Source organism: Bacillus rossius (genome assembly GCF_032445375.1).
Source record: "Bacillus rossius redtenbacheri isolate Brsri chromosome 4 unlocalized genomic scaffold, Brsri_v3 Brsri_v3_scf4_2, whole genome shotgun sequence".
NCBI lineage: Eukaryota > Metazoa > Arthropoda > Insecta > Phasmatodea > Bacillidae > Bacillus > Bacillus rossius.
The window spans coordinates 6,599,272-6,743,450 of NW_026962011.1; the positions used below are offsets into that span (position 1 = coordinate 6,599,272).

Consider the following 144,179-nt stretch of genomic DNA (forward strand, 5'->3'; position numbering starts at 1 on the left):
TGCTGCGTTAACTTCATTTGAAAGCCTCCACTCTTTTGTGGTTAGTGTTTACTACAACATTACTTATGGGAACACTTCATTAGATAAAGGATACATTTTTTTCTCTTTTAAATTTAATAAAAATGTTTTTGTTGCATGACATTAATTTAAATTCTTGAGCATGATTTTTTTGTACACACTGCTTTTTAATTAAACGTACTTTCAATGCAACACGTTTTATTTTTATGAAAAATAACCATAATAAAAATGCTTATCTCGCATAAAAATTGCACCCCTGCTTTTAAGACTTAATTTTAGCATAAAATGTGCGACAATTACGCAATAAAACACAGTAGAAAGATTCTACCTAGCCTAGTACACACACACAACTGTTACGATTGGTTTGTTCATTTTATGTATGTATATCTATGCATACATATAAAGGTTATATATATTTATTATATATGTGTGTAAAAGTTGTAGAGTAGCAATACCGTATTTACTCGCATATAGGTCGCGGCAATTTTACCAGATTTAATGGGGAAAAAATGAAGTGCGACCTATATGTGAAGAAAATTTTTTTTTTTTAATTTTTGAGGAATTTTTTTTTGCAATACAGTAGAATCCCGCCGATACGACCCCCCTCTGATGCGTCCATTCCGTTTATACGACCGTTTTTTGAGAAACCGTGAAAAATTTGAGCAGAGAAAGTCGAAAATTTGAGTAAAATCGGCTGAAAAACAAGTCTGTTACACTTTCTTGCGGCAGTGTCTAGCCGAGCTCGGCGCGTCCACTATCGCACGAAAAGCCGTCTCAGCTGTCATGTTATCTTACCCGCACAAAAAGCAACCGTGGTAGCTTCTGCGAGAGAATAAGAAACTCGTCCGGCCAGTCTGGCGGTAGCGGCGGCTTGACGTCATACGTGACGTGACGCTTACCTCTCCCATCCCCTGCTAATTCTTCAAGGCTCATCCCTCCCAGAGCCACAAACCATGTAAAAACACCCTCCCCCTCCCCCCCCCTTTACCAACTAACATTTCAACACATTCCCTCCCTTATTTCAACCTTCTGTGTAAGAAACTGTCAGCATCCTTCTCCCCTCCCACACCGCGTGCGACAAAAGACAGGTTGTATGGTCCATTCTCGGTAAAATAAATATTTTTATGGGCTTAAACGACTGTTCTTCGCCGTTAATAAATACTTTATAAGTTTAAGTTATTATGATAAAATTTGTTTATTAGTCACACAGAAGTTTCTGCTGAAAAATCACTAATACCTCAAATTTTATTGAATAGAAAAATTTAGCAGGGCCGTAAATATCTTTATTTTACTGCTTAGTTACTTTCCCATCTGCATTTGAACGTGTTTTTTTCTTTTTTTTTTACGCTGTGAAGGGTCGTGGAAAAGATAATTGCTTGAGCTGTCAAAATAAACATCGCTGACGGCAAGGGCGGGAGCGCATCCTGTCGGGCTGTCGCTGTGATTATCTACTCCAAAAACATGTCACAGCATTTCAGGATAGCATTGTTCTTATATCTTTCGTTTATAGCCGAATGTTTTCTACCTGATCCACACAAGTTCCTTCGCCACGTTTTGAACGAAAATAACAACCAGCCGGCTAGCATAGCCGAACTCGCGTGACGTGAATTCACTTAGCCTGAGTGTTTATCGGAACCCATAACGAAAACCGCTGTAGATATAAAAAATCATGATAGGCCTTTTTTATTTGTAATTAAATTTACTACAACTTTTATTCTGTGCATTTTTTCAATACAAAGCACTTTTTTCGAGTTATAGTCTACAATTAAGACATTTTAGAAGTCAGGAATCTAACTTGACTTCAATTTTCTATATTCGGTTATTATGAGTACTTGCTGTTACAACAATTTATCACGCCATTATCAGCTCTCGTAGTAGCGGAGTTTTACAGTACCCGTTAACTCTTTCGTGCACGGCGCGCAGGCAGTTTGCGTCATTAAATTACCGGTGCGACCTATATGGGGGGAATCTTAAATACCAAATTCAAGACCTCAAATTATGGGTGCGACCTATATGCGAGTAAATACGGTATTATTCTAACTGAATTTCAAGATTTTTGTTTGGTGCTGTATGCATATGTATATGATTAACAGAAAAAGCAAAAATCAGTAAGATTTTAATTTTTAGAAGTGCCTGTAAAGATACTTACTTACATAGGGAATAACTGTGATGTATATACCTTTAAAACATAGCTACACAATATACTATCGTATAAGTAATTTTTATTTTAAGAACTTTTGCATTTTTTTGCAACAGCAGTTGGTGAGCTTGAAAAATGTTTCCCACACTATTCTTATCCAGTGACTGGTATGCAAGCTGTTGTGCTAATGTAACACTTACTCAAGCATTCAAAGTTATATCGTCAATTTTTCTGTGTGTAGTGAAATATTTAAATGACCTATTCGACTTTGAAAAAGACTTGGATACAAATAGAAAATTTAAAAAATCTTTATTGCACACCCCCAATGTTAGTTTTTCTGTGGTGTGTTTGAAAGGCAAGTTATTAATATTTTTTTTGGATCACTGTGCCGTAAGTACAAGGTGATCTTATTTTTTAGAAATATATATATACACACACACATAAATAATTTAATTTTGGTTTTGGTTTTTAGAAAAAAAAAAAAAAGAATATATATATATATATATATATATATATATATATATATATATATATATATATATATATATATAACACACATAAATAATTTAATTTTTGTTTATGTTACACAACCAAGCTCAAAAGTACTTTCCGAAACCTTCCATTTTTGGAGTGAGTTCTTAAAATCTCGAACAAGTGTAGAGGAACTCTCTGTACAAATGTTGGCCACCACTGCCAAAAAATATGGCAGATTATAAATTATAAGAATATCTCAAACAAAATGTACATTGAAATGTATAACAAAATGTAAGTCAAACTGAAATAACAGTTAACCTAAAGTAAAACATCCTTAAATGTAAGGAAGATCCGAGAGAAAAAAAAGAACACGGAATATGACAATCATTATTATAAGAAAATTTCAAATTAAGACACTCAAATATACATGAACCTGGCTGTAAGATGAAATTAAATAAAAATACAGTAGTTATAAGAAAAATTACCAATTAAAAAACTTAGAATTTAGTTGAAATTTTACTGTGGCTAAGCTCACATAGTAACAAATGTTTACTTTTAACTTAATTTTCGTGTGATTTCATAATTTTGAAAATTTAAATCAGTAAATATTAACTGTAAAAATAAATTTATTAGCAATTGTATGAACATTGGAACATATTGTATTCACACCACCCCAAAAAATATGAATGTACAAATTCCTTTTTTCAGTTTTATAAATTATATCGTTCTGCAGCAATGTTCTTACTTTCATTTATTTTGTAACAGTAATCATGTTTTATATGTTTTTTTTTGCATAGCCTTACAATATTCTTTCTTCCCCTTATTAATATAATCTGCAGTATGTCCTCAAAAATGTTAAAATAGTTCTTCCAATGAAATAGAGCAAAAATAAATTTCAGAAAGAGGAGGATGAAACCAAAATAAATAAATAATTATAAATCAAAAACCTTATGTGGCCAACAGCAAGTTGAGCAGCAAAATTTATAAATAAAATATATATTCTGAAGAAAAAAAGGGGGGGAAAAAAGAACCAACAAGACTTATAACATTTAGCAGTATCAATGTTATAATCTGAAAACTCAATGTTTTTAAATTATGCAACACAATATGTTGCAATTCTGGAACAACAATCTAAACAAAACCAATCAACACAAATAAGTATGTCAAATCAATACATTAAAACTTAATTATTTTCCAGTTAAGTGTTATGTATGTACACCTCTATTGTACTATGTACCAGTATTTGCAATGAACTTGCATTAAAATAAAATTTATCACAGTTGGCGATACACTCAGCCCCAAGAGACCAGCATACGTGCAAGGAACATGCCACGTACGTAACCGCACCAAGTCTGGCAAGAGGGGGGGAATGCGGCGACGTCTACGGGTCGGCCGCGCCGGCCCCCGCCGCCTCGTCCTTAACGTCCACGGGCTGAGGCGAGCCGTCGTCCGGCTTGGACGAGAGCAAGGCGGAGGTGTCCTTGAGCGAGAGCACCTGCAGGACCTGAGGTTCGCTGCCGACGGTGACCACCTGGTGGGTGGCGCCCATGAGCTGCGGCGTGACCGTGATGGTGTCGACGCCGTCACCGCCGTTGGACGGCTCCACCTTCGGCACTTGGACCATGGGTGTCACCACTTGGAACACTCCGTCCTCCATCTGCCGACAAATAACAAGCCTTCACCGACCGCACCAGCGTTCGCTGCATGCGCCACGTGAGCAATGATGGAAACAGCAATTCACGTTTTTTCTATGTCTGATGGTTCGTTTACTTCACTGTGAAAAACTCATTTGGAAGTATTTTTACTTCATTCTACTTACTCATTTAAAGTGAAATTTATGTGCTTTAATGTTTTAATTTTTAATATTTCTTTTTTTGCAATGATTCTTTGTTGAAAGCTGGCAGATGCAATAGTTTTCCAGTTACATAAGCATTGGAGAGAAACAAATGTACCTACTTGTATATGGGAAACACTCGTGATTTGGGTGAAATGCTATTGCCATTCACCAGTATTGGCTGATATTTTTATATGCATTTTCACATGAGCACCCTTTTTCCTCTTGGAGGAAAAAGGGCGGTCATGGAGGCAGTCAGCGTCTGTACAAGGTACAGACAGTCACGTGTCGAGCGGTGGCTCAGATTGAACAAAGAATGTAGAGGCAGAGACTATTTTGCGGCTGTGGTTATAGTTCTAACAACTACATTATATCTTGATTTTGTATTTCGTAACTTTTAATTGGAAATTTGGCCACAGTTGTCGATAACAGCCCAACAACGATGATAGAACAGTTTCGTCATTGTTACGAGGACGGAGTCCTTTGGCTTGTACTGTGAGTTGCAAACAACCACGGGATTTACTTACGAACAGTACAAATTTTCAACTTTTGGTAGCCTCAAACAATAAATTAATTTATTTTTATTTTTGATTCAGTGCAGATGTTTTGTACGACCAGTTAGTAGTTTTGACACATATTTATTTTCATGGTCGGAAGATGGCGGAATAGTAACTTGTTACATTTTGTGAAGGATAAATAAATAATAAATAGTTAAATATAAATTTTTGTCTCAAAGACTTGATTTTAGTAATCAATCATCAAAAGTATAATTTTTTTTTTTGAACTTGAACCAAATAATTGGATTTAAAAATTTACTGGCTATGTTACAAACTTATTTTTACCATCTGACATGTATCCTAAAATGGCGTTGATCTCAAATGTTTAAAAATATTAAAAAAGGTTTTTTTATTAAGTGCAGTTTATGGAATACTAAGCAGTGATTATAGGGATGGGCTGGTTGAATCCTCGAATTCCACCTAAAATATCGAGTAGTCGAAAGATTCAGGATTCGAGGAAAAAGATTCTAAGAATTATATTGTAATAAAAATAGTAAATTAAAAATAACTCAACATGGCGAAAGTTTACTAGGCTTATTTATGTTTATCTTTGTACTTATTCAAATACCGTTCCCCATAATACTTTTTTTAAAATATATATTAACTATTAAGCAAATTAAACACATATCATGTACTCATCTGGAAAACTTAATTCACGAAACAAATATAAATGTTTAGGTTGCCATATTTAGGGACCCACCACTATGTTGAAGCGAGAAATTTGCAGAAAACAAAACATTCCGCTGTTTTTAAATTTTTTCCCAAAATTTCTCAAGTGTTTTTAACAAAGTTTGGCATGGAACACAGCTGTTAATGCAAGTTGATAAAAGCCATTTCTGAAAACGTCATGTGGAAGGTCATAGATCTTTAACACAGGAAACAAATTTCAATAACAAAGTATTTTTATATACCTAAAATGCATTTATTACTACAGAGCCCATCGATTTTATTTTTGAACGCCACAAATGTGATTCGTTGCTCTTTGTGCTGTGTTTGCACATTTTGTATCTTCACATCTTTAGTTATTTAGTGGGGGAAAAAAAGATGGCTTTATTTACAGGAAAAGCTGCAAAACATTTTATACAGGATGTACAACGCTTGAGGGTAGAAAGCTCTTATTATTTGAAACAATTTTTGCCAATAAACATGTTGCCGGAAACGCGTAGTTAAGCCCCTGTAGCCCCAGAAAGAGTCAGCATAGGCAACCCGTTGTAAGGTGTTATGTCGTGGATGTGCGGGCGTTCGAGTGGAGAAATAACCTTTTTAATCGTGGCACAGATTTAAATTTCACTCTGAAATCAATCACAGCTTCGGCTTTGCTTCACAACATTGAAATTGTTGCATACGTTTTAACAACGTGACAGCCTAAAGCAACGGCTCAAAAACACGCCCACCTTGAGCGACACAGAGGTGGCAACGGCGAATCATGTTTTCACGGATACGCTGGAGCATGTGTGGAGTCGACCTTATGATTTCGAACGCTTCAATGATTCGCTGTGTAAGCTCTTCTACCGTTTCTACTGGCGTAGTGTAGATAAGCCCTTTTACGTAACCCCACAGAAAGAAATCTAATGGGGTTAGGTCCGGTGACCTTGGCGGCCATGCGACAAGGCCCGCTCGTCCAATCCATCCGTTTGGAAATGTTTGGTTTAAATACTCTCGCACTTGCAGGGAAAAATGAGGTGGTGCCCCGTCATGTTGGTACCACATCAAAGTCGGATATGCAATGGAACTTCTTCAAGAAGACCTGGTAGTTCGTTCTGAAGGAAGTGGAGGTATCCGGCGCCGGTAAGTCGTGGCGGAAGAAAAAAAGGCCCGATGAGTACGCCGTCAACAATACCGGCCCAGACTTTAACTGAAAAACGTTCCTGGCGAGTTGAAACACACGTTGCATGCGGATTGACATCATTTCAAACATGACTGTTGTGCGAATTGAGAATAGCGTCTTGAGTGAACTTGGCTTCATCGCTGAATAAAACCGTTAACTCAGGGTTCCTCAATACTCTTTGAATGTACCAACGAAAAAAGGTCATGCGAAGAGGATAGTCAGCCGGACCCATGTGTTGCACTTTTTGAAGGTGGTACGGGTACATGAGTTGCTCATGAAGAACTCGCCAAACAAGCATTTTGTCAGCGTCCATATCAGAACCATCTGCCCTTGTGCTTGTATCCGGACTCTCCTCAAATCTCTGAAGTACATCTTCTTCAAAACTGGGAGTACGAACCCTGCGTGGAGCACCAGCATTTGGTCTTGTGACGGCACATGTACCAGTATCACGCATTCGCTGAGTAAGTCTTGCAAACATGGTGTGAGCTGGAATCCTACGACCCGGATATCGTTCTTCGTACAGATTACGGGCGGCTCGTCCATTTTGTCTAGCTTCCCCGTAAACAAGCAGCATGTCCGTGTACTCACTAAACGTGTACTCCATTGAGCTCCACTAAAACGTCTCCCTTTTCAGAACCACAGCGAAAGAAATAACAACACGAGTTTGCTTGTACGACAGAACAGTCAACGACAGACCACCAGTGATATCAAAACACACTGCGACACTGCGATGTCACGCTGCGCAGTGCTATGGCACGGCACGAACGGAAGAAAAGAGGTGAGGGCGCCACCAACGGAAGTAAAAAGGGGCGGGGGTCAGCATTCGACATCGTACAGTCCTCTCGAGCGCTGCCCGGCGTCGTAAACACGTAATTCACCACAGCATCGTCTGTCTCGCACAAAGCCCAATGGGTTGCCTACGATGACTCTTTCTGGGGCTACAGGGGCTTAACTACGTGTTTCCGGCAACATGTTTATTGGCAAAAATGGTTGCAAATAATAAGAGCTTTCTACCCTCAAGCGTTGTAAAATGAATTATGATACATCCTGTATTTTACCTGGTTTTAAGTATAATTCCTTCATTACTTAAAGTAACACAAATATTTTGTTTTTCAAATGAAGAATAAAATGTTTTCCCGGTAACCGTTAAAACAAAATTAAAAAAACAAAATGTACTAACCTATCTTATCATAGTGAATCTTAGGCTTCATAAGTTTTAAAAATTCACATGAAATACAAAATTTCACATCAGACACAAAGCTTTGCAACACAACTGAAGCTTCAAACTTCAATGAACATTACATTTTCTAGAGAAGTCAAATCAAATACTGAAAAGAGTTTCGATTGATTTGTTTAGTCGAAGCTTCACACAGGCCTACTCTCAATATATATTTCTATTAGGGATGTGCGAATGTTCGGTATACAGAAACCTTGCTACTTTTATTTTCGATTTCGGTAAGAATTTCATCTGTCAAAGATCGTTTTTAGCAAAATATTTCAAGCCAAACAAAAGTTCAATAGCTTACCGAAGTTCGTTTGTTCTAATTGAAAAAGAACTCGTAATTTAATAAAAATGTAATGTCTTTATATGATTTGCATATGTTATTACTAATAACATAATAACATATGCAAATAATATAAAGACATTAATTAGAAAAAAGATTTCCGTTAAGATTAATTTACATGGTGATGAAAAAAACTCACGTTAATGAAAATACGGTAAAATCATAATGTGAACAAACATGGCCGATAAAGTAAACAAAATTCAAACGTGATTACAGTAGTATCAAAACAAAATCATGCAATATTTAAAAAATTACCTGATTCATTTGCTTTCAAACAGTAGTGTAGGTACTATATTCGTAAAACATACATTCCAGAACTGTTAGTACACTATTTAGTATTTACCGTATACACATAAACAAAGAACGTACCTACTTTTATTCGCGCACGGCCAAACAAAAACATTGTCGTCGGCTTTATTTATATTTTACATACTCTGTCCGGCATACCAAATTCTCATTATATACAGCCAATTAGACAAAACGGTCAAAAAGTCACTGCGTGTAATGACCACTCGGCAGCAACCATTTGTTACGTTTTGTTTTGACGATGTCCCTTTGCCTGGTCTACAGCTTAGGGATGTTGGAAAAATATTGATATATCGAAATACCGATATTTTTCATACGATATATTAATATATATCGTCGATATTTTATCAAAGATATATATCAATATCGATATTTTTCTGCGATATTTCCATTCGATATTTTCATAAATAATGAATACAGCCAATAAAATGTCGTTAACTGCATCTACCGTTTGGAAGTTTTTCAAGAAGATAAACTCTAAAAGTGTATCATGTAATTTGTGTGGGAAAACCTACAAAACGAGTGGAAACACAACAAACCTAGCAACACATTTAAAAAATAAGCACCAGCACGCATTCGTTAAACTGCACAAGAAAAGAAATGATGCCAAAACAAAAAAATCAGTTGTCTGTAAAGTCGGTTTACGGACGATAGTTTAACGTGACGTCATAAAAAAACATTGATGAAATGATTGCATACTTTTATGAATAAAATTGAATCATTTTTATTGAATTATCACTATTTTGTATGGATACAAAGAAGGAGTGAAATGAAATTTACAATTAAATTGATAAATTTACTTTTATTTGCACTCATTAATTCAAATATGTTTATTACTTTAACGAAGAGATTATTTTAACTATAACTTTTATTCATGTTTGCAATTTAACTTCTTCCAATCTGTGTTATTCTGATAAGAATAGGACGATGATAGGAAAAGTAGGAAACAAATGGGAGTGTTTCAAGGATGATGTGAAGGAAAATGGCTTACTCAACACCAAGATGCAGTCAAAAATAATATATTTGCGCCACGGACTCTGCAGCAATGCTAGGAGGAACGGGTTAGCAAAGAGCAATGAAAATGTTACATTGTAATGCATGAAAACAGAAGTACACCACGGACTCGGTCTCAATGCTAGGAGGTTCAGGTTAGCAAAGAGCAATATAAAATGAGCATAACGGGACACAGCGAAACGGGACAATGTGCATAACGGGACACTTTTTCGTGCGTGTAGCCGGCGTTCATCGATTTATTAGACGTCACGTCAAAAATTTTGACACACAAAAATTCTCGATTAACTGATTTTCATATGAGTAAATTTTTAATTTCAACATTCCATCTAAATCCACATTTATATCGATAATTTCTACCAAAAAATATTGGGTTTGTTAATTTTTTTATCTCTAATACGAGATTGAATTAATTTTGGTTAGTTTAAACTTATTGATACTTTCGTCTTGTAGCATTATCATCACATCTGTGAAACAATTAGAAACTATTTTTTCACTATATGTCTGTGATTGCACAAGACAAAAGATTTCCATCACTATTACATTTAAAAATGTATACAAAGTTATATTCTTCAACCTTAAATAGCAAAATGCAATAAATCAATGTCGTCTAATTTCTTTTTGCGGTTGTAAGCTTAAAAATAAATATTAAATTATTTTCGAAATACTCGATATATCGAAATATCGATATATCGAAATATCGATATATTTTTGCGGTATATCAAAATATTACTTCAATATTACTAAAAATATCAATATAATATACATCAATATTATTTCCCGATATCAACAACAGCTTCCTGAGCTAGCCATGTGTGACAGTGGTGCAAGATGGCGGCCGTTCCGCAGTAGTCACGTGTTTTTTCGTCAGTACCATGCACGTGATTAGAAAAGCCTAATTTTAAATCTGAAACAAGTTCATGTAGCTTTAGTGCATCTCAACCTTAAACTGGAGTAACACAAGCATTTTATTAGTTCGTCATCTGTAGAAAATTTCAAATGACATTTGAGGTTATATTGTATCCTGCTAGCATGTCATCACATGAGTTTATGAACTTATCATTTTTAGATACATCAAAATGCACCAAAATGATTTATGTAATAGAATTTTTTACTGAAGAGCAAATTTTGGGCCAATTTTTTTTCTTTGTTAATTAAAAAATTTCGCTTAACGTCGTTAAGAATAGATTCATCTCATAGAAAAATTCACTTTCGCGAAACTTGACACACGCACGCACGCACGCACGCACACACCCACGCACGCACCCACCCACGCACGCACCCACGCACGCACGCACCCACCCACGCACCCACCCACGCACCCACAATTTTTTCGTCTATCTCTTTCTCTTCTCCTCAATTTTTACCTCAAGCTCTCTCTCATTTGAACGAACTGACGTCAGCTGGGGCTTCGCCCCACGAGCCTGATCATCCTTCGTTCCCTTTCCCACCACCTTTCCTACCCGGCATTTGTGTCGTGACGTACGTAGCCGTGTGAGATTCAAACTGCGCGCCACAAACTACAGCAAGAGGGCGCTTAGCTGCAGTGCGCCGCACCCTTAATTGGTATTAATAATTTTGTAACCCTTTTCTTTTCGCCCCAAAATAGTGTCACAACGGCTATGCATGTGAGTGTCTTTTATTTAACTAATTCATGATGTTTAGTTATTTAATAACTGCAAGCACGAACAATCACGCTCCCTAGCGGGCGACAGAGGAACTAGCATGCAACTTCATTTAAACCATTTTCTATCACATAAGTAATTATTACAGACGGTCTGGGCATGGATGTAATGTACTAATTTTTGTAAAAGGATTTATCTATTTTCAATAGTAACCCAGGGCACGCCATAACTAAGTTGTAACGGTAATTGTGTTCGGCGCGAAGGGCACCATGTTGCCTCCCGCAAGCCTTGGTCTCTGCCCAGTCTCCTTCTACAGCCGGCCGAGAGCGGACGTCTCTGCAGACACCCCGAGGACATCACCGTTGTTTCACCGAGAAGTAGTTCTGTTAATTAATTTATTCAAATCGTTTTCTTTTTTATCCTCGGGGCCTCTCTCGGTCGGAGAGACTGCTTAATTAATAGTTATTTACTCTCCGGAGTTTTCTATCATCTGTGTATTAAGTAACTGCTTGAGGCGACCACGTGCGTGGTTCGCCTCCTCACCTAATTCGATTCGTGCCTCGGGCATTTTATAGCTGTATCAACGGAGCATTGTGTAAGGGCGTGTACCGTGAGTAATAAAAACCAACTAATTGAGTCACGTGTTTTGTGTTCGGGGGGCCACGTGGGTCCCTAACCTGGTCAGCGGCGTGTGGGACGCCCTGAGAGCCCACTGCGGTAATTAGAAGCGTGCCCGGCGCTGAGAGCGGGCTTAGTTAGGGACAGGTGTTGCGTAAAAATCAGGAGGGCTAATATCTCGCCGCACACGGGCCACGTAACGCCCTGAGTTAGAGTTATCCAGCCGGGTCCACATGCCCACTCACGTGGTGGCGCCCATTAATTTCCAACAATAATCCAACCTTAGCACCGGTACGCCCTCAGAACAAATGAATGAATTGAAGATAAACATGTCTTCAACATTACTGTCATTAGAGATAATGAGACGTGATGAGAACGGAGCATTGTTAAGTAGCACTGTTGGAATGAATGGATGGGGAAACAGAAGTACTCCCAGCAAACCCACAGATCCATAGCAATGAAAACCACATTCACAACTTACAATAAATCCATATTTGACCTCGCGGAGGATTAACAGAATCACTTTGGTGGGATGCAACTGATCTAACCACTGAACATTCGTAACGCCAGCAAAACCTTCACGCTAACCAGCACTTCATTACCTGTATGGTACCATCTCCCTGATGGATCTGCTGCAGATTTGCCACCACTGTTTGGTACATGGATGCTGACACCGGTACCGTCAGCATGCCAGATACAGACACCGGGTAACCTAAAAAAGCCACAATCATGCAAAACTTATTTTTTATTTTTAAAATTAAAAAAACGTTTCTATACCCACATTACTTAACAAAATTTATTTGTAGATCACTGAAAATACATAAATTAGTTAATTGCTAGTTTTACTACATTATGAAAAAAATCAACTTTTGAAGTGCTTCAATATTAATCACATTAGTCACATGATTAAAAAATAAATCTTGGAGCTAGAAAGTAGAGGAAATTTTGGCTAGAAAAAATTTTGGGCATGAAAAACAAATTGCAGCGGAAAACAGGACGGGGATACAAAATTATTTGTGATTACAAATTTTTTCAATGTCTATACTTCTTCAAATTAAAAATTGTGCTATTTTTACTATATAGGATCAAATATAGAGATTATAATATAAATTAATAGAAACAGATGATTTTAACAAATCCAAACTACTACAAAAAACTGTAAATTAATGGGAAATAGTAATGTAATTAGCTCATATTTACACTTCCAACTCTAGTAGTCATTCACTCGTTTCAGTTATTTACTATGGTCACATACCATTTCTGCAATATTCCACATACATTTACTGTGAATTTAGAATTGAATCTAGTTTTTTTTTTACATTTATGTTTGTTTATTTTGCTTTCAAGTTGCAAGTAGCAACATCTAGAGCACCACAGATAAAAACAGCAAGTAAGCTACTAACATATGAACATGGTGGTACTGATTTTACTTTAATACTTAAACTTAAAATGTTTTTTATGGCACCATCTATAATTTTGAATTTAAACTACTGAAAATGGAGTGTCTTTGATCACTTGCATGTTTTGAAATAGGGAACAATGGAGCACTTTCTTTGAAAACAGTTTGTGAACAACCATATTAGCACATGGACATGTATGCTACTACAATAAAATTAATTAATGGGGAAAAAAAAATTTCCCACGACATATTGAAAATGATACGTTCACGATTTTCCTGAGAAATAAGGAATCCGCTCAGTTCTGATAATAATTAGAATGAATTTCTGGATAAATAAAAAAAAATCTGACAAATTTAAGTGATATGTACACTTAACCAGACTCATACTTTTTGTACTGTCATTGTTTTAACGTGATATCCAAACATTTAATAATTTTCTTCAGATAACTGACTGAATTCTCGGCGGGTACCATGTCAGTCACGTACCACAAGGATTAAACAAAGGAGTACACACACACATAATAATGCGAAATGGGAAAATGGGAAACCAAACTGGATGGATCATTAAGGAGCGTGTTTGTTCCTCACCATGTCCATCTTCTCCGGTGAGGATCAACTGGCCGTCCTGGTTCAGCGTTGCTTCCGTCACGTTGCTGAGGTCGACGGTCACGCCCCCATCAGCCTGCGCAGAGGCCACCTCTGCCAGCGTCTACACAGTCACACCACAGCACTACTGCCACCTCTGTGGCACAACACTTCTAGTCTGCGGAACACACGTTATCACGACGGTGCACTACGTACTTGTTATCTTGTTAGCCGTTCGCATTATTTTATAAGTATCGCACCATAGCTGGACAATGCAACATTCACACTTTCTGATCCAGCTTGAGTAAATAAGAGAAATAAGAAATATATATCTAATTAAACTGGCTGCCTATCCCAAGTACATACAATCACACACACACACACGTGACGATCACAGAGGAATATTTTGATTACCACTTATTCAGGATGAAATGATTTTTAATGAGGTAGAGGGGGGCACGAAGAAGAATTCATTAGTTTCTAGACACAACCACCACCCCCCCCTTCCCAAGCCCTTACAAGTTTCTGGGTTATCAATGGTGGCCATACTTAAATATAAAAAAAAAAAAAATTAAATAATGTATGTACACAAAAGTACTTTCGGACAACTGCAAAAATACCAGCCTGTTGGCCTAAACTGAAAATTAAAAACCTCCGAGGTGGCACCGATCAAGCAATGACTAACTGAACCCAAAGGGTATGTATGGAAAGTATGCAATTTCAATGCTTCATTATCAATAGTATCTCCAACACAGTCTTCAAAGTATGTATGATGGGAACTAAGAGTTGAGCAGATTAGAACTCATGATCTTAGATGTCATCTAAAAGTGAATGAAATACTTTATTTAAAAATTAATTTACATAAAAGAACCAGCAGAAGGCCCAGCTCACTTACCAATATAGCCTTCCAAAGTCATTGCAGATAACAAATCCGACTCAACATTACACGTCAAAGTGACACAAAACACCTCTAAGGTAAGTTTCCCCAACATATTTTGGGAGCAAATTTCCACAGAGCCAACAACTCTCCAAACTGTAAGGCAGAGCTTTTTGAAGCTCATGGTACCAGCAGAACCAGCTTGTGACATCCAGTGGAAATATAAGATACTCTCTACCAATTCTAATTCTAGTTGCAGCATCGAACAGAGGTACGTGAACATGAAAGCCTGGAGAGTGATTTCCAGCCCTTTAAATTAAATAACCAATTCCAAAACTGCTACATGATTGACAGTTTAAAGAAAAAAGATAATTGGTTAAAACAATGCAAAGTCTAAGAACGACCCTACGTATAGATAGAACCTGAGAGGAAATATTCCCAGCAGAAAAATTGTAAAACTTGTGGCAGTAACAACTTCAATTAGCTTTCTACCTGTAAAGAAAGCATGATGAGGAAAATGGGAAGCAACGGCGATGGTAAGATTTTTAAATAAGATCCTATTTGTATTTATGAAATGCAGAATAGAAGAAATATAAACAAAGCTTCAAAGCTTCTTCTGCTGCCAGGCATTAAATTTTATTTTTGCAAATGGCCACAAAGTTACTTTTAGTTTCAATTTCGTTACAGTGTTTCCTGTTCTCTAGCAGGTTGAACATCACTTTTTCACATTTTGTATTATCGTTAAAACTATACTGGCGTTTGACGGTCGGAAAATACGCTACTACGGCATGGCAGTGGTCCCAAATGTTCCTGATTAAAGACATATACTACTGTAATACTTCTCTTGTAATTTCAACATACACTGAAGGAGTACTCACATAATAAAAAAAAAAATGTCATTGGAAGGGTACAGATAGGATTTTACATTGCACAAACATTTACAGCTTAACGCAATGGGAACTCCCAAGATTACACAAAGCTCCTAACCACTTGGCATACACCACAGTGTGATTCATTCATTCATTCATTCCCGTTAGATTTGAAACCCGTACCAAGAGTTGGTTACGTACGTCCCATGTCGCTCATCAACCTGCACGCCGTGCCGACTATCGGAACCAAAGCCAAATGATCCAAGGAACAGACGAACAAGGAGGCGGGACTCACCGTCGCCACCCCTTGCACCTGCGCGGTGGTGCCGTCGGGCAGCGTGATGATGGGGTTGTTCGGGTCCACCTGGATGATGGAGACTGTGCCGTCGGGATTGCTTATCGTCTGCAGCACTGTAGGCGCAAACTGTGCTGCCACCTTCGGCCAGAAGAAACACACACACGCTTCACCACCACGGCCAAGGATTGCATTTCAATGCACCGTGCTGCAGGACACCGTACACAGACAAACTACATTTGAAATTAAAATAAACCGAGGAACTAAGCAAGTTTCACAGATTTGTGAGAAGAGGGAAAACTATTTAAGAACACTAGATTATTAAAAATAAAAGTTCACACAAACAGCAGATGTTAACTGCCGTTAAACACATTTAATAAACACAGACTTTCAAAACAAAAGTGCTTCAGATGATCAAATTACAAGGAATACAATAATAATGGATGATGATAATACTAATACATCAAAACCAACATATTCTGCTGTTTCAGTAATATAAAAGAATTCTCTAAGCTACTGAGAAAATCTATGATCTGAGTTGAAAGACAACACAAATAAGTTAGCTGCAATGGCAGTACCAAACAATGGAATACCAACAATATTCTGACTAAACAGAGTATCGAGTGAAACTATTTTCATAATTTTTTGTTTGTAATGACTACTGTTTCCTCGTTAACTACAGTTAACTTGTGAAAAACACGAGCATTGTCTTTGATATTTTAATTTGAAGCAATACTAGTACTAGCAAGTTGATATCTTTAAATATTACAAATAACATAAAATCCTTCTGTTTCAAAAAAAAATTCATTTACATGCCCAAAATATAACTACAAAATTCAAATAAACACATGAAGCATAGAACAACAAATTTACTTCTTAACTATATCTCATTCAACATCCTTGAATCTTGCTTCATAATCAAAATATTGATCAAAATTCACAGTGACAATGTATTTTGTTTAAAAATTTGGGACTATGTGTGGGCACACAGCTGTTGTTTTAACATGCAACGTCTACAGTAGTGTGTCACAGTTAACATATTGAATTGAAATGAAAGTGAGACTGAGACTGCAAACCTAATTTTATTTTAACATAAGGTAGAAACTGAAAGGTAAATAATTTTTGGCTCAGAGAAGTCTTTGAAAGATACGGGTGTTCTCTGAACCATGATACATCCACCGGATCAGATACAGCAGTGGTAGAGGTCCTCTCACTTACTAGGAACGTTCCCAAAACTGTCTCACTTCTTAAGTGCTTGACATTGGGGTACCTGTATGTCTCAGAGCCTCCTTGATCTACATTTTTGGCTGGCTCTTGAATGCACTAAGGCATCGAAGTAACACTGTTCAATTTTGACAGTTTGGAAGTAACAATGCCAATAAATTACTGCACGATTTGATGTAGCGCAGTCATACATTCAAATTAGTGTTTTTATAATTTACTTGAATTTCTATTTCCATGTGTGCACACTGGTAACAGTACTCACATAGCACTAAATTCAATGCAAAAGACTAAAAATGTTACAAATCAACAAACATTTTGCTCTTACCTTAATAACTATTCACTTCCTTCATTACGTATTTAAATTAGCCCATTTATTATATTTCAGTGGTTTATATTACGTAGACGCTAGAGTATTTTTAAATTACGCCGTTCCATATGTCAGTAGGAGCTCTGGTGAGAAAAGCCAGAAGCTTTCAGGGCTAGTTTACCTTGGGCTTAACAGGAAGTGCTAGTGGCAAAATATGGCCGACACACATTTATTAAACAACAATCGGAATTACGTTAACACGTTAAATAATCTTTTTAATAATAGAAAATGTTAATTTTATGCTTTATTAAAACTTAATATAACTTAAATATACATCCTACCTGAATAACATTATGATGATGTTAGCACCAGGAATGTTATGGCCAACAAGCCCTGTTATGTAAACAACGTAGTCCATGAACATTTTACGCTGTAATTTACTTTTAGGTTGTTTAATGTCAAAATGTTATTTAAAGATTTTTTTAAATGTACTTCAAATATATTTAGACATACATTAGTACCATAAATTGATTTTAAAATGGTATTAAGCAAGCACACTTACCTGACTGGAAAACAAATTATTTTGATTAACATTATACTCTTGTGAAAAAAACGTAATTGATTAGCGCTATGTATTCCTGGAACCAATTAGGGCATTATTTCGAGGGGCGGGTGTACTGATTGAAGTTTGTCTCCCCTTACCCACCCTAAGTTGCAAACTTAAGGTTGTATTAGTGAGCTAACTATATATGTATGATCACAAATGCTACAGAACTTGCTCCAAAGCTGATAGTTAGGAATTTGTTAAGGCAAGACGAGATAAGACTTTTTTATTACGGCCCACATAATTTATTACCTGGTTCTACTATGTTTCAGTCTGATTTTAAAGATGTTTCATGTCAAAATTTTTACTTTAAAATGTTGTATCAATGGAAGAATGGAGTAAAAACATTGTGGTATCACGCACAGCCAAAAATAGTGTCAAGTTAGAAAATAAAAATGTTGAATTGCACACATCGCTGCCACACTAAGCATTTATCTAATAATTACTAGAGACAAGATTTTATGGTTTTATTTTTTGGCTCATTTCATTCTTAAAACAGGATATTTTGGTGTTATTGTTATTATTTTTTATGAATTTTAATTATTCACAAAGACAGCATAATTTAAAAGAAATCTGACACTTAAATGTTTCATTATACTTATTAGTAACATAAATTTTGTTACAAACTTCAGTCTAAATAAATTACTTTCTTTGAATATAATATGTTGAAAGATTATGGTTTTATGAATTCAGATAATGTTTTGATAATAATGCTGATTTATTTCATGAATTTAGTTGCATTTCAGTGCTTTATGGTGAATTAAAAATGCATTTCTATGTTATATGGTATGGTGTATTAACATGCTTTTCGGGGTTATTTCAGTTTTATCGCAATTCACCATATTATCTTGTCCCTTATAATTACGAGAAAAAAAACATTACCTCTAACATTATAAAATATCAATAATTATATGATCCTAAAAACACCTCTAATATAAGAGCACCTTAAATATTAGAATCTCCTATTATCAAATAAAAAGACGAACTATGAAATGGTAAAATAATGGAGTATGTTGGAAAACACAAGTAATGAAAAATAATTCTCAATCATGAGACTTGTGTTAGGTTATGTTTTTCATGTTGTTTACATTGTACTTCTGAAAGACAAAACAAAAGAAGAGGGATATAGTATGGCGTCGGTGTATAGTTAAGATGTTCAAGTAAAGATGCTGGAGTATTTGTATAAATAACTAATGCCTGTTTATTCTGTGGAAAATAAATATTAAGTAGTGAAACTAAAGCGGGTTTTGATTTCTAACAGGTTATGGGCCCAGAGACAAAAGTGAAAGTTTTTGGTTAAAATATAAACTTGTGTGTAGTGCAACAAATGTCCTTAAACTTTTGAAGAGGTCAAAGGAAACAACTAAGAAGATGGATTCTCGTGAGATAAGTGAACTTTCAATTGTAGATAAACTTAAGGAACCTGATGATTTTCAGTTATGGAAATTTAAGGTTAACATTTTGTTTAAGGCCCAAGGGTTGTATGAAGTGGTTGTAGGAACAGTGAAAAAACCCGAAGAAGGCACAAGTGAGTTTGCCAATTTCGCAGAGAAAGATGCCAAAGCTCAGAAAATCATAATCTCCACAATTGACAAAAAACCCATCACACACATTCTGACCTGTTGCAGTGCCTCTGAAATGTATACCAGACTTTGTGACATATATGAGCGTGATGCTTCACAACAGAAATTTGACTTGCTGCAAAATTTCTTTGACTATAAGTACACTTCTGGCACTGACATGGCAACACACATAAGTAAACTAGAAAACCTGGCATTCAGATTGAAGACATTAAACAATGACATTCCTGAACCTATGCTCATCTCTAAAATTCTGACAACTCTGCCTGAAGCCTACAATCATTTTCACACTGCATGGGAATCTACTCCACTGGTTAACAAAACATTGGCAAACTTGACTACAAGACTGATCGCAGAAGAGAAAAGATGTGCCGCCAGCAGTTCAAAGGACGAAAGTGATGTTCTTGCATTCAAAACAACCATCAGGAAATGCTTCCAATGTGGATCTGATAGACATCTGTCCAACTTCCACTTGAACACTAAAACAAACACTGGACACAGTAATTCAACCATTAAGTGTTTTACTTGCTCTGGAATAGGTCATGTTGCAAGGGAATGCCCTAATAATAAGAGAATGTGCAGCATCTGTAAGAAAAATAATCATGAGGACAGGGACTGCTACTTCCGTAAAAGGAAAGAGACATCATCGGCCGTGTCCTTTCTCATGGGCATTTCGACTCCAGGTACAAGCGAGTGGATTCTAGACTCTGGATCAACGTGCCACATGACCAATGATGACAGCTTCCTGTTAAATGTGACATCTATCAATACAGACATTGGACTGGCAAAACGATCGAGTAGCATGTTAGCAGAAAAAGTGGGCAAGATTGTTACTGATTGCTGTGAGCTAAAAGAGGTTATGTATGTGCCAGAGCTTAGTAAGAACATTCTTTCAGTAGATGTCATCACTCGCAATGGCGGTGAAGTGAGCTTCACAGAAAATGATGTCACAATCGTAAAAGACAGTGAAATTGTTCTTAGAGGTAGCAAGACAGCAAATGGACTGTATACAATCACACTTGACTTAAAGCCCAAGCCAGAAGCCCTAACCGTCGACCATGCAAAAACACAAAATATATGGCACAGAAGGCTAGGTCATATAAGCCATGATTACCTGAAGAATCTGTCTGGAATAGTTGATGGTATCAACTGGTCTGGTGAGCATCACGTGAGTCCACCTTGCAAAATTTGCATTCAAGCGAAACAAACAAGGCTTCCGTTCAGCAGCGAACGAACAAAGGCCAAACGGCCTCTAGAAATCATTCATTCTGATTTGATTGGCCCCATGACTCCAACTACGTGGAATGGAAAGAGATACATTCTGTCTTTCATCGATGACTTCACTCATTTTTCAGAAATATATGTTTTGGAGTCAAAAACCGAAGTCTCCGCATTGGTTATTCAGCACATTAAGAAAATAGAACGAAGTCAAAACATGAAGACTCACAAACTTCGGATTGACAATGGCAGAGAATATATAAACGACAGACTCAGGAGATGGGCTCACAATGAGGGAATAGTGCTTGATACTTCCTCACCGTACACTCCTCAGCATCAGGGAAAAGCTGAACGCTTTAACAGAACTTTGATGAACAAGACCAGGGCACTGATGCTCGATTCTGGTATGGATGAAAAACTTTGGAATGAAGCAGCACATACAGCCACATACCTCATCAACAGAAGTCCAACGAAGGGGATTGAGACAACACCAGCTGAACTCTGGTATAAAAAAAAAACCTGACCTGAGCAACTTGAAAATTTTTGGCTGTGAAGCATATGCAAAAATAAACAGACACCAACCAAAACTGAAGCCAAGAAGTGAAAAGTTGATATTTGTTGGATATGCAAACACCGCATATCGACTCTGGGATCAAACAAAAAAGGAAGTAGTCATCCGAAGGGATGTAGAATTTGTGGAAAACTGCAAGGGCCACAGCGAAGAAGATTTCCCGGTCAAAGTTCTGGTATTAAATGATACAGAAAGCAAGACTGACAATGAAGCAGTGAACTCCCAACAGCTGCCAGAGTTGCAAGGAAGAGATAATATGGAAGATTCAAGATACGGAAAAGAAACTGTTGACGACTCTGATGAAGAAATGCCATTCCATGGTTTTGAAGAAGCTGGAAACATATCTGAGACATCATCTGCTGGTGAAGAAAACCTAAGACCTCGAAGAGACAAGAAAACACCAAAAAGATACGAAGACTATGTAATGCTGACCTACAAAGAAGCATTGTCAGGACCAGATGGGGAAAACTGGAAAAAAGCCATTGAAGAGGAAATCGCATCACTTCTTGACAATAAAACATGGACTACAATTGCAAGGGATGAAGTGCCTGAAGGAAAGAAAATACTAACAAGTAAATGGGTTTTCAAGACAAAAGAAGATGGCCACCGCAAGGCAAGACTTGTCGTGCGAGGCTGCTATCAGGAAGCAGGTATTGACTATGAAGACACATACAGCCCAGTGCTGAACAGTGGACCTATGAGAGCTCTGCTTGGTATGGCCCAAAGTAAAGGCTATGTTCTGCAAACATTTGACATAAAGACAGCATTTCTATATGGTCATCTAGAAGAACCCGCATACATGTATCCACCTGAGGGTATCAAGATAGATGGCATCTGTCAACTCGATAAATCTCTGTATGGTATGAGACAGGCTCCTCAAAGATGGAATGTCAGAATAACAACCTTCCTAACAAGTAAAGGACTTAGTCAGCTTAAATCAGAACCCTGCATCTTCATTAACAGTGATAGCTCGCTGATTCTTGGGTTGTATGTGGATGATGGCATAGTCATAGGTACAAACCAAACAAACCTTGAGAAACTGTTGAAAGATCGTCAAGGGGAATTCAAGATCAAGATTCAAGAAACTCCTAGAAAATTCCTTGGAATGGAGCTCACTAGAACAGAAGACAGTCTACACATGAACCAGACAAAGGCAATAACTCAACTGCTGAAGGATTTTAATATGAGTGATGCCAAAGCTGTATCCACACCTGCTATGAATGCAGTGGATGAAGACGAAACAGAATTAAATAGTGTTTTTCCATATCGAGAACTGCTTGGCAGACTTCTCTACCTGTCAAATAAAACAAGACCAGATATCTCGTGTGCAGTGAACATGTGCAGCAGAAAAACTGAAAAACCATCTGACAACGATGTAACCTCAATCAAGAGGGTATTAAAATACCTCAAAGGGACCACTGGCCTAGGAATTAGATTTGCAGGTGACTCATCAACAGAACTGATAGGCTACTGCGACTCAGACTTTGCAGGCGACAAAAGGACTAGGAGAAGTACTACTGGATACGTCATCTACTACTGTGGGGGACCAATTAGCTGGGGCACAAGAAAACAACCTGTAGTTGCTCTCTCTACTGCAGAAGCCGAGTACATTGCGGCCGCTGAATGTACAAAAGAACTCATGTACCTGAAAACTATCCTTGAAGAAGTTCTAGGTCAAGAAATAGTAACTAAACTGTTTATTGATAATCAAAGTGCTATAAGTCTAGTGAAGAATGGGGTGATCAACCGCAGGTCAAAACACATTGATGTTAGGTTTCACTACATTCACGAAAAGGTAACAGAAGGCTTGCTGAAAGTGTTTTATTGCCCAAGTGAAAAACAGATAGCAGATATCTTTACAAAACCATTATCAAAAGTAAGATTTGGACGTCTCGCAAATGAGATAGTTTCATGATGAGAATTACGGGGGAGTGTTGGAAAACACAAGTAATGAAAAATAATTCTCAATCATGAGACTTGTGTTAGGTTATGTTTTTCATGTTGTTTACATTGTACTTCTGAAAGACAAAACAAAAGAAGAGGGATATAGTATGGCGTCGGTGTATAGTTAAGATGTTCAAGTAAAGATGCTGGAGTATTTGTATAAATAACTAATGCCTGTTTATTCTGTGGAAAATAAATATTAAGTAGTGAAACTAAAGCGGGTTTTGATTTCTAACAGAGTAAAACATTCCTAACTATAACTTCTACGTGAAAAAATTAATAATTAAGAAACAGATACAAAAGCTAAAGGATTGTCAAACTTTTACTGGCATTAACAAAATTATTTTTTCTGCTTCTCTGCAATCAACCAAAGGGCTTTTTTTTTTATAAATAAATTTGAAACCAGGTGTTTTGAAACTTGGTGAATTTAACAAATAGTGATGCAGAACAGCTGCAAAAATATTGGAGAGTTTTATAAAATGAGAGTAAAAGTTAAAATTTTTTTTTAAAACAGATTAATTTAACACTTAAACAAATTACATTATTCTATAACACAGGCATTACTCATAGGTAGGGCCTGGAAAAATTAGCATCTATTTATTACATAATTAGCATTTATGATGTTGAAAATTAGCATCTATTTTCCAGAAATTAGCATCTATTTTTGAGAAATTTGCATAAGATATTAAAGTTACATAACAATACAAGAAGTTGTAATAGTGTTTATACCCATTATGACGAATTTTAACACAAACCAAAATCATTAAACGGTATTTGTAAACAAACGTTTGACCACTAGTAATTTCAGATGGAAACAAACTGACGATTCGAGTTGACCAACTTCAGTACGCTAAATGTGCACCACAAAATGTATGATTTGTCCCTATGTAAAATATTGATCAGAAAAAAAATTTGAAGACTAAAGTGATTATCAACGAATGTAAAAAACCGCGTACTAAAATATTTGTAGTAGTTTTCAGCATTTAAAATATTTTCATTTTTATCTTTGCAAGTTCACTACGATCCCGTCAACGACCTAGATATTTTCTAGGTTGTTGGTTTCCGTGATGCGCTTCCCGGGAAATTTTGTTTTGTTAGGTTAGATACTCTTCATGAACAGGCAACACACGATGCAATGGCGAACGTAGGCGAACGTAGGCGAACGTGATGTGATCTAACAAAACAAAATAACTGCGTCGATAAGTAGTGTGAACATTCTTTTCTAAACAACATTCAACGGTATCTTGAGTAAATCGTAAAGAATAAATTTACAAAATTACTTATTCTATACTATCATGCGTGATATTTGGTTAAGGAATGTTTTATATATAAAGGTTAGGATTCGGATTTTATTCCTTCAACAAGCCTTGTCAGAAGCTATTGTTTACGGTAATTGTGTTATGGTGGCTATTTTCAAAAAAAATACTTTGAGGAATGTGTGTTCAAGCCATTTTGTTGCATTCTATAGTGGTTTTTCGCCCGATAATGGCAATTTTACCGCGATTTCGCAAATATAGCATTTATAACAACAATTAGTAAAAAATCGCATCTAACCTCAAAATTCGCAAAAAAATCGCATCTATCGCAAATTGCGAATTTTTCCGGCCCCTACTCATAGGACATAGCAACATAGGGTTAATGTGAATGAAGCCTTTTTTATCTATGAAAAATTCTTCTCAGTACAGTAAATTTGTACAGAGCTCTAATGTATAGACAGACATGATCATTCATAGATGAATCATCAACCACATTAGCATCCAAAAAGCATTACAAAATTTTTCAGTTCATAATAAATAGTAATATATATAGTGAGTACATTATATGCTGAAACTGAAATAAAAGCCACAAAATTTCTGTATTTTTTTACAAAGTATTTACACAATCCTTATAACATTATCAAAATATGTACTAGTTTTATAAAAAAAACAAAAATATTCTACAAAATTACAACTGATGTTACATTTTTACAAACACAAAATTTAGAATTTCTTAACTTCAGGCAACATAAAATAACTGAACTCCCATAATAACATTATGATATTAATGAAATTATCAAAAGCATTGTGGGAAAGCATATAAATTTAAACTAAATACTGTTTTCATTTTGTTTTCAGCAGTGAATCAACATCTTTAAACCCACCCCAACCTACTCAACATCCAAGGTTTCCAGATTTCCACTTTGCAACTAACGGAAAAAGTTTTTAATAAGTTGCTGAACAATACCTTTTAAACTAATGGTATTTCAAAGAAAACTGTATTAAATTACTACTACTCCAAAAATTTACGTATTTAATCAGTAAATACGGGAATAACATTTCATGGATGTGATGAGACTAAGTATGTACATATTACCATTACGTAATACATTTATCTCCTCAAGCTTTTCTTTTAATAAGACCTACATTTCTTTCTGAAAAAAGGTGATTGTTAATACAGACTAACTATGAAAACTACATTTAGCTGAATTTCAATGAAGCACACCTGTTTAAATTAAATTGTTAAAACGAATTCACTACTAAAAAATACAAAATTTACAACATTTTACTGTACTGCACAAAAAAATTCTGACACCACCATGAATTTAACGAACACATCCATTAAATGTAAATACGTATATAGAAAATTCATAGTTGACTGATATTTTATAAAGCTAACAAATAAAAGAAATGATAATTTTTATATCCATAGTAACAAGAATAATTATTATAATAAGAATGTTGAATGATTGAAACATTAGTGTAAGCATTGATATGATACACTCAGGAAGTTCTGCAACACATTTTATTTTTTCATTAGTTAGGTTCGAAATATAAATTTATTTTAACTGCCTTCAATATGAAAGTTTTATGACATATAAACAAAAATGTTAAATCAAACAACTAAAGCATAGCCCTTTAAAAAAAGTTAATATTTTTAAAGTTGCCGGCAACAAACAGCATTTTATCAAAAGTGGTGGCACAGAAATAATATTATTACCCTATTTCCAAAATAAAAAACTTCCACTCAACATGAGTATTTCACACGAAAATAATTTAGACTACATCTGTACTCTAATGAGCTTGAACAATGCAAGACAAGACAAAGAGGCAAAATTATGTAAAAAAAAAAATAAAAAAAATAAAACAATAAACTGCGCAGCAAAAAAAATCTACGTGAACTGAACTACTGACTACTCCTCCACTTTCAAGGCTTGTCTGCATTCACATGCCAAATTCTGCTAGTCACGCCCACTGCCCCCACAGCCCAAATCTCCGTGACCAACTTAAGAACTCAGCATACTTGATACCGAGAAAACATCATCCAACAACCACTTATACATCAGCAGCACACAGTCAAACATCAGAAGGAAGTGGTACAAAATCATGCAGTATTTATAGGTATATGACAAAATGATGGATGTTATGTATCACAATTTTTAGACAGTCGTAAACAGTCTTTTTTTTATTTACACTTGGATAATATCTCTTTCTTTATTAACATGCTGTTTACCAGGCATGATGTGCAAAATTACATTTGAATTCAACACAGTTTCCTAAAAGCTAAGGTACAAAGCCAGATCATGATGTATCGGGGTATCTCTTATGGTTGGGGCAAATCAGTCCATGGGCTTGCATACTGCAGCCAACTTTATTTATTTATTTGTATATTTTGTAACATGACCACCGACAGTCAAAATGTCTTTACACTCTTCATTAGAACTAAAACTACTACCACCTCATCCTCCGATAAAAATGCCATTAATGGCTTGCTTTTTTGAAAATTTGAACACTTTCCTGATCCTTGAACACGGACCATGTTGAATCCCTCAGATGATTGTAGACCACTCTTAGAAACATCAACAAATCCAATTCAGTTTGTGTTCTGTCACCTCACCAAAGCAGGTCTAAGCACTCACACTAGCCAATATAGAAATCTCTATACAATTATCCTAAACACATGCTGCACCAGTTTCCCCAAAGGCACATGTGTCTACCTCAGCGTGGTCAATAAATCTGCAATGATCAAAAACATAAGTCCAAAAAAATAGACATTGTCATTGTTCTTCGGGCATTAGTTTCATTAATAAAGTTGGAGCTGACTGGCAAGCTTTAAACTAAGGTGGAATCAAAGAGTGTACAACGCATCTTCAGCACCATCACATCATAATATCATATCTCCTTCTACTACAGCTCCTCATGAACTTGGGGTTCCTGCATATATGGATTGTCATTGGTAGGCAAAAACTCAACAAAATTTCTGGCGTGAGTAAAGAGACCAGCAGAGACGGCATGCATATGTTCACATATTGATACTTTCAAACCCTTCAGGCAATCTCGGGGTGTTATGTAACATTTTAATAAAGGTGAATTTTAGCAGGTGTGAAGTGCATGAATGAAGACCCAATACTAGGGGATAGATTTTCTCGTCTTCTGCCTTCTATTGCCTAAAACCTAGTCTTCCTTTTGTGCTATTCAGGAGCCGCAGCAACAATGTAAAACTACAGCGACACCAGCCAGCAGCTATGCTGCTACCTTCATTCAATTACAATGTTCAATTCCGAGCTTTGTGGTGTTTCAACACTACATTAATAGCTAACACAAATAGGGGCAACTCCCACCTGAAACATATCTGAAGCCATATACGCAAATTAATTGGTACAGTTAGTATATATGGGTCAGGTCACAGTTATGAATAACATGCCTCCTGAGTCATTATGGTGTCACATCATATCATGCTCATTCCACCACCAAAGAAGTGATACCGGCAACGTGCATCCTAATATTTAATCTCCAAGATCCACATACGCCGGACAAGTCACTTAGTGCCAATTACAGTCTTGCTTTTGTCTGCAAGCCCATTTCGGAAGTTATAGATATTCAGGGCCAGTATCCTGTGATACACCAAGTAGCAAGGACTTGGTAAACAGGTCACAATAGCCATTTCCTCATTAGTACCAATCAAATCAGCAAACTTCACAAAAACACTGAGGTCTGCAGTCATTCACAACCCAGGCAAACACCACCATGGATCCACGAAGTCTTAGTCCAAACACACAATGTTTGGCAAGTATCGGTAGGGACAAGATTATATGGTAAATTGCGATAAAACTGAAATAACAGCAAAAAGCATATCAATACATTGTGTAACACCAAAATGCAAGTAAATACCTCATTTGGCACTGAAATGTCAGCAATTTGACAAAAATTGCCTCAAATTACAAAAATGTAATTCCTTATTGTGGTAAATTCATTGAATGTAATTTATTTAGCACAAATTTTGTACCAAAATGTATCAACTAAATGAATTGCAAAAATTAATGCTACGTATGTTGTTTGAACTCGAATCTATTAGTAGGTAATATATTTTTACATTAATGTAGATGGCACATATTTAAAATGTACAAAAAATTGTCAATTTTTTAGTTTACTTTCCTGAGTATTTCTGTTCGAGACAAGATAATTACTAGTGATTTTAGTATAAAAGTACACCCCATATTAGTCAAAATGAGACTGTTTGGGTGAAATAAGTATTAAATATTTTAATTTAATACTTGTTGAATACAATGTTTTTATGAATGAAGGCAATGTATGAAATAAAAACAATATCACCAAAATCACCTGTTATAAAAAAATTAAGTTAACCTAAAAATAAAACCATAAAATCATGTCCCTAAGAATCAGTTACCAAGTGAAAGTGACAAATCTGCATAGTACTAAGTGTGTGGCTGAAGTTGTCTCTTTTCTTGATAAACAATTTAATTTGGCATTCAACAAAATATCACATTAGCCAGAGTTTCTAATATGCATTGCAAATTTGGCAAAAAAAAAAAAAAAAAAAATTAATAGTCAAATGTAATCCTACAATTATTTTCATAAAATTTAAGCAAACTTGTCAAATTTCTATAAATGCTATAAATTATTAATTAAAGTAGTGTATGTCATTAATGGTAACACTACACACAAGGAAGAGACAATGAGAATGGTAAAGCCAATGCCTACAATGAAAAACCATCACAGCATTAGCTCAGGCTGAAATGATTTCCAAAAACCCATGGAACCTACAAATACTCCATAAAGCACTTAAGTTGTGACAGTTTCAAGAAGAAATAACTTATTGGAAAACACATACAATTTTTTTTCTTACATTATATGTGCTTTCACTTAATTAGTCTTAATTTGTCTATGTACAATGAAAATCTTTAATCCAGCATTTTCAGACTATAGCGAGGCCGAATCAGTAATTTTGTATATTATTATCAACATTTATATACAGTAGAACCTCTTCTTACATATTTCAAAATGTAAAAAGCAACAAAACATAAAAGGACGGAATTGTTAATTTTTTTAATTACCTCATTATGATAAAATTGACAAGACACAATTATACACCACCCTAAATAAAATATCAGAGATTCTTATATTTGGGTTATATGCCTGTGCAAATATTCAAATTTTCGAATATGAATAGCTCATTATTATTGCTATTATTATTTTTGTTCCATTCAACCTTGAATACAAGCACTTCGAAATTACAAATATTGTTTGCTTAATAACATTAGACATAGCATACCTCTTAAATCTGTCGTATAACAACTTTCACTGTAGAGGTTAAGCCATTTGTGCAATACAAATACCCATTTTTTATGTTTTACGGGACCTCATGAACATATACAATAATCAAAGTTTTAAACATGCAACAAGTATTCAAAGTTTTTTTTTTTAGTCTCGCTAAATAGTAGCAGAAAAATTGCATGTAACCATTCAAAACACAGCAAATTTGTGACAGTTAAAACTTTAAAACCAACTTAATTTGTATTTGTTTTATGACATGTACCAGTATTGGGAAAAATAGATGAAAGTCTACAACCCACAAAACAGACACACTCCATTGAGATGGCCATTAAAAGAAGTAAACGCCATAGTTTCAATGGAGTATAAATAATAGTTACAATTGATCTAACAGTATGTGACACAGTAACAGTTTACTTGCTGTATGTATGTATGACAAAACAGTCGTTGCGACTAAAAAACAAAATAAACATAACAATTGTTCCGGATTTCTGATGAAATTACCAGAAATTGTGTTTACAATAATACTGAGCTAATAGTTAACACTGCTGCAGTAAATAACAAAAACGAATGAATAACTAGGGTTTAAATATGTAAATATGAGCTCGTATAATTACCATTTGTGAATACAGCATTAAATAAAAAAGTCACATATTTCATGAATTGGAGTGGATTTCACTGTATTTTGCAGTTCATGAAAACTTTCTGGATCACTATTCAGAATAACAGGTTTCAGAAATTAAGGCTAAGTTAAATTAGGTTAGGTTAAGTTAAGTCAGCGGCATAAAATTTTTTTTCTTTTCAAAATTTACCATATATACCCCAAATTAATGAGTCTCTGAATATAATACGACCCCAAACTATTAGATTGTGAGTTTATGAAAACTACTTTATGAGGTAACAATCACATTTCAAAGAGACAAAATCAAAAATTATTTAAATTTATAATTTTACACAATATTTACCAACAGCATTTTTGAGGCAATTAGAAGAAAAAATAGTTTTATGGCTGTATTTTATTAGCCATTCCTCAGAAAGCAAAGAAGGCTGTGATATATGGTGGTTGCAATGGCAGAGTGAATGAGGGGTAGGGGGGTTGGCATGCTAGTAGCTGAAGTGAATAGACTCCCCCTCCCCTTTGTGGCATTCCAAAGTGTTATCCTGTCTTATTTGCCTCGCCTGAACATTCGCAAGGTTCAGAAAGCCACAATGAAGAGTACAGTTAGGATGCAGATCGGATAGTTTTTGAAACAAGCTGTTCCTAATACTGTAAATTTACATCTTCCAGCGGAAAGATACAGTTAGAGATTATAATGCGACCCCCACTTTTACTTTTAGCAGTTTTTGGGGGGGGGGGGGGGGAACACTGTCATTATATTAAAAATTAAAATAAATTCCAATATATTCAAATAAATATTATAACAAACATTTTTCAAATAATTATTGTAGCTGACAACCTAACTGACCTTTGATGTTAGTATTAATTATCTAATTTCCCAGAAGCCACTACACTACACATTTACTTTTTCCTTTCCCTATGTACCGTATTTACTCGCGTAAAGGCCCCGCCCGCGTATAAGCCCCCCTCCTTGTTTTGTAAACATTTTTGAGAAAAAATTTAAAAACGTGTTTTTCTGGGTTTATCTGAGGGCAGGGCAGCTTGGCATGCATCAAACAACAAGCCATGTATTGTGAGCGGCGGGAGGTGATTTTGTAAGCGGCAGTGATACAGAGACTGGCATTATATTTGTCCGTTCTCAGTAGGACCGTCGTGAGGCATGCCAGACGTAAGCAGTTAGTCCAATCTCAAACGACATAAAGATAAAGAAAGCTGGTCTAGCGCGCTGCCGCTGTGTTGATGTGGAGTGTTGTCAGAAAAGAAGAGGGGAAGTGAAGGTGGAAGGGAAGTGGGTCAAGGATTCTAACACTCCTTTGTCTGGTTGGCTGGCTAGCTGGCAGGAGGGAAGTTAAGGCTAAGATCCTTAGTTTTGCAGCCTCCAAGAAAATTATTTCTGCCATGAATATCGTAGTAGATAAAAAATATATAAACGGCAGAATTGTAAACAAAACTTTAAATTTTGTAAATATGATGATTAAAATTTTCTCAAAAAATGCTTTCTTATTTAATTTTAATTTTCAAATTTTAAAAACTAAATATTAGGTATATATTTAAACGGTAAACGGCTGTTACTTTGCACACAACTTAAAGGAGGTACAATGAACAATTCTGCCGTATAATTTTTTTAATACAACGTACAGAATTTAAATAATCTGAGTACAAAATATTGTGATTTAACTGTCACTTGCCGCTCATGAAAGGAACGAGTTCAACAGTTTGCCGCTAGAGCTCCGATTAGTTCCGAGTTTACTCACTAGATGCCTCGAATATCGCAGGAGTTCAGGCGGGAATATTACCGCTTCGAAACGGTCAAAACACAACACTAGTATCAGCAATAGTAATAAATGAATTGAAAACCGTCTCACGTTGTCGACAATTTCTATAGATATATTTGTCATCTTCTCAGTGATGTAAATTATAATTAATATGCTTCTCTTGTGACAAATTTATTCATAGAATATTTTTGATTTAAAATCATCTAACTACAATTACTGAATTGTTTTAGTAGATAGAGATTTACTATAATAGTTGGGCGCCTTAAAAAAAACTTATTTTGGAAATACTAAAGTGCTAAATATGATATCTAACCTGTTTCGTTTACGGGCATCTACGTGAACGTCGCAAATTACATTTATTACAACCTTATTTCACATATTATCTTAGTGACTTCATTATGTATTTTGATATGACTCTTTACCGTAACACATGAATGAATCCTGCAATCACGGTGTATTAAAATAATAGCAAACATATAATAATATAACTTCCAAAATCAATTTAATTTATTATTTATACTTCTATTCAAGACAAATATATAATGTTTAAGATTTTATTAGAATATTTCAATAATTATTGTAAAAAAATTGATTTGCAAAATGACAATGATTTTGTATAAATTAATTTAATTATATTTCTTTAGTTATAATTTATTTAATTATGTTTCTTTAATTATATTTGTACCTCGACTTTAGCTCTGGTAGTATGGGCTATACCTCTGGGTGTAATGTTACATAAATGAGTTATGATAAAAATATTAATAGATGTTTAAAAAAAATTAGTAACTGAAGGACCAGCCGCCTATGGCAACTTCCTCCCGTAATGATTTAGTTATGTATATAACGATACAAAAAATAGGGACAATCTCTCGATGCTGTCGTTCAAGTATGGTTAACTAAAGGTCGTTTAAAATTACTTTTGGTTTTTAACAATGGATTTTTCACTACCCAAGCATTTATTTTATCACTAACCTTGAGCATTTTCGTTAGTTACACAAGTTCGTTAGAAACGCAATTACAAGGCAGTGGCGATTTTTTTTTTTTTGCATCTGGGGTCATGTAAAATTATGTTTTAAAACAAATATTGGCCAAAAAGAATTATATATTTTTCAATTTAACTTCCGCTACATTATTTGCAACTATAAATGATCCTAGAAACATAAGTTCCACGTGCGCGCACACACGCACGCATATGTATACATGTAAATACTTTTGAACAAGTGAAATGAGGAGTTTTAGCAAATAAAAATTCAGGTAATTTTCCAAAATACAATTTTAAAGACCTTTATACTGTGTTCTTACATTTGCAGTTAGATTTATTTAAATTCTTTGGCAAATATTACAATTTAAAAACTTTTTTAAGTATTTCCCGTAATTTTTTTAGGTAATTTTATTTGTGTTACAAGAAACCGAAGACCTTGCTGAAGTAAAATTATTATGTATATAAAATGTGTTTAAATGGGTGTGTAATACTTCGATGAAATTGATACAGAATTATATGAAATAAAATTATATTGTTTTACCAGCCTTTGAGCTATCTAGTTTACGTGAAATTGTTATAATTAAACTTTAGGGCCTAAATTTTGAATTGCTCGAATATGCAAAAAGTAGTTCCCTCGCTCACATACTGGCCAATACAAATTCCAACCCACTACCAAAAGGGCTGGAAACTTGAAATTTGGGTCGCAGCCTCAATGAGGAAATTCGGAAAAGTACCAATTTTTATTTTCTAATTATTAAAGAAATAAAATTAAGAAATAGGCACGCACCTTTAAAATCGGTGTATACCTTCTTTCGGAAGAACGCTGTTGCAGAAATTATTGTTTACTTCTCATGCTTGTACAAATTGAACAGTACTGTAAATGTATTTGATGACATAAGCAATAATAAGTTATTAGCTGATATTGAATACAAACAATTTTTTTCGTGACCAAAAAAAATAAGGTTCTCTGCTTGGCGAGTGATAAAATTATACTAATGTCAAAAATATGTTATCGGGAAAAAATAAATGAAGTTATTTTATACCACTGATTCACTACCCATAAAATCCAACTGCAAAGTCTTTGCAACTGGTATCACACACAAGAAATATAAAACATATTCGTGCTTCATTTTGTATAAAAAATAAAACACATATCATATAATATCGGGAGACAGCCTTGAAAATCGTGCATATCACCAACATGGCCAATCAGACTCATAGTAATGTTTACGATGGCAATATTTTCGGGGTAGTTTTACGCTCAAAATTAATACAAAACCAAATCAGCAATCCTTGTATGATCATTTATAATACTACAAAAAATCTTCCATTTCCTTTGAATTGTATTGAGCACTAAAATATAGATTTACTTTTGGCCCAGATTTTATTTGAAGATACTCTGTACAGTTCCGCTTGTTTGCATTGTTTATTTATCAGGTTTAAATCATGGCCAAATTAATTGAAGTGTAACACAAATTATTTATATATGTGTGTCTGGTTTGGAATCAGTATGATGTACTGAAAAACTATGTCCTATCAGTGTAATGAATGGTTGTACCCTTATAACCGTTGAATATTTATGAAACATTTTATTTCTTTGGTTTTTAAAGCCGCAGACTTGTATTTTATTTATTTCATTTAGACAACAACATGCGTCCGTGTTTTCTACATGGCACGCTCTGTAATATTTTGAATATTATAGTAATTTTGGCTTTTTAAAATCTGTGATTTATGTGCAGTAGATTAATTTGTAATTTTTTATAATTTCTTTTTCAAATTTATTATAATAAACACATATTCCATTATTGGAATTCGTTCAGAATGGGTATCACAAGACTACAAAAACTATTCTCCTGCATAAGAAAGGTGATAATACCAGTAAAGAAAATTATCGTCCGAGATCAATTACGGCTTATATCTAGGGACATCTGTATTTCGCGAATACATTTCGTGTCAAGGTATTTTACAAAACACTGTAGATTTTTCTTCTAATTATTGGCTGTGGTCGGTGAAGGCTGTTTTCCCGCACTTGACGGGGCCAATGAGGACGTAGTTACCGTACTGCTGCACGCCCACAATTCGCCAAACCTCTAAGAAAAAAGCTACAGTTATGTGTGAAATAGCCGGACACGAGATGTATTCGCGAAATACAGGTGTCCTTACTTATATCAAAAAATATTTGATCATTGTATGATAATTTAAATATGAAAAGCACAACATACTTTCAAATTTAATACATGGTTTTACATCAACTGTAAGTACTAAAACACATACTGCTTATTTTCTACAAAATAAATCTATACACGGCAACTGATTATGAATCAATTGAGTTTTTTTATAAAGCATCTAAGGCCTCGATTGTTTAAATATATTGTTGGATAAATTAACTAAACTAGGAATACTATCAAATGCACAAAAATAGAAGAGTTTGATCTTAATGATATAAAGCATAATCTATCTATTTATCACAGCCTGAATAATTCATTCCCCATTGTCAAGACTAAAATTAAAAAACCGCGAAAGAAGCAGTATAAAATAACTATCTCATCTTTGCGGGTGACTCAAACATCATACAAACAAAACGAAATATTCTTAAACGCAAGAAAGTATATTTTAAACACTGTAAATAACTTAGATTTTAAATCAAAGAATAATTATCAGTCTGTAAAATTTAGTTAACGATGAGTTGGAAACAGAACATCAAACATATATCTTATGTGTTACTACCAACAGAGAACTCTCACAAACAATACAATTCCTTTCTGCGCAACCTGCAAGCTCCGGTACCTTCTGTAAAAACAAATATATTTAAAACATTTCCGGAAGTCGTACCATGGTAACGACTGAAATATGAAGCCTTACTTCTAAATCTACTTATCTAGAGAACAAATTGTATTACATTATTTTCATAAAATTAACACCTACATACGAACAGAACTAAGCTCTTTCATTATTTTTTTAGTTACGTGATAATTTTTTTGAGTTATAAAGGAATCCAACTTGAACAGTAAAAAAGAAAGGCTTTTAATGAACAAACCAACTAAGTCATTATAGATAACTGTTCAAACCATTTAAGATCCATCCTGTTACATAATTTTTTATATTTATATACATCTAATGTATAAACAAATCTGAAAAAAAGTCAATAAATTCCGATTGACTTCATTATCGAACTAGAATAAAACACAAAATACACTTGCAGAGAACCACCAAATATATTGCGTAAGTGTTTCTGCAATGGAGTTAAACTTTAAAATTGCCTTTATTATTTCAAAAAAATAATTTAAAACTCCAAGCAAATGTAAGAACACGTCTTCTAGCCTATAATGGCAGATTATAATGCCGTGTCCGAATTCGCCTGAAGAATATACTTGTATATACTTTGGAAGTGACGTCGCAAGGCTGTCAAAAATGGACGTGAATTATGCTATGCAATACGCAAGTAAATGAATCTGTGTAATTCTCGCGTACTTCCAGTTGAAAATACGTTTTCATTTGAAAAATGTTTGGTCATATTTTATATATCATTTAAATAATTTAAGAGGTCGTAAAATAAATATCATTTATTTTGTATTTGACTGGTATAAATAAATAAATTGACAAACACATGTACATATTTAGCCTACCAATCGTTACTACAAAACAAAAGTAAAACAATAATGTAAGTTGCCGTAAGTTCACGTGACAGCGATGAAGTGTTAAAAAAAAAGGACTAATTTCACATGCGTTTAAAAATAAAATCTAAACATCTTTTTCGGCTGGCTAAACATTGAACCTATCCGGATTCGTCAAAGGCAAGTGAAGACGCAAGGTTGCAAACATGTAACTGCATTACTTTCTGATTAATTTTAATAAAATTATGCATATATCCAAAAAATGTTCAGTTAAAATTAGTATTGTACTGGTGTTTGTATTAAAATATAATGTAGACCGGATATATTTTTATTGTGTTTTAAGATTTGTTGACTTTTGTGCCTCATGTAGGTACTTTTGGTGAAAAGTGAAAATGTAATTATGTATTATTATCAGGGCCCAAAGCATAACTATATGTTCGTTGGCCGAAAATGAATTGTAGTTATACTTGTATATCTAAGAAAAAGATTTGTATTTTGTATGAATGTAAGTATTTTATTATGTAAATTTTATTACTTAAAAAAATATTTCGTACTCATAATATCTAGTTTCCATTTGTCTTAAGACATAATCAAATGATACACTAAGCAAAAAATATTTATTGGTTCACAATTTTTCATTGTTACAATATTTTAAAATTTAAATTTGCTATTCAGCAATATCAACTTCTAAAACGTGAGTAAAAATTATCATTAAATTATATCAATGGCATATTTATTGCATTAGTATTCCTTGCTCCTAATCACTTACTCTGGTTGATTACCTTCTGTATAACCTGAGTGATTGTAATTTATGTACACCTTTTCCCCACTAAGACGATTCAGGTGCAGATTCTGGAACAGTGTTTTTTTATGTACAGATGTGTCAATAAATCCATCAGTTTGTGGGTGGTGTTGGGGGAGGGGGTAATTACTACTCTTAAAATATCACTTTATCTGTATTCACGATAAAATATCCTTTGGTTAGCTCCCTTATACAACCTATGACGTGTAGCCTACTCCTTAGATATTTTACTTCCAACACGTTTGATTGCGTAGAGAAGGCGATTCTTCGAGTATGTGGTCCTTTCAGAATTAAATTATTATTATTATTAGTTACAACTGATGTTTATTTCGAGCATCTTTGACTTCCAGTTTATACATAAAAGACGAACTACCAGTGATGCTTGACGTCACCAGTAGGGATAGCGTGAAGGAGCTCCTCATTTCACCAGACGCGACTGACATACACAAGTATTTATATTGCAATAATAAATTACTAAATTATAGCTTAATTTTCGAAAATATGATTATGTTTTTTACAAGAAGTACGAATGCCAGGACATTTACTAATATCGTTTTTAAACATCACATATAAAAAAGGAAGTGTAATCAAAAGCCACAAGCTGCAGGTCAGCTAAAAAAGCAAACCAAACATTTTTCTAGCTCTAGCCTCATGTATACATACTTAAAAACATAATACATTTAAAACACTAAAATTATTGCAATAACCTGCAATATTTTGAAGACAGATATTCAGCTACAAAAAATTCTCCGATAGTATAAAAAGTTCGCCTGTATATATAGTTGCACAGAAAAATACAGTCCTAATCAGATATAAAATATAGCAAATAATACCGCTTTGCAACATAACGTCATGCTATTAGGTGGTCAACGTTTAACTGTTTGTGTAATACACATACGCACACACCTGTGACAAAATGGGTAAAGAAATAAAATTTGTAGAAGCGCAAAACCTTTGTTGTACACACACACAGTTAAATATTTTTTTTTACGGGGGCAGGAAAACTACATTACTGGTCAACTTATTTGAATGTAGTGGTTAGCTGTGAACGAGCGTTCTTGCAAAAGAGATCAAATCTGATAGTTTTGGCCACATAATCAACACAGTAAAACATACAATTTGTATATCGTATATGTGTAGTGCACCAAATTAATATTTATTATAATTACCTTGGGTTGCACTCGGTTACGTACGGGTTTCTAACTGAAATGTACCAAAAATAGTAATATTTATTCTCTTGCGCTTTGTTGAGGATTCAGTATTCTTGGGTGGGTGTGAGGGACATGGACAGAGAGGCAAAGGGATTGGAAATCTAATACTAGCCGAGGCAGAGTACACCCTTCCTCCACCCCCCTCTCCCTGACCGGTCGTAAACATGACTCCCCGCTGGGCGATAAGAATTCTGAGAACAGCGTCCTCTTTCCCACCCCCCTTCCTTTTCCGCGCGTCTCTACATCGTTCACCCGTACTGCTAGTGCGCTCTGTTGAGGACTTAGGTAACTACGCGTGTCTTTGCCCGCTCGCGATAAACTCAGGATCTTAGCCTTAAGCCACGCCTCTGCCTCTCTCCCCCCCTCCTGATGAAGCGCTGCCTCTCCCCCCTGCGGACTCGCTGCTTCTCTCTCCCTCCTGCCGCGTCGCTGCCTCCCCCGTCATTCGAACAAAGACGCACAACTTGAAAAGAAAAATCTATTTTTTCCTCCAAATTCGCGTATAGGCCCCCTCCCCTTTTTTGGAGTCAAAAATTGGGGAAAAAAGGGGGGCCTTTACGCGAGTAAATACGGTATTTGATACATTAAGTCAAAATAATTTTTTAGTGGGATTCTGATGCTCAATCTTACCATTCAAATTCAAGTATAATTCCTATTCAAATCAAACTAAAATCTGATATTCATACAGGCCTAGTTTTTATACAAACAGGACCATTATCTCACATATTAAAACAATAAATACATCCAGTCTTGCAGTATTTCACAATTTACTGTGTTCAAAGTTTAACATTAAAGATTTAGTTCTTTGGCAAGAGATGAGCATATTGAATCATCTCTAAATGTCCACTTTTTAACACTGCATCACACGCAATCGATCTGACAGATACATGCCTTTGTTTTCTTGAGTTTATTTTTAAATGGCTCTTGTTACAACACTGATATTTTGGGTACCTTATCAGAATACGATACTGCTTTTGGTGTCAGGGGGGTTCCCAAGTTACTCCTTTTCTCAGCACGTAGATAGCAGTATTGTATCTGAGAGATACATTGCGTGTAGTTGTGCGAGCTCAGTGAAGAACTTGATGTAAATTTTTGGACATACGCCATTGCTAACAACTTTTTCTGTTGAAGAAAAACTAAAAAATAAAATAAAGAAAGAAATAAAAAACACCAAAAAAGAAAAAATAAGAAAAAAAAAACACAAAATTAAGCAAACAATTGCTTTTGTCAACAAGAAAATGAACACCACAAAATATTCTGTAACAGGAATATGGTCAACAAACAAAAAAAAAAAAAAACAAAGAAAAATGTACTAAGAGAACGAAAAAAATAACCACAAATGATGACAACACAAAAATATTGAACCCAAAATAATTCAGCACAACAGTTGAAACGAGACAAAAACACGACAAAACGAAAAGACAAACGAACACAATAGTTTTACCAAAACAGAAACAAGCGACATTTCGGGAACTGCTATCTGCTCCCGTCCTCAGGCAGAGACGCACATGGTACCGAATCACAGGTGCGACTGAGAAGGGGCTGGAAAATGAGGGTATTTATCAGAGAAAGGGCTACATCATGCTCAGCCATTGGCTGTGCACCATGGAGTTAAAGCAGATTGGTTATGGTAGGTTGAGTATTGGATATTGTTTTGTGCTGCAGGGATGTTTCTATCTTTATCAAAGGGATCCACATATTTTTTTAATTCAATGCTCTGCTGGCTGAAAATATTTTTATTGCTAATAATGAAGGCTGATTCTTTGATTTTCCTTTTTATTTTATCGGATTCCTGTATGAGTGGTGTGGAGTCTTCCCAGAGAATTTTGTGGCTATTTTCCCATGTATGTTCAGCAAGTCTGGATTTTAGGGTTTCACCCTTCTTGCAATTGTTTTTGTGTTCTTTCATTCGGGTGGATAGAGCTCTGCCAGTTTCACCTATGTACATGTGGCCACATTCACAGGGGATCTGATACACACAGTTGTGAGTTTGTAATTTTTCTGTGGCTGGTTTCACCTTGGTAACAATACTTTTAATAGTAGATTTAGAACGGAATGCTGATTGAAGTCCATATTTGTTTCCCAGGCGTCTTATTTTTTCTGAAAGACCTTGAACATACGGAATGACTAGGGTTCCTGCAGGTTTCTCAGTTTCTGTGGATTTGAGTGTTTTGTTGGATTTCATATGCTGTTCCTACCATAACTCAACCTACCATAACCAATCCGCTTTAACTCCATGGTGCACAGCCAATGGGGAGACAGCTCGCCTGCCATTGGCTGAGCATGATGTAGCCCTTTCTCTGATAAATACCCTCATTTTCCAGCCCCTTCTCAGTCGCACCTGTGTTTCCGTACCATGTGCGTCTCTGCCTGAGGACGGGAGCAGATAGCAGTTCCCGAAACGTCGCTTGTTTCTGTTTTGGTAAAACTATTGCGTTCGTTTGTCTTTTTGTTTTGTCGTGTTTTTGTCTCGTTTCTACTGTTGTGCTGAATTATTTTGGGTTCAATATTTTTGTGTTGTCATCATTTGTGGTTATTTTTTTCGTTCTCTTAGTACATTTTTCTTTGTTTTTCTTTGTTTGTTGACCATATTCCTGTTACGGAATATTTTGTGGTGTTCATATCCTTGTTGACAACAGCAATTGTTTGCTTAATTTTGTGTTTTTTCCCCCTTTTTTTGTTTTTTTATTTATTTCTTTCTTTATTTTATTTTTTAGTTTTTCTTTAACAGAAAAAGTTCTTAGCAATGGCGTATGTCCAAAAACTTACATCAAGGCATGCACTCCCATTGCACAAATCTTTTAAAGGTAACCTGAGTGAAGAAATTGCAATGGGGCGAACTGGTCGTATTTTCGACCTGTTTAAAGAAAGAGACCTCGAAGAAGTGCACCGTTTGTTGTTCGCAGATGATAGCGATAGCGAAGATGACAATTTTAGCGATAGTTATGTATGGTTCAGATAGTGATTTTGTTGAAGAAAGAGTGGAAAATTCTGACACTGACCATGAATGTGAAGTTGTTGTGAGTATAGCTGATGAAGAACCACGGCACTGTAGGTAGTTTTATTTATACAGGTAATTTTTTTTTCTGTAGCAACATAAAATTTGAAAAATGAATATTGAATTTTTTATTTTTTATGTCACTGAATAAATGTGCTGCAATATATCATTTTTTGTGTAGATTATTTCACCATTTTACATTGCTTTACTATCCAGTATAGAGAAATGTTGCACTCTTAGTTGTTTTTTCATTCATGTGTTATAATAATTATTTCCATTTCATGCACTTTCTTTTCAGGGAAAGATAATTCCAAATGGAGTGCTCGTGAGCCAGCTAGGAACACCAGAACCAGATCACACAACTTGCTTGTTCATCTAACAGGAGTTCGTGGTAAAGCTGTAGGCGCAAAACACCAGAGGATTTTTGGTATTGTATCATTGATGATTCTATGCTAAACATTATTGTTGAACATACAAACCAGTACATAGATTCTATCAAGGGGAAATATTCTCGGTGAAAGAGCCTGCAAGAATACCAATAAAATAGAGATAAAAGCATTCATTGGCTTACTATACCTGGCGAGTTTGCTGCGAAACAACCGGCTACATGTAAGAGATTTGTGGAGTTCAGATGGAATGGGTGTCGAGATGTTTCGTACTGTGATGTCCGTCAACAGATTCTGTTTTTTGATTCGCTGCATGCGCTTTGACGACAAGGACACAAGAGAACTAAGAAAGAAAACTGATAAATTGGCTGCAGTGTGTGACATTTTTACACAATTTGTTGATAACTGTAAGGCATGCTATTCTCTTGGAGAAAATGTAACAATTGATGAGAAACTGGAAGTTTTTAGAGGGCGATGTGGATTTCGACAATATATCCCATCAAAACCAGCTAAGAATGGGATCAAAATTTTTGCTCTGGTGGATGCAAAAATGTATTATGCGAGCAATCTTGAAGTGTATGTTGGACAGCAGCCTGATGGGCCATTCAAAAATGGCAACAGTGGTAGTGAAATTGTCATGAGGCTTTCAGAACATATTTATGGTAGTGATAGAAATATAACTGGTGATAATTGGTTTACTAGTGTGGAACTCATAGAAAAGTTGAAAAAACATACGCTTAGTTACGTTGGCACCATTAGGAAAAATAAGCGAGAGCTGCCTGTTGAATTTGTTTCTGCTAGAGATAGAGAGCCACGAAGTAGCATCTTTGGCTTTCGAAATGAAATGACTTTAGTGTCATATGTGCAAAAACAGGTAAAAACAGTTGTTCTTCTGTCAAGCCATCATTATAATGCAGCAATTGATGAAGAGAGTGGTGACCTTAGGAAACCAGAAATCATAACGTTTTATAATGCTACCAAATCAGGTGTCGATGTCTTGGATGAAATGACTGCAACTTACAACGTTACTAGAAATACAAGGCGCTGGCCGATGGTAGTTTTTTACAGCATGTTGAATATTGCAGCTGCTGTAAATGCTCAAGTTATTTATTTGGGCAACAAAAATGAAAGCAAATATAGGAGACAGTTTCTGAAACAGTTAGTGCGAGATTTGACAGCCGAGCATATAGAGCATCGAGCACAAAGTACCAAAGGGATTCCATCATCATTGCAACTGAGGTTACAAGGGCGAAATGAACAGGAGAAGATCGAATCAGGCAGAGAAGAATATGGGAAGAGGAAAAGATGTGAACCTTGTTTTACCACAAAGAAAACTCGCCTTACCAAATATCATTGCATAAAATGCAATAAGTGGTTGTGTCTGCAACATGCAAAAATTGTGTGCTCAGACTGTGCAACGAACAGAACTGTATTTTCCCAGTTTTTAGCCGATCGTTCTTTTAGACTAAATCGTTTATACCAATAATTCAGTATTCCTTTACTTTTCAATAATGTATACATGCTATTGTGGTAAATGAAATTGTTCCAAAAATACTTGTATTTGCGAGATAAACTGTGTGTGATCAAAAAGAATTGAAATGGGTAGTAAAACATAAGAGGGATGTTTCATTATTGCACAGGAACAAGAATAAACAAAATATAATATACTCAAAAAGAAACATATATGGGACGAGAAGAATAAGTGAATATAGCTTTTGAACGAATATCTGAGTAAATACCGTAACAAAAAAGTGAAACGGTATAAGTGTTTGTAAAACTTATATAACTAAAGTATGTAATGATTACCATGTAAACAAATGAGTAAATTAATTTTTTTAACTCGCAAGTCGACTCAAACATTTGTTTACTATTATGTACAATTTACTTTTTAAAGATATAAGTGATGTTTATTAATATATGTATCTGGTAGATACATTGCGTGTAACCATGGTAAAATTTAAATTCGTGTAACGCAGTGTTAATGGTATAATTCTCTTATACAAGTAACTTTGGACTGGGGTATAATCACATGTTAACATTTTAAAATTTTAAAATTTTTGTTGGAAATAATTCTATTAAACAAACAGTACAACTTTCAAACAATTGCTTACGTTTAGAAACACAAATAGGAAATAGGTTACCAATGGGTCCGTTGCAATGTTTGGAAATTCAGTGCTGCCAACTACCTTCCCAAAAAAATTTTATTGTAGTAACACTAGCATCAGGGAACAAATAAGAAGTCACCATGTTTAAAAAAATTTGTTACATTGGTTAATTAACTGAATTTTTTAAACTATGGCCCAGAAATCTACTGTTTATTTATGTACCAACTGCGTTTACAAACTAATTTCATGCATAATACATTAAAGCTTAAAGGAGAGATATATAAAACCGAAAAGATGCCATATTGTTTCAACATAATTTTCAAGCTCACGTCATCAAAGTTTTAGTTTATGGCCGTACGGTTTAACATGACACACAGTATAAAAAAATTTGGAAATGAAGGTTGTTTATAATGGCAAACAAAGCTTTGGTGGCCACAGCAATAACATTTATTTTTCAAAATAATCATCTTCAACTTTAAGTGATCCATTTAAACTTTTTATGCCATAAATTGTGGAAAATGCCTTAGCTTAAATTGGGAAAGTAGTGCATCAAAACTATAGGGAAGATTACGGCACAAGTAAAAAAAACATGTTCAATAAGGGAATTCGTAAATCCTGGGTATGTAAAAAATGGTTCTACTGTAGTTTTAACTGCACACCAAATGAGCATATGTAAAATGTGAAATGTAACCTGTTAAAAAAAATAAGGAAACACTACTGAAATAGAAAGGAAATATAAACTAAAAGCACCGGCAGTGCAGTAATGCCAGCTTCAACAGCCAGAATCATGAATTTAACTCAATTGATGCTGGATTAGAGAATGTGACGCATGATGGACCTTCCTTCCACTGCACTACACCAACACCCACAAGTATGCCGAGTTCTGAGGGGGAGGAGGCAGGGCGAACAGGGCAGCGGGTGGCGCGTAACACGGCCACGAACACGACACGACAGCAGCGGCAAACCTGTGCCGAGGTGGCAAGGGGGGAAGCCGCCGCGGTCAGTTGAGTGACCGTCGACTGGACGACCCCGGGGGCGGGGCCCGCCGGCTGCAGTTTGTGGCCGTGCAACTTGAGCACGGTGCCCACCGTTCCGGTCCCGGCGCCGCCCCCCGACACGCCGGGCTTTTCGTCGTCCTCGCTGAACGCTGGCAGCAGGTCCTCCCGGCCATGGTACTTGTAGCAGTTGATCACGATCTGACGCAGCGCATGCGTCCACGAGATCTGCAAATTACGGCACTACATCTCACATATACATGCTCCCTTACTGCGGGATTGAAGCTACTAGTACCTTACGTCTCCCGTTTCCTACCTCGCGTAAAAGTACAGGCTTCCGTAATTAATGCAATAAGTGTAGTTTAAGTGTGGTCTAAAAACCAAAATAGCTGGGTAACTTCTGCCCATCCTGTGCATATCAATGACATCCATCAGCAAACAAACTGTATAAAAAGTGAATGACCAATTAACAGAGTTCCCACGCACTTAATTCAGTCAATTTTTCTGTTATTCTTGTCCCACCAAAAAGTTTTTTCGTGTTATATTGGTCTAAAGATGTGTTTAAAGACACATTATTATCAAAAGACATTTCAACAAATATGCATACATAACATTCAATATTGATTTTAAACTTAATGTTTTTCTCCGAACATATAGTTAGCACTGTAATTTCCATCAACCTGAAGATGTACATGTGTGATAAAAACTTACAATACGTAATTGACTTATTGATTGTGGTGATTTGAGACTATAGCCAGGGACCCAAAAAAAATTGGTAAATAAAATTGACCAAAAGTGATGTTAAGAAAGGTAAAAGCAGTGCAAAAATTCAGTGTAAAAACATAAAAGTGGGGCAAAAAAAAAAGGCGTAAAAATTATGTTATTCCTAAAAGTAGATTATAATTATGTATTATTATTTTTCTTTATTTCTTAAAATTTGTATTCTATTTAGTCTATGCATTAAACCTTACCAATTTTATTTGGTAAAAATTTACAGAACATGTAGCATTGCAAACCCCTGCCCTCCCCAACTTCACAGAGTATTTTTGAGTATTTTTATACTATTATATTTTCCAGTAAGACAGTGTATCAGCTGATTATATAGTCCAAGGTCGTAACCAAATTTCTTCATACTTATATTTTATAATTCTTAATATTCCTATAATTAATTTTGATACTATGTTATTTTATTCAGAAAAGCTGTTACTATGATTTTACTGGTTCTCACTTTGTTGCTACGTTATTATTGGTTTAAATGCATTGTTTTTTATGCCAGTAGTTTATATTGGATTTATTTGAAAGCTATAAGTATGTTTATATAATATTGTGTATTGTTTTGGTAAAAGGAAAGACAAGAGAAATATGCGCAACTCGACGGCACCGATTTTTTAAACTTTTTTTTTGTGCCCAGACATTCTGGTGTATACTGTATGTTATTCTTACGACGAGAAAAACTGCAGATGTCCTTTCCCGAAGAGACTTTAATTTTATTAATTTTTTACAGCAGCCAATCAGAAAAAACTGTTTTTAATGGTTTATTTTTAAAAGGAAACCCCTTGTTTGTACACTGCTGTGATTTTGAACTATGTTGTGCTGTGATTGGTTGTTGGGGTCATGGTGGTGGGTTAACCTTTTGTCTTTAGTCATTATATATTGCAGTGACATCAATTTCCACAGAGAATATTTTTTTCTTTATTAACAAATGTAAAAAAAGTGTACATAGAATACTTAGATGTAGGATTATTTATGACTAGAAATGAATATGGTGACTGAATCAGGGTGTTTCATTACTTCCAATTGCCTAAACGTCTGAAAGAAAAACAAGTTTAAGCACAAGTTTTCATAATTTGCTATCTAATTTCCATATTTATTTTTAATGATGGTATACTTGGCTATGTTCAAAAATATTTTCCTTTAAAAACTAATGTTAATCTTAACTGTATGGCTGGAATGATGTGCTAATCAGAACTTTACATTGTAGTGTTTTGGAAGATTGTGTCAAAACACATCAACATTTGAGGTTCCAAATCAACAAAAAAACTCTAATGATAGTAATTACAAATTCAATGTTTTACACTATGCTGAACAGAGCAACAACTTTGCAGTAGCATACCGAACATAGAGTATGTGAGAAGAATGTGCAGTGGTGAAAACTGTATATGAATAAGCTTCAAAAATTAGGGTAATTTTTTGTTTTTAGGTGGTGGGAATCAAAACATTTGCGTTGGCTTGCATTTATGGTTGGCCTTTATTCATGTAAATAGTTAAAAGCACCGAGTCTAGAGTTGTGTCAAACAAAACATAATTGACAGTTGGGGTGTGCGAATAGTGGATTTTGATGGTCAAATATTTTTGAATCGAAACGTAAAATTTTCGAATAGAATGCGAATAGTTTCGAAGTCAAATAGTTGTAATATCTCTCTCTCTCTCTCTTTGTGTGTGTGTGTGTGTGTGTGTGTGAGTGTGTGTGTAGTGTGAGTGTGAGTGTGAATGTGAGTGTGAGTGAGAGTGTGAGAGAGAGAGTGAGTGAGAGTGTGAGAGAGTGAGTGTGAGTGTGTGTGAGTGTGTGTGAGTCTGAGTGTGAGTGTGAGTGTGAGTGTGTGAGTGTTTTTTTTATATGTTACCACACTGAACAATGGCGGGTTTTCATATATTTAGTTTACACAAGATATTTTCTGTGAATGAAACCACAAAAAAAAGTTCACTTAGTATTTTTAAGAGTGTGTGTTTTTTTTTATATGTTACCACACTGAACAATGGCGGGTTTTCATATATTTAGTTTACACAAGATATTTTCTGTGAATGAAACCACAAAAAAAAGTTCACTTAGTATTTTTAAGTGTTATTGAGGGCATGAATTTTTATTTCATATATAATAATATTTAATAATTGAAATCTATTGTTTTTCCTTTCTGTTACCACAATGGAAAAACTTGGATTAAAAAAATGCCTAGCATGGGAAATTAATTTCATGGTACTTCAAACATATATGACCCGAAAAACTCCGTGATTAACTTCAATACTCAAACCGAGTATATAAAAAGGTTATCATTGAATAAAATATTTAAAACAGTTAATTTTAACGATTTTGTAAACGATTGCAACCGTTCATAAAAAATACGGTAGTCGTTGGCATTCCCGCTAACTCGTTTGGAAATGGCGTCGTGTTTCGTGTTTATGTTTACCGTCTGGCTTTTGAAACAAGTTGGTATAATGTAGGATGATATTTGTTTGGTTTTTTTCTTGAATGGAACCTTTTAAAAATACATTGCGGTTATGTTAGTAAGAATGTATAAATACTAAGGATAGGACGATTCCAAAATTTTCGATTCCGATACCCGATTAGCGATTCCTTAAAAAATCGTTCGATTCTCGATACTCGATTCTCACCTAGTTAACTTAATATTAAATAATTCAAATTCTATTTGCAACATTTTTTTTCCAGCTTTCAATACATATATGATGTAGCATACATCATAAATTCATATTTATCAAATTTGAGTACACAAATAAGTTATTAACATTAACTCATATAATTGTTTTGTAGCAGTTTGAACTGCGCGCGCCGCATCGGCATCCAGCACTCCGCTCCCCTCCTCCTTCTCCCTCCTTTTCCCCCCTCCTAGTGGTTGTTCTATGTCTACTCGTTCACCCCCCCCTCCTTGATTGACGCTTGCGCGCGCTGCGGCGCGATCTTATAAATTGAGCTGCAACCAGGTCAGGAGCCTCTTTCTTGCTTCTGGTTTTAGTCAGGCTCGGTTGTCAGCAGTAGCTGATCTGTTGTAATCTACTAGCACGTAGTCCGTTAGGTTCAGTTTGAACTACGTGGGTGTGCGACCTCAGGGAAAAATGTAAGTTGGTTTGAGTTGTGTGTGAGGCGGTGGCCCTTACCTTAATGTAGTCATTTATTCTTGAATTGGTTTGTCTAAATTCCTTTTCGGCCGCCACATTGAAAATTGTTTAGTTTGGACTATGCATTATATGCGTTAATGCATTAACGTAACTTCACTGTCAACTGTCGAGGAGGACGCAAATGTGGCGACCCTTCGTGGATTGCTCGTCAGGCACGTGCGCGGCGCCTGGGAGTCGTCAGACGAGGTACCGTCTCGGCAATTCCCCACCCCCGCTAATCCAGTTGGGAATAATTCTAGATTTAATGAAAAGATTTTTTTTTCGAATTTGAAACTTCTCCCACGTCTTGATAGTTGTGAACCGCATGCGGTTCTTGATTTTCTGAGTGCCGCAGCACGTTTAGCTGGTTTAAAGTTAGTCAGTGAGGCGAAGTTTTTGAAAGCTCTCTTGAGCCTGTGTGGAGCGGCGTTTTTGCCACTGCTCACTGACGTCGTCAATCAGAATCAGACATTCGCACAGTTCAAGACGTCTGTGCTACAGTTTGCCTGTCCGCCACGTGTGCTAGAAACGTGTAAATGTGAACTTGTATTCAGGTTTCAGAGGCCTGATGAGCCCCTGTTGCAATTCATTAATTCTGTTGCGGCCTATGCTGAGGTACTGGAGTTGAACCTCCCTGAGGCGGAATTAACGCAAACTATTGTCAGCAACGTGTCTCCGCTAGTGTTACAGCATAGTGCCATGCTTAGCCCTCCTCCAGTCTGAGTGCTCTCCGTAAGTGGAGCGCAGAAGTGGAGAATAGATTGCTAGCTGTCAAAAAATATCACGAGGATTTTCACTCCAAGCCCACCCCAGACAGTTTTGTTCCTGTTTCTAATTCTAATTCTCATTCTAATTCTAAACTCAATTCAGTTTACATCTCAAGTCAACACCGTACCCGCTCGCGCGGTGCGCGCAACGCGGCAAGTTGAGTGCGTGGCTAGTGTAAGTGATCCCTCTGTCGGGGCGAGTTTTGCCGCCAGCAGACATCATGAGTTTGCTAATGCGCCCACCCCGTCCTCTAACCGTCCCAGGTGTGCCAACTGCTGTACTTACGGCCACGCGGTGTCTGAGTGCACGCAGCCCGCTGTGAGCCGTGAGCAGCGAAAATGTTTTCGTTGTAAGCGCACTGGGCATTACAGAAATAAATGTCCAGGAAACGGGCCTTGACCGGGCGTGCAAGTGGTCGCCACGATCGTTGCTTGAGGAAAGCCGCTCATTACTTTTACAATAATTTTGTACACGTTCGTCTGTTTGGAAATAATATTCCGACCTTAATTGATTCCGGTGCTACTCGTTCTTTGATTAGTTCCGAATTGTTTGATGCATGTTGCATCAAACATCCACGTTTGTTACACTGTGTATGCACCGGCTCTGACGTAAAAATTTGTGTCGCCAACGGCGTGATTGTCACGTCAGACGTAGAAGTTGAAATGCACATTGAGATCGCGGGTTTCTCTTGGAACTGGCACTTTAATGTTGTTCCCGGGTTATGTCACCCACTTATTCTAGGTTTAGATTCTCTGGGGAAGACACGATGTTTGTTAGACGTCGCTAACCAGGAACTGGTTTTTTTTTTTTCATCCTGCACGTAAAATTAAACTTATTCATCAGGAATCCGCTCCTATCGTCATGTCGTGCGCCGACAAGTCTGACGTCATTAGTAGGGACGCTGTCATTGCTGACGTCATGAACAGGTATTCTGACGTAATTTCCAACCGGATAGGCAGGTGTGACGTCATACCCTATAAATTTTATTTAAAGGACACGACTCCTGTTAGGGCTAAAGGACATAAAATTTCTCCTCCCAAATTGCAAAAGTTGAAAAACATTATCAATCGACTCCTAGAAGCAGGAGTTATTGCTCTGTCTGTTTCCGACTTTCAGTTCACCTTCCTTTTTTAGTCCCTAAAAAGGAAGCGGGGGAATTCCGGCTGGTACACAATTACAAGGAACTGAATGATAAAATTAAGGAGGACAGCTACGAGTTGCCGACCGTAGAGAGCGCCCTTCAACATTTAGGGAATGCCACAATATTTTCCATCATTGATTTAAATGCTAGTTTCCACCAATGTTTGTTGCATCCAGATTGTCGTAAATATACTGCATTTTCTACCCCGTGGGGGCAATTACAATTTAATTGTGTGCCTATGGGTGTGTCTTTTGGTAGCCAGGCGATGAGCCGAGTGCTAGATCACATTCTAAGCGACTTAAAATTTAAATCAGTCTTCAATTACATTGACAATATTATCGTCTACAGTGATAACCTGGAACAGCACAAGCAACATTTGTGTCAGGTGTTTGATCGTCTTAGAGCCGCTAACTTGACAGTTAATCAAGACAAAATTCATCTGGGAAAAGATTACGTAAAATTTTTAGGTTACATTATTTCGCAAGGCAAACTCATAATGGATTCCGATAAGGTTTCCCCCAACGTAAACTTTCCTCCTCCTAAGAATGTCAGAGGAGTTCAGAGATTTCTCTGCATGACGGGATATTATTCTCGTTTCATCCCCGATCACGCCGCAGTAAGTGGTCCGCTTAATAATTTACGTAAAAAGATTGTTGTTTTTGAGTGGGGCGACGCTCAACGGAAGGCCTTTGACAGTCTTGAGGCCTTGATCTCTTCTCCCCCTGTCTTGGTTCTACCTGATTTTCAACGCAGGTTCGCCCTCCAGCTAGATGCGTCAAGCATCGCGGTAGGTGCTGTATTGGGGCATATTGAAAACGATAGGTTGCGCCCTATTGCCTATGCCAGTAGAACACTTACTGACGGGGAACGACGTCTGGGTACCTATGAGAAGGAAGCCTTAGCATGTCTGTTTAGCGTCGAGAAATTCGCGTCATATCTCGATTGTCACGAATTCGATCTATTCACAGACAATCAAGCGCTCAGTTGGCTGTTTAACCATCCGAACCAGCTCGGTAAACTAGGGCGCTGGGTGTTAAGACTGTCCCGCTTCAAATTCAAACTGCATCATATTAAGGGTAGTGACAACGTTGTGGCAGATGCGCTTACGCGAATTTTTTCGCCTGATGAATTTGCGACTCGTGTTTCGTCTGCGGATGAAACACAGCCGATTTGTGCAGCTGTTTGCAAAGTATTTCCGGAATCATTTCTTAGTATTCATCAGTGTCAACAGGAGGATCCTTTGTGTGTTCAAATCCGGAAGGATTTGAGTGCCGGTAAAGCCGTGCCATATGTTGAGGAACAGGGTGTTGTTTACTATACCGGGACAACTGGTAGGCAAAGGAAGGCTGTTGTTCCTGCATCCCTCCGCCGTATGGTTTTGAAATATTTTCACGATTCCTTGTTGGGTGCACATTTGGGCATCGACAAAACGTTCCGTCGAATTAGTGCACATTTAGCTTGGCCTGAATTGCGAGCTAATGTACAAAAACACGTGCAAACTTGTCGAGATTGTCAAGTCTCGAAACCGTCGCAGTGTGCCAAAGTCAGCTTGTATTGTGCTGATTCTCCAGTTGCCCCCTGGCATATGCTTCACATTGACATTTTTGGTCCCCTAACACGTTCTAAAAAAAGTAACAACTGTATTTTGGTTATTCTGGACATTTTTTCGAAATTTGTGTTGTTAATCCCCTTAAAGAACATGAAAGCAAATAGCATTGTTATAGCCTTACGAGATCAGGTGTGGAAATTTTTTGGTGCTCCTGCCATGATCACGTGTGATAACGCACGTTACTTCCGCTCTGTACTGTTCAAAGACATGTGTTTTCAATGGGCCATTAAGCCTATTTACAGTAGTCCTTACCGTCCCCAGGGAAACCAATCAGAGCGATTCAATAAAGTGCTTAAGAGCATTCTTACTGCTTTCTACAGGGATGATCAGTCGCTATGGGACTGCGACCTGGATTTTATCAATGCAGGGCTTAATTCAGCTGTGCATTCCACTACTCGATTCCCTCCTTCAAATCCGTTTCTAGGTAGGGAGCTAACCCACCCTCTCCTTAACATGTGGGGACTGCCGCCCCTGGAGGCTGCCTCGGATGACGAGTCACTGGAGGCCGTGCTGGATAGTGTGGCTTGTAATCTCACGAAGGCTCGCAAGCAGTAGCTAGTTCATATAACGCTTCCCGGAGGCCTCATGGTTTTTCTGTTGGACAGCTGGTCCTAGTAAAGAATTTTTTGCTACCAAATAGGGCTGAAATCATTAATGTTAAATTAATACCGCCATATGTTGGACCTTTTATCATCAATAGATTTCTTAGTGAGAATACTGTGTTGATGCACAGGTCATCTGGTTCTAAAAAATTTAGAAAAACTCATGTCGGGCAGTTAAAAAAGTTTAATACTTAATTTGAAAGTTTGCTGTTGTTTTGGCATGCGCGTCTGGTTTAGTGTTTTTTTTTTTTTTTTTTTTCAGTTTGGTTTGGTTATCGTTTCTCCCCCCTCCTTCCTCGTCGCGGATGCCGTGCCCTCAAGAGGATCAGCGCAGCTACGGACCTGAGGCTCCTTCGCCTGCCCGCTCCGTCGTGGTCACTGGTGCCCGCCCGCTATTCGCTGCGTCTACGAGGCCGCCCGCCTCTTTCGCTGTCTGAGTCCGTGGATGCGTCCATGCGACTCCGTCATTCGGAGTTCCGCATCAGCATGCTGCTGTGCGGCTCTTCCCTGGCTCGCCCTGAGGTGCCTACCTGAGTCGCCGCGGTTGATGGATGCTGTCCCTGGGTGAGCGAGCGGCCGGCTGCTTTGCAGTGCTGGCGTGAGATTCCGTTCCGCCAGTCTGGAGCTGTGATGCATGCCGCATGCGAGCCTGCACGATGCATGCAATGGCATCTGGAAGCCCTCGTCCCCTGTGAGCATGCAACCCGCTCGACAGGGGTGCGAGGTGAAGAGTCGACCCTGCCAGGCGCCATCGGCGTCAGCTGCCTTGGGGATGCCTGCGGCAGTTGCGTCCGGAATTGCGTCTGTCTGTCGACGTACAAGCTTTGGAGCTCGTTGCAACAATTTGTTTAAAAAATGAACTTTCCTGGGACGTCCCTCAAGATCAAGAAAAGTCTTCAGCGCTGAAGATGCTCCTTTTGGTCTTTGTATTTGACCTATGTAATCCTTCAAGAATTCTGGGCCATTATATACGGCGTGTTAACCTTGTATGTTAATAAGTTTAGACTGACAGTTAAAATTGTGTTCATCTTGAAATTGAACTTTGACTTTGACATTGTCATGAAGCTGGAGAAGGCGGCGGGTACCGTGGTTTAAGGGCAGGGGAGTTGAAGCGGTTTGAACTGCGCGCGCCGCATCGGCCTCCGGCACTCCGCTCCCCTCCTCCTTCTCCCTCCTTTTCCCCCCTCCTAGTGGTTGTTCTGTCTACTCGTTCACCCCCCCTCCTTGATTGGCGCATGCGCGCGCTGCTGCGCGATCTTATAAATTGAGCTGCAACCAGGTCAGGAGCCTCTTTCTTGCTTCTGGTTTTAGTCAGGCTCGGTTGTCAGCAGTAGCTGATCTGTTGTAATCTACTAGCATGTAGTCCGTTAGGTTCAGTTTGAACTACGTGGGTGTGCAACCTCAGGGAAAAATGTAAGTTGGTTTGAGTTGTGTGTGAGGCGGTGGCCCTTACCTTAATGTAGTCATTTATTCTTGAATTGGTTTGTCTAAATTCCTTTTCGGCCGCCACATTGAAAATTGTTTAGTTTGGATTAATGCATTAACATGGTGGCCACTCACAGTCACCAAAAATATTCCCTGATTTTTCCCTGATTTCCCTGATTAAAAATTCAAAAGTTCCCTGAAATTTACAATTACAAAAAAAACATTCTTTTGATGAAATAATATAATATTATAGAAAGAGATTACTCACATTTTAGCACCCTGCTGTATTTTCTTCATTATATACATACGGAAGTTCGTTAAATAACATAATACATTTTAAATATGTCACTTTACATTATAGCGTCCCTTTCAATGACCTGCAGTCTGTGTTTTATTTTATGTCTAGAGACCGAAAAAATTCTCGAATTCATTTCGCAATAGGCTAAAATACAAATAATGTTATACCTCAGTGCTGCCTCTGCTATTGGCTCACTACTCACCTGGATGACTCTGGGCCAATGAGAAACACCCGACCAAAGCTTTATTGAATCTCAGGATGCTACGTTGGGACGTCTCACAAGACAGCAGCCAATGAGTGGGTGGCATTTGACCAAGAGTACGCAGAACTATGGAGTTCATCCTACAGGTCATTGAACCCGGGAATTTTTCCTGTCCCTAGTAATGGGTAGAGTCAAGATTTTGTGGTGTTATTTTAAGACAAATTTCGGTGTAAAGAAATAAAGATTTCTGTGTTATATGGTTTTATTTTTTTGCTCAAAATACCCACGGCAAAATTTTCTTGCTTTTCTGTACGACATGCAAATTTATTAAAACAAATATTAATAAACACTAAAACCTCATGATCTAATTACAATTAAGTTCATTTGCAAATTCATAGATAATTAAGTTCATTTGCAAATTCATAAATTCAAACTTTTAAATAACTACTAAAAATTTCACGACTTAATTACAATCACATACACTACAAAATTACACAATTAAGCACTTCCAAAGTTACTATTAAGACGGTTTTATTGAAATGCTATCATAGTTAAATTTTCTGCATTTTCTGGAGTGAGACGTTGTCTTCTGTCACTAACTACCAGTGAGTACCTGGAAAATGAACGTTTTGCATCAACATTTGATGTTGGGAACCAGATTGCCCTTAAACTGGCTTGAGCAAATTCACTGTAGTCCCCTTTAAGGGAGCAAAGTACCTTTGCAACATCAATTTGGCTTGTTTCTGTCAATGAAAGTTCATCCTCAATTATTTTTTTGAAAGCAACATAGCCATGTATGAATGTATCAATGGGATGATGGGAAACAGAAGGCAAGTTATGCAGAGACTTCTGTAGGTTTGCATCTTCTATGCTAACCCTACTCACATTTCTTGGGTTGAACCACAAATTAATGGCATTAAAGACTCTTAGACAAGGATGTCGTTTAACAGATGAGTTTTGCCTCAAACGCTTATGTTTCTCACTCGCGACATGTTTCACAAGCGTATCGCGTCTCTCGTAGTCTAGCCTGCAGTTACAGAATTTGCACATTAAAATTTTATCACTGATATAAAATCTTTCACTGGAAAATTCTTTCGATCGGTCACTGGCAGAAACCTTAGTTTTAGACATTTTCAAAAAAATTTTAATCACATAGGAAGAATTTAACCTCTCAATACGCAAAAACTTGCCGTGCTGGAAAGATCAAAACAATTGAGAATAGATGCGAATACAAACGCATACCGAATACCAACATACGTACGTGAAAATTAATACCGACATAAACATGTACTATTTATTATTTACATTCGCTACGTTAAGCAGGGTTAATTTTATTTTCGTAGCCTACGTACTTTATTTTAAATAAACAGTAAAAGCAATGCGCTTTAGTGTGTAATATTTTAATGATTAAAAACGTAATCTTAGAAAAACATATTTTGGACGTTTGTTATTTTTGTATTTACAGAAAGTGAACGGCGGCCATTGTATCATAGTTATCAACATCTTAAATTATTATGGTACACAAGATTACCGTTTAAAGAAAATATTACGTTAATTCCGAGACTTCATTTTAAAATCTATAATAAATCACTGTCGCATATAATATATATGGCTGCTAGTTACTGTAAGAAATATTTGATTGTGCTGAAGGTAGTGAATTGTCCTTACAGAATGGAAAAAAAAAACGTAAATAATCAGGATAGACGAACTTTCGTGACATATCGCGGATTTCGCACAATTTCGTTTTATTTCGTGTTTTCAAGCGGTTTTCGGTGTTATTTCGTTTTATCGCGCATTACCATATAATCGTGGCTCTAGTAATGGGTAGGGGCCGGAAAAATTCGCAATTTGCGATAGATGCGATTTTTTTGCGAATTTTGAGGTTAGATGCGATTTTTTACTAATTGTTGTTATAAATGCTATATTTGCGAAATCGCGGTAAAATTGCCATTATCGGGCGAAAAACCACTATAGAATGCAACAAAATGGCTTGAACACACATTCCTCAAAGTATTTTTTTTGAAAATAGCCACCATAACACAATTACCGTAAACAATAGCTTCTGACAAGGCTTGTTGAAGGAATAAAATCCGAATCCTAACCTTTATATATAAAACATTCCTTAACCAAATATCACGCATGATAGTATAGAATAAGTAATTTTGTAAATTTATTCTTTACGATTTACTCAAGATACCGTTGAATGTTGTTTAGAAAAGAATGTTCACACTACTTATCGACGCAGTTATTTTGTTTTGTTAGATCACATCACGTTCGCCTACGTTCGCCTACGTTCGCCATTGCATCGTGTGTTGCCTGTTCATGAAGAGTATCTAACCTAACAAAACAAAATTTCCCGGGAAGCGCATCACGGAAACCAACAACCTAGAAAATATCTAGGTCGTTGACGGGATCGTAGTGAACTTGCAAAGATAAAAATGAAAATATTTTAAATGCTGAAAACTACTACAAATATTTTAGTACGCGGTTTTTTACATTCGTTGATAATCACTTTAGTCTTCAAATTTTTTTTCTGATCAATATTTTACATAGGGACAAATCATACATTTTGTGGTGCACATTTAGCGTACTGAAGTTGGTCAACTCGAATCGTCAGTTTGTTTCCATCTGAAATTACTAGTGGTCAAACGTTTGTTTACAAATACCGTTTAATGATTTTGGTTTGTGTTAAAATTCGTCATAATGGGTATAAACACTATTACAACTTCTTGTATTGTTATGTAACTTTAATATCTTATGCAAATTTCTCAAAAATAGATGCTAATTTCTGGAAAATAGATGCTAATTTTCAACATCATAAATGCTAATTATGTAATAAATAGATGCTAATTTTTCCAGGCCCTAGTAATGGGGTATTTCAGTGGCGAGCGCTCAAACATTTTTTCACACAACTTTTGATAACTGTTCTTACATTCATTTTTGAAGTGTAACATTTCTAGTTGTGAAATATTCTTAGTCTTAGTACTCTCAACAAGGGATAACAGTACAGTGCAAATTTTACCTTGTGTTTGATTTAAAAATGAAACAACTAATAGATAGATCTTCACTGCATTACAATCAGTACTCCCATCTGTATCTAAAGCAATGGTCCACTTACTAAAGATTCAACAGTTTCATTTTAGTTTCACCAGCCATATACTCCACTAAGGCAGATGTTTTTGTTCTCGCACAGCTGTATTTCTGTGCAATTTTTGAGTCCGGAAACATAGTTCTATACAAATTACCCGAATGATTGGCTACTGCTATCGGTAAATTGTGTTCTACCAAAAAACTCTGAGTTTGTTACTTTCGTTTCTTCAGATGTAGCGAAAAACGACGATATAAATTTATTGCTCGTCACGGCTTTAAAATGTTCTGCATGTTTCTTTGATTCAATATGCCGTCTACAGTCATCCCTTCCACCATGTGCAATCGAAAAGTTACACGTGCATACATTACAAAACGCGTGACGTTCCAAAACATTCGATGATGACAAACATGGCCATTCTTTAGAATACAGTAGAATCCCGCCGATGCGACCCCCCTCTGATGCGTCCATTCTGTTTATACGACCGTTTTTTGAGAAACCGTGAAAAATTTAAGCAGAAAAAGTCGAAAATTTGAGTAAAATCGGCTGAAAAACAAGTCTGTTACACTTCGTTGGGCGCTGTGTGTTCACGTTTATCTTGGCGGGAGTTGTACTGTAAGCAGACAGGCATACAAAAGACGGCTAAAAATAGATACCACCCCTCTAGACTGTCCACGCGGCAGTGTCTAGCCGAGCTCGGCGCGTCCACTATCGCACGAAAAGCCGTCTCAGCTGTCATGTTATCTTACCCGCGCTGTGGTAGCTCCGGCCAGGCTGGCGGTAGCGGCGGCTTGACGTCATACGTGACGTGACGCTTACCTCTCCATCCCCTGCTAATTCTTCAAGGCTCATCCCTCCCAGAGCCACAAACCATGTAAAAACACCCCCCCCCCCCCCCCTTACCAACTAACATTTCAACACATTCCCTCCCTTATGTCAACTTTCTGCGTGAGAAACTGTCAGCATTCTCCTCCCCTCCCACACCGCGTGCGACAAAAGCCAGGTTGTACAGTCCATTCTCGGTAAAATAAATATTTTTTATGGGCTTATACGACTGTTCTTCACCGTTAATAAATACTTTATAAGTTTAAGTTATTATGATACAATTTGTTTATTAGTCACACAGCAGTTTCTGCTGAAAAATCACTAATACCTCAAATTTTATTGAATAGAAAAATTTATCAGGGCCGTAAATACCTATATTTATTTTACTTCATACTGTAGTTACTTTTCCGTCTGCATTCAAACGTGTTTTTGTCTTCTATTTTTTTACGCTGCGAAGGGATGTGGAAAAGATAATTACTTGAGCTGTCAAAATAAACATCAGGACGGGAGCGCATCCTGTCGGTCTGTCGCTGTGATTATCTACTCCAAAAACATGTCACAGCATTTCAGGATAGCATTGTTCTTATATCTTTCGTTTATAGCCGAATGTTTTCTACCTGATCCACACTAGTTCCTTCGCCACGTTTTGAACGAAAATAACCACCAGCCGGCTAGCATTGCCGAACTCGCGTGACGCGAATTCATTTAGCGCAGTATTTTATGTATTTGGATATATTTGGGGTGGGGTAAAAATTGGCCCGAATTCTCTATTGCGACCAATCCGTTTATAAGTCCGATTTTCCGGAAACCGTGAGGGGTCGCATCAGCAGGAATCCACTGTAGTTTGGTCGAAAGTTCTGAAGAATAACGTTCTTTTTTCTTTTTTTTTTTTGCCCCAGATAGGTACACATTGTTCTGTCACACGCTTCATTTCTACAACCGGCACTCAAGAACACAACACTATCGAACAACATAAAATGGTTTCACGTCTGTAGACACGACAAAAACACTTTGATGAAAAAAATGGCTTTCAAGATAATAATTAACACAACACAGGTTAGCCAAAGTACCGTACAAAAATTATCGTGATGTAAGTAGCTAACAAACGAAAAGTCCGACAATATGTACAAGTTGTATCGTACAACGGACGTAATACCTATTACAAAACACAAGAATTAATCTTCTTATTTCGACAGTACATGTGCACATTTATTAGTTCCGTTATCTGCGCAACCACGTGATGTATTCGAACTGCGTTCACGAAACATGCACACCAGAAACGAATTTTTTTTCCGTTACCCAGAAGCACAAAGCCTCGTTTCCGTAATAAACCAGCGATGATCCGTAATTCCGTGTTAGATCCGTAATAATTACGGAAAATTCGTAATGGTTGGCAGCTCTGCGGAAATATACATTACACAAAAAATTCCCGATTATTAAAAAAAATCCCTGCCATTTCCCTGATAATTCCCGATCAATGTGATTTCCCTGATAAATCCCGGTTTTCCCGGTGAGTGGCCACCCTGATTAATGTAACTTCACTGTCAACTTGGTTTTTATTGGTAACTGTACCCCCTGAGACGTCGCCGCTCGTATTTGATTATTTCTTATTAATGTAAATTCCCTCTGTAATTGTAACTGCACTTTGCAGTAGTTTTGAAAAAGTAAATAATGTAACGTCTTTCTTCAATTGTAACTGCACCTTGCAGCAGTTTGTAAAACGTAAAATGTCTGAATTTAACTGCATACTTGGCACTGCTTTTGCTTCGCGTAAACTGCGCGTTGTATGATGGGATCGCTTACGGTGTAGCCGGCTTACCTTGTAAACATGCCCGTTTTGTCTAAATTCATTGTTTTTTTTTATTTTTGTATTTAGCCTTGCCTAAATTGTATTCACTTAACCTCATAAGTAACCTAATGTTATGATTTGATGTTTAAATAAAATGTCTGTGTACCTGATACAATTTACCTTGCATACCTAATCTGCTCCATTCACGTAAACCCCAGTCCTTGCCAGGTTCTGGCCTCCCTTCCCAATACTCCTAAGCTAGATAGGCTTTACAGTTTACATCATTAGAAGTTAATGGCTAATATGTCAAAGGGGTCAAACTAATCTAAAATTTGTTTTGTAATACAGAATAAACTATAAAAAAATATTTTAGGCTTTCCTTGAGCAGTTTAATTATTTTCGTTCATACAACTTGCCTAACTTAGAGAAGGGTACAAATTAACTAAAAAATTTGTGAAATGAAACAGAAACAAAAAGAGAACTAGCAAATGAAAGTGTTGTACTTGATTGTAGTATTTCGGCGTTAAGTTACATTTAAGAAACACACACAAATTCATTCGTTGTTAATTCGGCGTTGTGGTATATTTTGACATTCGGCGTTATGGTATTTCGGCATTGTGGTAACGACCCAACAAAATTTATAAAACACTGTTGACCAACTAATCATCATCGTCACACCATTCGAAAATGAATGTTTGTTTACATTTTTCCGATTTTGGCGCAATTTAAAATGCTTGTGCTGCCCCGTACGGCTGGGTGACGAAGTAAAGATAGTTCCCAAGGTCCCCTTTAAGAGTTTCCAGAGCCTGGTACCTGGTTCGCCCATTAATCTGCTTGATACTACGACGCTGTTCCAACTATATGCCAGCGCCCCCGGCTGACGTGGTATGGCCACTCACGTAAGGCTGTTCCAAACACGTTCGCCACCGTTCGCCCAATCATCTGCTTGCTTTTGTATTTATCCAGTGTCGCTGTTCCAAGCTGACGTCAGTGCCCCGAGCTGTGTGCGTAGGCTTTAAAACTTCGCCTGATTGTCTTATCTATCCAAACATTATGCCGGAAAGGAAATAAACGCCGTAGTTTTGCGTATTTTTACAGTATATTTTTGGGTTTAACATTATAACATGAGCGTGTGTAAGCTTTTGTTTGCTTAAGTGCATTTATCATTAATGTTCAGTGGCTGCCATGTTGCAGTGTTTGTTTACCAGTGACGAGACAAGTCTTTTACCCAGTATTTAAATTTCGCGTAAAAACACTGCGACTTCGCGTTTAAATACTAAATTTTGTGTAAAAACGTGTTGTGGCGATTTTGCATAAAAACTGTATTTTACGGTGATTTCGCGTTTATCGTCGTTTAATCGCGATCGCGAAAAGAACAGGCCCCTACTAATACGCAGTGATAATATTTTTATAAATAATTTTTGTACTTTGACTTGTGTATAACATCGCCCAAGTTTTAGATATTGTTTATTTGGGGAAATATGACTGTGTTATATATGCGTCTAGTCAGTCATAACCCCACTCAACGAGTCGTTAAATAATTGTATCTGACAGATTTGCAATGTTGTGAAATGATTTTTTTTTGCCACATGCGGGAATCGACTTTTATCACCGATTCTCGATTCTCGATTACTAAAGTAGAATTGGTAGGTATCGATGAAATTAGGAATCGGTTTTCCCATCCCTAATAAATACTTTGGAAATTACATTAGAAGCTGGTGAAAATCGAAGCTCTTGGAACCACCATGAGAAATAAAACACAGCCATGTAAAAATACTGTATTGGTCCGAATATAAGGCGACCATTTTTAACGAGAAATGAGAAAATTCAAAGTCGCCTTATTTTCGCACCCAAGACGTCAGCACCGCAAACATATTTGTTCCAAGCTGAAAGCTAGAGTAGAAACATTGTTAAACAAAATGTTCACAATTTTTTATATTAACTAAAACTTCGTTACCTCACACGGGGAAACGATAAATCCACCCAATATTGCAGTAATTCACAATTAAATTTAAATTAAAATATTTGTTCTTGAGTAAAAATGTGAATGTTGAAGCATCTCAAAATGGCAACCTTTTATTACACAATTCATATTTGTACTTTGTGTACAATCACGTGTTAACATTTACGTTAATTTAATTTCATATTTTTATTTAACGTAAATATTTGTTTTAAAATATCAGAGCTATTTTCAGAACGATTGTTTGCGTTTACAAACAGAAAATTTTAAGAACATTTCGGATGTAATGTTTGTAAATTCACGGCTGCCAACTGTTTCCACAATATATCTTGGTTGTAAAACGAAAATTGCAGAACACGCACGAAGATGCCATATTTACAGGAATTTGGTACGTTGCTTCAAAAGCTATTTTAATAATTTCACAGTAATTCACTCTTTATTTATGTAAAAACCTTTCAAACAACATAATTATCATAGATTATTCTTTAAAATTCATAGGACACAGACACTCTGTCAGAGTAAAATGGACAAATATTCGCGGTCACGTCACCGAAGTTATTCATGGTCGTATGCTTCACCATGGCAGCTAGCCACGTGTTTTTTTCCGGCAAGCTGCATTCTTTGTTTGCTTTGTTACGTTTAACACACTACTAAATATTAATACGTAGCTTAAGTGAAACGGAAAGTTAAATGCGGTATACATAAATGCAAAAAGGATTTATCAACACAAAATGTATGTCTAATGAATTTTCACAATTTCTACCAAAATTATTTTTACATTTGTTTGGCCTCCTGAAACTGCAGGTCGCTTTATTCGGGCCAATACGGTATTCACAATTTTAAATTTTGCTATTCAACTCACGAATGTGAATAGTTCGTCAGTTACTATTCGTAACTATTCGTGTTTACGAATATTCGCACACCCTTATTGACAGTGCATCCCTACACTCATTTATAGTTTACAATGTGCCTTTTCAAACAACGTAGCTTCACTGCCACCAGTAGGGCTATTACAATGCATTTGACTAGTACATCATGCATGTTCACGTTCAGTTAAAGCCTAACAGAGCAAGACCACCGCAATGCCCATCGACTATCGGTACCTTCTGCTTCTCCTCCTCGGTACGGGCGTCCATCCGCACATTGGCCCACGGGAGCTCCTTGGGCCACCACGGGGGCCGGGTGGACTCCCGCCCCCACCCCGGCTTGCCCCGCCCCGTGGAGTACTTCAGCATGAGCGGGATGAACGCTCGCAGCTGCGCCTGCGTCATCTTCTCCACCGGGGTGGGGATGCCGTCGATGATCAGCGGGGGCAGCTCGTACAGGGACGGGTCGTCCTGCACGGGAGGCGGGGCCTGCTGTGCAAGCGCCGACTCCAACTCCTCCATGATCATCGCTCGGATGTTCTTCATCTGAGGATCCAGAGATGCCAGACCAGTCTGAACACACTGCCTGTTGTTTGATAGGGTTTTTACATCGCAATGGTATGCACAGAGGCTCAAAGCAAAAGGATCAACAACATTATTAAGGGCTCCGAACCACTTGGATACCGAGTTGGTGCTCACATTTGGGCTACGCCAAGGCGTTGGGATCGAACCCACAACCCTCACCAAACATGCACAACCTATTGGTAGAACTATGTAAATATTCACAAGTTTAAATATTAGGATGAATAATTTAGAATTATTAATTAATTTTATTTAAAATACATTTTGAAATTATGTTTATATACTTTTACAAGTGTGTTTTCAAGTGTATTTAGATAATTGAAGCTATGTTTCCGTAGTATGATGATGTCAGGTTGCTTGTAAGCGTCCACTAGGGTTCTGCGAATATTCAAAATTACCGAATTCGAGTTCGAATTTTTTGATATTCGATTCGTAAATTCGAATCGAATTCATTTTACAATAATTCGACTTGACATCCCCCTCCCCCAATTTTAAAAGAAATATAAATGGACGATTACATCTTCCACTTACAAAAAATTATACATCGAAACCCCTTATTTACGTTACCGTTATTTACGTTTTCACGTTATTTGAACCATTTTATTTCTGTCTCGTTTTAACCTCATTGGATGTAAAGCAATGAATTCCCTTTGTTTACAACGCGCCTATTGCTTTACGCAGTTTACGCCGTTAGTTCTGATAAAACTGCTTACTAACTTAATTAATCCTATTACAAAGTAATCTGATGTGTAAATCGTGTTTTAAAGACTTTTTTAAAAGTTAAAAACTTCATCTTAAACGTCTCGAGAGTCGCTTTATACCGCTTATAAAAACGTAAACAGCGCCAGTTTGGTTGTGTTGATTCCTGTATTTCTGTATAGAGCGCGCGCACGTAGTCGAAAATTGATGTCGATAGCTCGCAGACTGCATGCACGCGCGCGCTCTGTCAATAACCAAGTTAACCCGCACGACCGTTATGCGTATAGTTACAAATCACGTTCTTGTTACGGGTTTCTTTTCTTTTTACGTTGAATAAAATGGTATTATTGCATCACTCATTAATTTAAATTATTTAGCTTGCTTTCGCAAAGTTTACTTTTTAAATAAACGTACTTTCCATGAAAAGGTCTTGTTTTTATGGATTACTTTACTTTTTTTTTGCATAATAGTATTCTCCGTTCACTCTTACCTGAGTTTTGGAATAAACAAAGCCTCTTGTAAAGAAACATTTTCATTGGCTGCCGTCCGCAGCGCACGTTATTCGTGCCCAAGAAATAGTCCCTTGGTTACGTACCATTTTTAAGTATTTTTACACTGCCTTTTTTTATAACAATTGTTGTTATATAGCATTATAGCGTTTCACCATTAATATCAAATACAGTTTAATGTGTCAGCAAGTATTTACTTACAATTATGTTAGCAGACGCTGTGTGTACAGTCTACAGTTGATACCCGGCGCAACAGTTATATTTCGGATTCGTGCGCGCACGGTTTGTTATGGCTGATGCCAGACAAGGTTTTGTAAAGCACAGAACGGGAAAGCCTTTGAAAAGTGCACAGAAAACTATTGTGTTGAATGTTTTTAAAACATTTTCAGACAAATATTCGGATCGTCGTGTGAACGATATCACGAGTTTAACTGTGGAATTTACAAGTGTTTCGAAGAGCAGTGTGCTTCGTGCAAGGAAAGAATTACAGGACTCTGGGACATTAACAACTCCCGGGAAGAAAAGGAAACTTGAGTATCCTGTTATCAAAACTTGTGATGATTTTGTGAAGACGGCTTTAAGGCGTAAAGTGCATAGTTTTTTCTTCGCAAATGAACCACCTACGCTGAACAAAGTGCTACGGTGCTTCCTGTTATACTACTTCGCCGTTATTTTATTAGCACCAACTGTACTGAAGTGTGTGTGTTGCAACTAGTGCTTGGCGCGCAAGAAGAATTCACAAGAGTCTAGCGACAGCAATGCTACCTTCCTGCAACTGGCCGCAAATGCCGATCCTTTCCGAAGTTAGCCGATCGGGAGCGCCTACCCCCTGGATGTTTTTTATTTTTAAGCGCGCGTTTTTTCTCTCCAGTATAAAAATGCCACATAGACTGTTTAGTGGATGGTTGGTTATATTAGGTAAGTATAGCTACATTAAAATTACTGTAAAATCATTTTATGGTTGCTTAGCAAATAACTTTTTAATATGTAGCTATCCAGCGCTAGGAAACAGTTTACATGATTTCACAGTATCTTTAATGTAGCTATCCTAACCAAATCAACCGTCCACAAAGTTTTAAAGTATTTATAATGTAGCTAACCTAACCTAATTGACCATTAGTTATCATGTCCTTACCTGAAAATTACAATTTAATTAATAAATATACTTTTATTTGCATTCATTATTCAAATATATTTATTACTTTTGAAATGTTACGTGATTGTATTTATTTTTACAAGTACAAAAAAAAGTTCGTACCTGCCAGGATTCGAACCGTCAACCTTACGTTTAGATGATAGCGCTGCTGAGCGCTCAGCCACGAGGCCATATTTGATGATTGGAAGTTTCAGATGACATATATGATCGTGCCGCCGGCCCCGGAACGAGCGTAAGCGGTGCGGCAGTTGCAGGAAGGTAGCATTGCTGTCGCTAGACTCTTCTGAAGAATTCAGCCTATCACTTGCTGACGCGGCGCAGTGATACGATGGTGTTTATTTCAATACTCAGCTAAGAGTGAACCCACGGTCTCACCCCTAATTATAAACTTGATTTTAGAAAAAAATGTGCAATGCTTACGCGATAAAAACGGTAAATTTGTTTTTTTTTTTTTGACGTGATAACGTCTAATAAATCGATGAACGCCGGCTGCACGCATGAAAAAGTGTCCCGTTACGCACATTGTCTGTTTATCATGTGTCCCGTTGCGCTCATTGTACGATTGCGCCGCATCTATCTCTCGTCCACTTGATTGGAACAACCATCGATTTGACTTTTTCGAGGTGCATTAAACTTGAAGCACTCCCATTCGTTTCCTACTTTTCCTATCATCGTCCTATCCTTAACAGAATAACACAGATTGGAAGAAGTTAAATAGCAAACATGTATAAAAGTTTTAGGTAAAATAATCTCTTCGTTAAAGTAATAAACATATTTAAATTAATGAGTTCAAATAAAAGTAAATCCAACAATTAAATTGTAGATTTAATTTAATTTCTTCTTTGTATCCATACAAAGTAGTGATAATTCAATAAAAAATGTTAAATTTTATTCATAAAAGTATGCAATCATTTCATCAATGTTTCGTTATGATGTCACGTTAAACTATCGTCCGTAAACCGACTTTACAGACAACCAATTTTTTTTTATTTTGTACAACTTACTTATGCTGTGATATTTTTATTAATATTTTTATCCTTGAAAGTCAAACATGCTAAATAAGGTGGCAAGTGAAGAGAGTTTTCTCTACAGTGGGCAACATAGTTATACCAGCTGCAGAGAATTGTTGTTGACGCACCATGTCTATGAACTCACCTTTCTCCATGACAATTTGAAATGATTTGCGAAGTGATTTATAGACATTTAATTTTTAATTTTTTTTTTAATTTTTGAGAATCTGGTTGTGCTTCTTCAAAATAGTCTCACTTTAATTTTAGTTACTTGATTTAAACTGTGAATTATGTGACAAGTTTTTCAAAGGAGGTATGTTAGAAATTTTTTATAATCTATGTTATTTTAATAAATATTCCCAAATTCGATTCGAAAAATATTCGAAACTCGTGAATTTTTTTGAAATTCGATTCGAACTGAAAAATCACAATTCGCAGATGTCTAGCATCCACTATCACTGGCAGGGAGTATCTGTAGAAGGTTTAGAAGTCTACTGGCTGTTTTCATGGGAGTGTTTGTGAGGTTATGTTCCTATATGTATAATTTATTTACATTATAAATTACAAATAATTAAATAATTATTTTATTTTTATACAAATGTTAGTATTAATATTGAATACCGAGTGCTTATTACATTTTTTAGTTTAATTGAATTTATACTTTACCAACCATACTTATTATATAATTCCAGTCCTATTATTATTTTATTTCCATTAATTATTTGTATGCAAAATTATAGTTAGTTGTTTATTACACCAAGTAAGTTTAACTTCTAAAGAGCGTATATAAGTATACGCACCCGTTCTTTTGTAAACATTAACTTAAAATATTTATTGCCATCGCATAAATCCAAATACGAATTTAATGCTAAAACTGTCATAAAAAAATGCTGAAAGATTTTTTTTTCTTAGATTGTATTATTCATATTCGATATTGGTATTTAAGAATATTTTTAATATTTGTATTAAAATTTGTTTTGGACTCTAAAACTTATATTCACACAGGCCTACATATTAGTGATCTGGACCACTAAGGACCAAATGCCTGGATTGTAAAAACACCCATGTGCAAGCTTAAGTAAATCAAAAGGTAGAACAAATGTACTGTCCGCTCACCACATCTTCCAGGGGTTTTGCTCCAAACACTTTGAAACTGTTCTGAGGTTTCCCTGGAGTTGCGACCACCACCACGGCTTGCTGGCCCACCCGTGTTGCAAACTCATCGATAGTTTGCTGGAAAATCCACACAGTAAATTCACTTATAACGGAACAGAACACACAAACAAGAACAGCAAAATTAACGAACAGCACGCACTCGCAACTTCCTCAACAGCCTGTTCTGCTGTCGCTTCCTGATAGAGGGGTTTGTTTCGAATGAATGTGGACGTTTACGTTTCTTTGCGGAGACGATTGCAGCAGCTGCTGCCACACCGACTGGCCCTTAAACAGAATAACATATTCTGTCATGAGCTTATTATCAAAAACTAATGACATGTTACACCTACTGCAGGTAATACTGCCAGCAATATATATATATTTTTTTTAAATACACATATTTAAATATATGTATAATTATAACAAACTGAATCAATAAAAAAAATTAATATTGGGTCAATTCCTGAGATATGCAGAATATATTCCAGTTTTAATGCAATCAAATGCACATCAATCTATTTTATTGTACATACTCAGAGAATACACTATATTTTAAATGTAAGTAAATAAGATAATGTAAATGTGTTTAAAATTGTAACTAATAAAAAGCTCTTAAATATTGGACAGGAAAGTAGAATTTCAATTACCTGAGAGCCCCAAATTTCATTCCAAGCCATTTTTATTGGACTATAAAATTTACCAATACATTTAAGAGAATAAATAAAACAAACAAATATCTTATAAATTGGCTATAATTTTTTATGACAAGCCAAAGTGAATCAGGTCATTTAAATTAAATTCAGAAGAAACTTGTTATAACAGCACTTGATCACTCATGACCATAATTTTCTCTAAAATATGATTAAATTAGTGAATGTAATCTAGAGCTTTCAGTCCACTTTATTTAAAATAAGTGCAAAAATTGACCATATTTCTCCTGTTTAAATAAATGTACTCCCAATACATTAAATAAGTAACAATATTAACTGAAAAGATTTCTAATTAATTATTTAGATTCCTTCATAATGGAAAAGCCTTATTACTCGAAAAAAATCTTTAGTTGTTCAAAATTCTCTGTGACTTTGACTTTATTAATTAAACTAAACCTCACTTTAACTGACCAAAAAACCCATTTACCCGGACATTACCACAATTTTATCATATTATACTGTACTCAAATTGTAATATATCCCAATTGAATATACAAAAAAATAATAAAATGTACCAAGAAATGTTAATACAATATTACAATATTGTGACACAATTTCAAAGTTTTGCAATGTTTAAGAATCAACTGGATTCAGAATAGTATGTTGATTCAATTGCAATTGATGGAATTGGAATTGACACAAGACAAAGTCAAAAACCTATCATTATGTAGCATCTAAATTTTGATAACATATTTAAAAGAAAACACTAACATTTTCTAACATTTATTTAGTATTACTGAAGATGAAAAATAAATGCAGCTTAAGTGGCATTCATTTATTTGTACCCCTAAACTAATGCTATTTATTACACTTATATTTCTGTACTGAGAAAGTAAATTACTATATACTGTTTTATGAATGTGCCAATAAAACTAAACTCTTAATGTTAAAACTTAAAGAAATAAGATTTGAACTACACATTTAATGCATCTCAAAGCAAATTATTAAATGGGCACTAGGTCTGTTATCTTTCCAGGGAAAATTGAGGTATTATAATGAAATTCTGAATTGGCAAAGTGATATTTTTTTTTACTATAACCACACATAACTTAGATAATTTTTTATGCTATTCAATTAAATAAAGATAATTACCCAATAATTATATGGTAGCTATATTTAACCTTCAAGTTTAGTTAGACTACTGATTCTACAATTAAAAATTATCTAGCATTATCATGTATATTTTTTTCATGCCTTATGCTTTGTACCAATAGGATGAAAGATTAAATGCAGTGTAATAAGGAATACTTTTTTTTAAAAAATTAGAATTACATATATGCTTAGTTAGAAATTTATACCCATAACACATTGGTTTGTATTTACATTTACGTTTCAAAGGTTTTAATTTTCTTCAAGCTTCACACCATGATGGTCTCAAAATTATTTCAGTTTAAGTCTGATTGTGGCTAAATAGTAATTAATTAAGTACCAAAACTAAATACAGGAATTCCACATCAAAATACATATTTTGATATGTTCAGTGGCATACATACGAATCTAACTATGTACACACATTATAGAATGCTGAAACTTGGCAACTGATTCAAAGTGATAACAAGGAAGGACCACACACCCACACCCAGGCTGTTGCTTGTTACAAACTAAAATAACTACAGTATTGTGATGGGGTATAGCTGTGACATTTTGCTGGTTCGACCAGCTTCTTGGACTGACAAAGGAACCACGACCTGCGAATTGGTGGCTTATAAGTCGTGAATCGTCAAACCTTGTGACCACAGGGCAAACTGGGGAGTACGAGAAAAACTTGGACAATTGAAGTTGAGACATTATTAACAAAATTGTGATGATGCTTATTGGGGGAAAAAAAGTAACATTATGACTGGAGGCTGTCTATCCCACTAATATTATAAATGTGAAAGTTTGGATGGATGGATGTTTGTTACTCAATCACGCAAAAACGGCTGAACGGATTTGAATGAAATTTGGCACACAGATAGTTTATAACCTGGATTAACACATAGGCTACATATTCATGTGAAATTCCCTCCATATTGGATTGAAAGTGTGATAATTTCATTTTATAACAGATAAAAATCATAGGTCATAGACATACAAATAGTAAGAGTTTCATTTCTCAATGTCTTCCACACGATCGAATACATAGTAAGGTCTGGCAAATTCATAACCTTCTCCTTGGTGAGACCAGTCCGCTTAGTGGAGCTCGCGGCGGCTAGCGAACTAACAGCGCTAATAACAGTTCAGTTCTTAACTTCGTCAATAGATAGAGTTGCCATGAATTTTAAATGTGCCATCGTTTGATGCGTTTGTCATATCTTGAATTTTCTTTTGTTTGTACCATATGCATTCCTATACCATTCATCCGATTGCGATGAAATTTTGGTGAGTTGTTATGCGCATGCCTGCGAAGGTTTCTGAGAGGGTACAACAATAGTTGGAGCACGAATTGTTTCAAAAAATGTATTTCTTATAGTTTAGCAGTTGTTCGTGTGTTTTTGGTGTATGAGTGCACACACATTACAGAATTGAACTGAATTAAATATAAACAGCGATAATTCACAGAATTTAACTGAATAAACCCGAGAGTCGTTTCAATAAATGTGTTTATTTCAAATTATATAGCGGCACTTCGTCAGTTTTCGTTGTATAAGTGCGCACACATGACACAATTTGATTAAATATAAAAGAGATACAGAGATAGAGTGATAGATATAGAGTGAGATTGAGAGAGACAGAGATAGGTTGAGATAGAGATCGGTATAGGGAATGAAATGGAGTTAGATAAAGTGATATATAGATGTATAGAGCTATATTTATAGTGATTGGTATATAGAAGAGATAGAGATGGTAGGAGGTATAGATGCATATATGTATATATAGAGAGATAAATAGAGATAGAAAGATACATAGATATATATATAGCTGTAGATAGAGAAAATTTTTTATATATATATATATATATATATATATATATGGATATATATATGGATATATGATTTGTATATGTTAAACTACTTTAAACATATTACAAAACAAAACAGAATGAGGCATTTCAATGCATGCCGAGCATTAGCTAGATAATGGAATCTTTTCAATATTAGTAATCTCTTATTTTTCAGCTTTTATCTATAGTACTTTATAGAGTCTATATTACATACAGACCACCAATTTTTAGATATGTAGAGGTAAATAACTAAACACTGGCAGAACAACGTCTACCGGGTTCTGCCAGTGATAGAAATTATTTTGTAAACTTGACATTCAAATCAAGAAGACAATTGCTGTCTACATTTGATTTCAAAAAAGGACCCCTTCACCCTGTCTTCAGCCCGGGCAATGCCGGGTAATGCAGCTAGTATATTCATATAAATTGATGGGCTGGTTCCCAGTATCTCAAATTTCATAATTAATTGAACACTACCTCAACCAACATCCCCAAATAGTAAAACTTTAACCAATTTTCTGATGAAACTAGCAAGACTCACCCTCAGCATAGAAAAGTTTCAGATTGTAAAAGACAGTAGTTGCAATCAAGGGTAGGACATCCTTATGGTAATCTCTTTGTGAGTAAAAAGGCAAAAAGTTTTCAAAATTAAAAAAATCAAACCAAACTGCTAAATGTAATTTATTGATTAATGATACAAAATACCCAAACTACTTCACTAAATAGACCAGAAACTTCTTTAAAATTTGACAGTTACCACAAAGCAAGTGCCAACACCAACCCCCAAAATAAAGTAGCATGCAGCATTGCGCAAAGATTTTGACTCCCGTTACAATACCAGAGTGGCGGGGGCTCTACCAACTATCATGCTGCTAGGAAACAAGATGATGAGAACTCAGCCAATCAGTTATAAGTCAGGACTGACTACAGAGAGCCAATTAAATACAGCTGTATGGTGGTGCTTCAAAAAATTTACATCTTATTTCCACTGGAGCAGAATAAAATGTACACAAAGACGGTCCCAACTGTCACCTCCAGTAAGCACCTCTTCGTCTTACTATCAAAAACACTGCACATGTGCAGTCCAGCACACGTGGATATGTGAAAAGTGAGTAAGTGAAAGATTGCTGCAGTTGGCTTTACCTTGAACTGGCGGGCGCAAATGTCAGTCATAATTAATCAGACTCAAGGTCTTAACAGACAAATTTATTTTGCCTGCACCCTCTCACATGTTAGCGCTTCCATTTTAACAATCAACTTCAATGTTTCATGTTTCCCTCCACTCCATAGTTTACTCTCCTTCTGCTAGCTTTACCAGCCGCAACCCACCAACCACCAACTTGCAGTCCACCTGAGGAAAACTGGTTGAACCAACAAACGCACATCCCTGCAAAAAGTGTTCTCTTTCCGTGTGTCTCTGCAAGCATCAGTATGTGAACACTTGTGATGCTACTCCACATTCTGCACTTCAAATATGCAAAATAATTAAACTACATTCAAAAATAAAAATAAACCAAAACATTATACACCCAAAGGCCAAAAAATATATATATATATGTCTACAACATTTTCACACTACTGAGTAATAGCTATCTAGTATCTAAGCAAAAAGAAAAATTACAAATCTACAGTGGAACCATCTACTAACAACCACAGCACAAAAAGTAGAATACTGTAACTTACCACTCACAGTGCTCATAGGGCTATTGAAACATTTTGAATACAAGTATTAAACCAGTTTTAAAAAACCAACACTGACAGAAAATACTGGCATTTGTACCATGATAAAATTTAGTAACTACACAAGTAATACACATAGCAAATAACAAAAAAAAAAAAAAATCCAAAAAATGTGATTTTCCATAAATGTACTTTTCCCATAACCTAACAGGCCAAAATATAGATCCTCCTTTAAACTGAAAGTATCATTAACTTAAATACTATAAAATTGTAAATGTTTGCCATCTTACATACAAAACATTGTATATCATCCACCGCAATGTAACGCTGTTAAAATACTACATAATATTTATCTCAGCATCACGACTGCTTTTTTTTAAAAAAAAAAAAAAACACACTCTTTTCTCAATATTCTACACACAAAAAACCATCCGAAGTGATAGCATTGATCTAATATAATTAACTGATATGATTTATCTACACCTAAATTAAATTTAATAAAAAAAAAGATGGAATGAATTGAAAAAAAGGTGTATTTAGCATAAAATGTGGTCACAGTAAATTCTTTTAAAAATACACGACCATAACTGTTTACTGGTTAAAATAATGTTAGTAGGTGATAGTACTGATGTGGGGATATTCTGAACTGTGTAGATTTTGTGTAAATATAAACATTTATTTGAAATTTAAGTAGGTATACTTGTTATTAAAAGTTATATAGAAACAAACAGACTTAAATGAACATTCAGAGTTGGTTAAGTTTATATGAATTTACACACCCAATACAAGTTTATTCTACAATATAAATAAATTAAAAATTTTAAATTGTAAAATAACAAAAATTATTTAGAGTTGCTTGGCTTCTGGGTTGAAGGTGCGTCGAAGGTGAAGATATCACCGACGTTTCGGTCGAAGTTGCATTCGCCATCATCAGGGAGCGGTTACCTACTGTAACACTACTGTACTGCCTGAACTTGAAATGAATATGTTAAAAATTTATTAGCTTTTAATAATCCGAAATGAAATATGGTTAGGTTATCTGGTATGATGTAACAGCTGTTTATTCTTTTGAGAGGTAGTTGTGCATTTGCCACGTGTTATATGCTTATTTATATTATTTTAATATTTTGGTATTTCTGATTTGCTTGCTTTATGGTAGATAAGCCACTTAAAAGTTATTTTTAACTCTTTGTTTGGTTGCTTTCTTATTTATGTTTTTATGTGCTGTCACATATTTTTATGTATTATTTATTATATTTCTTGTATTTGTTAATGCGTACATACAGGGATTGTTCTAGGTTATACATGTAATGGCTAGGCTGATGCAATGATTTTATCAGTTACAGAGAGAGAGAGAGAGAAATACATTGCTTGTGCATGGGAAAGACTCGTGATTTGGTTGAGATACTTTTGCTATGTGCCAGTAACATATGATATTTTTATGTGCATGTTTGTGACTGGTTGAAAATTACATCACATGAGTGTATTTGTTCTATTTGGAGAAGAAGGGTGGCCATAGAAATTTAGTTGGCGAAAGTTGTGTGGTTGTGTGGCCAAAAGGTCGAGTCCGAGTGATGGTCTGAGAACTAATAGGCAGAATGTAACAGGGAAGTAATTTTGAAATAATTTAATAGCTTTGCTTTGTCTGACATTTTTATGGAAGTTGAAAAGAGAATTGTTTGTGAAATCAGCAAAGTATTGTGATGTTGTTGTGCAAGGTCTGGAACAATGTTGTGGTCAGAAGATGGCAGTCAGTGTCTCGTGAATTTTTCGTGAAGGCTATAAAAAGCAGTAAAAACCATTAACGGTTGTCTAGACTACTTCAGTAATCAGTAATCAATAGTATTTTTTTTCTGGAACTTAAATAATATTTCAACATTAAATCAAAATTTCAAGTGGTTGTGTACGTGCAATTTGGATCATAGCTATAGAGCATCCCACTCTTAGATTGCAGTGTGGAAGTATATGGGCGCATTCTCTCTCTCTCTAACACACGCCGATTGCCGTTAGCACTGTCCTTGTTTCTTCATGCGTTGTTGCCAAATATCAAACGAAATTTAAAATTTTAATTTTTGGACCAAGCTTTTTTTCATATTGTGTAGAATCAAAATACGCATCAGGCAATGCTTATTTTGAATACTTAACAATATTTTAAGTGTCCGAAAAAATTAAAAAACATAACTTATTCGCTGCGAACTGTTTTGAAGTATTCCGATATGTTTCACATCAAAAAAAGAAAACCTACATGTGTATTTCATTCAGATTTTTTTTATTAGTAAATTAATGCCTTAGGACACCACCGAACAAATGTTAAGACAAAAACTGTACAGGTTTCACTTAAATATTTTTTTTAATATATTGAAATGCATTTTCTCACAAACTGAAACATCAAAAAGTTGACCCGCGGAAAATAGTTTTTCTATTAAAGATAGATGGGGGACGAAAGCGAGAAAAATGTTCACAATGAATTGAATTAGTTTTTAAAGGCAGCCCCATCTCAATTGCTTCTACAGTTTCCGTGGAAATAGCTGTTAAAGATGTGTCTTATCAGTACAAGAGCGCGCGCTGCCGTCGTAAGAGGAAACAGGGTCGTGTGTTTAGATAAGTGGGGTTCTGTCCTACAAGCAATTTCAAATACATTGCTTCCTTAGTCAACAAAAAATATTATAATTGATTCTTGAACATAATATGTAAAATGTATGAAATAAATACGAAGGAATTCAATAGCGATCATGGTACAAAATTTTGAATTATTTTTTTATCCTTCTCAACACCAAGCATCTTATCAAACATTGTTTTAGACAAAGTTTTGGAAAATAACTATGATATTATTACAAACAATTTAAACAGATTTGATAAGGTGTCTACTAAGGCAGTTACGTTTTTTTGTCCGGTGAAAATTTTTTTCGAACCCATGCAGTTATGGCTGGTCGTATCAAAAATGTATTTAGAAAACATTTTTCGGCATTAGGTAATCCGAGTTATCATACGTTAAAACGGATTCGATATTATTAATATTATGGGAGTTGTTGCGATTTTTCTGTTTTTAAAAAAATCTTCCCCATTTCGAACCAATTGTTCGGATTTTTCCCATAACTTCTCGACCGAGAATTTCCATTACCGTATTTTATTTATCATTTTGGACATGACTTGTCCAAAAATACGGCATTTATCGGGCCCATGAAAATGTGATATATATATAATTTTATATATATATATGGGATTTTTAGAACAGAAAAGAAAACTATAAGAAATTTTCGTCTACAATAGGTAGTTTTTATTTTAAATTTACATAAAAGTGGCATTATTACAAATTTATATGTGTAATAGTATAAAATATTATAAATCACGATATGATTTCTTAAAATGCTTCTTGTTCGATCCAAATTACAAAGACACGCATCTCCTGAAATTCGTAATGTGTTAGAGATTTGGCAACAGCGCGCGCCATAAGCCGTGTACTGCAATCTAAGAGTGGGACGGGCTATAGCCAGTGAAGTCTGGATTGTTATAATTTATCAGTTTTAAATCACACGTTTTAACTACAAATTTGGTTGTACTTATGATTTAGACCAAATAAACAAGGTTCAATTTTGAATACTTACCATTATGTAGCTGTATTAGCCAAATGACAAAAAAGTACTATTTGAACAAAAAAACACATTTATGGAACAATCATATTTATACAGATTGCAGTTATTTGAGCACTTGTCACTACTGCCACAAAAAGGGAAAAAAAATTATAATAAAACATGTCATCCTTGTTTACTACACTTGCTAAGCCAATCCTTTTATTCACTTTACCAATGCAACCCTCCCAACATAGTTTTCAAGGGGTTTTTTCTAGCTGTGGCCTTTTCTACATCTAGTTTGCTAATGACATCTTTTCATAAAATACTGCACTTTGCACGTGCTTATTCCATGTCTGGAACTGAGTAGTCAGAGACAATTTACCCCATTCCCAAAGATAAAGTACTTAAATTTTACACAACTGTACTTTTTATCCATTATCTCAATATGAGACCATTAATGAGAGTTTTTTTATTTTTATTGTAAATAATCATCACAAAATTCTTGCTGATTATATTTAAGCACAAGAGCTAATGAGGGAAAGAGAAGTATTTAGCTCGGAAAGGTAAGAACTGTACTGCGAGGAAGTTGACTGCATTCAAGAATGTGGCAGGCTTTTGATCCACACTGTGGCCAAACAGATGTATCGTTGGACATCATTACAGACCATCCCTACGTACAGAAGAGCCAGATGAAGCTATGAGGGTACAGCAGTTGCCTTGAATGCTGATGCAATGAGGCCACCATAACGACAGCAGGTAAGCAGTGTGACGTGATGTGACATGACGTGACAGCATCCTGGGAAAGCATTCTCTGGTGTCACTGACCATCCTCCAAGGCATAGGGGCCTGATTTGAGTTGTTGAGGAGTTTTTTCTCAGCTAGTAATAACAGGGTGTCTGCAAATACTTGGTGAACCAATTTCACAACTATTTCACAAACATTTAATCATATTTTATTACAACTTTTTCATGTCACAATTTTATATATTAAACTATGTAATAAGTAAAATTAAACATAATATACTATTTGCAGGAACACCCTGACTTTTATCTTAAAAAGCTAAAACCTTTTTGGAGATAATTAACGCATGATTTAAGTGGACAGTCTCAAAATATTTATATTTAACGTGTGACTGTATATAATGGGGCAAAAGGTGTGTATCGGTTTTGAAAGGTTATTAAAAACAGAGCAGCAACTTACAGAAATGGGTAATTTTATTGGAATCTGCATACAACCCCATTTTTTTTATCAAGTTTTGAAGATCACATCAGGAAGATAGTGGCCATCAGCAGTGATGCTTTAATGAAGGAGATTTTGCAACTCTTCGACAGCTTTTCAGCACATTTTGAGGGGTATAGCAGTGATTTCCTCCTGATTTTGTACCTTCAGTTCTTCCAAGGTTTGAGGACGATGTTTGAAAACATTTTCCTTGAGGAGTGAAGTGGCATAAGAACCTGGGTTTCCAATCCTGGTACGGCCATCCTGATTTCCCGCAATCACTCCAGTCAAATTCGAGGAGGGGTTCCTTGCTGTAGACCTTGGCTAATTCCTTTCCCAATATCCTTGATCGGTGTTGTGTGTTGTCATCTTCAAGGACCTTGCTGTTGACAATATGTTGAATCCAAACTATATTTTTAAAAAAAACTGCACCCCTTGCAAGTCTTTGAGAGAGCCAGTGATTGGCATCGAGAGAGTCGTGGCAGAGTACCACCAAGGGAAGAACAGCTGCCCTACTTAATACATCTAATCCAAGCCTTGACCCCCATCACCAGAGCATACACTAGCCCGGGCCCTCAAGCATACAGAAACCTACACTAGTACTTCGGAGAAACACCATGTATGACCATCAGATCTCTTAAGGCAATGCAAGAGCGGAGAAAACACTCAAAAACTACCTTTGTTCCTTCAAAATCCGATACTCCACCAGTGTAAGTGGCTACACCTATTATAAATAGTCTGCACCGTGTTCTTTTAACTACGTATTTAAAATAAATACACTTTTTTCAGCTATTCCACTATTCTATAAAATATAAATCATATATTTCTGCAAGCTAAGTGGCTATGTTTTTGTGATTAATAGTATATAAGATCGACAGATGCTACTCATTTGGATATAACGCAAACAGCCAAACCACATAGTTCCAAGGGTGACAATTAGACATGTAACGTTTTTCTAGATAAAATAATTTTTTTATATTGAAAGCCATTTCTCTCTCAATTCATTGAGTGCCCAAATAACCTGCAAAACTTAAACATAAATGAAATAAAAATAATAAAAAAAGCAAATAAAGGCAAATCACCATGTTTCTTTTGCCAACCTGCAGCCGCCAACTGAGCGGTGACCTCATCGCCCATAGCAGCCGCCATGAGGTCCCCGCTGTCGTCGAACTGCGGGGAGCCGGGCGACGACATGCAGCCGTCCTCGTCGTCCGACACCATGTTGCTGGACCCCACCGCGATGGCCAGCGGCTCACCGGCTCCGCTCGCGTTCATTATGGTCACCATGGAGGGCTGCGGGCACACCACGCCCCTCGCAGACATTCTGCTTCATTTCCAGCCCCTCTCCCAGGGTTGCAGAGGCGCACTTTGCACGAACATATACCATTACATGTCTCATGTTCAGGAATATGAGTTACATAAGGCATTCAAGACAGGTAAATACAATACACTCATCTAATACTGTTGACAATCCTGGGAATGTTTGTGAATGCTTGGGAATGTCTATTTGCAACTGTGTATTCTTTAAACATGTGAATATAATATGAACCCTGACCCCAATTCAAAGACAAAAATACCTAACAACCACTGCTGGCCACTAAAATTATTTTATGTTATTTTGGAATATTCTATTTTTACATGTGTATAAAACAAATTCAATGAATTTTGAATATATGGACTTTTTAAGGTCTTGAAACTACACAATCGAAAATCAAGTACTTTTAAGGACTGTAGTAATAATACTGAGACACAGAGTTGCTTCGTGGTACGCAAGCGGAGCTGTGAAGGCACTTGCAGCACTGGACAACTTTGATACATACATCAGTTGCCAAAACTGTGACCAGCAGTTTTATGAAGTATCATGCTTGTGGCAGAGTGAAGACTATACTGCATGCAGTACTAAGTTTCTCAATAGCCGTAGAACAGGAGTATTTACGTGCTCAAGTAACTCAGGTTGAATTATAAAGCTAATAGATGTGGATGTGGTGAGATAGAGACAGAAGAGAATCTTTAATCGGTCTCATAATAAATGTGGTGTGTACTTACCTGAAAATCTAACTTCAAGAAATGACAATGCGACTAAGTTTCAAAGTATTTTAAGTATGTGACTTAGTGTTTTCCGGACTTGGAAAGAAAAATTAGTCTCAAAGTACTTCTTACTATTTACGTACTCTAGACATAGATCGAGTCCCAATGAGATGGTCTAATTTACAATTTGGTGCTCAAGCCTTCTTTGTTAAATCAAATACAGTCCATGTTGACATTCCTATGTTAACCTTATAATGTTTATGTCAACTTCATTCACACAAGTGCTACAGCAAGAATTAAATTTTAAAAAAGGGAGGGATTACTTCTCAATTGATGAATTGTACAATAGCTGTGAAATACCTTCGTCCACTAATTATTCTTTAAAGTTAATTAAACACAAGGAAAGTATAAAGTATTAAGTTGCACCTGTTTTATTGACTTTTGGGTTATTGCATCAGTAACTAATTGAGTTTAAAATAGAGAAAAATGGGAAAATTACAAGCTCTTCAGATATTAGTCACTGAATAGGTATTTTGATGCACGTGCTGCTTCTACGAAAACTAAAATATTCACAATGACTGCTTGTTTGATCAAAAAATGTTCTGTGAATATTTGTGATATTAATATTCATGTTAAAGTTCCAAACTCCATTCATATTTATTTGTTCTGTAAACCCAACTATTTAATACTGTGTTACCAATGCACAGTGTTAAGTTTAAGGATGTGTTTGTACAGTGGAAAAGAGAATATTGTTACGCGTGGGAAAACAAATGTGAAAAAGATAACCCAATTAATTAATACAGTTTTTATTTATTAACTACTAGAAAATTAATAAACTATAACTAGCCGGCGCTCTTGTTGGCTGGCCAAACTTCTAGCCACTCCTGCAATGTTTAACTGGAAACATAAGAAAGCTCTGCTTAAGCCTGTTTATACTGCGATGGAAAGTTTTGTACAGGCACTGACAAAGGGTTCTCACAGAACAGAAATTCGAGGCTGGAAAATAACTTAACACATAGGCCTCATTTACAGCTTCTACAGTAGTACTTCTGTACAAACCTTGTCAGTTGTGCGTCTATTTATCTGTCAAACCAACCCAATAATTTGGTGGATTTTGTAATAAAAGTAGCAAGAAAGAAACTGTCTTGCTGTCAATTAGTAAAATGTTTATTCAGTCACATTATTTTTTGGCAACTTTAAATCTACTTATGATACTCTTAGTTTACGCCAGTGTGTCACATACAACCATGACCTATTAGCCTGCTTTTAAGTTCCATAAGTTTAGCCCACAATTAAAACAACTGTGTTTACATTTCTTAGAAATTAATTTAGATAGGGACGTCTAAGGTCAACCTCTGCAATGTGTACATGTCAGGTAGGAAAAAGAAGAGTAACATCAACTAATAGAGTTCACATTGTTTCATACAGGTAGATCTCCTGTCCCTACAGTAGGCCTACAGATATGGCGAAGTGTTGGGCTTACATGAGGGGAATAAATAACACCACCATTCACCCCATAATAATAAGTGGGGGGGAGGGGTGCCCTCCCCCAGGAAAAATTTTGATTTCAAGGTACAAAATGTGCTATTTGAGTAGTTTTCGTACATTGACTATACCGTTGGTAGATTTTATATATATATATATATATATAACTATATATATATATATATATATATATATATATATAACTATATATATATATATACATACACACACACACACACATATATATATATATATATATATATATTATAATGAAGCATTTATACCTGTATGAAAAGAATTGAGTTCTGAAGTTGAATTTTTTTGTTCATTATCATATTCAGTCAATTCATTAAGAAATTCTATACAATTACCCTTAACAAGTGTCAAAGTATACTCATGACCACAAAAAGCCAATTCTTGTTTAGCTGAAAAAAATAAGTTACTCTTATAAGATGGCTCATGATCCGTATGTTTTTCCTTACTTTCTCATTAGGTATAGATCTTAGTGCTTAGTCGATACTGGCTGCTAACTGCAAATTCAATACCTACGTGTTTTACCGAGCTGTATCAGCTCTTTAAAACACACAATGTGGCTGTGGGACAATTTATGCAGTTTTTCTCCTTTCTGAAGACAATTTAAATCACAAAAGCCTCGCTTGATTTTGAAAAAAGTAAGCAAGGCCAACAAAAACGTTTTGTCAGTTTCTTGGAGTCAAATATCCAGGATATATTTTTGTAAGTATGTGGACAAAAATGCAGATTGAATGCTTTTATTTTTGTCTCTACAGCTAAAGGATGTTTAGGCTTGCCACTGAAGATATGTTTTTTTTTTGTTAAAAACTGAAAGCACTACTGTTTATTAGTTTTTTTTTCTATAATAGTTACAATTACTGATACACAATTGCTCTGAATCCAACAAAACTAGCATTACCATAAAATCCAGGCTGAGAAACCTCATTACTTCCCATTATTCTGGCGTGGAAGCATTCTTTACAGCCGCTTCCCGCTCGTGGTATAGTGCACCACGCTACATAGGCATTTCTTGTATGTTAAAGGAAAAGTTTACGGTTTACTTATAGAATATTGCTGTTTACTTTAACAAAAGAAAATGTTTAAGCATATTTTAAGACACTCAATATTCATTAGTTTACATTAAAAGATATGCATAATGTTTTCTCCTTTAGATTTTACACGCGGTTCTTAAACCGTTTTTGGGCAACTGGAAGCTGCATGCGAAGTCGCTTCCAGGCCAATGGCACCCCCACAAGTCTAGTTCATAGTTCCTTATATTCTTCCTAGATGGACACACCAGTCCAGCCACGTGTGCTTTATGTGGGCGGACTGCTCATAGCGTTAATGTGTGACACGCATCTACACTGCCGTGATTATTTTTGTTGCTGATTACATTTTACAACTAATATAAAAATGAAATCTATTTATATTATGCACTGGACACTGGTTAATGGAAGGAAAGCGTCGCTTCCACAGCTTCCATGAACGCTTCACCTCTGGCCTACAGCTGATGAAATACTTTTGACTTATAAAGAAAAGGAATATTCTAGGAATAAGTGAAATCAGAATGAGATGGGTAACTAATGTCACAGAAATATCATTTGAGCGACTATAATGAGGGGTTACAACGCCTCTTTCACACGGACAGATTTACTCAGGATAGTTAACTAGATGAAAATTTCAGATGTGAATGGATGTGATGGGAAATGTGGAACTATGAGGAGGGGGGGAGGGGGGTTGATTCAAACTTAGGAAAAAATTAATTTTTTAATGACACCTAGGAATGTATATTTTGTATATTTGCCAGCATGTTTTTTCTTTGTTTTGTGGTAGAGCTTGTTACAGTTGTTTGTGGATTTGATTTACTTGCAGTCTCTTTTTTAACTGTCGGGTTGCCCGTGTGTGTTTTACTTGCCAGAAACAGTAATGCATGTAGTCATTCTACTCGAGGGGACAAGATGCTCTCAGATCAGTCTGTCATGCCCTCGATGCTCCTGCTCTTGAGGACTAGTTGTGAGGGCAAGAAGTCTGCTGGGTGTGTTGGTGCAATCGTCTTACTTCTGTGTTGTTCGTAATGTTCAGAGTGTTGTGCTTTTAGGACATTATCTTATATATAACAATGAGGATCATATATCTATACACATATGATGGTATTTTGAATAAAGGATTTTTGTTAACGTGTATTTCTTTAATTACTAAAGGTTATGTGAAGTTTATGCTTATTTCTAATTTTATGTTTGAATACTCGTACATAACACTTAATTTCATTAAGGCTCCTATAATTTTTGGCATGCTATTAATTAGATGTTGCCAAAGCAGTTTTACCTTCAGATGAATCTTAATTCACAATTGTATTTTTCAAAATGCCTGCTTTTGTGCCAAGTTTAAATCAAATAATCTCAAGTCGTTCTCTTCACCTATATGAGTGTTACCAACTATTTTTGACCTAGGTTCATTTCCTCCAAACTCTTACAACTCCTAGGGAGCAAAAGAGTTGGTGAGTAAAACAAACTTAGTATTCTGTTCAAAATGTGGCAGTTCTGTATGTGAAGTGAAACCTACATTAAAAAGGCCTTGTTCATGATGATGATAAATTTTTTATAAGGTCACACATTTTAATGGTGATCTCAAAACTAAGTATATACAAACAAAAAATACTCTTCGTAAAATTCAGCTAGCAACAGCCAAGAACTGCAATTTAGGTTATACTTTTTTTTTAAATTTTAAAGTGTTGTGTTTCTTACTAAATCATCATAGAATGGTCCCAATATTTCAATAATTTGGCTGAAAGAGAAATAATGACATTTTGAATATTTAAAAAAAATCAAATCAGGCTTGTGATTGGTTGGGGATGGACATATTGCACAAATCTAGGTAGATCATTAAATATGTTGTTTAGGTACTCGTCTGCTTCTGACTCTAATCTCACATGGATGCACATTTCCCATGTTAATTTTCACTGAAATTATACTTAGGTTTCTACACAGAGCCGTGGCAAATGTGCTGTATGGTAGATGCAATGTAGTGGATGCCACTGGCAGTGCAGAGATGTGCCATTGATGATGACATGCCGCCAAGCCAAGGAACATAGGCCCTCTATAACTCCGCTTGTAGAACACGCACAGCGCTCTGGTTTCTTTTCTTCTCGTCGACAGCTTGTTACATTAACATTAAATGTAAAACTTTAGTTTATCTTGTAACCTCCTTTAAACTTAGCTAGTGATTGAAATTATTATAGTAATGTAATCAATAAATTCTACAATTACAATACTTGGCAGAAACCAACAAACTTGTAGTTATTTTGTGGCCAAGCTTTGATATAGCCTATGTTATGATGAATATAGGCATGTTATGACATATGTTATGATGAATATTGGTAAAACCTTGCAATGTGTAAGTTATCTACTTTTAAAAGTATTTTGCGAATGAGAGAAACATACGTGTGAAAGTAAAAATCTCAATCTTTCTTACATATTTTTTTGAGTATCAATGGTGATATTTTTGCATTGTGGCTTTTAGCCAAGTATAATTATTTTGAAGATTCATGACTAATTGTGCACTTTCATCAGTGGAAGTTGGTTTTATCTGGTCAGCTGTAAAGTAATGAGATTGTTTATCATAATATTGTCGCAATTAGAAATTTTGAAGGGTTTTTGAAATCAAATTTAGGGACTTTACTGATGGGACTCTGGGCTGGCTGCTCTGTTCACTCGTCAGCGCAAGTGGCGTGACCATGTAATTGGGGCACGGGGCCGGCACGGCGCGCTGCGGGCTTGCAGATTTTTGTTTGTTGTTAGTTCGGCCGCGCGCTGGCGCAGCCACGGGCCGCAGTTACTAGGGCGCGCTGCACGTCGGGGTAGAGGGGGGTAGCCTTCCCAGATGTTCTAGTGAGTTGTTTAGTAAATTTGGCTTCAATAACGAGCGTTTGTTATGCTAGGCGTGGCGGTGCGGGCGAATTTAAGCGCAAGTGAGGGTTCTCTCTGAGCTCACTCAGGCGGAGGCTATGGCACTCACCTGTGGTAACGAGTCGTTTAGTTCGTAATGTAATTAAAGTTAGTTTATAATGTAATTGTCATTAAGCTCACTCTGGTGGGGGCTATGTCTCTCGTCAGGGGTCACGAGTCGTTATAGTCAGAGTTTTGGAAATGTAATGTTCGATCAAGTTTTAAGGGCAGGAGAGGCCCCTACGTTAGTTTTTAAAGTAATCGATCAAGAAATGCTTATTGGAAAATGTGAGTATTGCTTTATCTTTGTTTTAATTTTAATTATAAATTAAGATGTATTCAGAATGATTAGGGTAAAGCTTAGTGAAGTTCTCTCCCTCTCTTGTATGGTCGTTAAGTAGTTAAGTAATGGTACTGAAGAGACTGTTGTTATAAATTTTAATCCTGCTTTGTAAATGTTATTTAAGACTGATTTTGCTTCTTTAAGTTAAACAAATAAAATCATTTTAATTTAGTATTAAAGTATTTTTCAAAATCTCCTTTAGTTGATATCTCACCAGACATCCTGTACGGGATGACGAACCTATTCACTTCGATCCTAGGTACATTAACGTATGTTAGTAATTTAAGAGGAATTGTGATTAATGCCTTTCGTAAATTGAGGCAAAGCGAGTGTGTTAAGAATTACGATTCTCTTTCCCCCCCCCCCCCCCCGCAACAATATAATACTGCTCACTTATGATTCACCATTTAAACTGGATTGGTTTGGTCAAATACATAATTGAAAGGACATGAAACAGAGAAAGTCTACTAATGATAGCAAAATTAGGTAAAAACATAATAGTAAAAGGGGATTAAAGAATTTTAATAAGTACTTCTAACAAGTTCTTCCCAAATTCTATAGAAGAGTGTCATAAAACCGAGTTAATGGGCATTTTTGTTAATATTCACATCAGATCTAAGAAAACATCTAACATATGCCATACAATAGTGTAGTGCAATACCACTTTCTGATTATAAGCTAAGTATAGGCTAAGTAAGTACCGGTATTTGGATTGAAGTACATAGACCTATGTGTAATGTTGAAATATGCAGTTGTAAAAAAAGATGACCCAACAATTTGAAATAGTAAACGTTTGCTTATCAGAAATTGTTTTGGTGTGCATAAATTTTGTATTGTGCAAATAGGTTTCTTGTTCAAATCTTGGGTACAGACGGCATGGATGTTTGTGTGCGAAATTGTTTATGAATTTCAGTATCTTACTTTGGAATAAAAAAAACTATTTTGAGGTTTTATCAAGCAACATTAATGGTAAACCCAAAAATACCAATGCTTGAATTTTTTGATCTTATTTTTCTTTATCACCATCTTTGGTCATTGAAAGTGGAATGAGGTATTTAATAATTGTTAAGTAAAGTACATGATGTTGCGCAATCTACCATCTTAACTTAATAAAGCAATAAAATTACTAGGCTAATCAATATTTCACAGTTAACTTTTTAATTTCCTTACTGACCGTTTATATTATTGGGTTGAATGATTTTTTTCAATAGAGTGAAAATGTAGAGGACCTAAAAAATTTTTGTTAGGAACAATAATAACTGTAAGAAACTGTATGAAAAAATTTGGCTTAATACCAGATCTCAATACCAGCCAAGTGCTGAAAAAGTGTAAAAAAAAGTAGGGAAAAAGAATTACGTCATGGAAGTTGGCCAATGATAATTACTGAATGGTGGAATGAAGTAAAATATAGTATGTAGTATTGGCAACAGTGAAAGACAAAATAGCACCATGGAAAAAAAGATAATGATAGTGTGAGTTTTGGAACGATAGTAATGGTCATTTATACGAGGAAGAGTAAATTAGTAAGTTGAATTGAATATCATTATAAATTGAACAAATAAGTAAGCATTAAGTATATAATAAAAAAATTTGTTGGATAAATGGGGTAATGAGTGTAGAAATGGCGGGGAAGAGGAAAGTCGTGTTTATTTATACAGTATCAATATAACAGTACAGTGTAGAGAGAGAATGTGTGGTTGAGACCATGGAAGTGACGGTTCGTGTTTCACGGTACCTATTGAAGAAATGAAAAGAAGGAATAGCAAATAGTTTTTGGATTAAATTTAATATCTACCAGAAAAAATATTGACACAAAATGATTATTGCCATAATGCTAAGAAAGGTGTTTTTTTTTATGGCTTTTGAATTTTTTATGTGAATATCAATTGATGTGTTAGGTGATAGGTGTGCTGTATATGTTACATTTAGATGTTAGGTGAAATAGTTGCTTTGGTTAGGTAAATCATAAAAGTTATTAGTTAATGACAAAATCGCTCATTTTCCTGTAGTTTGGTTGTACAATTGTTGACGTGATAAAAAAAAAGCGAAAGGTGTGTTGCAGGTAGGTACGGCTAGTAAAAAACTTTTGCATTTATCATTTTAGTAAATTATAGGTGGAAGGTATCGTAAATGAGACTAAAATTCTACAAGGTCTAGTTAGTTTTACAATAGCCATATTTCATTTGTATAAAATAAGACTTTTTGTGATTGAAATTTTGTGGTATCATGAAATAGAAAATAGGCCCTTCTCATTTAGTCTCTTTTGCGATACTCATATTTAAATAATTACTTAAATGAAAATTCTAGATAGTATTTTTATCGGTATTATGAAGTAGAATACAGTTGCATCCGGTATACTCTATTTCATGATACCGGTAAAAAAGTTAATTATCTTGGTAATATATTTTTCAGTATCATGAAGTAGAGTAGGTAGGTACAGTCCCAACTGGTCCACTCTATTTTGTGATACTGGTATTTAATTTAGCCCATTGAAAGTGAGACGTTTTGATACAATATTTTATTGGTAATGTGAACTAAAACACAGTCCCCTCCGGTCAATTATATTTTGCGGTACCAGTGTTTAATTTTTTGAAAGTAAGACTTATCAATATATTATTTTATCAGTATCGTAAACTAGAATACAGTTCCACCTGGTCAGCTCTATAATGTGATACCGGTATTTTATTCCACACAATTTACCACTTTCATGCACTATTTATTTTTCAGTCATATCAATTTTTATAATAAATAGGGAACAATGTTACTTTTCTGATACCGCCATAAGTTGTAACATCTACAGAAATAATTTTATTGATAATGAAAAATCAGTATCGCAAATTAGTATAGGGCGGAGGGGATTATATTCTATTTTACGATATCGGAAAATTATATTTAAAAAATGAAAAGCGAGAAAAAAGTGTGTTTATTGTTCCCCACTCAAAACCCCTATATCCCTGCGCTTGTCCCGTAAGAAAGTATGGGTGGTAATGACATAAGCGAGGCCATATTGGAGACATCATCAGTATTATGGTATCGTGATCTAGGATAGTCCCAAAAATTTTCCCAACTATTGTAAAGGTAAAAAATATGAATTTTAAAAAAGTACGTTTGCTTACTTTTATAACTTAAATTTGACTTAAATATGTTAATATAATTTTTTAAGTATATATTTTGTGTATTTAATTTCGATGTAGTCCCATAGCACCAACGTATACTCTATTGGACAAAATGTGAATGAAAAATTAATTGCAGTTTAACACTGTACTTGGTAAACATTATTTAACTCAGCAACATTAAAAAATATACAAATAAAGCAGTCTGTAAAGGTGATTATTTTAAGTTAAAATTGTTCATCTCTCTTGCCCTAAGGGGAGTTTCAAAAGGCTGAATATAAATGGAAGTAATTAAGTTTTTAAAGTAACCTGATGGTTGTTTAAAAACCAACATGCACAGGCAAGAGAGGGTACATTCTTTATGTAGATAATTAAAGCACTATAATGTATATAAAATGTTCTAATATATTAAAAACCCTTAAACACAATGCTTACTTAACTACATATCGGAATGACAATGAAATGCCATTCTGATCTGTCAATCTGAAAATCAATAATGTGGTTACTCCCGCAAAAGGATTAGTTTTCTTGACTTTAAATAACATAAGCAGTGGGAATGTTCATCAACATTAACATAGTAGCGAAAAGTATACTTTGCATGAAGAAATTGCGAAACGATAACGCGATTTGTGCACAATTCTTTACCGCGCACGTAAAATTCATTTTTCAAGCAAGGAAAATATGGCCACCCTCATATCAGGGAACAATAACATTGTTTGCACATTAAAACACGCATCTATTTTTACTTTTGGGAGAGAATCTGCCTCTATAATAATTTTTCGGCCTGCGTTTCCGCTAAATACAGCAAGAATAGCCAGTAGGTACCGAAAGAAGCGCGGTACAGCACTGAGCAGGCCCAGTTAAAATTCAGGAGACTACGGCTGCGTACGCACCTGCGTGAAAGGAGGGCCATTTCAACTCGAAAACATGCCTCACTGCGATGTTCCACAAGAATCGTGACAACTGACAACACTTTGGGCTTCTATTGTACCTCGTAACACTCCAACATCGTCACCAGGTACCGTAAACGCTTCTCACTAAAAAATCTAGCAGACATCTACGAATATCGATCGAATCCTTACTTTCCGAGGAAATCCACAACAAAATATTTGTGGTAGCCATGTTGCTCGAGCCTGCGCGGTAGACACTTTAGCAGACGATGCGAATTTTCGGTACGGCTTGCTTCAGTCACGAATATTTCTCTGTGCAGAGATACTGCGTGAGTTTAAAATTACGAGTAGAATAAATTCAATTATATATTATGCTTACCTTCAGACATCACAAGAGACATTTGCCGTTCATTGATTCATCATTCTTTACGTTCTCGTGCGAAGAAAAAAGCCGAACTTTCATTTCATTGGTCTAAAAGCGCCTAAAAGTTAACGCTCCTGACATCTGTTGGCTAAACAAAATACTTCAGCTGTTTTCAATTTTGACTTTCGTACAAGGTTAGGGAGGTGTGTAATTTTTATTATAACCAGCAAAATGTGTGTTTGGCGTAAATATTTACGTAAAATGGCAAGTTAGTGGTAAATTATTATTTATACAACACGTACCGAAGCATATTGGGATCACAAATTTTATAGATCCAACCCGAATGTGGGGATTCCAAATCCATTTAAAAGTAATTCTTTTTTACCTCAAAATGCAAATTTTGTATTAGTGAATGAATAAATATAAAGTTGCGTATAAAGAGCCCATCTGTTAAATATAGTTAAATGTACATAATAATATTGGCCCCCTTGTTTACTGGAATTATGTGGCCTGCTTAAACAAATACATCATTTATATAATTATGCCAATGGGTGTACACAAAAGTGGATCAAGGCCTTTATCTGTACCCAATTCCTCTTAACCTACAAAATGTACACTTTGTTGATTGAATATTTCTCCATGATTAAGAGACACATGACAGCCCTTTCACACATTCTGGTCCTTTCATGCCCATGGATGGATCTAGGCTTTCATTTGCACAGGGGCAGAAATTAACAGCCTTCCCCCTCCCCCATAATACTGAATAACTGGCCACTACACACTGTTTAGACTGATGAGCCTGCATCTACCCCTCTCTCTCTCTCTCTCTCTCTCCCCCCCCCCCCCCCCAAACACACACAATGTTAGTTACTCTTCATTCATTCCATCACTCCTGTATCCTGCACGGCCTGTAGGTAACCATGCCATCCAAACCCATTAAAACATGAGTAATAGAGATAGCCATTGAAAACATGATTATTTATGACTTAATTCAAAATATTTTTATAGTGTTCAATATTTTTTTTCTATTCTCTGTTAACACTTATTGTAATCTAAAAAAAATTGTTATGCCCTCTAACCTGGCACCCGGGGAAAGTTGCGTTCCCCCCCCCCCCGTGCCCTTTCCCCTTCCTTTCCTAGATCCATCCCCATTCCTGCCTTGGATTAGGAAATGAATCTGGTGTAATTTTGTATTTGATACAAATGGCATAAATGTAACTTACTGCTGGAAGAGTACCTAATATGTTGACATACTTAATGCAAGATAGTGTTAATGGATTACTCAAGCTTGATGGACTAATTTAGTTTATTGTTTATTTTGATTGTATAATATTTGGTGAACATTTCCTCTAATTCCACTTCACCCCCCCCCCCCCCCCAATAATCTTTTGTGCTCATCATCTGCTTTACTCAGCTTACCTAGCAATCTGAATTGACCGGATAAAGCAAGGCAATATATTAAATACATATTGTCAGCATACTACTACGTGTCAAAGTCAAAAAGTGATAAAAATGATTTTAAATTACTACCTGCCTAATAAAAGGCAAAAATATAACTCGAATAAATGACGAAGTCAGTATCTCAATCAGTAGACAAGAAATTAAAATGTTACTATTCCGACCAAATCACAATAACCAAAATATTATTTGTAAATAACTGAGTTTACTTATTCAGTTCTGCCACTTTTTGACTTGTATAGTTCACTTAGAACTAAAACTTTGTATCTCAAAAATAAATATGTTCTAATTTATTATGACAAAAACTTTTTACTAGTATAATTATACAGTTCAATATGTATTAAATAAAATTATATTTATTTAGTAATTACTTAAGTGCTTAACTGAAACTAAGATATGAGATCTAGATAATTATGAAATAATTTTTTTTAGATTATATAGGCTACATTTATTTATTTTAAAAAGTGGCTTACATTAATCTGATCCAGGGATTACATTTCGAACAAGTAAGCTATGAGGTTTTCTTAAGCCCCTAAGGAGGAATGTGTAATTCTGGGCAGGCATTCACTAACAACTATGACTTATTGTAATCTTCAAATTCTAATTTATTGAGCTTGCTCATCTGCTAAGTAAAACAAAATTATAAGTATCGTGCTTACCGTTTGTTCTTATTTGTACCTCACACTACACAAGAACCTGACATAGTCAAGGTAATGGTATTTACATCATTTTCTCACCTACATTTTTGGGAGATGCATCAGAAGGCGGGCTGTTTGAGTGGGAAAGACTCTGAATCAAAATTCTGATATCAAAAGAAATTTGCATCCAAACAATATATTTGTGTTGAAATTTACATTCATTCTGAACACAGTGCATTCCTAATATAAATAAATATACAAAGCTCAAATATAAAAAAAAATAAAATAAAAATACAATCACAGTTTTGTCAAAGTTTAAAAACTTTTACAGAACCTGTGTTTGTGAAGTTTGCTTTCATATGTATAAATTTTAACCAATGAAGAAGTTTTGAGATAAAAATGCAATTATTCATTAGAGCAGCAGAAGAATATGAAATTTGGCAGAAATACTGAAATATGCGGAGAAAGATTAATTTTTATATTAATGATTTACCTAACTAAAACAAGCATATCAGGGTAGTTATTATACTTTAGATGGATAAAAATTAAGGTTAAGCACCCAGAAGCTATCAATAATCTGCAAAATCTGAATCTGCAGCCAGATTGGGTTAGTATGCCACCACTTTATAATGATGATGTCATCAGGAATGTTCAGAGGAGCGGTCACCAGCACTTACAGATGTGTAGCCTAATACTCCTCCTTGATGTTGACTGTCAACTTCGACGATATTGGCAATGGTTTCAAAAATTTTGACAAAAACACACGACGACTTCTGCCCCCCCCCCCCCTCCACACACACACACACACACACACACACACACACACACACACACACACACACACACACACATACACACACATGTTTCAGCCTGTATATCGCCATGCAGAGTTGGGTTTGAAGGGCCCCACACACATTCCAGAAATCCTCAGAATAAAAACTGCACAGGCCAGGTCTTACGGGATACATGAAGTGTGTGTGGCACACAACTGTACAGTTTTGAAGGACCGTATAGTCTGCCAGAGATGAAAGAAAAAATAATCAGTTAAGACTATGCAGGCCGACCTGAACGTGCGAGACCCCACGATGCCAGTCCAGTTCAGTTGATGGTGCAGAACCATGTCTCACGACGTAATGGAAGATTATATAAAAACGTACAAATCAGAACCATGCCTTTTGTTGGTGAAAAGTGACAAATACTAAGACTGATTTGGGGGGAGGGGGAGGGAATCTCCACTTGCATTTAGTCGAAATTATAAAAACCATTAAGCAAAATGCCACGAGATATTTACTCTATAAATAAATAAACAACATAAGGAGTGCGTGCAGGAAGGATAAAAATATGTGTGCCAGTATTTTGGGACTAACTTCAGTTATAACAGCAGGTTTATGTGGCAGTTTTTGTAACCATTCTTTACACCATACACTTTCTCATTTTTTTTAACATGTAAGTTACCGCATATCAGTATAGATGATAATCTTTTTCAAACATAAATTAACTTTTTTATATCACTAGTCAAGTAGGTATTTAAAAAAAAAAACTGGTATTATAAGTTTTAATAATATAAACTAACTAACATATTTGACTTCCAACACATTATTCTTAACAAACTGTGCCTTCGACTTGTTGCGCTCCAGAGGTCACCCAATATGTTGAACTGAATTCAAAAATACCTAGCGAGTCCACGTTAACACATCACGCAGCTCGGTAAACAGCTGCACTGTTAGTTGGCACGAGGCTGGGTGGTCGTGTTGTGTAGGTGGAGCATTGCTCTGCACCTCCCACCCGCGTGCAGTACCTAGACTCTGCCACACTGCACCATGTCTCGGCCACGCCCATGGTGCACCATCCTGTAGACCACACTCGGAGAGGCCACGGACCAGTGGCAAGAAGCATCACATCATGTTCAGAGAAAGTGCACTTTTGTGACAGGTAACTTCAGCAATGTTTTTAGTGCGACAGCTGAATATTCTCCCATCATTTCTGATAAAAAATACTGATAAATGGTTGACTACCCTAATTCTAAGAAAATAATAGTATTTTATTTAATTTATTCGAATAAAATGTAAAGGAGATAAAAAAAAGTGCACTCATTCATGGGAGGGACAATAAAATCTCCTATCTGCAATTGTTGAGGTGACTACAATGTAAACATGTAGCAGCCTTGGAGAGGGCTGGCTTACTAAAAAAAAAATGGGTTTCACAATTCATCACAACTCAATAAAGAAAGCATTTGAATTTCTACACATTTTAGTATGTTTTATTAAAATACAAAGTTATGCATACAAATTATAATGTTAGTACACAGGCTTATAAAGTATTTTACAATTATGTTTCAAGGCAATAACTGTCATTTGATGACTTCAGATATCAAAACAATATTTTTTTCTCAGTAAGCTAGGCTATGCAATTTTTGTTACAAATAAAGTCAAATATAAAACTACAAATAGCAATAAACTAAGAAATATTTTATCACAGATTTATGCAGACATTTCAAAAGCACAGAAACTGCGCTATTTATTTACAAAAAAAAAATGTATATACTAAAATACAAATTGTAAGTACATAAGTATAAAAAGTTTCTAAATTTTTAGAATTTATTATATAAATTCTTAATTCAACATGCAAAAAGTAGAACATTTAAATACATAGGCTATAAATTTACATAGAACAATTACAATTTTAAGTATTCACCATATTAAACTATTGAGAGCCAGCAAATGGTTCAGCAGATCACAATAAAAATTAACATTCTGCCATATATGTAATAATTTGCTAGCATAAACTACATACAAAATATCGCTAATTTTACACTACAAAAATAAAACAGTAACCAGTGCACTCAATATATAATCACTAGATAGTCGTAAACTTTTAACATTTATGGTAGCAGTTTTATTTCAGTTTCAGAATTCTGGGTATTCCAAATTTGTGACTGACCCCTGGCATCAGAGTTATAAATCAAAATGACGCTGTGAGAAAGCCGCCATGTTTATATCTTTTTTTCTGTTGAAAAGCACACAAATAAGTATTTACTGACATTAAAATTTTGTTTTAAAACTAAATTTTAATAAAAAAAACATAATTCATCCTTTTACCATCAAAAAAATTATAGAAAATATTTTAATAGAAGTTTGGTTTCTTACAGTTTTCATTAAGTAGGTAGTTGTACATTGGCTACACTATTGTTATTTATGCTAGTTAAGTAATGTTTGCAAAAATATTAAAAGCTACTAAAATTGATGTAATATTGAATTTTTCTACATAAACAACACACTCTCAAATACTTAGCTGTAATGTGAGATAAAAAAAATGTATTCATCTGAAAATATTTGTAACAGCATGAAAAAAAAAAATACTGCAACCACACTTCTCAATGTTTTTCACTAACATTCAACTACTGTCGTAACAATGTTTTGGCCTAAAATATCACAGCTTATTTATTCTGTGCTGCCATTTTGTGTCTTCAATTTCTAAATATGATTTATATTTAAAATTTACAGCTCAGCCTTTTTGGTAATTACAAAACAAACATTTTAAGTTTAGTCACAACATGGGTAAAATAAAAAATGGATATGAGCACAATATGTATACTTGTATTACCAATGTTTGTCGGTACTGCTATAGTATATATCATAATTAATTCTTTTACATCAGCAATTACTCAGGAGTCATGAGTGTCCTTAAATTAAAAAATATAATATGGAATATTTAACTACAAATAGTATGACACAGTTAAAGTCTGTATTAAATTTACAGGCAGCTTACATGCTCCAAATGAATGGCATGGTAGGGAGGACCAGATGTCTTGCGAGAACTTTCAATTACATAGTAGAACTAACATTTCTGTTGTGATAAGCATTTAGAAACTGCTGGATATTGACTAACATAGAATACCCTCTTATATCGCATAATCTTCGCACTCGCGTAATCGTTGCACCCATATTTTAGGCCGTCAAAATTGGGATAAAAAAACTTCTCTCATAAACTTGCATAATGTTTTTGGTCCCGCTAGTAGATGCCGAGCGCTTTGTGTAGGTATATTTTCCGTATAAAACAATGTATTTTAAAGTAGAAATCTAAAATTTAATTTAGGTCATTACCACTTATTTATTTAATTAACGGAAATATGAAGTTGTCTAACGTGTAAATTTTCTTTTAAAGACTTTTTAAACGTTATTTCCTTTAACTGATAGTCTGCGTTGCCGTGGCATACCGCTTATGAACATGTAGCCAGCGCTCGTTGGCATTATTCATGTTTGGTTATGTTACTTCCCGTATAGAGCGCGCGCACGTTGTCGAATATCGATATCTCGCCGATTGGATGCAACGCGCGCTCTCTGTCAGGTGCCGAGTTAACTACATTTGATAGCCTGCATTCTTTCGTGGCAAGTGTGTACTACGACACGTTAGTTCACGTCAGATTCAAGTGGCTTGCGTTCGCGTTAGAGTTTTGGTTTTTCTATTTAAAGTTGAAGAATGGTTTTTGTTTAATGAATTATTAATATAGATTGTTTGGCGTGCTCTTGTATACTCCACCTTTTTTAAAATAAACGTACTTTCCATGAACTGGCTTTGTTTTTACGAATAACTTTATCTAACATAAAATTTTTTTACCGCATAATTGTCGCACCCCTACTTTTCAAACTTGATTTTAGAATAAAATGTGCGACGATAATGCAAGAAAACACGGTATGCACAATTTTAATGGCACTGAACTAGCCAAGGAAAAATTAATCAGTGTAGTTGGGAATGTTTTTGTCAACATAATATTAATTATAATGTAATGTTTTCATCGCCACACAGAACAAACAATACAGATGTAAAATTGTAACAGTTAGTGTGCAGCTGGGTTGTGCCAAGTCATGCACATTTTTCTCAGCCTTCTGTGCAATTCTGGAAAATATGTCGAAGAATGCAAATTTTTCAAACTACATACCAATATTTAAGATCACAAGGCATTTGGTCCCCACAGTACTATATTTTAATTAATTTAAAGTAGCCACCTGACTGGGCTGCCAAACAGTACGCAGGGCTCCAGGAGTTACCATTCCGTTTACACTCTGCTCAAGATTTATTTACGAATAACATTTAAGAGCCATTGCACTTTTCTATACATGTTTTGTTTTTAAAGTATACTTTTTGGACAGTGATAAAAGCAAAAATCTGGTATTTTGGGTTTGGCAAGTCTCAGAGACACATTTCTGAAACGAAGACTGCACACCAATTTAGCACCTCCCGGAAAGACGTGATGTGCAAGCCAGTGCAACCTTAGCGCTCCTGTGCTTTCATACCTCTTGCAAACAGCCAGGCAGTCCCCTTAAGAGAAAATGTGTAATGCTATACAAAGTCCATGATTGTAATTATGGCACAAATTTAAAAGCATGCTTACTTCTATGTCATATAAAAATGAAGCCAGCAATACTTTATTTCTACTTGATTGTTCCTCCATTCAAACATCCAGTTTATGGTGACGAGAGCTGTTCCCATGGTGAGGATTTTCTGTTAGAAAGATTAAAAAAAAAAATTACAATTAAATAACTCAACAAACCCAACACAGTCATGAAAAATATTGTTTACATTAGCATCTGCCAGGGACACTCCTATGAGTACAATGTGACCCACTCCGCCCCCAGTGTTCGAACCTCCCGCCAAATGCATAGCCAGTCTCTGTCCCAGTAATTTTTATATTTCATTATTAATACCTTCTTTCTATTTTCATGTAATGCCACAAGTGTACGTGTTTCCATTTCAGCAGGTAAACAGTAAGGACGAAGCAGTGCTGTGCAATTGGATTTTTAGAATGCACCCCATTCCAAAATATATTTTACAGATGTCTAAAATTCAAGTAACATAATATCTACAGGATATTCTTGTAGAAGGGCATGTTTTATTTTCAATATTTTTATTGTAGTTTTTTTCTTTTTTCACCTTCAGCACGCTTTTGAAATTGGCCATACAGCCATTCTAGTTCAGTGGTCACATGCTCCTTGCAGTCGTGACACCTTCCCCATTCCCAGTCTCCTGAGTTCACAGCATCCAGGGACATTCAAACTTTGTTTTTACTGATCTGATTTAATCCACTGCTTTGCTAATACTTTAAAACATTTTTCATTTCCTTCGGAGCCTTACCTCAGGTGGTAGACTGGTTAACGTAATTATTTAGCATGTCCCTTTACGGACTTTGGAAATTTAACAACGAGCACTGAACGTAGTCCAGGCCACGAGGTGACCTGGACCGCAAAATATATAAGTTCCATGCCACTTAGCCTTTTAAACTGTTTAAAGTAATTAATAATGTAAAAATCAATGTATAAAAGCACCACATAAATAAAAGCAGTCTTAACAGATACCACTATGTATTTTTCCAAACGACCAAACATGTATTCAAGCAGTTGAGACTAAAATATTATGTGGGATACCTTAAGAGTTCACTTAATTAAGATCATAACTGTAACGTTCCCAATGCCTTAAGAGTGGGCCAGGTCCTGCAGATGAACGAAAGGTGGAACTTCAAGTCTTGTACCCACACGTGTCACGTCACAGCCCTGTTAAGTTGTGTCTCCATCAGGTCCACGTACCTTTCTACATGGTGGCACTCATGTTCACTGAACGATGACACATCTTTTAGTAACACCCATTAAACCTCTGGGACATCAACATAGAATAGCACATTTCTTGCTGCTGGTTTTCTATTAGTACATATTCTTAACTCCTCACTATATATAATTAATTTCCGCAAAGAATGAATCCCTACTCTCAATAAAATAAAAACTTAATTGCATCAGTATTGGAAATAGTATTAGCAGTTTCACTTATAAAATTATTGTGATTGTTTCATAAAAAACATTTATTAGCAAATAAGTTGTAAGAAAATTAAACTAGAAGAAAATATACCTTACTGACGGGGAAAAAAGTAATATGGTTGCACCTCTTCAGTTACAAGTAATTTACAAGTAAGAACTACATTTGCTGATGTGCAATGAATTACAAGTAAAAAAGTGACTGTTACCAATAACCTGATCAGGTACTTGTAATTTGAAAAATGCCATCACTGTGCATAACAAAGTTTCTATCACAACTAGTAGAAAATTTAAGGTTTATCTTTTACCTGACTTCAATAAGCACCTGATAGCTTCCTCAATTTTAGAATATTTATTAGAAACTGGTTCATTCTGACGATCTAATGACTTAAAGATCCATTAAGAAGTTTAACGTTCAACAGTTTTGGAGCAAAAATATCTGATTGGTTAGAAGTTATTTCTAAACACAACTCACTCTGGTGACACTGACGTCCAAACCAGCCGTCATCACACAGACACGTATTGTCAGCCTGGCACGTTCCGTGGCGGCACGGCTTGGAGCACAGGCTCCTCTGAGGAACACGCCGGCCAATCTCACAGTGATCGCCACGGAATCCCCCAGGGCACCGGCACTTGTTCACCCCGTGGCATCGTCCCCCGTTCAGGCACGGCACAATGCACTTGGCTGCAAGACAGACCTATGTGAGCACACGGCACAACTTGCACCACAAATTGGTTAGTCGGACATTTATCTATGCTTTCTCATTACTTAATTCACAAATATTTTTTGTAGGAATCATCACTTTCAAAAAATTCAATAAAATTATGATTGTGGAATGTGGTTTAAGGATTCTTGGAAAATGTACTATGAATCACTAATGGGTATATTTCAACAAGAGAATGCTCAATGCTTATGGCACGTGAAAAATAGGCAATGTTTGAACAAGCCCGTGACAACCCTAAGTGACTGACTCGTAGAGCGGCCAGACTCAGACTATTGTGGTGGGGATGGAGTGAGTGGAAATACTGATGTTGCGCCCCTCCCCATCACCCTCAGGCCTTTACAGGAATTATTTATACTAACTTTCCGAACATGTCTCGTAAGCACATAAAAACAGAATTCATACAGCATTACAGAGTCATTCAGTGATGAGCGTATTTATTATATTAATATTTAGGATGTATTGCAAGGAACCACCCCAGAATTTTCCTAGAGTAATTTCAGTACCATGGGATAAAAATCCATATTCTCTGAAATGCACCATTGAGTCACTTTGTTACAGTTGAAATTTACATGCAGAAAAAAGGGCAGTAATAATAATACCCAGTGCAAAATAATATATTTGTATCAATTGGTTAAACGGCAAGTCTACTGTAAAAAATGCTACAAAACCAAATTCGCAATCGTGATGCACCTGCCAGCTTGGAGATGAAATGGCAGACCCATACAAGGCCTTGAACAGAACCAAAGTGCACTGAGGTTTGGCATCACTTAGGTCTGTTTTCATGGGTCTCAATATTTAACTTGTTTTCTGTGCCATTCAATTTTCTGTTTCTGTTGTCTTATGGCCAGATGTACGATTCTGCTCTTCCATTCATGATCCAATGATCTTTGACCAAGAGTGATCTAGGAATCATTTCTTTAAACGTCATACCAGCATATATTTGAACTACACAATTTTTGTTCGTGTGAAAAAAAAGTTCATAAATTTTCAATCTGCACAAACTGGCCGCAACAGTGTCAAAGAACTGTTAGGTGGGCTAGAACAATTTGAAATCATTACAATCAAATGTGACATGGCAAGAAAAAAGTTGATGTGGTCATTGCAAGATATCAGCTCATGTGGTATTAAAAAACCAGTCCTAATCATGAATAGGTTTCGTTAAAATAAGCCTCTATTTATATGGAAAGTAGTTCTGAAGAAATAAAAAGCCTTGTTGAAGTATTCAAATAATATAACATACATTGTGCAAACTTAAATTTTTTTATGTGGGAGGTAGTTTTAATATTTAACTCTTGAAAAAGCAATGTTAATCATAATCATACGTGAAATTATACATAAGCTCAAATTTTTAACATCATTCTCTAATATACTTACTTCTGATTACAATAATAATCTGTATAAAGTTGGTACAGATATTAGAAATGTCTGCTCACACGATAACCAAGATCATCGTCATGATCATGTTGATCTGTTTATCTCCAAGTTCTCAACGTCTTCATTCGGTACTCACAACACAATAGTGTAACAGAAAGTGTGATCAAACTATGATCAAACCAGTTTATGAAACTCTAATAATGAAACTGGCAATAAATAATGTTAACTTTTGGAAAGTGTTGCAGTTGGTACAGTTTTAAGTAAGATATTACATTGGCCAACCTGAGAATGTAAAGGCAGCCCAAGCTGCATGCAGAATTAACTATATTTTGTGTAATCATGTATTGAATGCTTAATACTTAATAAACAAGTAAAGTTTATACATAGTTATTGATACATCTTAAAGTGAACCATACAACTTGAACAAAAATGCTGACACTTAAACCAATTAAATAATTAAATAATTAGGGTAATTGATTGAAATATTTTTATTAAAACTGCTTGGTTTTTTAATGTGTAATAACTACTTACAAAATTCGCATCTTAATCCGTAGTACCCTTTGGGACATTCACATGTGTCCTTTTGAATGCACTTCCCTCCATTGAGGCACTTTTCTGCACAGATCCCTGCAACAGAAACCAGCATTCTTTAATCTGTGTTTGCAGCTGAAGATGTTCTGCTCAAGATGGGCCAGCAAGCTGCCTGCAAAGAGTGGACTCCGAATGTTGAGTGCCAACCCCGAAGTGCACGCCATCATCCGAGTGGACCATGCAGGAGAGCTGGGCGCAGACAGGATATACGCAGGGCAAATGGCAGTGTTGGGTTAGTATCCTGTCCACACTATCACCATCTTTAACATCATGTAACTCAGACATACATTACCAGTGCATGCAGCATGATCGGTTAAAAATAAACCTTCTTGGAATTATTCCATACTTTTTTTTACAGTGTAGAGTCAATTATCCAGCATTCTGTGGTTCTACAAATTTCGTAATCCATCACCAATCCAGCATTTGCATTCAGATTTTTTCAGGTGGATTCTCCTGTTGACCTTGGCTCCCAGGTCACACTGCATGCATTTTTATTTTGCTTAGAATTTATAGTTTCAATCAGTTTTTATGTCAGTACAGTTTTCTGTGGGTTACATTTCACTACTACCTGCTAGAAAACTACTGTTTTTAGCGGGTTACATTTCACATTTTCACACTTGTTATTCCCATTTTAACTGCATTGACGTTCAATAATCAGTATGGTAGTGGTCCTTGACATACCGGATTAAAGTCTTTTAAAGTATATATAAGTATAATAATTTACAAAGAGTACACTAATTAAAACATGAACATATCCCCTAAATTTATACACTCGGACACTTAATTTCTCCACCACACACAGGAAGGTGCATTGCACAAGTGTGTGTCGTTCATATCTTTCATAATAGTTCATTTAAAAATGTAGGGGGGAATGCAAGCTGCATGCAAGTTTAGTTTTCAGATTTTATGTTACTGATACTTTATATGGTCTGTTGTGTTTGAATTAGAATTTAAGCCAGTATTTTGCAAGATGAATAACTGTAAAAGTGGTTTTATATTAATTTATAATGGTTAACTATATTTTTCTCAGTATAGTTAGAACTTTTTAAAAATGGTGCAATCTACACTGCTCTCAGTAATTCAAAGAAACAGAAGAAAGCCAGAAGCTTTGCACAAAAAATTTATCTTGGCCTTTTCAACAAAACATTTTGATTACTATACAGCAAATAGCCTTTGAACATTATAAATACTAGAAATGTTAATGCTGCTTTAAGACGAGGATAATTCAGAAAAAAAAATTCTTCATTTGTTGATTGACAACAGACACTCTTACTTAACTTTCCAACATAATCACCATACACACAGAGGTACTAGTCATAACATGTAACAAGTTTTGAAATAAATTTCTTCAAAAAATCTACCTGTGAATGAAGCCACTCTGGAACAGCATTTTGAAGTACATTGTCCTCGTCAAAATGTTGCAACACAAGCCACTGTTTCATGTGCCTGAAGAGGTGGTTATCACTCGATAAGTCAGTACCAAATCTGGGCTGTAGAGGGGATGATCAAAAACATCCAAACGGAAGTGCTACAAAAGTTATTGGGTGCTTCTAACTCTGTGCAGTCTAGCATTATCGTAAACCAACCAGATACTGAAAGTCAGCGTGACATCTGTTCTGGACGACTCATTTGAGTTTTCGTAATGTTCGGCAGATTTTCTGTGACAAGAGTTAATTTCTACTGATGTAGCAGATGATTCAACTGCAGTATAATCTTCTAATTCCACTCAATACCTACAGACTAGCTTATCACAGTAACACAAAAATGATGTTGCTATCTAAACCTATCTCTTGCACATATGCAAAAGGAGTATTCCTCCCCCTTCCCACAAATTACCCTTGAAGTTTGTTCACTGCAGCCTTACCAAAATTTTCAGGATTCGCCACTGAAAATTTTTTTTTAATAGATACCATGTCAGATAATATTTTGCCAGCAGCTATGTTTTTGATCTGCATATTAGTACTTGTTCATAGTATAACTTTCAAATACTTTTTTGAAAATTTATTGCAATCCAGGCAGACAATTTTTCTGCAATTTATTGGCTTTAATTCCAAGGGCAATTAGCATATCTGACTTCAATTCTATTCTAATACTAGCGAACCGCCCCGACTTCGCACGGGTACAATTTATCGTAACGTACTCATAAGTATGGAATACGTTGTCGCGCTGAAAAGCACGTTTTTATTAAGTAATAATGATTATTTTCCTTGCTAGAAAGCTCCAATGAACGTGTGCGATCACTGCTAATCATAAAGTGCTGTAGGGCGAAGCGCGGCCTTCGACGCACTATTTATAGGCACGCGCCGCCAGCCCCCCGGCCAGTACTGCGCAACCGCTATGTCACTGCATTTAAATCTGTGATATCTTTGAAAATATTTATTTAAATTACATGCTGTAAAGAGGATTAATGCTGTATTGCTTAAAATCGCTTCGTAAATAAGCCATTATTTCTCGTAAAAAGTAAAGGATAAAAAATGGTTATTGTGGGTTATCCCTAAGAGATAAACATATACCATCACAAACTTTTTTTGTAGACCTTTTTAAGGTGTACAATACTGTAGCACATTATTTTGATCTATCTCGTAGGGTTCAGCCAGCGTTTGCAATGTAAGCACAAAAAAATGTGTTTATTTACGACTTCACATTAGAAACCTCTAAAATTATGTGTCTCTACTGTATTATGCATGTATTATGCATGTATTATACATATAAACCTTCCTCTTGAATCACTCTATCTATTAAAAAAACCCGCATCAAAATCCGTTGCGTAGTTTTAAAGATCTAAGCATACATAGGGACAGACAGACAGCGGGAAGCGACTTTGTTTTATACTATTTAGTGAAGCACCAAAACATTTGTCAATAGTTTCAGTTTTTCAATCCAATTTTTTTTTCACTTGGTTGGAAAAAAAAGTCTTGGAAATGCTCTGCTGCACACAGATTATTCTCTGAAAAGATAAATTTTATTAACAGCAAGTAATGTGTAGGTATTAATTTTGTAATCTAGTAATATTAATGTTGGTCACTTCAGACATATGTTTGGTAACGTTCCTGTGAACAACCTTAAAGTTCTTAAGGAATCACCTCAAATGAGAATACTTTTGTAGGTAATTCAGCCATTGCTTCACAAATACAACACATGTGGGATCAAGAGAAGGAGCATAAGGCGAAGTTTGAAGAGTTGATTTATAAATACAGAGTTCGTCCAACTATCATGACACCCATATGGAACGTAGCAGGATTTATTCTTGGTGCAGGTAAGAAAGCTATTTATTTTGTTTTTGATGTCATGAACATGATGTGCCTTATTTTATAATAAATGCTAGGTTTCAAAGTGTATTGGTAATGAATCCTGTAGAAGATATTTCAGGTAGGTCAATAAAAACAAGCGAAGATTAGGAATTATAAATACTTATTATAAAAATAGCAACAATAAAAAAAATCAACTATATTGTTGTAAAAACTATTGAGCCATAAACACCAAACAGAAGTAAATAAAATCCCTTTCGGCACAGCCTACAGGCGTAGGTAGATTTCAGAGTATCTACTACTTCTTGAAATGTTTTCGAAACTTCTATAAACTTCTGGATCCTTTCAAGAACTCAATATACATTTTATTTATTTATTTAATAATTGTACCATGCCTGCAAACAGCAAATGATTAGCATTAATTGATAGGCACAACACTGATACAATATTTTATTATGTTGTCTCATATTCAGTACTATGGTCAGGTTTCCTGGTATCTTTATTTATTGTTTGACATTATTTCAACCAATCGCCGACAGTAATATTTGTTTGTGAACTTACATATTTGTTCATCGCCCAGTTAATTTCTGCAAGTGTTAAGGAAACATGTACGTCCACTCTAGACTCTGGGTCTGGAGTGTAATATTCTATGGAGGAAAGTTATAAATGTTCGGCTCCGCCTGGTGGCTTGCGGTAGGTTCCGCCTTGCTGGGGCAGAAGGCTGCCATGGCGTGCACGGTGGCGGTGGAGTCTGTGATAGTGGATCACTACAACGAGCAGCTGCGCACTCTCATGGCAGACCCTGGGGCCAACGCGGAGTTGCTGGAGACCATCCGCAAGTTCCGCGACGACGAGCAGGAGCACCACGACCTGGGACTGGACCACGGGGCCGAGCAAGCGCCGTTCTACCAGCTGCTTAGCGAAGTCATCAAGTTTGGATCCAAAGCAGCCATTAGTATTTCTAAAGTCATATAGCTGCTGTATGTTTGTTTGCCACAAAATATTTAAAACAATATAACATGGTATGTGTAAATGATCAGTCTGAACTCTAAAGTTATACATGCCAATTAAGTTCGTAGATGATTGTCAGTTTTCACATATGTTTCCCCAATATGTCTTTTTTTTTCAATTGTTAATATATTATATACTGTGCTTCATGTAAAGGTCACTTAGAACTTTATGAACTTGGTTCATCATAATGTCTTTATTAATGAATTTATATAATTCCTGAAGACTGACATTAGGACATTCATGCAAGCAGACATACTTACCCAGTATTATAAACTCCTATCCCCAAAAATCATTAACATGTTTTACTAATGAATGACACAATATATCACAGAAAAAAAGTATATTGTAAAACTGTATAAGTTAATACAAACAGATGTAATACGTGCACTGTGTAGCTCCTCACAACCGGCATGCCTACAAGTAAGTGTCCAAACTTCCATTAGCGCACCTCTTTAAAACTTCCGTAGCAGCAATTTTATTTTTTATTTGACAAGACCATCAAGTTTTAAATGGGCTTAAAAGAATATTGGTACCAACACTGTGCTCATTAATTATGCTACGGGTCACACCCAAACCTCCCTTCTTCATCACATAAATCTGAAGTGAAGGAAGCAAACTAGAAAGTGTAGACAGGAGTCATTTTTTGATAACAATTTAGGATCATAAGCATAACTAACGTAATGTGCAACATCTACCTCTATTTAGTGAGATCCAGTTATTATTTTGATATGTACCTCCTTCACAGTGTCGCCCCTGGAAGCCAATGGGGCAGCTGCAAGTTCCCGGAGAGGTACAGCTGCCTCCATTCATGCACTGAGGATAGCACAGCGCTGTCTTGCAATACTGCCCCATGTAGCCTTCTGGACACTGGCATATTTTATCATGGTTACACCAGCCTCCATTGGCACAGCGCTTGTCGCACTCCGGATCAGGTCCTGAAAGAGTACGTCCCCCACCTGAGTGTAATCAGGATGGCAGTCACGAAGCACAGTATGATTCAATCTGCAGTGATTTAGAAGTACATAACACAGGCAGAGACTGCAAGATACTTTGAAAGCATAAGCATCCTTCACCATAATTAAAAATATACATTAATTTTATTCAAAATACATAATTTACCAAACATTAGAGCACTGACATATCCACATCCTAATTAAAACTGACTCCATCAATATTTGGACCTACCCAGTAAAATTGCCAAAAGAGTGACAACTTGTGGTTAATGTCAGGGACAATAGCACACAAAAAAGCATGACAATTTAGAGTTTAGTGGCTTGGCTTATTACTCAGGACTTGTAACAGTAAGCAACTTTATGATTTTTTTTATTTGATTTATAACATTACTAAATATAGCTAATTTTTTTACTTTTAATGTGCACAGAAAATACTCTTTAGTTTCTAAAAAAAAAAACTTACTAGCTGAATATAATAGATATTTAATATACAGTAGTTTCAAGTAGCCTATGAGATCGCATCTTTCAAGTCCAATGTATGAACTAGTCCAACAGGAATGATGCTACTTGGAATCTGATAATTTACCACGAGTTGTGCACAACATGACATATTATAACAGCAAAGAAAAGAACACACCAAAGGTAAATGTTATATAAAGCATATAGGAAATAAATTCACAAAAATGCCTTCTGTGATTGTTTTACATAGCACAAAGATGAAGAAAAAATATATTTATAGAAAATTCTCTGTGAAGTGAAAAAGGTGTAAAAATCTACTGAGAATTTGTTAGATGTATTTCAAAAACCACTGTATCAATGGTTACTCAAATAAGAAAAAAATAATTAAATATGTGTGTGTGCATGCATGTCTGTGTGTGTTTTTTTAACATATTTTAAATTACTGCCCTCTGTAAGCTAAATGGCAGGCACAAAACAAAAACACAAAAAAAAGGTACATTTATAGAAACAAGGGCAGAGAAGATGATTGTTTGACAACACTAGACAATATATACAACACAACATAACATACTTACGAAGTCCTGTGGTTAATATTAATTTAAATAAGGGAAATCAAGGTTTTTTTTTTACACTTATTTTGTTGACATATTAGTTTTGCACCTGTAATAAATATTTTTATTTTTTATTTACAATAAATTATGTGTATACTAGATGTTTTCTGGCCAGTTTCACAGAAAATTGTTGTTGTAGCATGCTCCGTCACAGTGATTGCTTCTATCATTGGGTATCTGCAGTTTACACCCCTAGCGGTCTTTGGTCGTACTACGGAAACCAATCCAGTCATGCCACCACCGTTCTCCACCCCTCCAATCAAACGCTGGTTCAAGTATCCCGGCAGCTGTTATCAAAACCGTTAGGTGACCTTGCATAGCTTTTTGAGATGTTCCATTAGTTTACAACCAAACCACAACACACATAACTCATATCACTGAAGTTTGGATCATAGTATTTAAAGAATTCTTTATAAAACTGACAATTACACCAGGAGTGTGATAAAACCAATACAGTACATATTGAAATGATTTCCTACTCGGTAAGAGTGGCACACTAAACAGTGCCCTAGAAGCACAATGCATCCTAAACAAAGAAACAGGTACAGTGATTTGTATACGTAAAGTAATGATGAGGTGCTGTGAAGTTATTTTGTAGAACAGGATTTAACTGAGCGGACCAAAATGGAGAGCACATTTAATTAGTAAAATTAATCTTGAGGCTTCTGCACATTTGAATGGAATGGAAAAAATTCGTAACAAAATTTATTGTATTTAAAATTTCCAGATTCCACTCAACATATATGTTGGGGGGAAAAGAAACAACATGTGCTTAAAAAATGTTACTGAATGGACTTTCTATCAGACTGTAAGGCTGTAAACTAATATCTATAACATCCTTAGTAGACATATTTTAACATATCACTTGTCAAGTGATGGGCAGCATCAGCATACTCACCCCTCTGAACACACTCTTTTCTTAGTCGCAGTCTCAGAGGTGTCCCAGGAAGAGCTCGTCCCTTACGAGTTTCAATCTGCAGTCCAATGCCAAATGAAGCAATACCAGAGTTGTTCCCAGAACATGGTAGAAACACACTAAAAACTTGAACAAACCATTTTACAAATATGCTGTAGTACTAAAGAAAACATGTACTCGAAATAAAATTCCTTAGTTAATAAAAAAGTACCTATATTGACTGAAAATATTTTTCACTGCAGAAGTCATACCTTTTGGTCTCCTTGGCACACGCCCTTTCGTCTTTATTGATATCACGGGTGGCTCCAGTATGGTTTCATCAAAGGATTGCAAGTTATCAAAATGATAATTGTACTTCTTGACACCAGATTTCCAAGTAAAGTTTACATATGCTACCTGCAACAGATACTAATATGTATTAAATATGTTCTAACATGCTACGAAAAGATTTTTAAAGAAATACATATTTTACATAAATATTCCATATTCTTGACCTGCTATATTATTTACTGACCTGTTTTCACCAAACCTTTATTAGCTTCACCTGTACGTATTTATGAATGGACTATGTAAAAAAATCTTTCCATTCAATTTTTACCCACTTTTCGATGTCTGAATGTGTTGAAATTTTGCATACATATAAAGATCCTCTGACAATACAATATTTTGATTACTTATAACCTTACTGTTAAGGGGGATGGGGGGGGGGGGGTCAGAGGGTAGAAAAAAACTAATTTCAAACTATAGGTAATAACCAGGCTTTTTGTGTATACATGAGGTTAGAACAGTTCCCTAGCAGACAGTTCCACCCATATGCAGATACAGTATGGTGAAAAAAACCTGTCACACAGAAGAAAACATTCAATTACCGATTTTCGCAAACAGATGCTACTTAGAATGTTCTTTTGGCATTCTTACAAATAAATGGCATTTTCTCCAAAGGCCGCTGAATGTAACCATGCGGAATGCTGAAACCATCAAAAGGGGTGTTTAATACTACACAACTTTGTAAGATAGAGGGATGGCATAGACTTTTGACAGCATTCTAGCATTCTGAATGTTGTGGGACTAGACGAAGGTGAGTCACGATCAGCTTTAACAATCACAGAAGAGTCTGCAGATGATTTATGTAGTGCAGAAAGATCTTTGTCACAGCAGAATTGAACGAGTTATTTAAATTTCTTTGACAAAAACAATTTTGTTTCATCGTTGGGTTCTTGATCTTGTATTACTGAAACTGTGCACATTTTTAGAATTCTGAGTGCTAACTTTTAGTAATAATTAGGCCCACATGATGTATTTTATATTGACTAATCAGTCAACATGCGTGGCAAAAACAGTGGTACGAATTCTTGTACAAATGTCTTTGTTTTATGTTTCGAGAAATTTGTTATAGACATTTTATCATCTAACAACAAATTATATTCATTCAAACAGTTGAGCTTTTCTTCTTGAGTGTGATATTTTTAAACATTTTACTTTAAAATACACACACACAAATTTGAATATACCTGTTTTGATCTTTCTTGCAGCATCCATGACAACAAAATCTGGGACTAAACTTGCTCTAACCTCCCCCCGTAAAATTTTACTGAAGTAGGCAAGGCAACAGATCATTAATTCCAAATTACTGGGATAAGACGGCATGAACCAAAGAAGCCGCTGGGAAACAATCCGTGTGAGTCAAGTATCTGAGAACGTCTGAGCAGCAATCACTTGACACGCAACTGAAAGTTGCCCGTGTAGACAGCTCCACGACACTCTGTGGCGCGACCGAGACGTGGGGACCCACGTCGCCCATGTGGAAGGGTCCCTTCGTAATCAACGGCAGCTTATGGGTATCTTCTAACACGCCACTCGGTGGTGCCAAGCAGTCGCGTCACCGAGTGGTCAGTGTGCAAGGGGCCTTGTGGTTATTTCCAGTAACTGCACTGGCCAGCAATTGGGTCGAACTTGAATGCTGCATGTTCCAGCTCCAGTGCACTTGCACTGGCTGCAGTGGTTTTACCATGTCCCAGGAACAAAATGCACAGAGTGAGTGCACATTGAGTTCATGCAATATTTCTTAATCAGTACAGGGTTTACAGTGAAATACTGCAGAAGGCAATTAGTTACCAATAAAAAAAATCATAATAAATATTTGTAGAAACAGCTTAGATTAGTTCACATTATTAAAAGAGGAAATTAAAAATGTCATAAACAAAATGAAAATTTTAGATTAAAATCATAATAGCATAATACAGATAATGTATTTCATCACAACTAACAAAAAAACAGATGGTATAAATGAAAAATTTAATTATTTGTTGCATGTCATTTGGGATTTATAAGATTTTTTCTTCTATCACCCTTTAACAATGCTTAAAACTAGAACATCAGCACAAGCAAAAACTTAAATTGTTAAACAGTGAGCCTTGAAGTTTGCACTTTTTCTCAGGGTACATATTCAGTTACTGGTAGACACTGAATTGCATTTGTTACAGGCATTCATATTTCACATATATGTGAAATGTTTGCATTTTTCTAGTTCTCAGGTATGCACTAGGTGTAGTCGAAGTTCAGTTCTCTTAAACACTCAATTATTAATACCATGCTGACATCATAAGTCTATATGGACAACAACTTCACTAGCTTTCTTAAAATTAATTAAGAATTTTGAAAAATACTTTATCAAAATAACTGCCAAATATAAAAAACTTACATTCATTTGCCATACTTACTATTCTAGACATAACAAAAAATAATCAAAACAATTGAAAGTTTTTCATTATTTCCCTGCTTTGGACTAAGCCCGTTTGTTAAACTACAGAAATCAACATACAATCAATGCAAGCTTGTGAAATACTGACAGTACTGATTCAGTAGAGTGTTTAGGGACTGAAATCAGACTGTATATTTGGGTTTTATTTGTTGTCGACGGGACTTTCATGACTGTAGTGGGCTCCAAGTTAGAAAATGCCCTCCACTTTGATTCCAAGTGGTTCTAACCAATTCCTGCCCACGAGACTAGGTCCCTTGCCTTTAGCCACTAAAACTGGTAGTCTACATTGCTTAGTCTTTGTCTTTACCAATACTTCTCGGGTCCCCGTGATTCCCAATCTTTCCTGTGACCAAGTTTGCAAGACTAAGTTTGCATCTGCTAGTGCTGGTAGGTCCGGCCACAATCTCTTGTAAGTTTCGAAACTGATGATTGAGAAACTCGCTCCTGTGTCAATCTCCATGGGAAGTCTCTGACCATCTAGCCACACATTTAGGATAATCAGGGGTTCACTTGTACACCTACTAGCCGTTGTCTGAAACACGCTGTAAACTGCTGACTCATCCTCTTCTCCAGAGTCGGGTTGGTTTTTCAAATTGTAGGTCCCAGCCGTGTCCGCGGCATGCTTCCCAGACTTGCCCATCTCCTTCCGGTCACGCGCTCCGCTGTTCACTCCTGCATTCCTCTTCCTCTTCCTCTTCTTTGTAAAACACATTCGTTCTTGGTGCCCTGTTCGAGCACAAAAATTGCACACTGTCTGAGTGTGTCGGCAGTGGTTTGGGCTGTGGTCCCCGTTGCACCTCCAGCAAGCGCGCTTGTCAGCTGCAGGTTATTGGTTCACCTGAACTGGGCTTTGCTTCTCGTAGTCCCTAACCTATTTTTTGTCATACCTGATGTGCCCTACCTTTATCACTGCCCCCGCAGTTGGGCTCGGCTGTGCTCGTAGATCATGGACATTGCGGCCTGTGGCTTCCACAGCTGTTGCCAACTCAACCGCCTCCTTAAACGTTGTCAGGAGTGTGTGTTGCACCTTTGTATCACGAGCAACACACACCACCCGGTCTCGCAACATGTGATCTAAATCCTCAAAATTGCAGTGGATGCTAAGTCGTCGCAAGTCCGCCACGAATTCTGCCACAGATTCTCCTTCGTGCTGATTTGTTATGGAATTTGAATGATTCCACAATCTCACTTGGTTTAGGTTCGCAGTGTTGTGCGAGTACCGCCAAAATGTCGGGAAATGCAACTTTGGACGTTGGTTTCGGGGCCACTAATGTGGTCACGAGGTTATACAGCTCTGCTCCACAAATGGTAAAAAATATTGCCCTTTTTTCATTATTGTCTGTAATTTTATTCGCCACAAAATAATATCCCAAACGTTCCGAGTACGTGCGCCACGTGTCACGCCCTGGAACGAATTCCCCAAACACGGGAAACATCGCCATCGCAGTGTTTGTTTACTTTTTCCCCGCACGCACGCCCGGGTCGTAAAATAAAATCCTCGTCGCCACTATTGTGTCCTTCCTGACATGCTGTTAGTGCTTCGCCCGCTGTTCAACATCTTCCTTGTGTCCTTCCACTCTCGAACCCAATATCAATTCACTCACCCGAACAACTTCACAAACACCATCTAGCCGACCCCCGCAGGGCCTCCAACCTCTCCACTACACAAGTCCTACACAACAAGAAAAATTTCCATTCTTTTGATAACAAATTTGATGACAAAGACATGTGAAATTCTCAACAATTAGTTAAAAAAAAATTTTGCCTTCAATACGTAGAAATTAATCAATTGAAATGGTATCAGAAAAAAAAACTGTAGCGTTTATTTTTAACTTTTTCACAACCATTTTCTTCAAATTTAAAAAATAAAAGAGCAAGACTTTGTGAAGGTAATAATAAAGTTTTCAGCTGCTTTGTTGTACTTTGTAATACTCTTAGTATATATTTTAACAGTTTTTCTTCTCAATAATTTGTAGCTGTGTTGTGATCCTAACCTTCTCACCATGTTTACAACCATACATATTAGTTATTGATGTGTGCACTTAACTGTAAATCTATTTTTTATGTTCATTCACACACATTATTGGGTACATATTTTAACATAACAGAATTACATATCAGAAGTATAATTTATTTGCAAGTAAATGACAAGTTCTTTTTTGTTAATGCACCTGTGCACATCCGTCACCTGTAACGACCAACAGTGTACACAGTGATGATTGCAGCAGGGAGGAATGCTAATAAAATTAAAAATAACAAATGTTGGCACAGCTTTGCCCTGCCAATCTACTACAACTCTGCAGTCACGTGACAAGCAGTTTAGTCATTCAGATGCCTCTAAGCCATCTGTAGACCATCAACTCTTTATGCCGAGGCTAACAGATTCATGCACAGCAGATTTTAAATTGCCAACATACCTCTGATGGTATTATTGGAAGATACTGTTCAAATTTTGGGTCCAAAATGTATGGCAAAACATGACCATCTACAATTGCGTAGATTTCCATAGCGAAACCTGCAAATATACAGAAAGATTATTTATTTTGTCAATACACAAACTTTTATAATTAATTTAAAAAAATTAAAGTCATTTAAAAGTAAAGGCCCTGCTACAATGTGATGGTGCTAGCTGTTGCTACTGCACTGCTGTCAGCACAGTACTGGTCCCAATGTGTGTCAGTGAAGTTAAATTAAATAAATAACTAAATCCAAGACAAAGCATTATTTCTAAATGTTATTAAGATTCACTAACTTTTTAATTAGTACTAATCATAAATAACATATCTTCAAAATTTGTTTCATTTCCAGCCTAATAAAATATAAGCTTTATAGAGAAATTAAAAGTTTACTTATCATTCATGTTATAAACAGACCACTATTTAGTATGTTTATTTACGTATGTTTTAGCCTGCGTTTTTAACCTCAATAACCAGTAAATATCTTGAAACTGCACTACGTACAACTACACAGTATGAATCCGACTGACGCACCTCACAAAAGATGATAAACTGCTGGCCTACTGCTAACCATCTGCCAGCCTCAAGGTAAAACTGGGCCATAACAGCACACAGAACATAGCAAAGCAGCAAGCTCGAGTTAAGTCAAATGTGACATGGGCCAGTCAAATTTTATAACTGAAAGCAGTACTCAACAGCATGAACAAGGATTGACCTATTGTAGCCAGGCGTTAACTGGGCAATTATAAATAAATGATGGAAAGAAAAAACTCACCGCTAAACATTTTAACTTGCTGTTCGTCAATCCACAAAGAAAGATCCCCATTTTTATGAGCACTCTTAACAGTAATTGCAAGGGAAATTAATAAATATAGTCTGAATATGCCTTCCACTGTCGCTGCAGAAAACATTCTAAAAGGGTGAAATAATTGTTAGTAGAGCACCAGCACAAACAATTGGTAGAAACAAAACCCAAAATAAAATCTACATGTGATCTGTAACTACCTGATGGTAAAAGTTCCATATCACATATCCAAGTTTATCCTTTGAACCTGATGGCATAGATTGCATACATTGATCTTGTGGTATATGAAGCTTGCTGTTTTAATTTTGTATATAGAAAAATCCTGGACAAAACAAAAACTTGTAATATAACAATGTATTATGATATTAAAATGTATGTAAAAGGATAAATTTCCACAAGACCTGTGGCATAATTTGTTTGTATTATGATATTCTAGTTTTTCGAGGTACTAAATTAATTCAGCAAGCATCATATACCTTAGGATCATGACATCAGGATCAAGTTATTAAATTTGGATACATATGGAATAATTACCTCAAAATAAATTGATAAAGCAGAGCGCTTACAAGTCCGCTGTTGCCAAATAATTACTCATAACCCTATCATGACTATTCTAGCGGAATTCGTTTGCAAATTTAACAAACAATTGTAAATGTATGAAAACATATAACTAGCTAAATGTACATTTCGCACAATACTCAATTTAAATATAGCAATAAACAACCTCGTGCCACAAAGCATCCTCTACATACTATAAAAATTAGATTTGTAAACAAATTCTCTATTGTATTTCATGAATGTAAACACCCAAGGTAAACACCTTTGTGACTATTAGACCATTCCTGTTAAAATTGGTAGAGAAAATTTATAACCGAGCAAGTGTATTGACAACTCAGTTAAATATTTTCACTGCTAACATTTACAGTGCCTACAAACAATTGACACAGATGTCTAACATAATCAACGGCAGTAATGATGGGTTAGAATTAGGCTGAGGGAAACGGATATTTCTTTCTGGGAAACATATTCACTGCTAGATAACTCAACCAAAAAGGCAAAACTTCGTATAAACTGTATAATGAATAAATAAATATAACGTGGAATCTATATAGTGGCAAATTATCGTATGGTAAACGATTATAAACATACATCATGATCTTTTGACCTATATGAATAGTTTAATAAAGGCTTCAGAAAATTTAAAAACAGCAGAAAACCCTCATTTAATCATGTAACACTAACATAACAAAACATAGCCATTAAATTTTTAAACACATTTTTATTATTTTTTTTTTCCATTTCATTGATTATATATTGACGACAGTCGTCGTGCCCTCCTAGATGCAGAGGCCGTACCTGTCCGCCGACGTGGGCCTAAGAAAGGTATGTTTCCCCTAGTGCACCGGCTGTGAAGTGCTACGAGCAGGGACGCACCCGGGTGCACTCTGATACGTCAGCGGACGTCAGGGTGTTGTAAATAGTTATGTTTTGTATGCACATTTTTAAGTAAACACGAGCCTCCACAATTATATATGTGACGTAACAGAACAATCACGTCTGGAATAGTGTATGTAAATGATGTGTAAATACTTCGCTTGTCTTTAATCTGTAACTTATTAATTAATTCATTTGTGTTTGTGTTTCATTAATAAATTACTTTTCATGTCATTTTAATAATTCTTTGATTCTTTCAAGTGCTATGTTAGTCATGTAATCGCAGCCTGGCTCACCGCGGGGCGGGCCTCTCCCTTGCCGGCCGATTTCCCCACCCCTCCTCCGTGGCCCGTGGGCCAAGGTTCACGGACAGGCAGAGGAGAGCAGTGGTGAACCAGACGCGGGGACGAGCAGACGCGCGCTCGCTCCGCTCCGCTCGGGAGACGTGTTTCTTAGCTCTGAGTTCGCAGTCAGTGTAAGCGTCACGGGACTGCCTCTGCAGTCAAGCTGCTCTATATCAGCATTCGTTGTACCGCTGAATTTCTCTCTGTCATTACGTATCGTTATGGGACTATAGTTTCATACGTCACAGGCCGTGTATGTGCCTCTTCGAACCGCTGAACTCTCTCAGTCAGTACGTTTTGTTACTGGACCAGTCTCCGCTTACGTGACGGGTCGCGTACGTGCTGCGTAGCACTGCTGAACTTTCGTAACCTGTACGATTCGCTACGGGGTTGCATTCACTGTCACATCGGGTCGCATTTTGTGGCCAAGAGTTATTTCCGGGAGTCCGGGTTGCGGCAGGGAGGATGCTCGTTCTGCGACGTGCCAGCCAGGCTGCGGCAGGATTCTTCACAGAAAAAGGAGCTCGTGAAAACAGAAAGCATCGTATTATCCTTGTTACCATATACCGTTCCTTCTACCCACGTAACGTTCCCTCAGGTCCCGTACTTTCCGGTCCCGACCACGTTGGCCTAAACTCCACCTTCTCTCCGACGAGAGCTACACGGGCAAATCAGGACAGTTCACCACAGGGAATTAGGGACCTTAGGCAGAGGGACGACAATATATATGACTCCATCCCGACCATAGTCTCTAATCCCATGCTCCGCACCACTAGTACCAGATCCCGTTTTCGAAATGCACCCCTAGCCCAGCAGGTATGAGTCAGGCGAGCACCTCGGGCGTGACCCCACTAGACTCAAATAAACTTAAGGGCACGAAACAACCGGGAACTCTACCCCATAAAACAATTAAGGAACAAGACATTAGGACACAATTATTAATTCACAGGCATTAAACAAGTGTGTCGTAGCTACTCTGTGCGAGCACCGCACACACGCAGTAGACAACGAACCTCATTACCAATCAATGCGGCAACTGGCCTTAATTTAAGGGCCTGTGGCAATGATCGAGTCAGATTAGGAGAAAACCCACTAAAACAGTTTACAGTGAGACAATATGTTAATAAATTTACAGTCGCAAACCTAATGCCACAATTCAAATAATTAAATACTATAAAACAGTTGTCGTGTCCTGCATTTGGCCTCGCCCCCCTTGTGGAGTGCTACATGCTCATCCCTGAAACAAACATGGCTGCCCCAACACCGCAGGGTATTTTTTGCTAAATCTCTATGCCTAAGCCAGTTATCCTGAAAGATGGTGATGTACCCGGCGTCAATAGATGGCGCCTATTAAAAAAAAACATTAATAACTTCTAATAAAATTAATAAACCACATTTAGGCAAAATATAAGGGCTCTTTCACATGGAGAGCCGTGCGGCTCGCACTCGCGAGCGGGAGCTTCTTCCGCTCCTACCTTCCACTCTTTCACACGGAGAGCCTTTTTGGCTAGGGCGCTAGCCATTGCGTAGTCGCAAGTAAGCATTGGAATGGATCGTACAAGTGCCGTGGCCATGTATCTTCTTTACCGTAGGCGACGTCTTCGACGACAAAAACGCCGATGTACCAAAACGTATTGGGTACATCCTATTAATCAAAGGCGCGATGAAACAGGTGTTTTTGCCACGCTTTATCAAGAACTTCGACGAGATGGCAACAAGTTTTACAACTACTTTCGAATGTCATTGGCCTCATTTGATGAGCTCCTTGGGAAGATCAAGAATAGTATCCAGCTCGAAAATACTAACATGAGGAACTGCATTCAGCCTGAACTGAGGCTGGCTGCAACATTAAGGTAAGTAAATCGCACTGTCTAAACAGAAAATTTATGTAAACCATGGCCACCAACTCCTACACAAACTAAAATTCAATTTAATTGAACTAAAAAATCTTGAGAATAATTATAATAAACTCATATGTTCTTTAATTTGCAGCATTCTTTATTGCGAATAAATTTAGCAATATATATATTAAGCTTAAATAATGCACACTGAAACCTCAAAGTTTGTATATAAGTAATACAAAAGTTATTTCTAAAAACAATAATTAAAAAATAGAAAAATTTAAGGTATTGAAAAAAGAATATAGACAATGAAAGAATAATTAGGTAGGCAAACACATACTAATTGAAACAAGACAATTGCACTATCGTCCCATATCCTGTGGAAATGGAGTCTGTGTTGGAGACGTGGTTGTGGTATTGCTTGGGCTGGGAGAGGGCACACATGAGGTGGGCATTATATGCGAGTAGTTGTAGCAACTATGATTGGATTGATGAGGAGTGCTTGGTTGTCCCCATGCAAAAGGCTGATTTGTCTGGTTTGGATCGATAACAAATGTAACAGCGGAGTGAGGTGGATTATTCCTTGCAGATTTTATTTTCTGAATCAAATTCAGTGCACCAGCTTGGAATTCGAGTACCTCATCATCAGTGAAGGTTTCCAGTGTTGGCACTAGTCCTTGCATGAAACAAATGTGTCTGTTTGGGGTTTCGAGTAAATGCAGCATTTTCTGCTCAAATTCGTCAGGGTGGCTTATGGGTGTTTCTTTTCGTCCCTTCTTGTTTGTTGAAAGAACCTCCCTTTGTTGGGTACGGCTTTCCGGATTCGAGGGTACCGCACCTACGGTAAACTGTTGTTGATCCTCAGCTTCACCTTCTACACTTCCGAGGCAACTTCCTGGGTCACTGTTGTCACTGGCAAGAGAATCTTCAGTCACCCTCCGTTCAAAAACTTTCCTTAAGAAATCCATTTGGTCGTGGTAAACATACTTCTTGATTTTTGAAGCGGGGGCTCCTGATTTCCTCGCATTTTTTGCTCTGTCGAGTGCTTTTCTGTATCCATCTCTGATAGTTTTCCATTTAGTCGTTAAGTCCTTTTCTGCAACAAAAAAGAAATTATTCGTGTGACAACATAGTGAATTACCATTAGTATTTTCACAATTTTGTTGTTTATTTTCATGTTAACTTGTTTTAGTTTATTATATTTACAGAATGAAATAATAAAAATGATGTCAAAAAACTAACTCGATAGTAACTGCAATTGATAAATAGGGAATTCGTATTTTGCATAACCGTATGGCCAATTTTCGTCCTTATTGTGTTAATAGGCTATAGTTTTTTTTACCAATCAACTGATAAATGATCTTGCACTATTACTATCTTTTCAGGTACCTTGCAAGTGGTTGCACATTCACCGAGCTACATTACATGTTCAGAATCGGAATATCAACTGCATCCATGATTGTGAGAAGCGTTTGCGAAGCCATTTGGTCAACAATGAAAGCGGAAGTGCTCCCAGTCCCGACAAAAGAACAGTGCAGCAGGTTTTGAAAAAAAAGCTAACTTCCCACATTGCCTTGGTGCTGTTGATGGGAAACATATACGTTTGGTATGCCCTTTCAAAAGTGGATCCATGTACTACAATTACAAGGAATATTTTTCTGTGGTCCTCATGGCCATAGTGGATTCTGAGTACCGCTTTGTGTACGTGGATATTGGCAGCTACGGAAAGGATTGAGACTCTTCGGTTTTTCAACGTTCGAGACTTTGGAGTTCAATCGAAAATGGAACTCTTGAACTTCCGACCGATAAATGTCTTCCTGGTGCAATGGGACTTCAACTACCTCATGTTTTCATCGCTGATGAAGCTTTCGGGTTGCACAGAAACTTGTTGAGACCCTTTGGAGGACGACATCTTTCAGTTGAAAAGAGAGTATTCAACTACCGTTTAAGTAGGGCAAGACGTTTTGCAGAATGCGGATTTGGAATTTTATCAAACAAATGGCGAATCCTTCATCGGGCAATCAATGTGCAGCCAGATTTCGCTGTAGACATTGTTAAATGTTGTATTGTACTCCATAATTTCGTTCGTGACAGAGATGGTTTTGCATTCGAAGACACTATGACAATTACAGGACTGGAGGATGTACAACAGCAACAAGGAGTGCGAGGAACTTTGTCCGCCAACAATGTCAGAAATGCGTTCTGCAATTATTTCATGTCACCTGTTGGTGCTGTACCATGGCAGATGAATGAAATTTAATTATGTAATGCAACAATGTCAAAAATGACTTCTGTAATTGTTTTAAGTTACTTGTTGTTGCTGTAACATTGCATATTAATTTAACACTGTAATGCAACAATGTCAGAAATAATTTCTGTGGTACTTTGCAGCGCCGCGTTTTTATTATTTTTTTATTTTATTTGTAGGTACCTGCCCAGTAACAAGATATGTAAAATGAACAGAAACAAACAGTTCATTAAATAAAAAGAAACACAAAAATTGATGTAGCTTCATATTTGAGTACTTATTTTACTTGGCTGGTGCACTGCCATGCATTCAGACTCAAAATTATTTTATAAATATGTGTATACTAAAATATACGTATATACATAAATACGTAAATACAATTTCAATTAATATGTGTTTTCCTTTCACCTTACCGTATTTCTTTTTCTCAGGCCCGGACAATGTTTCAAATTCACCGTTGATTTCTTCACACACTTCCCTCCAATTTCTAGCCACTTCATTCCGGTCCTTGTATAACTCGGTACTTTTGTCCCAAAGGGTGGGCCGGATACGCACTGAATTAATTAAGAACTCGACATCAACATCCATCTTGAAAGCGAGAGACTGAGGAGCGAGAGCTATTGTCGCCCTTCGTGTGAATGCCCCCACTCCTCCCTTTGCATTCCGAGGATGAAGCGCGACCCCCGCCCACAGCGCACGGCTCGCGATGCGCGAATCCGGCTCGAGATGCACGAGCCTTGCCGGCCCTCGCTCGCGCGCCCTGAAGGCCCGCGCTCCCCGTGTGAAAGCTTCAGTTGCACTCTCTGCATTTCAGTCTCGCGCGCCTCGCTCCCGCTCGCGAGTGCGAGCCGCACGGCTCTCCGTGTGAAAGAGGCCTAATAGCTGATAAGAGACCAGTAGCACAGCCTCCTCCAAACGAAATATTTCTGGGAGGGAGTAGGAGTAAATGTTAGTATATAATTTAAATTAAGTTAGAACTATTAAAATTAGAGGTGTAAAAGTAACGAAAACATGTGTACCCGTATGTATTCGTTACTATAACAATTAGTACTCGTTACTTTCGTATCGTTACTCGTTACTTCTGATACCGCATAACATGGCACATGCTATATTATGTAACAGCAACGAATCGAATCGTATTTCGTACGCGTACAGTATGACGTAGCGTAAATAAAAATAAATCGAATATAAACAATTAAAAATATTTGATAATTAACAGCTTTTGTTAACCAAGAAACAATTAAATCTCATTAGAGCGGCTTTATTATAATATATATTTTAAGATAAGAACATAAAACGTGAAAATACGCGATAATAAAAAACAAAAACATACCTATTTATAATTTGTAAAAAATACTTTCTTTCGTTTATTTCTGTTCGAATCTAAAACTTTGTCTACACACACAATACCTTTAATAAACAGTAAAAAACTTGGTCGACGAATTTCCAAATTATACTTTTATTAATAAACAAACATCGTTCTTTGTAACGAATAAGCGCGCGCATGCGTAAAACATACGAAAGATGCGAGTAACGAAATGCATTCGTGTGTAACGTTTCGTTACTCGTTACTAGATGCCGCACCCGTTACTCAGTAACGAATACATACGGTTTGCTACAGCTCTAATAAAAATAGGCAGGGAAACACATACCAAAAAATTTGGTAGAAGCAAATTCTGACATATAAACGTAGAATAAGCTCCTAGTATCATGTATTGTGTTATGACTTGGATGTCGCACTGCTGTCGCAGCTGGGGCCAAGATTAATAAACCAAAAGCAGGTAAATAAATCAATCAAATGTTATATTAGCAATACCATAGGCAGGAGGTAAAGGTCCCTTGGATCAGGTACTTCAAAGCAACCTGCAAAGGGCCTTCGGACTGTACTCAACAGAGCACTTGTTCGGAGGTTCATGCAAAAAAAATGGTGCAAATAAGCAACATTGGACTAGCCAATGATTGACATGCACCGGCTGGCAGCACATTGTGACAGAATTATGTCCTCCCGCACCTCCCAGTACACTGCGACACACCAGCGAGTTGATCCAGCGGGGCTCTAATAAATCTAGTCGTGCTTTTGGCCCAGCGGGGCTCTAATAATTACACAAACACTACCAGCCTGCGTAGCTTCGGCTACAATATTCACCCATTATTATAGAATTGTTTATTTTTAAGTATTAAGTGAGCAGACTCACTATCCGTTAATAGGTGTCCGACCATGTGCCTGACCACGTCCTGCGGTGCAAATAAGCAACATTGACTAGCCAATGATTGACATGCCCAGGCTGGCAGCACAATGTGTCGGGCATACATGGCCGTGGTAACTGGGGCAACCTGGGTGCTGCGGCCATATAATTATAGTTGTAATTTGTACTTCTCTTTCAGCTAACCTGGCTAGCTGGCAGCCTGGCGGGAAACGACGAAAGTCGCCCCCTAAAAACCAGTCATGACCAAAACCCCCAAATGCGGACAGAAATGTCCCAGTGCCTGCCCTTGCTTAGTAGATATTTTCTACTCTTCCAACTCTTCTTCCTGAGACATCCTTCTATTCCCGTAGCCAACCCGCATGTAATGACATCGTACGGCCGAAGGCCACCCCTAAGCCCGACCTGCACCCGCCAGTACTCGGCTCCGCTAACGGAAAGCACCCCTAGCCATGGCCCACCTGAGTCAAGTGAGCGTACCACAGCCCAAGGTAGAGAATAGCGAACCATTTTAATTACACATGCAACGCACTCCCCGTGCCTACAAAATTCCCCTCACAATAATAAAGTAATCAGAAACAAACAAAAGTCCCTAACTAATAGAGTGCGACGTAGGAGTGCCCGGGTCACTCACGTGTAGCTTTCTACTAAAACAGCTGTGAGTGCAACCCTTGCGGCCTTCAGCCTAAATTCAGTAGTGAAATGTGTGACGTAACGCAAACCGCCCCAAATTAGCATTATCATTCGCCACCGGAGTAGTTATCAAGAAACAGACAATCTCCAGCTTGACTCTAATATTCAAACTTAATTTATTCAACCATTAAATGTTAATTCTAAAACATATATAGATATTAAGTTAATCATTAAGTTTTATTGTATGAATTTAGAGCCACTTGCTTTTTATTATTAATGTAATTTTTTACGAATAACGGAACTTTAGAAACTCTGGCGCGACAGGGAGCTCACCCCTCCCCACGCCCCAGGGCCAGACGCCAGTACAGAGCGACTCGCGGACCGGGACGGACGCACGTCCCACAGGGAGCCAGCGTTTCTTTGTTTCACCGAACGTCCATCTGGTAATTATAGTCACAACCAAAACATTTTTTTAAATACTCCCTGTGTGCGCCCGGTCCTTTTCCGGTGTAGGGCCTAACCCAGCCGCGTCAATTTAACATGCCCCACACAAAGCATTACGTTGACGCCAGCCGATAGTGCGCCTCTTAGTCGCACAGGCCGCGATGCCTCTCCGACGCCTCTCAAAACCGTGTGCCACGAACACGCCCGCGCGTGCAACATGGTGCAACGAGTGTGAGTGCACCGAACGACCCACAGCTAGCACCACTACCGGCCACCTCGGCGGAAGCACTCCGCCGGGTGTGGCAATGTGCTTCCGCCGAACTATAGCATCAAGGGCACATGTTTTCTCTCACAGACATAAACTATGTAATGTATATTTCATCAAATGTTTTTATTTGTTAATCCAATTGTTCAATGTGCGAATAGGTCCTAAACTTGGCCGCGTCTGTTTCCCGCGCGCTGCGCTTCTGGCGCGCAATCGGCAGGCCTGCTGTAGCGCTGTGCTACACGAGTGAGGCAGTACCCACCGGGAGCTCGAAGAGGCTGGTCGTCTTCGCGCAACGTTGAGAGGCCACCTTCGCGCCAATTCCGCAACCGCATCTAGATCGTGAGTTACAACACCACTGGCCGTGCATCACCGCGCTTCACCGCGCAGGTCTTAGCAGCAACGTCCGCCACGTACTGTTCGCTCAAAACCCCCCCTCTCCATTGTAAGCGGGGTCATCGCCGAACAGCCGTACACGCGCAGAGCTCTCTAACCCCGAACAGTCGCGGCCAGGGGATGGATAGCACCATGTAGAGGTTGATATGTAATAAAAACCAAACTTCACGTAGCGGAGTGCATCATTTGTAGTGTAAGGCATCTTGGGTGGCCTAAACAGCCCAAGAATCACCTCTACGGACACGTCCCTGCCTCCCGCCACTTGGCCAAACCCAAACCCCTTAGACCCATCCCGCAAAACTTGATAGCTTTGACGGGGAGGCAGCCGGAACGGTGTCAAAATGGCGCCCACCTAGTGTGGCAACATAACAACGCCGCAAACGCCATCCGAATCGCAGAAAATCCGGCAGAGTTACGCGTAGGGACAGCACAAAGGGGAGAGAAAGCGCGCGCAGACGTGCAGGCGCCGCGGAATTGGACGCGCCGGGGTAATCAGGCCACACCACCCCCTTCCCGCTCTAAGATCGTTCGCTCACGCCCTCCCGCATTCCACGGTTCCACACCCCCCCCCTCCACGCGTACAGATCGTTCGCTCACCCCCTCCTGCCAGACCCCTCGCGTGAGAGTGGACTGCCCCGACCTATCGCGCGCCGAGGACATACGAGCACGCCCGAAGATCACCGAGATGCCAGAGTACGTCACCAGCCGCGGCCGCGTAAACAACCGCGAGGCGCGTGCGTGCGGGCAAGACCGCTCGCTCGTAAGCGCAAGGGGGCACACCCCCGGATCTGCCCGCGCCCGCCACCGAAGCTCATCCCGACGCTCAGGTCGGACAGCCGTGGATCGCCCATGGACAAGAGGCCGGACATAGCCATCACCATGGAGAGCTATTGTGCCGGGTGCGGCAAACCGCACACCACCAGCCACAGCACCGGTGAGTACCCCCACCTGTAATGAACATGCGAAACGGTACTTGTCTAGACGGTGGGGCAGCCCAGAACCCAAGCGGGTCCCCAGTGCGCCGCTGTCCACTGTCCCGGTTATCGAGGCGAGATAGCGAGATGCCAGCAGTGCGGAACAATCAAAACCCGCGCATGCGCAGACGCGCTGGAATTCGTAAATTTCCGGGACGGACTTTTTCTGTGTGGGGGGTGCGAGCGACGCGCACGAGGGCACCCAGGGGGTCAGCTAGCTACCACGTCCCGCCCCCTCACCGGGCCTATTACCCTCCCGGAGTTCGCGGGCCTCAACCACGAGGATCCGCGCGTGTTTTTGCGAGCATGCGAGGCGAGGCTCGTGCGGCACCAGATACCGCGGGAAGAGTGGGCGGAACGCGTCAGTGCGCAGCTGCGCGGGGAGGCGCGCGAGTGTTGGGCCCAGGCGGGCAGCTACGACGCAGACTGGGAAGACTTCGCCCGCCAGCTGGAGGCGCGTTTCAATGACACCCGAGCCCTTAACACATGTCGAAGTGAGATGTTCAGCCGTTGCCAAGGGGACGGGGAGGCGGTGGAGACGTTTGTTTATAACAAGCTCAGACTATACCGCCGCCTAAAACCCGGGGGTCAAACTTGCGACATACTGCCCTTTATAGTGGAGCTAGTTTTCCCCGAACTTCGCCCATTCTTGCGCGAAGCAGTGACTCGCGGGCTGGATGTTTTTAACGCACGAGCACGAGCCGTAGAGCATGACCTCCAATCAGCTCGATGCGCCAAGGGCGTCGCGACGCCCCGGTCAGCCCCGTCCACCAAGAAGGCGGCGCGCGCAGAGGACGGACGTGCCGTAGTGCCGTACACAGGCCCGCCGCCGCCGAGGGGCAACTACCGGCCCACCGACCCGTCCCCGATGGGGGAGGGGATGCCCCTACCGGGCCCTCCTCACCGTGGCGCGGTACAGACGCGTCGCGACGACCACCGCGGGGGAACACAGGGCGCCCAGGACAGCCGGCTACCCCGCTGCCGCTACTGCGCGACAGAGCAGTACCACTGGCACACGGTGTGCCCGACCCGCGAGGCAGTCTGGAGAATGCGAGGGGGCGAGGTGAAGCTCCCAGGAAACTCCGTCTGGGGGGGGTGACGCAGCTGGCCACCACCCCCCAATTAACAGCCCAGCTCCGCAGAGAGACGCACCCCGGCGCCGCGGAACCACCCAGCCCCCACCCCGCCCACCTATCACAGCTGGAGAGGGTCCACCTCACTTGTTCGCGATGTTCGCGTCCCACCCCAGGTCGCCTGCGAGCGACGCCGTCTACCTGGCGTCGGCGCCGCCCCCGCACGCTGCTGCGGGGGCCACTCAGCTGCCGTCCCATCCACCTGGTGCGGGTGGGGGCGGCCCGCCTCACCCGTTCGCGGCCTGCCCCAGGTCGCCGGCGAGCGACGCCGTCCACCTGGCGTCGGCGCCGCCCCCGCACGCTGCTGCGGGGGCCACCCAGCTGCCGCCCCATCCACCTGGCGCGGGTGGGGGCGGCCCGCCTCACCTGGTCGCGATGTTCGCGTCCCGCCCTAGGTCGCCTGCGAGCTACGCCGTCCACCTGACGTCGGCGCCGCCCACGCACGCTGCTGCGGGGGCCACCCAGCTGCCGTCCCATCCACCTGGCGCGAGTGGGGGCGGCCCGCCTCACATGTTCGCGGCCTGCCCCAGGACGCCGGCGAGCGACGCCATCCACCTGGCGTCGGCGCCGCCCCCGCACGCTGCTGCGGGGGCCACCCAGCTGCCGTCTTATCCACCTGGCGCGGGTGGGGGCGGCCCGCCTCACCTGGTCGCGATGTTCGCGTCCCACACCAGGTCGCCGGCGAGCTACACCAGCCACCGGGTGCCCCCGGCGACCCCGACAGCACCTGCGGTGAATCTTGATGCACCGGCGTTACCCATCAGGATGGAAGGGGATGACCAGCGCCACCCGTCAGTGGCCCGCACCAGGTCGCCGGCGAGCTACACCAGCCACCGGGTGCCCCCGGAGACCACGGCAGCACCTGCGGTGCCTCCTAATGCACCGGCATACCCCATCAGGACGGACGGGGATGACCAGCGCCACCCGTCAGCGGCCCGTACCAGGTCGCCGGCGAGCTACACCAGCCACCGGGTGCCCCCGGCGACCATGGCAGCACCTCCGGTGCCTCCTAATGCACCGGCGTACCCCGTCAGGACGGACGGGGATGACCAGCGCCACCAGTCAGCGGCCCGCACCAGGTCGCCGGCGAGCTACACCAGCCACCACGTGCCTCTGACGATGGCGGCAGCGCCCTTGGAGCAGTCGGGTGAGTCGCCCCACCTGGGACAGTTGGGACCTGAGGCTGGGTACCTACTTAGGATACAGGTGGCCTTTAATGGGAAAGCTGTGCATGCATTAGTGGACACGGCTGCCAGTCATTCCTACGTGTCAGCTCAACTCATACCCGAGGGGGACCTGATCCCGGAGCGTGAGAATGTACAATTAGCCACCGAGGGGGCGAAGGCACTTACGGTCGGCCGCACCCAAATCACCCTTGCCATTAGATATCACACCAGTCAAACCACCGCCCTCGTGATGGATGGGCACAGGGACCAGTTGATTTTAGGGTTGCCATGGTTAGCCCAGGAGGATGCTACAGTAGAAGTGCGGGCGGGGAGGGTGCACGTCGGCAAGCAGGAGAGGCGTACCGTATACGGCCTGGGTCGGCGGCTACCACCTCGGCGAGAGAACCCCATCACCCTAGATGAATTGCAAAAGGGCGTACCACCCGAGCAGATAGACCTAATTAATCGGGTATTGGCACAACAACCGCAAGTGTTTGCTGCTACTGATATGCTACGACGCACCACGGTCGCTGAGCACGCCATTTCGACCAGGCCACATGAACCCCGGTTCGTCAAACCGTTCGGGTTCGGGCTTAAGGAGAACGAGGTCATCCAGACGCAGATCGCTGAGATGTTGCGCGATGGCGTCATTGAGCCAAGTGAGTCCCGTTAGAATTGTTTGATTGTGATGGCCAGTAAGAAGGATGGCTCAATGCGCTTTTGTGTCAACTTCAAGCCAATTAACGCAGTCACCATACCTGCCCCCCTCCCCTCATCAACATCACGGATGCCTTGGCGGGCCTGGGCGATGCATGCATCTTTACCTCGCTAGACCTAAAATCAGGATATTGGCAGGTGCCGGTACGCCCGGAGGACCGGCACAAAACAGCTTTCACCGCGCCTGATGGGAGGCGTTTCCAGTTCTGCGCCATACCGTTCGGGCTGATGGACGCCCCTGCGACCTTCCAGGCCATGATGGTCCGCGTCTTGGATGGCTACGCCGGCGAGTTTGCTGCAGCGTACCTAGACGACGTGATCATCTGGTCGCGGTCGTAAGAGGACCACGCACGCCACCTAGGCCTGGTCTTTGAGCGGCTGGCCAGACATGGACTCACATGCGCCCCCCACAAATGCCACGTGGGTGCGCGAGAGATTGAGTACCTGGGGCACCTCGTGGATGCCGAAGGCTGTCGACCGCTGCGCAAACACCTGAACCTCATTGAATCCAAACCTGCACCCAGCACACGTAAGCAGCTACAAAAACTCCTAGGTCTCTTGAACTGGCTAAGATCCTTTGTACCCCACTTTGCCAGCATAGTTGCCCCTATGACCGACCTATTGTCACCGAAGACCCGGTTTCGGTGGACAGAGGAGGCAGATCATGCACTGGCCACCGTCAAGCACGAGTTCCGGCAGTGCCACCGACTCGCCCGCTTGCGGCCCGACTCCCCGCTATACTTGCAGACAGATGCAAGCCAAGAGGGGATGGGGGCCGTCCTATACCAGGTAGGGGAAAACGAGGAACGCCGGATAGTGGAGTACGCGAGCGCCAAGTTCGGCCAGCCCGAGCGGCGGTGCCATGTGAACGAACAGGAGTGCATGGCCGTCGTTTGGGCGATGCGGCAGTACCGACACCACCTGGAGGGCCGGCGTTTCACGTTGAGGACAGACAGTCAGTGTCTAAGCTGGCTGGATTCCGCCCAAGGCCGCAAGTCGAAGTTCATGCGGTGGGCACTCATGCTCCAGAGCTTCGACTTCGCGGTCGAGCATGTGAAGGGGCAGGACACCTAGCTCGCTGACGAGCTGTCACGTCACCCCAACCCTAGGTCCACTTTCCAGGACGACCACAGCTGGGAGGGGCTACTACCCCCACCAGGTACCCTACCTGTCGCCGCCGGGGAGGAGGCACCAGCGGTGTTGTGCGCCGTGACCACGCCCCCGGACATTGCCCCAATCCAGGTGTTCAAGACCCTCAATGCCCTAGTGGCGGCCGTGCAGCATGCCCAGCACACGGATGAGGCCACTCAGACCGAAGTGCAGGCGGGTGAGGGAACAGTCCACCCCTACCAACGGGTAGTAGACGGAGTGCTACAGACACGGGTGCCTGGCGACATGGAGGCATGGCGTCTCTACGTACCCGGGTGCGCACGAGCTGGCGTGCTACATTTTCACCACGACCATGACTTGGCTGGCCACCCCGGGGCAGACCAGATGCAGATGGACATCCGCAAAACATTTCATTGGCCAGGCATCACCCGCGACATTAGGGGTTATATGCAACAGTGTCAGCGCTGCCAACAGCGGAAGGCGCGGCGGATGGACGGAGTGGAGCAACAGCGCCCCCGTCGACCCCGTGACCCGTTCCACACACTGGCACTCGACATAATGGGGCCATTTCCCCGGACCACTCGGGGCAAAAGATTTTTAGTGGTCATCACGGACATCTTCACAAGGTGGGTTGAGGCCTTCCCAGTGTCCAATGTGCGAGCTGGAACCATAGCGGCTCTACTGGACCAGGAAATTTTCCCGCGCTATGGCTTCGCGAGGGTACTACTGACAGACAATGGGTGTCAATTCACTGGGAAGCGCTGGTGAGCTGACTGTCGTCGGTGGGGCCTAGACCACCACACCACTCCTGTCTATCACCCCCAGGCCAATCCGACCGAGCGTCGGAACCAAGAAGTAAAAGCACAGTTAAGATTGCGCCTGGGGGACGACCATTCTAAGTGGGATGTACATATACCCAAGTTACTGTATTGCCTTAGGCGCCGTACAAATGCCGTCACAGGCCACAGCCCGGCCGAGCTGCTGTATGGACAGAATCTCGCCCTACCAGGGGAGTGCCGGGTGGCAGCGGCCATCACAGACACTCTAATCCGTCCGGAGATCGAGGAAGGGAGGGAACAGGCCAGGCAACAGCAAAACCAATTCCTATCGGAGCACACACCACAGACCAGTCACCCCCCAACGCCCCTACAACCTGGACAGTGGGTGTACGTGAGACAGCACCATCTGTCATCGGTCGCTCGCAATTTCTGTGCGGGGCTGGCCCCCAAGTGGTCGGAGCCAAGGGAAGTGCTCTGGAAATCCGGACCCACGTCATACGCGGTCCGTACCCCCCGGGGACGGCCTGCCAAGGTCAACAGGGATGACCTGCGGTTGGTAGCACCCTGGGTAATGGAAGGCCCAACTCGAGGGTGCCTCAATCAGAGGGCCAGCAGGTAACGAACCAGCAGGTTCTGCCAAAGGGCACCGCCCCACCATCTGATGATAACACGGGACTTGAGCCGATACATATTGCCCCCACCCCCCCGAACAGGAAACTCCAACTGCCCGTACACTGAGCCTTCCGATCGACACCGCGGGTGGCTCCCATCAGGACTCCCCGATATGGCAACAGAATGATGAGGAGGAGACAGAGGAATGGGATGAGCCATCATGGATGCTGAACATGAGCTTGGTAGATGCCAACCCCCAGATGTCTGTCAACGAGTCAGGTGATGAGTCAGAAGGGGGGGAGGAAGGAACTGACATTGGGGGAAGGTACCCATCACGCAAGCGGCGGGCTCCAGTCCGGACGTGCTGTCTAGACGAACATGAGTTCATAGATATCACGCCCCTGGACGAGCCCGGGAAATACATAATTGAGGATGTCACCCCCCCCCCCCCCGGACGAGCCTGAGAGAGATCAAGTTAGCCATGCCTACACCCTGGCCGAACCTGGGACATACATAATTGAGGATGTCACCCCCCCGGACGAGCCTGAAAAAGACCAGGTTAGCCAGGCCTACACCCTGGCCGAGCCCGGGAGATACATTATTGAGGATATCACTCCCCTGGACGAGACTGAGGACAATACCTCGGACAAGTTCTTGCCCCTGGAGGGGTGCCTCCCGCCGAACATCCCACCCGAGCAATTGGCAGCCCCCTCCCCTCCACTGCGGCCACAGAGGACCCGCAGGGCTCCGGTTCACCTTGCTGAGTACGAATGGACCAATCATCAGGGCCAGGCCAGGGACCCTACAGTGCCACCACAGTGCAACTCAATGGAGCTTATCCACATCAAAACATCACTGCCCCTACTGAGGGGGAACGAGCATAGTGAGGGAGGCACACAGTCATTTTCTTGTTTGAAGAGGGATGCTCAGGGCCTAGAATCTCACCCCAGGCATAGTACATCACCCCAGTGCAGCGCTTCGAGTGCATCACTCCCGTGCGATCATTGTGAGGCGTCGGTGCACATAGCGGCCTCAGATAGAGGGGGGCATTTGACGCCAGCCGATAGTGCGCCTCTTAGTCGCACAGGCCGCGATGCCCCTCCGACGCCTCTCAAAACCGTGTGCCACGAACACGCCCGCGCGTGCAACATGGTGCAACGAGTGTGAGTGCACCGAACGACCCGCAGCTAGCACAACTACCGGCCACCTCGGCGGAAGCACTCCGCCGGGTGTGGCAATGTGCTTCCGCCGGACTATAGCATCAAGGGCACATGTTTTCTCTCACAGACATAAACTATGTAATGTATATTTCATCAAAAGTTTTTATTTGTTAATCCAATTGTTCAATGTGCGAATAGATCCTAAACTTGGCCGCGTCTGTTTCCCGCGCGCTGCGCTTCTGGCGCGCAATTGGCAGGCCTGCTGTAGCACTGTGCTACACGAGTGAGGCAGTACCCAACGGGAGCTCGAAGAGGCTGGTCGTCTTCGCGCAACGTTGAGAGGCCACCTTCGCGCCAATTCCGCAACCGCATCTAGATCGTGAGTTACAACACCACTGGCCGTGCATCACCGCGCATCACCGCGCAGGTCTTAGCAGCAACGTCCGCCACGTACTGTTCGCTCAAAACCCCCCCTCTCCATTGTAAGCGGGGTCATCGCCGAACAGCCGTACACGCGCAGAGCTCTCTAACCCCGAACAGTCGCGGCCAGGGGATGGATAGCACCATGTAGAGGTTGATGTGTAATAAAAACCACACTTCACGTAGCGGAGTGCATCATTTGTAGTGTAAGGCGTCTTGGGTGGCCTAAACAGCCCAAGAATCACCTCTACGGACACGTCCCTGCCTCCCGCCACTTGGCCGAACCCAAACCCCGAGACCCATGCCGCAAAACTTGATAGCTTTGACGGGGAGGCAGCCGGAACGGTGTCAACGTGGGGCGGTGCAGTATGCGGTACGGGCCGTCTCCCGCCACCCCAGAACTTTTGTTAATCGCCCAGTGCACAGGCACAGGCTACATCAAAGCTTAAACGTGTTTTTAATTTAGTATCGAGCCGCGGTCCACACAGGTGGGCCCGCGCGTCGCAATTTACCGATTACGAGATTAGCCGACGCTAATCGAACGCTCTCCCTCAACTGCGACTGGCGTGAGGGCTTAATAAGTAAACACACGTAGAGGCACGCAGGTGTCCCTCTCAGACAACGTGTGGAGTGTAATCGTGTACGTAAGAGCACCACAGGGTGCCGTTTTGTCAAGTGGAATTGTAATAATAGTGTAATCAAAACTTCTACGTGTTCCGACGCCTCACTGGCAGTCATGTACCGCCGAGTAGACCTCGTTCCCAATGTAATGAACCAGTGTAAATCGTGAACAATAAACCGTCCACCCCGCACCTCCCGTGCGCGGCGTGCGACCCGTAGAACAACCAGAACAGTGTATGTAAATTAACCTAAACAACCCTACCTAATCAGGCAAAAAATTCCATCACCGCCGACGGTTCTAGCGGGCCACGCTGGGGCAACGAACCCACGACCATCACACAGTTAGACACCGAGCAGGCCTGGCGCCCTCACAGAACAGAAATCTCTAAGAAAGCCAGCCACCCCGCTAGGACCTGCGCCCGACCTCGAACACGAGACCGCGGCGGACAGCAGTAATTAATGCATGAAATTTTTGCATCCCGCATGTAAATGCCCAGGGTTTTCCCTGTGTCTATGCAGGTTTTACCTGGGCCCACCTTATCTAGTTATTAGTCTAGAATAGTCAGTGAGGGGAGTTAGTCATGGCGCCAATCGCTGCCATGGCTGGTCAATCCCCCTCCTAGCACACGATGCATACACCCTCTCCCGCATGGCTAACCCCTGCATGATTAGAACGTATAGGCTTCGGCCTGAGACGCACTCAGAGTCTGTCCCTAATCCAGCCTCCTCCCAAACACACTTAGTTTTAATTTAGGTTAGGGAAAATAATTGGTAGAGAAATCTGTGAAAGTACAGTAGGAATCTACAATTGGGTGTATTACTTTCTGTTATTCTCTTCTCCCCACTCAATCTTTCTCACTATCTTTCCTCTGGAGTGGCCTTCGGGATTACTCTCTGTAATTAGGGATGCAACATCGTTCTTAAATACATCGATATCACGAACATCGATGTTCAAACTTTGCCGTGTATAAGGGATTTAGGCACGTTTTATTTAAAATTTTGTAATCTGAAATATTTTTGGAAATATTTTTTTTTTCTCTCATCTTATTTTCTTTACGGCCAGGCCCTCAGCCTCTGTTCTCAGAGGCGAGCTGATTCTCTTTCCCAGCCTCATGCTAGCTTAGCATTCTGGCTAATATTTCTCCCGCCTAGGCACGTCGGGGGCCGGTAACTTTATTTCTTTGCGTGTCTACTTTTGCATACAACAGCTTGTGAAGCAGTGCTGAGCCCTGCTAACTCTGTCACGAATCGGTATAAGGTTCACTAGCAGCAAGACACGACAGGAGGATCCCGTGGGACTTGCGTCCCACAGACCATGCGTTTTTTGAAGCCATCCCCCTCCTGCTCACCCACCCTTTCTTCTCAGAAGTGAGGCTAGGAGCGACGACCGCACGGGTATGTTAACCGAATTCAAGGCCATCTCAGGCTTGACATCCGCAGTTACGATTCTGGACTTTAACGACATCTAGCGACGGCTGTGGTAACTAACGCCACTTGTGGGCGTCGGCAGAGCCGACACTACCGCGCTCGCGCGGAGGTAACGACAACCTTTCTCCCCCTTATGTCTCAGGCCGCTAGGTGGCACCACTGGTTACTCCATTACCCCCTAGCTTGACACTCTCGTCGGTCACTAGTCGATTTATTTGTACTTCTTCTCGCCACCAAAAGATAGCGCCTCAGTCGCGCAGTCACTCCAGTAAGATCTATTTTTTTATGCCGGACACCTTCGGGTGGACTCGGTAATTTTCGGCTCAGAGCCTACCCCCCCTCCCATTCTCTAGGGACCCCGCGCTTATGATATTCTGGTGATATCCCGCGCTGAACTTACTTCGGTGCGCGCCTCCTGACTGACTGGTACCGTTTGTAACTGCGATCTTCGGCGAATCATCGACATCGCATCGTATATTATGTAGTCTTCTCAGACTAGAGGGATGGAGTCCCTATCTAAAATTATTATTAACCAGTCAGTAGTTTAGTTGAAGGAGAGAACCTTAGTTTTTTAAAATTATATATACATATTTTTTAAAAGATGATGACTTCTGTGGCTACCGCGAATCGTGGTTCGAGTTTTCGGAGACGAGACGCCCTCTCCTGAGCGCCAGGACAAACACCCTGTTTTGGTAAGTCTTGACGTCATTCCCCCCTTTAATTTCCCTCTATTGGCCTTTTGCGCCATTTAAGTATACTGTCTGGAAACAGGTCTAATTCTTTGGAATTTGGACTTCTGTTTCAGACAGGGTTCCAAGTTTGGGGCAACCAAAATCCTCTGCCAGAACCTCTGGAGTCGGTTCCTGAGCAGAAGCCAACATCTTTAGGCCTACTACCTCGATCACCGTCTACCTACAGCCCCGGGTGATACCCGCATAATTATATCTTTTTATTCACGAACTCAAAAATAGTGTAACCCAGTTAAGACAGCGGACATTAAAAGCAGTTCGAGGAGAAGAAATTTATATTATGTTTTGCAAGGACTATATGTACAACCTTTAAAGTTACCAATGTTGATTTCATTCATGTTTTTTAGTATTGTTATTTTTGGTAAACATTCAGGGCCGGCCCGATAGTCAATAAGTTCAAAAAATATATATAATATAAGTGTAATTGTGAGGAATTTAAGTAAGATAACTTATCCATGAAAAACCGATGTTACTAAGGAAAATCTAATCTATAAAAAAAAGAAAGAACAATGATTAATAAAATAAGGAAGTCTATAGACGTAACAGTTGATTTTATTTATTTAATATATATTAACGATCCTTTTACTCCCAAGTATTCGTAGGGAGTCTCTAAATTTTCTTTGTTTACTCCTAGTGTCGCCTCTGTTGTTGACTTTTATAGTTATTAACTGAGGGCCCTAGTAATCAAAGTTTCCAAATATTTTTACCTTATTATTTAATTATTCTTTAAGACACTTGGGGTATTACAAAACCAAAAATATCGATGTCAAATAGAGGTGGGTTGTTACAGCAATTTCCGGTATCTGTTCCTAACCTGTTACTGATACAGTAATGTACTAGTTACAAAAGCTGATACTTCTGTATCACCTAGAGCTAGAGGTGGGTTGTTACAGCAATTTTCGATATCTGTTTCTAGCTGTTACTGATACAGTAAATGTTCTAGTTACTAGTAGCTGAAACTTCTGTATCAGCTAGAGCTTAGCGATCCCAGGAAGCAACAAGGTATCAGCATTCTCGTGCCGTCATCACCAGCGTAAAAAGGTATTGGTGTTCTCTTTCCACGCCTTTCGTAATCTGCAGCCCCCCCCCCCCCCCTGCTTCCATCAGACTCATTCCCCCCTTTCCCATGTTAAGAGTGCGCGATACATGTGGTTCCGAGCAGCAAAATCGATGTTGCGGTGGAGCAGATTCTGTAAATGCCATGACATAAATTGGATTTTGGTAAAATATTATTTACAGAGTAAGGATGGATCTTAAAATGTTATTGCTCGAAATTTCGGTATGCGTCTTATTTTATTTACTAATTATTCCTAAAAACGGAGAAGTTTAGTAGACGAATGCTTGTATAATTTGATTGGAAATGGGAAACAAAATAATAATATTATACAACACATATGTGTGCATGAGTTAGAAACAGCAGGATGCATTTAGAAGCAATACCAGCTGAAAAATCTGTTCCGCCGTAACCTTTGTAATCGGTAAACGAAGAACGAATTTTACAAATCGTAGTTCACGCGTCCACACACAGATGTCGGGCACTCCGCACGCAGAGGTTCATTGCAGTAACACATAACAGATGTCGCACATGTCGGAGGTCGTCACTACTTGTTTTGTTGTATCGCGCTACCACGAAGCCACATTTTTAAATTGAAATAGGTGGGAAACGCTGCAATTGGTGGCAATAAGACGCGTTTTAAAAAGAATAGTGACAAAGGAAACCTGCTTCTTTCTGCAAGGCGGAAAAATAAAAGTTAGGTAACTTATTTTTAAATTGATGATATTAGTTTCAGTGGCGAGGCGTGAGGTTTACATGAGGGGAAGCAATAACTCCGTTCACACCAAAACATGATGAGGTTTGGGGGGGGGGGGGGCCCCTCCACCGGGAAAATATGGATTTCAAGGTAAAAAATGGTGCTATTTAATTAGTTTTCTTAACTGAACATTGACTATTCCACAGGTAGAAAAATTGACATTTTTTTTAAATACATTATTTTTGAAAAATAATGATTGACTTACATTATTCTGATAGTAAAATACCTACTCTACATTACTTATATACTAAGTGGGAGTGCAGTATCATCGTACGCCCACAAATCCCCCACGCACTGCCAGCCAACAGCCCGCGGGAGAGATGCGCGCGCCCCGAGAGACGACCGCTGACTGAAACGCGACATCGCCACCTGCCGTGCCGAACTGTACCGGACATAGCCGAAGCAGTCGGCGGAAAAATTCCACCGTCTGCTTCGGCCATGTTCGCTCCAGTTCGGCAAGAAAGCATTACCTTCGTAGCTTCTAGGAGTTCGCTTCGAGCCTTGGCCGAGGACGGACGCATCAAGCGGAGCTGCGAGATTCCAGGAACAGCCTGTTTACTCGCGTACAGGCCAGGTGGTATTCCCAGGTTTTCTAGGAAGTGTAAGCGTGCAAAAGAACCCGGGTTGTAGCTAACCCTACAGCCTAGCCACAACCCGGCTTAATACCGGGTGCGTGGTCAGTGGGTGTTAGTACGTTGTAGGGTGTACACTAGCGACATGACGGAGCAGTTAAGTGACGAGCAGGTGATGCAGGAGTGCATCGATGTGCCCCTGCCGAGCGACGACGAAACCGAAATGTCTAGCGACGACGGCTTTACAACAGTCGTCTCAAAAAAACAAAAAACGGGAGGAAAGGACGAAAGACTGCGCCCCCCACTGACGAACCCCGCGATCGCCAGGCAGCAAGCCGAGCGACTTCGCAAGCAGCCCGTCAGAAGGGCAAACAACTCGGCCAGTCAAACGGCCGCCAACACGTCCGCAGGTTCGAGCCCTGCCCCGCCAAACCCTGCCCCTCAGGCAAAGAAAATGCAGGTGAAACCCCTGTATGTATTCGTGGATTCTGGCCACAGCTACCCGGCCATTAAAACAGTGCTGGATGCTGCACTGCAGGAGCGCTGGTCGTGCGTCAGTCGCGGCCATGACCAGCTCATGATTCACACTGCCACCATGGAGGAGTACCACAGGGCAGTGCGTGCACTGGAGCAGGCCGGAGTGCAACACTCTGTGCTGCTGCAACGGGACGAGATCCCGAACAAGTTTGTGTTTTGTCGAGTGCATAGCAGCACCGACAAACAATTCATTCAGGCTGAGTTCGCCGCAATGGGGCTTCCAGTGCAGAACTTCTGGTTTCTGTACAACAGGCAGACAAGGCAACCTATAAATAAGTTAGTTGTAGAGCTCCCGAAGGCCGTAAATCCAGAAAGGATTTACGACCTGAAGTCATTCGGAGGCTTCAGCATTCGTGTTGAGGACTATCGACACCCCAAAGGCCCCCTCCAATGTGGCAACTGTCAGAGGTTTGGCCACCCCGCAAAAGGCTGCAGAGCCTCCCCTGTGTGCCGATGGTGCAGCCAAGGGCACAAAACCGAGGTTTGCCCCCAGGGAGGTGACAGGACGAAGGCAAAGTGCGCGCGATGTGAAGGCCCGCATTGCGCCAATTACAGAGGCTGCATGGCCTACAAGAGGGAGAACTGGCGTCACCTCCCGCAACAGGAGCGGAAATACAGAGAGCTGCAGTCCAAACGCGCAGTGCGTGAAAACAAGCGAGCAGCTGCCGCAGCTCAAGTCCGCCCGCCCCCACAACAAGCCGGCCCCTCAGGCTACTGCCCCCAGCCCCCAAGGCAGCCGTGGCGAGCCCCGAGCTACCCCGCCCCCCCGCAATGGCAGAGCCCTAATCAATATTCATTGCTGAGCGATAGGCATGAACTGGAGTATCCTGTCTTGGCAAACCCACCCAGGCCTAGAGGCCAGCCCCTGCCCCAGAGGCCCCCGAAGAAACACCATTCGGGGCACAAAAACGGTAAAGGCCGGGCGCAAGGTCAGGTGACGGATCAGCCAGGTACTAAGGCGCCACCCAACTCCACCCCTCCCCACAGTGATTCCAAGAAAGTCGCACAACAACAAGCCAGCCCGTTGCAGACAGACTCACCAACAGAATTGCCAACTGCTTCACCGCAGTTAAAACCCTTGGAGAATCCAGCGATGGGCGCGAGTGACTTTCTGAAGCTCGTGGGCCAATCGGATGCCATTGCACAGAACCCTAACCTGGCACACGTCCTGGAACCAATGTGCATTTTAATGGCTATTTGGTGTAATCCGTCCAAGTCAATAGAGGACAAAATAAAAGCCACCACGGGCTTCGTGACAGCATTAGCGGCCAGCTTTAATGCCGCACACCCTTAATTTAGGTTCTGCCATTAATACTACCCCCGTAGATAGTAGATTAAGTACCATCCTTTACTGGAATGCACGAGGAATTAGAAATAAAATAATCGAATTTACCGATCATTTAATTAAACATAATATTAGAATCGCGGCGATAAACTAAACACACTTAATTCCAACAGATCGTCTAACTATCTTAAATTACACTATTTATAGGCGCGACCGCGATACCAGAAGTGGAGGGGTTGCCCTAATAATCCACAGAAGTATACAACATAGTGAATTTCATTTACCTGAATTTAATAAATTAGAAGCTGTTGCAATTACTTTTAAAGTCAATAAACAACAAATAGTGCTTATTTCGATGTATGCACCACCGGGGAGGTCACTAACTGAAAACGAGCTGGACATATTATATGGCTCAGCTCCCACATTTCTAGCAGTCGGCGATATTAATGCCAAGCATAAAGACTGGAACTGTCGGAGCAATGCAGCCAATGGCCTACTGCTGCAAAGACACGAGTCTAACAAAAATTATCAAGTACATGCTCCCTCAGAGCCCACTCATGATAGCGGAGTACTAAGGCACAACCCCGATATTTTAGATATTGCATTAAATAAGAGAGTTCAAACGGGATTCAAACTCAGAGTTTTTCACGAAATGTCGTCTGATCACTTTCCAGTACATCTACTATTCGATGACGTGGACACTGACATCAGTCCTCCGAGAAAAATTAAAGACTACAAGAAAGCTGACTGGAGAGGCTTTCAGACGTATTTAGTCGATAATTTGCCTGCAGCCGATGCTGCCAACTTCGAAACGAAAGATAACATCGAATCAGCAGTCACTGAACTTACAGTTAAAATTCAAACTGCAATTAACTCGTGCATCCCAGAAAAGGTGGTTAGATTTAAGCAAGATGTACTGCCGGTGTATATTAGGGATTTAATTTCTCAGAAAAATAGATTAAGGCGCGAATATACTCGACGTAGGCAGCGCGACATTAAAGCGAGAATTAATGAATTACAGAAAATAATTTCCGATGAAATAACTCTATGGAGGAGCAGCCAATGGGAGACGAAAGTCTCTCAGCTACAGGTGCAAGATGGTAGCACCTGGAGTATGACAAAGCGATTCCTTCATAAGATAGATAAAATACCTCCGCTACAAACTCGCACTGGGTTCGCTTTTACACCGACAGACAAGGCACAAGCCTTCGCGAATACCCTTGAATTAGCCTTTCAACCTAATATCGAACCCTGTGACCCGCAATTTAATGCCGGAATATACAGAGACCTTACAATTAAACTTAATCAGCCTTTAACTTCAAAACCTTACTTAACTCAATCTCAGGAAGTTAAACAGGCTATCAGGCGTATGAAACCACGTAAGGCACCGGGAAACGATGGCATTCAGGCAGTAGTCCTTAAGAAACTGCCCGACAAAATTTTGGAATACCTAGCTCAATTAATAAATGGAATACTTAAACTACAGTATTTTCCATTGCAGTGGAAAGAAGCGAATGTGATAGTTTTTCATAAATCCGGAAAAGATAAGACACTGCCCCAAAATTATAGGCCCATTAGTCTGCTGAGTACATTGTCAAAAGTAGCCGAATGCATAATTCTGCAGCGACTAAATGCTCACATTAAAGAAAATAACGTACTGCCGGACGAACAATTTGGTTTTCGCAGCGCGCATTCAACAACGCATCAACTGGTCCGTTTGACAGAACAAATAATAACTGCGTTCAATCAGAATAGCTATAATCTCGCAGCGTTTTTGGACATAGAAAAAGCCTTTGATAGAGTACTTCATGAAGGCTTAATTTATAAATTATATAAAACTGGCTTCCCCGATTGTTATATTAAATTACTGGCCTCGTATTTAGAAAATCGATCGTTTAGAGTCACGACAGAAGGAGCACAGTCCGATTTAAAAATAATTAAAGCAGGAGTCCCACAAGGCAGCATTTTGGGGCCAGTTTTATTCAATATTTATATCCATGATATGCCTAAGCCCGCACACCGATCAGTTCAGTTTGGCTGCTACGCGGACGATACGGTATTGTTTAGCAGATCTAGTATTCTAGAACTCGCAGCAGACAGATTGCAAACCGCGTTAAATTCAATAGAACAGTGGTGCACAAAATGGCGAATTAAGGTAAACCCTACTAAATCAGAAGCTATAGTTTTTACGCGTAAACATCTCCCGCCACTCGAAGATAGACCACGACTAACACTTTTCAGTGAGCAAATTCCTCACAAAAATGTTGTTAAATATTTAGGCGTGCACATGGATAGGAAACTACTATGGCGCGATCACATAGAGGCGAAAAGAAAAACAGCTTTCACTAGGCTCATGGCCCTCTACCCCGTCATGAGCAGACGTTTAGGTAGCTCTGTTAAAAACGGAATAATAATTTATAACGCACTAATAAAACCAATAATCACGTATGCAGCGCCGGTGTGGGCAACAGCAGCGGAATCTCACTTAATCAAGCTACAGAGAATTCAGAATAAGAGTATTCGTATTGCGACAGATGCGCCTGTGTATTGCCCCGTAAGGGCTATGCACAGAGAGCTCAAACTCGAACTTTTAAAACATTATTATTTCCGAACTGCGCAAAAATTCTATGATAAATGTGCCATAAGCAGAAACCCATATATTTCATCACTGGGCGAACAAGATCCAGAGTTGCATGGAAAATATAAAATGCCAAATTCAATCTTGGCTCACAGACCGCCGTAGTGTGCTGTGGCTGGCTGAGCGATCGGCCAATCAGTCTCCCGCGAGTTGAAACTTAAATTATAGACATGAATGAATAATTAGCTAATTCAAAATGGTCCGAAGCACGCAGGTGTAGGTTTGTCTCCCGGGAGTTCCACTGCCTGTGCTGTTAGGGCTGACTCCCTATGTCCGATGGGCATGGCCCGCCTGGCAGGTTTCACCTCCAGTGCCGGTTGTGTTTCTGAAAGACATGGGATTTTGAATTACAAGCTTGCAACAAATGCCAGAATGCGAATAGGTCTTGACTTAATTCACCTGTAACTTTATACACCGACAGTTCCTCTATATTTAACTAGTAGTATAATAGTAGATATTAGAGATTTGTAAATTAGTAATAAGTCCTAGATACTAAGTAATAGTCATC

The 144,179-nt window shown here is 38.5% G+C and overlaps 3 protein-coding genes across 26 annotated transcripts; 1 reads left to right on the forward strand and 2 right to left on the reverse strand.

The window, feature by feature from the left end:
• Positions 1-2,674: 2,674 nt before the first annotated feature.
• Positions 2,675-91,468, reverse strand: LOC134542455 (DNA-binding protein Ewg-like). 16 transcript variants are annotated; one of them, XM_063386731.1, is made up of 10 exons: positions 91,357-91,468; positions 80,263-80,455; positions 69,220-69,344; positions 69,021-69,137; positions 64,186-64,494; positions 45,578-45,727; positions 16,002-16,142; positions 13,964-14,084; positions 12,579-12,688; positions 2,675-4,289 (listed from the first exon to the last, which is right to left on the reverse strand). In XM_063386731.1, exons 2-10 carry the CDS (start codon positions 80,447-80,449, stop codon positions 4,014-4,016), a joined length of 1,536 nt encoding a protein of 511 aa, XP_063242801.1. In that variant the 5' UTR covers positions 80,450-80,455; positions 91,357-91,468; the 3' UTR covers positions 2,675-4,013. The 16 variants fall into 16 exon arrangements, with proteins under 16 accessions (XP_063242801.1, XP_063242807.1, XP_063242800.1 ...); XM_063386737.1 differs by having other exon boundaries at positions 13,964-14,057; positions 91,357-91,441; XM_063386730.1 differs by having other exon boundaries at positions 45,578-45,712; positions 80,245-80,455; positions 91,357-91,441.
• Positions 90,914-109,008, forward strand: LOC134542457 (5-demethoxyubiquinone hydroxylase, mitochondrial). Of its 3 annotated transcripts, XM_063386750.1 has the most exons (5): positions 90,914-91,105; positions 95,197-95,369; positions 103,006-103,162; positions 106,037-106,186; positions 106,876-109,008. In XM_063386750.1, the coding sequence occupies exons 3-5, from the start codon at positions 103,012-103,014 to the stop codon at positions 107,151-107,153; spliced, it is 579 nt and encodes a 192-aa protein (XP_063242820.1). In that variant the 5' UTR covers positions 90,914-91,105; positions 95,197-95,369; positions 103,006-103,011; the 3' UTR covers positions 107,154-109,008. The 3 variants fall into 3 exon arrangements, with proteins under 3 accessions (XP_063242820.1, XP_063242821.1, XP_063242819.1); XM_063386751.1 differs by lacking the exon at positions 95,197-95,369 and having other exon boundaries at positions 90,930-91,105; XM_063386749.1 differs by lacking the exons at positions 90,914-91,105; positions 95,197-95,369 and adding an exon at positions 91,291-91,544.
• LOC134542456 (protein shifted) lies at positions 95,675-117,322 on the reverse strand. 7 transcript variants are annotated; one of them, XM_063386744.1, is made up of 9 exons: positions 117,300-117,322; positions 116,121-116,257; positions 115,307-115,404; positions 110,380-110,524; positions 110,111-110,254; positions 107,924-108,145; positions 102,871-102,966; positions 100,716-100,925; positions 95,675-98,939 (listed from the first exon to the last, which is right to left on the reverse strand). In XM_063386744.1, the coding sequence occupies exons 1-9, from the start codon at positions 117,302-117,304 to the stop codon at positions 98,890-98,892; spliced, it is 1,107 nt and encodes a 368-aa protein (XP_063242814.1). In that variant the 5' UTR covers positions 117,305-117,322; the 3' UTR covers positions 95,675-98,889. The 7 variants fall into 7 exon arrangements, with proteins under 7 accessions (XP_063242814.1, XP_063242816.1, XP_063242812.1 ...); XM_063386746.1 differs by lacking the exon at positions 117,300-117,322 and adding an exon at positions 116,971-117,117; XM_063386742.1 differs by lacking the exon at positions 117,300-117,322 and adding an exon at positions 116,875-116,962.
• Positions 117,323-144,179: the final 26,857 nt, after the last annotated feature.

What these genes read in the sequence shown, in the direction of transcription:
- LOC134542455 (XM_063386724.1), bottom strand. Translation starts at nt 80,449, where the DNA reads ATGGTGACCATAATGAACGCGAGCGGAGCCGGTGAGCCGCTGGCCATC. An exon ending in GGCTGTTGAGGAAGTTGCGA is followed by an intron (nt 69,138 to 69,219) that starts GTGCGTGCTGTT and finishes TGGATTTTCCAG; the next exon opens with CAAACTATCGATGAGTTTGC. An exon ending in AGGGAGATGGTACCATACAG is followed by an intron (nt 4,290 to 12,578) that starts GTAATGAAGTGC and finishes ATTTGTCGGCAG; the next exon opens with ATGGAGGACGGAGTGTTCCA.
- LOC134542457 (XM_063386750.1), top strand. Translation starts at nt 103,012, where the DNA reads ATGTTCTGCTCAAGATGGGCCAGCAAGCTGCCTGCAAAGAGTGGACTC. An exon ending in AGGGCAAATGGCAGTGTTGG is followed by an intron (nt 103,163 to 106,036) that starts GTTAGTATCCTG and finishes ATACTTTTGTAG; the next exon opens with GTAATTCAGCCATTGCTTCA. An exon ending in AGGATTTATTCTTGGTGCAG is followed by an intron (nt 106,187 to 106,875) that starts GTAAGAAAGCTA and finishes GGCTTGCGGTAG; the next exon opens with GTTCCGCCTTGCTGGGGCAG.
- LOC134542456 (XM_063386741.1), bottom strand. Translation starts at nt 116,745, where the DNA reads ATGAGTAATTATTTGGCAACAGCGGACTT. An exon ending in TATTTGGCAACAGCGGACTT is followed by an intron (nt 116,258 to 116,716) that starts GTAAGCGCTCTG and finishes TCACCCTTTTAG; the next exon opens with AATGTTTTCTGCAGCGACAG. An exon ending in TGTGCCAAGGAGACCAAAAG is followed by an intron (nt 110,255 to 110,379) that starts GTATGACTTCTG and finishes GGTTTGTTCAAG; the next exon opens with TTTTTAGTGTGTTTCTACCA.